Below are 111127 nucleotides of genomic sequence, written 5' to 3'. Positions count from 1 at the left end.
CGTGGACGTATTTTCTCAGTGACAGCTAGCGCCGCACTGCCACTCGAAGGGTGCTCAAGACGCTAGTGTGTGCTTGGATGTGCGCGCGCGGCGTGCACGACCAACGCTGACCCTCCGTGCCCTGCGTGGACGTATTTTCTCAGTGACAGCTAGCGCCGCACTGCCACTCGAAGGGTGCTCAAGACGCTAGTGTGTGCTTGGATGTGCGCGCGCGGCAGGCACGACCAACGCTGACCCTCCGTGCCCTGCGTGGACGTATTTTCTCAGTGACAGCTAGCGCCGCACTGCCACTCGAAGGGTGCTCAAGACGCTAGTGTGTGCTTGGATGTGCGCGCGCGGCGTGCACGACCAACGCTGACCCTCCGTGCCCTGCGTGGACGTATTTTCTCAGTGACAGCTAGCGCCGCACTGCCACTCGAAGGGTGCTCAAGACGCTAGTGTGTGCTTGGATGTGCGCGCGCGGCAGGCACGACCAACGCTGACCCTCCATGTCCTGCGTGGACGTATTTGCTCAGTGCCAGCTAGCGCCGCACTGCCAGTCGAAGGGTGCTCAAGACGCTAGTGTGTGCTTGGATGTGCGCGCGCGGCGTGCACGACCAACGCTGACCCTCCATGTCCTGCGTGGACGTATTTGCTCAGTGCCAGCTAGCGCCGCACTGCCACTCGAAGGGTGCTCAAGACGCTAGTGTGTGCTTGGATGTGCGCGCGCGGCAGGCAAGACCAACGCTGACCCTCTTTGCCCTGCATTGACGTATTTGCTCAGTGACAGCTAGCGCCGCACTACCACTCGAAGGGTGCTCAAGACGCTAGTGTGTGCTTGGATGTGCGCGCGCGGCCGGCACGACCAACGCTGACCCTCCATGCCCTGCGTGGACGTATTTGCTCAGTGACAGCTAGCGCCGCACTGCCACTCGAAGGATGCTCAAGACGCTAGTGTGTGCTTGGATGTGCGCGCGCGGCAGGCAAGACCAACAACGCTAACCCTCCATGCCCTGCGTGGACGTATTTGCTCAGTGCCAGCTAGCACCGCACTGCCACTCGAAGGGTGGTCAAGACGCTAGTATGTGCTTGGATGTGCGCGCGCGGCAGGCACGACCAACGCTCACCCTCCATGCCCTGCGTGGACGTATTTGCTCAGTGCCAGCTAGCGCCGCACTGCCACTCGAAGGGTGCTCAAGACGCTAGTGTGTGCTTGGATGTGCGCGCGCGGCAGGCACGGCCGCGCGGCCAACGCTGACCCTCCATGCATTGCGTGGACGTATTTGCTCAGTGCCAGCTAGCGCCGCACTGCCACTCGAAGGGTGCTCAAGACGCTATTGTGTGTTTGATGTGCGCGCGCGGTAGGCATGACCAATGCATACTCTCCATGCCCTGCGTGAACGCATTTGCTCAGTGACAGCTAACGCCGCACTTCTAGTCGAATGGTGCTCAAGAGGCTATTGTGTGTTCGGATGTGCGCGCGCGGAAGGCGTGACCAGCGCAGACCCACTATGCCCTTCGCGAACTTCTCTGTTCAGTGACAGCTAGCTCGCGCCGCACTGCTACTTGGAGCGTGCTCAAGACGGTATTGTGCGTTTGAATGTGCGCGCGCGGCAGGCATGACCAGCGCAGACCCTCCACGCCCTGCGTGAGCTACTCTATTCAGTGCCAGCTAGCTAGCGCCGCACTGCCATCCGAAGGATGCTCAAGACGCTATTCTGTGTTTGGATGTGCCTGTGGGGCAGGCATGACGAGCACAGACCCTCCTTCATCTGTTTGAACTTCTCTGTTCTGTGCCAGCTAGCGAGCGCCGCTCTCATAATCGAAAGGTGCTCAAGACGCTATTGTGTGTTTGGATGTGCCTGTGGGGCAGGCATGACGAGCACAGACCCTCCTTCATCTGTTTGAACTTCTCTGTTCTGTGCCAGCTAGCGAGCGCCGCTCTCATAATCGAAAGGTGCTCAAGACGCTATTGTGTGTTTGGATGTGCGCGCGCGGCAGGCACGACCAGCGCAGGCCCTCCAATTGCCCTGCGTGAACTTCTGTGTTCAGTGCCATCTAGCACCACACTGCTACTCGAAAGGCGCGCACGAAGCTAGTGTGTGTGTTTGAATGTGAGCGTGCTGCAGGCACGACCTACGCGACCCTCCATGCCCTTCTTGAATTTGCGGTGCTCTGTGTCAGCTAACCCCGCACCGCTACTCGAAGGACGCTGTCGATGCTAGTGTGTGCGTTTGCATGTGCGCGCGTGGGAGGCATGCCCCGTGCAAACCCTCCATGCCTCCCTCCTGTCATAGAAACACTGACACGTGTGTGTCTTTCGCGATCCAGTCCGGAATCGCTTAGAGTGTCGTTACGATTGTCCTTGTGGCATTATCAAGCGAAGTGATAAGCTCTACATGCTTGATTTCTACAGTAAGCATGATTCCGTAACTACTAGCCGCCTTGAATCTGCAATCGTTCAAGTGTCGCTGCTGCCTAAATCTTCCTAGCAGGCCATGCCTCCCGTCTCCGCTGCCGCTGCTTGGTCGTACTCTCCAAGCCTTCTCACTGCTAGAACCAACGAACGACCCTCTGTATCGTTCAGGCTCTCACCCCTTACTGGGCTCCTTTACTAGCCGAAGACCTATGTAACACCATCGGGCAGGCACCGCAGTAGAATACAATACACAGTAGCTGCTCGACGCCATCCGTGTTCGCGCCGAGCACGCACAATGACCTCCCCTGAAAGTTTTCTCTCCTGGCACAGCGCAGTCGTTTGCTGTCATGTGTTCGCGGCGTATACTCTGTATTCGGATCCCTCTTTTCTGAGTAATGAATTTTTTGAAGCGGTAGCAAAGTCAAGGCCAAGCCGGGCAAGTCAAGGTCACGTGATCGACTTTAGTCTCTCTGAGGAGCCAAATACGGCGTTTACGTGATAGGGCGTGTCGTCACGCCATCTGTAACCGAGTACATGACGGAAGTAGCACCGGAGTGCCTGGCACGAAGTGCACATGTGTTCACGTGCTAGGCCGTGACGTCAGGGTCTGCAGCAGCGGCACAGACCCTGAGGCCGCCGAGTTCCACATGTGCTGTTCCACGACTGGGAGTCGAGCCCACGGCTGCGCGAACAGATCTCCAGAGACTACTAAGCTATCGCCGCTGCACCACACTCTCGCGCTGTGCATTGGAGAGATGGATGGACGGATGGAACACTTTATTACGCAAGCGAGTTTGGACCGTGCAAGGTCTCAGGGCCACCGCACAGCCCTCACATTACGCGCATGTGTCCAGGCCACGTAGGGCCATGGCACTGGCACCCCGGTTCACACGGCGAAGTTGCGCGTCCGGGTCCTGCGACGCAAGGAGGGCCTCCCATTCCTCCCATGTACCGATGGCGGGCTGTCCCTGCGGGGGAGGATCGGCAGGGCAGCCGAAGAGGATGTGGTCAAGGGTGGCGTGCGGTTCGCCGCAGAGAGTGCACTCTGGGGAAACATGGCGGAAGTGGGATAGAAGCTGAGGGGTAGGAAGAGTTCGGGTCTGGAGTCGCCTCCAGAGGATTTGTTGGGAGTGGGATAGGCGGGGGTGGGGAGGGGGATAGAGTCGACGGGCAAGGCGTGTTTGTTGAGTTAGTTCTGAGAACGTGTGTGCCCGCTCCCTCGAGAAATCCCGGCTGGGGTCGCCATTTGCCCGGCAAATAAGTCCTCGGGCTATGTTATCGGCGGCCTCATTTCCGGGATTGCCAGAGTGAGCCGGCACCCACACGAGCTCAATACGCCTATCGGGATTTAGGGTGCACATTCTCAATATCTGCCACGCAGGGGGATGGACGCGTCCGCGGGCGAAGTTAAGAATGGCTGTTTTGGAATCGCTTAGTATATAAGCCGCATTGGTTTGGGCAATGGCTATTGCTATAGCTGCTTCCTCTGCTTCTTCCGGGGTACAAGGTGGGTCTATGAAATGGGTAAATGGGGGGGCTGCTGGATGATAAGCCACAGCTACTGAACGGTCTGTACCACACGCGGCGTCCACCCAGCGCACATCCTCTAAAGTGCCATATTCTTTATGGAGAGCTTTGGCTCGCGCGACTCGGCGGGATTGATGGTATTCAGGGTGGACATTCTTAGGAAGGGGTTTCAGGATAAGCGCGGAGTGTATGGCTCGAGGGAGAGAGATGAAGTCTGTCGTGTGTGCCGGTATGCGAATTCCCAGAGAATCCAGTATATATCGTCCAGTTTCCGTGCCAGCCAGACGAAGGTACTGCGTGTAGCGATGTGCATCTATAAGTTCTTGTATAGTGTTGTGCATTCCTAATTTTAAGAGTCTGTCCGTGCTAGTGCTCTTTGGTAGGTTTAGCGCTGCTTTGGTAGCCATGCGGATAAGAGCATTGATCTTGTCTTTATCCGAACAGGAGAGGTTCAGGTAAGGAGTGGCGTAAAGAATGCGGCTAAGCACAAAGGCATGCAGCACCTTGAGATTATCTGCTTCGTCTAGACCGGCTCGTGAATGTGAAACCCTTCTAAGAAGATGGATGACGGAGTAAGTGGACTGTTTTAGTGCTTTCAGGGTAAGGTTGTTTTTCCCCGTGTCCTGTAAATGCAGGCCAAGAATGCGGAGGGTAGGTGTTTGCGGTATGGGAGTGTCATGCAGGTAGATAGTGATGGGGGAGGTAGGGACGCGCCGCGGGCGGATTATGAGGAGTGCTGACTTTGTGGGGGAGCATTCAAGCCCAATGTTTGCCGCGTGAGTAGCGATAGTTGTAGCGGCTTCCTGAAGGGTCGATTCTATGTCGCCATCCGAGCCGTATGTGGTCCAAACCGTTATATCATCCGCGTAAAGTGTGTGTCCTAAGTGCGGGATGCGGCTGAGAGCCTTGGCCAGGGGGATGAGGGTGAGGTTGAAGAGGAAGGGAGATAACACCGCCCCTTGCGGGGTACCAATGTTACCAAGCGTGAAAGGGGGGGTCTGTATATCATCTATATGCAGTGAGGCTGTGCGACCGTTTAAGAAGGCCCGGATATAGTTGTAAGTCTTAGGCCCCAACTGCAGCTCTTGGATGCCCTGCAGGATGGCGCTGTGTGTAACTTTGTCGAATGCTTTGGTGAGGTCGACTGCCAGGATTGCTCTGGTGTGATGTAACATGTCATTGAGGATAGCGTGTGAAATCTGCAGTAGGGCGTCCTGTGCCGAGAGGTGGGAACGAAATCCTACCATAGTATGTGGATATAGTCCATGGGATTCCATGTGTTGCGTGAGACGGGTGAGGATGACATGCTCAAACAGTTTGCCCAAGCACGAAGTCAGCGAAATGGGACGGAGGTTTTGGGCGTTAATGGGCTTGTTTGGTTTAGGAATGAAAATTATTTTCCCGTGCTTCCATTCAGCAGGTAGCGCCCCCATTTCCCAGCACTCATTGAAGTAGTCGGTGAGAAGGGAAATTGAACGGTCATCTAAATTTCTGAGCATGACATTTGTGATTTGGTCCTCCCCAGGGGTTGAGTTTCGGAGCTTGATAAGGGCTGCTCTGACTTCAACCTCCATAATGGGGGCGTCGAGGGAGGGTTGATCGGGGCCTACATAGTCGGGATATGATACAGCTTGGCCCACAGTGGTATAAGTTGATTGGAGTTGGCGTAACAGTGCTTGATGATTTTGACGATTTTTATGGGTAAGTCTTTTTAGTGTGAGCCGAGTTTGCTTTTTAGCTTGAGTGGGGTCTATCATATGTCGCAAGTAGTCCAACTTTCATCTGCTCCGTCCCGCGACACTGCCTGCTCACCGTCGTCTTCTACGTCGCTCCGATTCGACTTTAGCTTTTTTTCTGTTGTGTATTGGCGTTTCAACGCGATAGCGTTAGGGAGCTCGTGTTGCCGAAAATTCGGCGTCGCCGTCGGCGTCGTGTACCGTTAGCGAAACTTCCCCGAAAGAAGCTCCCTAGGAGGCAGGTATGCAATCTAGTCACGTGACCTAGTGGTGTCGTCACAACCTGCTCACCAGATTGAGGAAACTGCCCACCCTGGCAGGTGGAAGTTAATGATTTCTCGTAATGATTGCTCGCGAAAGGTTCTGGAAAGGGCAACCTTGACCGCACAAGTATGGCGTCATATCCTTAAAGTGGAGCTTAAGTATCCCATCTAATTTTTCTTTTCTTTAATCCCGTAATCGTGATACCTGCTACATCTGTCCTTCCACGGTAAGGCACTCACTGGTTACGCTGACGAGAACTACGGCATTCTACTGCTGCTACTACAACAAATACGACGACGTGAAATCCAGACACGGGCGCTTAGCAGCTATCGCTGTAAAACAAGTTTTTGTTAGGGAATGGAGTCATCGGATACTAGTGGGAAGGTGAGGCCCATCCAGATCACACGTACGAGTGTTGGACTGCGGTCACTTCCGCGCATTTCTGCATCAGTCCGCCAGCTAAGAGTGAGCGAAAGACAGGAACCAACAGACGCCAGGTCCTTCGACGTTGCAGGATGTGCCACATGTTTAGAGCTTTGTCGAGAAGTTCCATTCTATTCCACACTGTCTATACAGCAGCTCCCTATCGGAAAAAGTGCGCATTGCAATCGCCAAAAATGATCCCAGAGCCATATCCTCGGATGAGTGTAAATAAGTAGAAGCAAACAGTTTTTTTTTTTTTATGGAGGAAAGTCTCCACCCATCACGAAAACCACCCATCAAAGCACACTGCGACATTGTGTCCGCCAAAGAACATCCGTTTTATGCGCCCGTAGTTGCACAAATATATGTCCACACTACGCCCTGTTCGAGCACCAGACAATGGCGAGCTGCTTATGCAGGTCGTAGGATGGGAGGCAGGGGGTTTGGACCCTCCGCCGTAAGCGTTGCAGCCCAGGTTGGCCAGTCCGCTTGTGAGAGGGAGGCGCAGATTGTATGACATACACGCCGCTCATTCGTCACCCTCGCGAGACAAGCGATGGGAGATGGAAAGACGTGCGTCCGAAAGTCTGCGGTAGAACGGACGCGCGCGGCCATGCACCGCACGTGTGGCGCATGTGTGGCGCATGGCGGACCACCATACTCCGGGACAACTTTCGGCGTCGCTGCAGAAGATCCGAGGGAAGGGCGGTGCCTTCCCCATGCGTGCTCCTCGCGCGCGCACGAGGGAGCCGCACGAACCGGGCGGAAGGAGGCTTGGCCCCATCTCGTATCTGTAGCCTAACACGCTGCTGCTGTCACGCAGATCGCTGCCCCCGTCCGTAGCCTGCCTTGTAGAAGGTGGATACGCATAGTCTTCTGTACAAAAGAGCCTATGCCGCGAGTATTGGAAGGTCGAGCCGCTGCACCGAAGACTGCGGTGCGGAGAGGCACTGGTAGTGGTATACCTCTTGCGACTTCCGCAGTTCAGGTACACCACGCGCGATAGGCAGAGAGTTCGAGACTACCATCAATAACCACGCCTTTCGTGTGTGGCCAGTACGCTTTCAGCTGCCGAAGGCGGGGCAGCCCCGGAACCTACGTCCGCCCTCGGTATGCTGGCGTACGCAACCCTCCACAAACGGCTGTGTCGGAACGATTCAGTGTCAGGGGTCTCCCCCGCCTTGGCTCGCGGCAAGAGTTGGTTCCCCTCTTTCCGGTACCAAGGTGGAGCACGGGACGGCAAGATGCAGAGCTTATTTTTGTTTCTTTGGATGACGCCTCTTTGGAGGGCAACTCCGGCGATTTTTCAGTCATTTTGAGTTAATGGTTGTTTTTTGTTCCTAAGAACCTGCTGTAATGTGTACACTACAAGGTTTTCAAAAGCAACCCTAAAATAATTTTTAAACAGCAAAAAACGCAAAGCACGAAACCGAAACCGCAAAACCGAAACTGGGGAGGTCCCTTCGTGCGGTATTTACTGTGACGTCACTGGCGTGTTCGCCGGTGATGCTTTCGCATTATGATGCGCATATGATGCTTTCGCATTAATAACTAAGCCGCTACTCCTCAGTCTTTACAAATGCAGTTAAGAATTGGCTACAGAAATTATGCAGTACCTTTCATCACGTGAAGAAAACAAAGTAAAGAAGTAAGAAAAACTGGTAATGGCGCAAGAAACGGGGACACAGAAGGCACACAAAAGACAGGACTGACGCCACTTGACCATAAAGAAGTAAGGTGGCCACTGCGTTACCTAAACGCAAATCTCAAATACTAGAGCATAAAATATAATCTCTCTCTAAACAGAGATTACATCGCATGATCAGTTAATTTATACGATATCAAAAAGCACCAAGAAACAACGATTACGCAGATATAATAATATAAAAAACACGGTCGTGCGAACAAAACATCAACTTGTTTAACTTGTTCAGATGTTGCTCCTGTCACCCCCATCGTTCTCGTGAGACAAATAACTTCAGAAGCGCGTTGCGTTGTTCGGCCATGATAAGGTCACCAGATTGCCACAAATGGGCAGGATTACTACAGGCTTACAGTTTACAGGTGCGGATATGCTGGCAGTTGTGCTTGATCGCAGAGGTGACGTTCCGCAAATCTGAACGGTTATTGTGCAATCACCTATGACGTTGTCGACCGGTGGAGGCAGATGCATTAGTGCGGCAATTTCCACAGTACATTTAAGTTCTCTGGAGCAAATGTCCTGCGTCTTTGTGCTAAAGTGCCTTGTGAGCAAGTGGATTTCTTTAGGGAAGCAATGCTGGTTCGCAACCATACACACCACGTATTGGCAGTCTGTCTCAGCTATGCCCCAAGGGTGTAACATTCATTTAGACATCGCCTCTCACCTATTCAATTTTTTTCTCGCCGCCGGTTGGTAATAAAACAGTCCTCGAGAAACTGGCTGCGGTTCTGAACTGTTTTAGCGAATTGGATTACTGTGAGTCATGTGCGCTTAGCGAAGGCGACAGCAAAGGTCAATTTATCTCGGCCTCTCGAATATCCCGCTCTCGGGACTCTCGACTTATCCCGGGCTGTTCTAAACCTAGGAATTGGGGAAACAGAGGCATTGAGCGTATACTGATGAGGAGGGGGTGTACGTCATTGTCTGACGTTCCCTTAACTGTGGTCTGGCACTTGTGCTCACATGGTGGGTCATGTGTCGACATGCATGGAGACCTGGAGTGTAGTGATCCTGAAACAATGAGCGCTTCTCATTTCATCGCGGAGTCCATGGCCCTTCCACGTTCAGCCTTACGGGCCACCCAGAGTCACTGAAGTTCAATAGCGAGTCAGTAGCTCAGCTTATCACGTCCGGCTCAAAACACGTGGCTAAAGAAAGTGTTGCAAAAGTGAAGAGAACCTCACGCGTAATACTGCAGTCTGAAAGAGTTGTGCTTCTTGAGGCATTCCTTATCTCTCCGCAGAACACTTTCACTTCCACGGGCGAAGCGGTGGTTATGATCGTCGTCGTTACACACGACACGGACCACCCCGGGCGGCCGAACAGGTTCCTGTCTGCGCAGGACCACGAGCTTGCGCTCACCCATAAAGACATGTGCGTATGCAGATCGTACGTCCTTGACCCAACTTGTCACTTGGCTACATTACCTTAGTGTAAAATGATGCTTTATAACCATTTTCGAAATCTTTAGCTCGACTAATTTTATCCCTAATTTAGAACAAGAAGAAAAACTGAACTAGCTGTTCAGAAAAAGATGTTCTGCTCGTTTCACAGCATATTGCCAAGGTGTGTTCTTTGTAGTTAGTCATAGTGTGCCCGCAAAGTGAAAGTGACATTCCTATCGTTGCACGCGAGGCTCTTCCATTGGCGCGCCCTTGTGGCGTTGAGATTCGTTTATGTAGAGTCGTCTTTCACGCGCTGAGAATATGCAATGGTGACCCTTTTCTGTTCTTGTTAATTACATCCTTGCACATACTAAGCAACTGTGAGCCCTACGGAAACCCTCACAATACCTCAAGACTTCACGCGTGGAGGATTAAAACTGTGGTGTGTCGATGGGGCATTTTCCAGTTATTTGCTTCAGTATGTGTGAGCATAATCATTCCTCTGTTGTGAGCCAGTAATCCCATCAGCCATATTTGGAGTATAATGTCGTTGTTGATGAGAGCGGAGCAGTATTGACAGTGGCGAAAGGCTTGTGCTGGCATTTCCACGTAGTCTTTGTCAAAAGTAACCAGGCTGCATGGTTTGCTTCTCATTCGTATATTGGACCCTTCACGTCTTCTCTAAAGGTAAAAAACTTCTTTGAAGGTCAGGGTAGGGGTTCTCCTTACCGTGCAGAGCTTTAGAGCTTGAAGGCTGGCATAATAGCTTTACTATACTACTGAGAAGCAAACCGCGCAGCCTGGTTACTTTTGACAAAGACTGTACATGCTATAGCGTAAGAGTGGTTGTCCCTGTGGTTGGTTGTGCCCTGCCTTCGAGCGCATTGAAACTGACTGAGAGCCTCTTCGCAGCTCGGTCCTGGAAAATCACCACATCGCCGTATCATTCAAAAAAACACTGGCAAACCCATCATTAAACATATCTTCTGCACTGCCACGGACCCTTTACACGAAGTTCCGGAAGGCGGTCATATCTATTGTGCTGGCCACCGACATCTCCCAGCACGACCATCACGTCGATATGTTCAACCTCGCTGTACAAGAACCGGCCAAGGAAGGTGGATTTGACGCTCAGGTAAGCGGTTGAGCACACGTTGTTATCCTCACCTTGTAAAGCATTGTAGACTAATTCCACACTGCTGACACTCTGCAGGCGCCACCTGGTAGCCGCACCTTGTCTCCCAGCGCGTGGCCGAGCGTCTTCTTTGTCTTGCATGAGCTCGGCGGTTCGGTGAGCCTCGTCATAGAAAACGGGTGTGCTTCCCGCTTCCTGCTGCGGTTGTCGGCGAAATTTGGTGGAGGTGCTGGGTACCATCCCATGTACGCTGACCCCAACGACAGCCGTGACGCTTCTCCCCAACGCGCGGACGCCACACCCGTCCACAAAGCGAGCCGTCGCCTGCGAGGCCTGCAACCCGAGTTTGAGCCGCTGACAAGTCCTGTGAGAGCTATGACGTCCACCACTGGCAGCCAGACAGGTCAGTGCTCCAGACTACGAGGGGGCCGGCGGCAGTGATCAGAAAAAGATCAACTCTGTTCGAGTGGTTGTGTATGTCAAAGGGAGCTAGGTATCGTAGAATGGGAGTTGTGGTTGGATCCCCTAAACAGCGAGGTAGAGCTGGCCTTGAAAACGGAAACGAGGTAAATAGAGGGAACGAAAGGTCGAGTACTGAAATGAATGAAAATTTTCGACATTATACCGAGTTCAGACAATAAGCACACACCCACACACACACTTTAAAATGCCGAAGAAAATGCGATATCTAAAGGTGGAAATGTAATGAAAAAAAACTATAAAGGAAGACTAAAGGTAAACCGTTCAGTCAAGATACGCTAACGGCGCGGAGTAGACTGCAGCACGGTGAAGGTGGATCGTTCTGGTTTGGCACGTCTTAAATTAGATGGCTGCCTGTAGGCCGCGCCACAGCTCATCTTTCATAGTGTCAAGCGCGCAAAACACCCACTCAGCTTTATTACCGAAATGTCGCCGGGCTGATTTGGGATTGCTCACACAGTTCATCACATCAGACCACATCCTCCAGAGGGAGTGGAGCCCCATTATTAGGACGCAGTCCCACATAATGGGGGACCCCGAGGGCACGGAAACCAGCCCATAAGGCGTCCCAACTTTCACGGTGGAAACATTGAAATTTATTAGTGGTTTTTAAAATTGCGAATGGCGCAGTAACTTTCTCACTTCGCGGTGCACACCTCAACTGCGCCGAAAGTGGGAGTGAAAGAAGAAAGAAAGAAGTGCTGTAGTGGAGGGTGGCGGAATAATTTCGACCACCTGAGGATCTTTTGACTCGCACGGACACCGCACATAGATGCGGAACTGGTCGTTCTCAACTTTACATACGTATATCCCCGAGTCCTCATATCGCTGCCGGTGCAGTGGTGCAGCGGTTAAGAGATAGGCCTCTGCCCTGTGATGGCAGGTGAGCACTACTACTAGGGAGGCTTGTGAGACCCAGTTTTCCCTTCCTGAGTAAGTTCTGTCGACCACTCCTTAATTAATTTAACTATCACCTGCCACGGTGGGCAGTTCACTCATAACCCGGAGAGCAGGTTGTGATAGTGTCACAAGATCATGTGACCTAGGGGCCCACCTACGTTGCTTTTGCAGTCATTTTTCGCCCATAACGCTGATGACTACGATGCCCGATTTTCTGCTTAACAAGAGTCCTATCGGCAGCCTTAGACATTTTCTCCGAGAACAACAAAATCAGACCGTCCTGTTAGTCAAAACATCAATGACTCATCTGGGTCAATCAAGGTCATGAAAGAATTTTCTGAGCAGAATATGATTAGTTTCTGAGCTTTCGTCCTTACATGGAAATAAATGGGTGAAACAGTTGTCGCCCAAGCTGTTCGTGGTTCCTTCATAACGCTGTTGTGCTAAAGTGATCAGGTCTACAAAAAAGAAAACAGTTGTCTAAACATTTGCATTCTTCACTTGTGCAGGGTTTCTGAACTTGGCTCCACTTATGAACCAAGTAGAAGCAGACTACAGTACCTGGGAAGAAAGCTCAGCGAGGTCGATGAAGGGCAATGATATCCATGTTTTGCCCCGCAGAGTTTCCACGCTGTCGAAGTCATATTGACACCGTCCATTCGTCGTCATCGGTCTCATGGAAACACGACAGCCGCTTAGCTGCGCGAACTGGTGATGTGTTGTGCCGGCTAGCTCCGGACCAGTGCCCGGCGAGTGACGTCGATTCCCATTTGTTTAGATGTGCACGTGAGGGAGTCCCGGCCAGCGCAGACCCTTCATGCCCTGCGCGAACTGGTGAGACGCTGTGCTGACAGGCCCTGGACCAGCATTCGACGAATGATGTCGATGCTCGTGTTTTTAAGTGGTTATCCTTGTTTATTATGTCACAGTGATTAAACATTGTCATCACAGTTTCCAAGTCACGTTGATGGCAGAGTGTCAAAGAGTACGAAAACCCACTTTCAGCCAGGCGTTCTGCCGATTTTCGCTTTCGGTAAGCAGCCGTCCCATCCAATCTCGCATCGGTTTCTTGCTGGCATATTCTCTGCACATACTGTCTGTGTGCTTCCAATTCTGCCTCTTAGCCACGACATCGGCCTGCGTTGATAGCTGCTGACATCTTGCCCATTGTTGTTCCCGTTGCCACACACGACGATACCCTTAGACAGACAACCTGGGCGGCCCCGGATTAGCCTCCATGCACACCAGAGAAGCAGAGCGACGGCAAAACGTGTTACCCCTGAAGTAGAGCCACAGCAAAGCGTGTTCAAAGATGCTTAGCTGCGAATGACAAGTGCGATGAGATGATTCTTCCTGAGATGATTCTTCCTGAGATGATTCTTCCGCAGCGTGGAAGCTGCGGCGGAGCAGCCTGTGACGTCGCCTGTGGGGCGAGCACTCTCTTATTGGCTGCGCCGTCTGTGACGTCGCGTACGCCGCGCGCCTCTGATTGGCTCCTCTGTGCCGCAGCTGTGCTGCTCCTTCACTACCCCGTGGGCGCGCAAAGTGCAAGAGGCTTCCGGGACGTATACACACTCACGTTATGTATGCCCGAAATCCGTTAAGTGCGGCTAATAACGCTACTGCACTAAAACCACCTTTGCAGGTTGAGGTGTCAGAACTGGGTTTGCCTCCAAAAAAATTCGCTGTGGCTTGCTGTAATTGCGAAAGCAATATCCGTACCTACGCCATGGTACAGCTGGTAGTGTAGCTGGTGATGGTGCTTGTGGTTAGACTTGTGGAGCCTAGTCTAGTTCAGTCCAGTCGAATCCAATCCAATCTAATCTAATCCAATCTAATGCAATCGAGGTCAAATGAAGGTCAATGGTGGTCACCGCCGCGGCACGGCAAAGGCGTGAAAGTGCAAGTAGTATTGCTTTCGCAATAAAAGGCGCAGTAGAGTTTGTGGAGTCTCTTCCAAGCGTACATCTCTAAGAAGGCCGGGTGCCCGGCCACGGGACGCTTGTACCTTTACTTCTCCGTTGGTGGGTTGCTCCCACAGCCAAAGCGGATGCTCAAGCCACTAGGCCACCCGTTGCCTGTCTCCCTCTTCCCTCCGTTCTCTACCCTTCTTTCCACCTGTTGCCTCCCACCCACTTTCTTCTCGGTATTTCTGGACTTCGACAACTGCCAACCGAGGCAGGTAGGGCTGTTGACGCCGATGACGGCGGCGTGGAACTGAGGAACGAGCCAATAAAAGCTGACGCTCTAAAAAGAAATTAGTCCCAAAACTATAGCTGTATTCACAAAGGAATAGTTGCTTGGTCCGGTGACATCGTTTTGACGAACGAAACAAGTTGTTTCACCCGCTACTACGGCGACCATGTCTAACACAAGGCATACGAGGCACCGAAATCCCGACATAGAACCAACACAAATCAGAAGAGATCAAGCAACACCAGCACGCTCAGCACACATGCACAGAAAAGAATTTCCGCAATCTTAATACTCCTATTTCAGTTGAAGCCAGTAACGCTTGCTCAATATGCACAATGATTTTACTTAGAAACCTGTGATTATAAACGAGGAATAAAATGTACCAGCCTCGTTGGCATTGCCTTTTATTAGACAAGCCCTATTAGTCCAATTTTCCCCCTTTGTCGCGAATATTCCACAAATACATGAGGCAGAAATAAATGAGGCAGAAGACACTTCAAGAATCAACTCCGTGAACAACACGTACACGATCAGCACACCGAATCGTCAACGCGCGAGCACCTGCGCGAGGATAAAGACGATAGTTATCGGGGAGAAGACCCTCGCCATGGCACCCTACGTCGCGGCTCCCGACGACGCAATTAAGGGCGTGGTATACAACGCCTATGATATCGGAACACCGGAAGAAGTCCGTCAAGGATTCATCAAACGCAACCCGGGCATCGAAGTACTCAACGCCAGAAGAATTGGCAAGTCGAGATCTATTCTCATCACCTTTGGAGAGAAAAAGCTTCCCAGACAAGTCTTCTACTGGGGATCAGTGTTCATCGTCTACCCGTACCGAGAGCGGGTAGAGACCTGCTACAGCTGCAGGAAGACGGGACACAGGACGGATGTGTGCTATAAGCCATGGGTAAAGCGTTGCCGCAGATGCGGCGAAGACCATCCAGACCCACCGGAGGGAGAACTGCCGACATGCAAGCCCGAATGCATCGTATGCGGGGGGCCACATAACACCGGCAGCCGGAATTGCAAGTATCGGCTGGCAAAGAAAGCACCTTATAAAGCCAAGAACGACCTGGGACAACTTGACTCCGGACACCAACCAAGACCGAAGACCAGGGACCACAGCGGCACCCGCCAAGGTCACCGGGGGAGAAGCAGATCGAGCTCCTTCCCACCATTACCGGGGACCGGAGGCGCCAGCTCGGGTCCTGACAGAGAGAGCAGCTCGAGCAGAGGAAGAGGCTCAAGCAAGGACAGAGACGCGGGCAAAAAGGTGAGCTGGCCAGATAAGGCCTCTTCTTGGGAAACCGCTCGGGAGAAGGAACTGGTAGAGCAGCTCGCTAAGAGGGACAGAGAGCTAGACACCTTAAAGAAGGAAATGGCGGAGCTGAGGAAACTCATTCACGCTAACACAAAACAGCCGAAGGTGGTCGAAAATCCTCCTTTGCAACAATCACAAAACCGAGATAGGCGAGATAGCCGGATATGACCACATTTTATGGAGCTGCAAAAAGGCGCCGCCACCGGCAGACCTACTACCAGTCCCTTCTCAAGAGCGGTGGGAGGCTATACTGGCCAGCTCGGACCCGTTGACGCAAGTCCGGGCCACTGAGTGGGCTCACAAGGTCGCCAAGAGCCATGGGCTCGAAGCCACCTAGTATAATGCCCACTAGGGCTCAGTGCTGACAATAAACGTTTTCCAATCCAATCAATCCCACGATTACGCCTGTGTGCCATGCGTGTGTCACGAAGGTTTTATATTTACGTACACTTGGAAAAAAATGTTTTACCGTTCGTAACAAAATCGATTTTAACAAATTGCGCTTCGAACTGCGGCTATGCTCAACGCTTCCGCACATTTGCATTGTGGTTGATGCCTATGTCCCGCTGTTGTGCCTTGTTTGCCTGCCTGCGCGTCTGCGGTCAACTATTCAACAAGTTTATTCAGTACCACTTCTAGAAGCTAAGAGCGCGGAACAAAATCAGCGACATCGTCGGTTGACGACAACCACGCCTCCTCACAGGCATCAGCGGTGGCGCAACAGGCATCAGGAAAAGTGTGGCGGTGCCGAACTTTGTGGTCCTCAGGAGAAGGGTAGTAAGCAGAGGAAATGAAAAGGACAGGTTTAAACATACACAGAAACGAAGATAACTATTATGTGTTTAACATACTACACAGACATTCATTACGCGCATATTTTATAACAGCTGCACTTTTACTACCTAGATGCTGATGCGTCAAATATGCAATACTGAAGACCAGTTGCAATGAGCACAGACCACTCATTTTTCAGTGGCTGGGTTTGCCTATTTCCAAGCATTGGCCTATATGGCAGTGGCCAGCCATGGCCCAATGCTGGCCCGCATTTATTTGGCCGTGCTGTTGTCTGTCCATTGGGCCGTTGGGTGCTGTTGTCTGTCCATTGGGTCGCAAGTTCCCACGAAGGTGGCTCGAAAACATTCCACACGTAAAAAAATCGCATTCCTTCTTTCTCCTTTTCAAGGTTCCTCTTCTCCTTGTCCATCAAATCATTTTCATTATCTGATAAGTGAGAGGATGTGTGTCGAACACATGCGTGGTATTTTCAGGCGTGATAATGATTGAAATTTCGCGCTCTGCTCTGTCCTCCCATATTTTTGCCTTGAGAACGCCTGTGCAACACTCGTTTCATTCAAAATAAACTTAAACAAACGAGGCAAGTTTTCTGCACTATTTACCAACTGCGCCGTTTCGCTCCAAGTTTTTAAAGAAGACATGTTCAACTAACTTAGTATTGTTGAGAGCCGTATGGCGTAGTCTTCCGTGTTTTTGTTTTTTAAGTCTTCAAGGTTATTTAGTTCGTAAAGACTAACTAGCCATGCTGGCTTCGGGAAAAAATAAACTCGGAAGTCGCAAATCGTACGTCTTGAAAAACAGCAAACTGAAATGATTACTATACGGTACCGTTTACGTAGATACAGTAGGCTCGTACGTACTCGTTCAAGACGAATCTCCGGATAAGATAAACAATGGGAGACCCCTTGGTTGGTTTTCCATACAATTCAACCTAAAAAAAATAGTAGTGGTTCAACCCGGCTGAACGTAGTAAGATTAGCGAAAGCTCTGTTAAGCATGTTTTAGCTATAGGGTTAAACTTTATTGCATATTAGTGGTCTGGCTTGGACGGCGACGATGCATCGCCGATGCACAACCCAGCAAACCAAAGACCTCTCAGAGACGTCTAGCTAGACGTCTCTGAGAGGTTTTTGGTTTGCTGGGAAGGTCCAGCACGTTGCTCATCCATGGCTTTCTGTGCAGGTAAGCACACGCCAGACGCTTTTATATACGGCGCGTCAGGCGATTTCCGGCAGTTGCGAGAGTGCCATCGGCCCCGCATATGTAGCCGTGGCGAGGCGCAGCGAGTCACGTGACTCGATAGTTGCGAGCTGAGCGAGCGCCGTCGGCTCAACGCGCGCAGCTGTGGCGAGGCATGGTGAGTCACGTGCAATGACGTCAGAGCCAAGCATCCGCTCCTCTTGGTTTGAAGGTCAAATTTCATAGCCACATGACCTCCAGCTTTGCACGGGAAGAGTAGAGCTTTCGCTCCAAAAGCCGATGAACTCTCGTGTGTTTCTGTGATGACGAATTTTCGCAGCGGCCACGAACAAAGCGGCCCCGCGCAACGGCACTCGCGGGGCCGTTCCGCATCATGGAACGCAGCAAAGCGTTCGTCGCGTTAACGCACGTCTCCCGCGCAGCAGCAGCCACCGTGCCACCGCTGCTTGCGTGTTTCGTGCCGTCCATACCTGCGCCCGTTCAGCCTTTTCTTTCCATACTACAGTCGGATACAGCACAAAAACGATGCGGCAGATGTTCCTCATAGGAGTGTCAGGGCGTCAACCGATTTTAATGACTTCGCGGTTAAACTGATTAAGCCGTGGTTAATACCTTTCTTCTGGTACCCCCTATGATTACACACTCTAGGTCCATGGGAAGTAACACTGACGTCACGAAAATTGATCGACGCCATTGGCTAGAGGTCCTCCTTTGAGGGGCATTTGCCGCTTCGTTCTTGAGTTGTTTCCTGTTTACAGTTGGATACAAGTCTGCAGTGACCGCCATTCAGAATTCCTTCGTGACAAAAAGTATTGCGCTATTAATCTCTTCTCGTTACCTAAACAAGAAGCTAACCCGAAGACGAAATTACATGTATGTGCGATGTCAGTGCACGTTAAAGAACCCCAGGTGGCCGAAATTTCCGGAGCCCTTCACTACGGCGTCCCTCATAGCCTGAGTCGCTTTGGGACGTTACATCCTAATAAACCAAACCAAACAAGCTCAAGAATTTTGCTACGTCTGTCTTGTTTGATATAATCAAACATGAAAAAGCTGATTCCGTTTACAGTTGTCATGGGGCAGCGGAGTAATCCAGAGCGCTGCGCACCATGGCCTATATTTGCCAACTGCTGTTTCCTTTTTTTTTTTTTTTTTTAGGTTCTGCTCTTTCAGAGCCTTCTATTCGTCAAAGGCCCGCGCACCTTCTTTCTGTGTTCACAGCCACCCTCTCCTCTGCCCATGCGCGCAGTGCAGCCCCAAGGCCGTCGAAAAGTTGGCTTCTCCTAGTTACTCGCCAATCCAGTGGTGAAGGTCGCTGGAGATAAGTCAAGCCATGGATAACAGGCGTTAAAAGCAGTTTGAAGGAATCTATAACGAACTGAGAACATCTTTCTTGAATAAACACATCCTTACACATGTGCCAGTTCTTGTTGTGCATTCACTTTCTGCTGTGGCAAATTACATTTTTATTGAAGGTATACTTTCAGGTAGAAATCCAGTTAAGCCGAATTTTTCAGAAATCTGGTCCGGGCGCAAGTACTTGGACAATCTGAATTTTAACCCCGCCGCGGTGGCTAGTAGTTATGGTGCTCGGCTGCTGACTCGAAAGACGCGGGTTCGATCCCGGCCGCGGCGGTCGAATTTCTATGGAGGCGAAATTCAAGAGGTCCATGCACTGTGCGATGTCAGTACACGTTGAAGAACCCCAGGTGGTCGAAATTTCCGGAGCCCTTCACTACGGCGTCTCTCATAGCCCGAGTCGCTTTGGAACGTTAAACCCCCATAAACCAAACCAAACCAATTTTACCCAAAAAGGCTAAGAGTCAATATGCAGAATATGACAGTATTTCGAATTATTTCAGACTTTGTTTATCAGGTTGTGCTCTGATTTATTTAGTTCGTTTTCTTTGTTTGCGGGTTAGTGCACATTCCTTTAGATAATATTCAGTATAAGGCATCTATTCGACAATGCGACAGCCCATGTCTCTTTTTATTATTACAGCTTCACATGTAAAATGAAATGGCCACGGTTTCCCACAATTATTATTAAGCCCACCACTCTAAACTTTCTCCACATATATATGCAAAAAAGGAGCAAGTGAAGGTCCTGCCAAATTTTAAAAAGAAACCTGGGTTCTCTTTCCGATTATAATGAGGAAATGCTCACTGCATAATTCCGACAGCATTTTCTTCCAATAACTTCTACACGTCAGGCAGTAACACAAAGGGTAGGCTGATGGCGTTCACATTGGCAGCATCCAACTTGCAGCATTATTTATACACAGAGTGGGAAAGGGAAAGGTGCAAAAACCTGAGAGGTCCCCTTCATAGCCAGGAGACTTCCAGCCTTGGACCGTACATCAGTGCGCACGAGCTGCCGACACCTGGCAGGTTCTTTATGACCACACGTGGCAAACGAAAAAGCCCCCTGTAAGAAACAAAGGAGGGGGAACGCTGCATTTTATGTGCGAGCAGAACTTTATACTTTTGACCTGAAGAGTACCTTGATTAAATCTTCACAGTACTATATTTACTTGCAAATATGGTAGCTTACCACACTTCAAAGGGGGATTCAGGACATTTTTAAGTGGCGGCAAGAGCAACTCCATCTATTTTTTGTACTTTGTAAACTGATTGTTTGCTTTTTCGTGGTTCTGATGATCCGTTGTGCATTTATTGCTCAGAAATTCCGAACTAGAAACGAAATATTTTTCCCGCCACAATAAGCAATGTTAATTGGCAATGATAATGACATCAAGAAAAAATGGACCCCACTGTTGCTGGCTTGAATTCGATGGGCGTGTGGTCTATCCTCCCCATCATCAGCAGCCAAATTATGTCTACCACAGGACAAATGCTTCTCCCATATCTCTCCATCTGACACTTCTTGTGCCAGCTGCAGCCACCTTATCTGCGAAAACTTCATAGTCTAAGCTCCTCCGCAAATCTTTTCCGCACCCTTCTACGCTCGCCTTCTCTTGGAACCCCAAGTAGCCATCAGTTATCTTCCCTTGACATTACATGCTATCCCATGTCCATTTCAGTGAAATTTGTCAGCTTCCCCTGCCCAGAGGCTGAGGATGCAGGATGATTAATTTAAGCCCCCCCCCCCCCCCCCCCCCCACCACCACAGGGGGGACACCCCCCTAAAAATTAAAGGCACCCCTTTAATTCGTACGGATTTTTTTTTTCACGCGACCGGGAATTTTCGATATCTTTCTCATGAGTGTAGAGTCATCAATGGTGCTAGTGCTACGAGACACCGAGACACACCAACGACGCGAAAATAAAAATGGCTACCGCTTCTCCTCTGTCAACCCCCCTCCCCCCCCCCCCCCCCCCCGCCCTCCCAAATTTCAATTACTTGGGAAACCCCTCACCGCGGGAAAAAACTAAGTGGCCAGGCGAACTCGCGCCTACGCTCTGTCACCCTAACCGAGTGACAGAATGAGCCAGCAATCGTGAAGCTGTCCAAAGCAGCAGTTGGGAATAGGCTCCCATTTTCACGCAGGCTGGAATAGGGCCGCGGTGACAGCTAGAGTTCTGGAGCGCCGGCCCGCAAAAAACGCTGGCACACTCTATAGCGTTTGCGCTGCATAGCATGCCACATAAAAAGTGGTTTTTGTAGCCTAAAACCGTTACCTCCAATGACAAATGTGTAGTTCAGTACGTTCGGTGAACCCCTGCTCGAAGTTGCATTCAGTACCTATTTGTTAGCCCGATGTTGGACAACTCAGATTTTCTAAACAATAAGGACATCATGGCACAAAAGCAATGAAAATTTGGGCCTCTTACTCACCCGTTTTAAGCTGGCAATAAGCTTTTTCTTTTTCTTCATTTTTACCATAAAGCACTGAATCTACTACACTGCGCTTGAGCGGCCGAAAACAGAAGAAAATAAAGTTGCTCCTGTCTGTCACCTTTAGTTTTTCATTGTGTAATAGTGAATATCTGCTTCAGCCGTAGTGCCTAGTGATATTCAACACAAAAAAGTAACGTTGAGAGCCAAAATTGAGCTGAGCGACAAGCCAAAAGTCACCGCGGCGAGTAGCAGACGATCCACACCCGAGCGCCGGGCGGAGAACAGCAGCGCCAGATTTGTTGTCACGAAACGGAGGCACGTGGAAACTCAATACGCTTGTTTCTGGCCGCCAGACTTGCTTAATTTTAGACAGACTACCCTTGCACCACAGAGCTTTATAGTAATAATGCACCGAGGTCAACCGAGGCCTACCTTAATGAGTTGCGAACAAAATACTGGCCATATGGATGGGTGGCGTCATCTCTTGCAAACGCCACAAATGACTCACGTTTGCTTTTTAATGCTTGGGAACTTGTGATAAAATTGCTCGTTATTGATAAAAAACGTCGTTCTCAATGATCGTGGGCTCTGGTTATAGTAGGTGTACGATTGCAGTAGATGTACGAATTTACTCTCAGTAATGGTCTGCTGCTAAACGATGCTACACTGTAACGATGCAAAGGAGTGGCTTTTCCGCTACCCATAGATTCTCTTCAACCATGTGATCGCGTTTGGCCAATATAGGCGTGAGCGGCCCCGGAAAAGTAAACGCGCAACTCAAAGTACTTATGCAGTGGTTCTACCCGCAGCATCCTCAACCGTCCCAAACGTAGTATGTTGCGTCAATCAGTGAAAATCGGAAAAAAAAACTCTCCCGTATTAACGGCAGCTTTGTTCGGGCTCAAATTTCGCACAGCGGTTGCATGTGATGGTCAGCGTTGTGTTGTTCTACATTTAGGTGTGGTACTTGCCTTATTCGGTCAAAATTGTTCGGAAATCCCCATCGTCTTCAGCGACGGCGAACCGAAACCGAAACTTCACAGACGCTTCGCAGCATTTAGTACTTGTGGCGCCACGAGCGGCACGCCCATGGCTGAAGTACAGCAGAAGTTTTTTGGCTCATGCGTCATATATTTTATAAATAAGGCAATGAATTCGACTACTGCCTTTTTTTTCTTTTCTAGTGTTTTTTATTTATTTATTTTTTCTTTGGCTAGGACACAAGCTTTGTGCCCGCCCGCTAAAGACACCCTATATTATCAACGTCATCATCATCATTGCAGCTAAAGCTTCAGACTTGCGACCATGCTTGCGACAGCTACGTCTAGTGGTGGTGGTGAAAACGTTGCCATAGTTTTCGAAGATGGCGGAGGGAGCGTGTGACGCTTCTCCCAACGACGAGCATTGCAAACACGCTTCGTCGAGTGACGCTGCTTCAGGCGATCTTGATTCGGCTGACGGCACCAATGGGACAGAGACGCAACAGAAGACGAGGAAGGTGAAAAAACAAAAGACACCAGGCGTCGTCTACTTGAGCTACATACCTCCCAAGATGAACGTCAAGACCGTGCGAAGCATGCTCACCAAGTTCGGCGAAGTGGGGCGCATATTCCTGCAGCCTGAGAAAGAGCACGGCAAGCCAAGGAACTTCGTCGAAGGGTGGGTCGAGTTCATGGACAAGAAGGTGGCTAAGCGTGTCGCTGCCACCTTGAACGGTGTCCAAGTGGGTGGTAAACGGCGCGCCGAGTATTACCACAGCCTGTGGAGCATAAAGTATCTTCATCGCTTCCGGTGGACGCATCTGAACGAGCGACTGGCGTACGAGAAAGCGGTGAGGGACCAACGACTACGCACGGAAATAGCGCAGGCGAAGCGCGAATCCAACTTCTACATATCGGCCGTTCAGAAGAGCAAGCGCATGCGGCGCGAAGCGAAGGAAAGCGGCGACAGCGGAGGTTCTGGGCCGTCTATTGACGTGAGGCAGCGCGCCACCGACGACGAAGTCATCGCGAAGCGATCGAAGAAAAACTCCGAGGAAGGTGCGAAATCGGGCGCCGATCTGAGCCTTCTGAAGAACATATTCGTGAGTGGTGTGGCATCTGGTTCGGACGGTTCAGAAAACGAGCTTGACACGTGATGTTTGTTACTTAATACATATGTTACACACACAAAGAGTTGTCTGTCTCGTTTTTAAATCTGGTTACTTAGTGTGTTCGGACTAAGTAGCCAGTTTCACATGACGGCGCATAGCGAAGTCGTGGTGCTACAACGCTACAGCTGTCTCCGATCTTACGCCGCCTTCGGTGTTGATGCGTTCTTGGCTTTAACTGGCACTGGATGGCTCTTGACCGGATTGTTGTCTTGCGCTGCACGCTTCCGGTGCCCTTGCTTGGTCCGCTTCCGGACGAACTTTAGAGACGAGAGCCGGAGCTTTAAACCTGCATGCTTGTAAGGTCTTGAAAGGTCTGAAATAATTTAGACAGTTCCGAAATGGCTGTAGTACCAAACGACTTCTTTATTATGCATATGTGGCATAAATGGCAGAAGGATCGAAAGGAGAAAGGAATCCAGCCGTTCAGCTACTACCGAACGCGTGCGGACGATGAGGGCCTCGAAAAGATGGGCTATTTTTCACTCCATGCTTTAAAATACGGTAAGTGTCTTTCTTGATAGTGTACTCAGTTAAAGCAGCACTTGGGCATTATATGGGCCCTTATTCGGCAACTTCTAAAAGCTGTCAGCAACGAATTTCCAGCGCACATTACTATTCGGCAGGTCATCTGGGTATTAGTTTATGCTTTCGGGTTGACCTTTTTTTAGTTTCAGCCTTCATTCATTTTTGGAGTCTCGTGCAGTTCCTCGTGCGTGTGAATTGGTGACAGAATCAAGGAGTGTTCAAATGCGACGTAGCCATCCACTAGGGCTTCGCACGAGCGATGCAGTTGTAGCTTTGCTTTCGCCTGATGCCGGGTCCGCCCAGAACTGTACTACATGTGTTCACTAACTCAGTCACATCTCGCGTACTGAAACTCGGCAGATATCTGACGTGATTTTTTTTTTTTTGTCTCTGCCAAGGATACTCTTCAAAAACAGGCCACTTACTAACTCACGATAAATCGCGTTTTCTCGAACAAAAGCGGCACTCCGACAAGAGGTAACACATGCAAACATTCACGGTAATTGCAGTTCGGAGTTGTGACATGACAGATTGAGGACAGTAGTCAATGTGCACCCTATAGCATCCTGTTCCTGCACCTTAACATTGGCACATTTAACACTGCAACACAGTGGAAACCGCTGAGTTACTATCGACTTAATGACCATAATTATAGGTATTGAGTAATGTAGAAATTTAACCCCTTACCTCTTACCCCTTTAAGGGTAACGGAGTGGATTCCAAGAGAAAGCAAACGTAGCAGGGGACGGCAGAAAGTTAGGTGGGCGGATGAGATTAAGAAGTTTGCGGGGATACAGTGGCGGCAACTGACAAAGGACAGGGCTAATTGGAGAGACATGGGAGAGGCCTTTGCCCTGCAGTGGGTGTAGTCAGGCTGATGATGATGATGATGATGTGAAGACGGAGAGAGAGAGAGAGAAAGGAATTTTAATGAGAGGAAAAGGTGGAGAGGTTGGCCAGTGGTAAGATGGCCCTGGCCTGCTACTCCACACAGGGGAAAGGGAAGGGGAGGAAAGGGAATGTGCGAATGAAGGTTGATGATGGCATAATACAATGAGTTTCATGAGTGATGTCCACACACACACTGGCTGGCACTCGCATCGCCGGGGTAGGCGCACGTGAAACTCGTGTCTTGAACACACGCACCGAAACATGTCATTAACACATACTGGAGTAGGGGCTCCATGAAAACACAAATATAAACCATGTAGGTAGTGCACAGGCGGTCACAGACAGGTATCCAGGCCTGTTTTACACAAAAACTTGAGCACGGCTTTTAAATGCAGGTTAGGCTACACTGGCATTCTTTTCCGAGCAGTAATCACGGAGTCCTCTTCGGCGTGGTGTAACGAGTTGGGGTCGAGTGGCTGCAAAACTTTGCAATCCAATTTTCTGAGCACTGAAATCTGTCTTTTGCTTCCGAAAAAACATCAACATAGCCAGAAAGAGCTACAGAACTGATTCATATTAAAACATGTGCGGAGTAGTCTTCGTCACCCATTTAATCTACAGCCTTCCACTGCGATATCTCGCATAGCTCAGGCATAGCTTTGTGGCGTTAAACCTACCCTAACGCACTGTAGTGTGTCAACAATGCTGGCGCTCATGCAGGCTATTTTCCCTGAACACTATGCACGTGTTGTCTGACTGTGTTGCTCTTTACATCCAGGTGCTGGAGCTGGTATTGTCGATGGAATCGCCATTACTGAGGTGTCAACTTTCGCTCAGTACCTGGGCCGAATTGGATACTGGACTTTCCCACTCGGTAAGTGCTTTCTAAAAACATAAGTGGGGCCTCGGCACTAGAAGGGTGTGTTGATGCTTTACCTCCGGTCATGAAGCTTCCGTGAAATGCAAAGGGTCAGTCTAGTACGCTGCCCGAAATGGCCATGCCATGACACCACATCAATTCAGGGGCAGTGAATCCCATTCGAATAGAGTTCAGCATCATAAATTTTATCTCTGTCCTGTAAACCAGTGGTTCTTGTGGGGTTCCAACAAACCATCAAGTTCTTTGGAGCGCTTTTTGGATTCCCCGAGCGACTAAATTCATGCATGCCTCAGCCCCTACCTTCCTGTTGTCCACTGTATTTTTGGACTGAGCATACTGGGCTAGCTTATAGCAGACTTTTTCACTGTGCAACCAACCATTATTAATTGAATTCAGGAATTGTCGGAGGGGCCGAGCATTCACATTTTTTTTGCAGCTATGACAGGCTGGCAAGGTCAGAATACAAGACAAGCGGGCTTCCTCGGCACCCTTTGAAAGCCCTTCCTGAGAACTGAATTTCTGAAAACGCTTGTTATAGGCCATGTGTAAACACACCACAAAGCTTACAACTAGTCTCTTAAAGAGCATTTTTTTTTCTGTGTCAACAAATTAGTAAGTTTTATTGTACATGCATTGCACTTAACAAGCGTGAGCTTTATTGAAATTACTCTTTTCTTTAGGGTGCTCTTAACACACAAGTCTCTCTATAGATGCAAAGGTTGTGCCAAGAGCTTCTGTCTGCCACCTATCTTATTGGACCCACCCAGTATGTCATCGCTGCCATTTCAGTCTGTGCTAAAGATACAAGCTCCCATCTCCACCCCGCATTATCGCATCGCCCATAATTCCGACTTGAGAAACAAACCATGGAGATGCACTTTATTCTTTCAGTGTGTACTGGGCTCATTCAAAGACTGAACTGCTCATCAATTTGAGCTTTTGGATTGGTTTTATCTGGCCTGGTGTTTGTACATTAAGCTCAGAGTACTGGATTATTCTGAAGTGGGAGGAACTGATTAGAGTAACAGCTGTGAAGCTCAGATTATGGGACCTCAAAAATGCAACTCATGTCATTTCAGAGTGTAGCTCCACGTGAACACCCTTTGGTGGTGGTAATGAAAATATTTATTGAGACAGAGAGAAAAAAAGTTCCCGGAGATGGAGGGGCCCATAGTCCAGGGCTCCAGTGCAAGGCGTGCATGAGGGGATCGAAACCCCGGCCAGGGATGCTCACGGCAGAGTGAAGGAATCCAAAAACGTTTAAAAATGCAAAGCGGAGGAACCTATTCACAATTGGCTCAGAGAATCGCCAGTACAACCTCTAACAAACATTATCAGAACATTCACATTACCATTGCCCCAGGTTTGTCTTAGTCGCCTCAGCAAAGAGCGTCTCCCTCTCATCATTCAAGCTTAGAATACTGAAATGTTGGTTGGTTTGGTTGGTTTATGGGGTTTAACGTCCCAAAGCGACTAAGGCTATGAGGGACACCGTAGTGGAGGGCTCCGGAAATTTCGACCACCTGGGGTTCTTTAACGTGCACTGACATCGCACAGTACACGGGCCTCGAATTTCTCCTCCAAAGAAATTCAACTGCCGCGGCCGGGATCGAACCCGCGTCTTTCGGGACAGCAGCCGAGCACCATAGCCACTGAGCCACCGCGACGGCAATACTGAGATGTGCATACGGTTGAACCTCGAGTTCATTTAGTGTACAAGAACGCCATCCTGCTCTTAGATGTTCTATATAAAATGATGTGCCTGTCTACTACGCATGTCCCCAAATCAATTGAAGTCATGCTGCAATGCTGCCAAGTCATGCTTTCAGTTTAACAAGAACTTGGAAAAGATGCATACTCTCCTCAACACTCGTTCACACTTGTTGAAAAACATGTTCACCCTGAAACTCTATGGAGATCATTTGTGAACCCAGTGGTAGCAAGAATTTATTTGATATCATTTTTTTCATTTCATATAAAAAGGGTGCATTATTCGTAACTGCTTCTCAAACTCGCTCTGCAAGACGCTGCCAGTCATCATGTCCTTATCTAGAATGGATTCATTTGCATATTGGGCACTTTCAACATGGTCAAGAATATCTTTGGGAGCAGCACATTCGTCATGATAGTGAATGCTGACTAGACCAGATTGTTTCTGAAATATCCAATATCAGTGTCTCCTACGGTGATATCTTCCCAAGTGATAGAGCCCTAAACCACTGCATGGTCTGCTATCGCGAGAACTCTTGCCCGGCCCCTCAGCACTATGGCAGGAGCATTGACCAATTGCTTTCAGTTAACTTCTATTCTATGATAAATCTGTTAGCAACCAGCACTCATATTTTCATGAAATAAATCATTCTGACTACTTGACGCACGCGTCACATTTTTTGTCATCGACAGTGGCTGGTTGGTTTGGTTAGGTTAGACATTGGTAACTGTCGCCATGGCTGGTTCTGTGCCATGTGGAACTTTGAGGAAGTTTTATGGCCAGTGAAAGAGCTATCAAAGGACCCTGACACAAATTTGGTTTGGTTTGGTTTATTGGGGTTTAACGTCCCAAAGTGACTCAGGCTATGAGGGACGCCGTAGTGAAGGGCTCCGGAAATTTCGACCACCTGGGGTTCTTTGACGTGTGCTGACATCACACAGCATATGGGCCTCTATAATTTCGCCTCCATAGAAATTTGACCTCCGCGGCCGGGATCGAACCCGCTTCTTTCGAGTCAACAGCCGAGCGCCATAACCACTGAGCCACCGTGGCGACACAAATTTGTTTTGCCGGAACAACTTAGGCACAAGACACTGACATGTGGAAGGAATACCACCCATATGATGATTCCTTGGTGAAATTTGTCCTAAATTTTAGCGGGGGGTTATTAGAAATTGTCTTTAAATTTATGAGATGTGAGTGCACTTATTCAAGATGCCTTTACTCTGGGTACTCTTGAGTGTTTTAAAATGTCTTAGAAGACATGCACTCAATGAAACACTAAAGAGGTGGGAAGTATTCATTACCATCATTGCTTAGTGCAAATTGGGGGAGAAATTTTCTCGTGAGTTTCTCTTAATGTGCCAGATATTAGACATAAAAATTAAGTAAAGCTGGGCAGATTGTAGTGTCATGCAAAGACGCCTCTTAACTACACTGTGTATTTTGTAGAGGCATTCTCCTCACATTGTGCCAAGGAGCTAATGCATCAGAATGTTAGTGTGAAGCACGGCATGTATGTTTTGATATTGTTGTGTGGCGGCAAGCTGATGATAGCATAACAACATGATGGATGGTGATGGCATCATTTTAATTGCTGATGGCCCATGCCACTACACAGTTCATCGTCTTCTAGTTCTTCACACGACCCAGGGCCCCCGAGCGATCGTTCCGATCGTGAACTAGATGAATGGCTCCAACGATGAAATGCAGTAAATGTCGATGGGTGTGACGAAGGCTTGAACAGAAGAGATTTAGGGCTTGCTTTTACAACGAAAGAAATGAGAACATGGCCAGGTCCACGACGACTGAAGAGCCACCTGTCGCCGGAAGCCAATGCCGAGGCCCATGGACGCACCCAAAGCAGGGGCGGGGGTACTGTCTTCTCATCTCTGGGGGGTCAGTGGGGTATCAGGTCAGTGGCTGTGGTCTAGGATCAGTGGGGTCATAGTTTTGTCGCATCTTCTGGATTCTCCTGTGGGCGGTCATTGGCAGAGACCTCTGATCAGTAGGGTCGTATTCATGTCGTCGTGTCTTCTGGTCAGGGCTGGGAGCGGGGTGGATGCGAGCGGCAACATCGGGTCCTGTCTGGTAGGTTGCAGCAATGCGCACTATACAAAAGACCTCAGTGGACAGCAGGCTTGGAAGCTTCAGGACCAGGATAATGAAGGCACCCAGCGCCTCACATCAAATGTTACATGACAGCAAGCCGCTGAAAACATAGCAACATGACAGATGGCGTGACTTTGATGGCTGACAGCCTGGCGCAAGTGCTTCTGCCCGCGCCACCTCTGCAGAGTTCGGCGTCTGAAGATATAGCTTCTTTTGCTTGAGCACTGCCAAATTCATAGTGCACATCTGCTGTAATTCTTTGGTGATCCTATCAGTTTTCATCATTTACATAATCATTAGTGGCAGCTTATGTCCTTGATGGTCATTGCTGCTGGCTTCTTCTTAGCGGTGTTTGCCAACTATATTATTTACTGTGCTGTTTTTTTCTGTGAAATGCCTGATAGCCCACAATCAAACTGTCCTGTTCTTTTCCTGTCTGATAGGCCAAATCACTTTTGATATTTTTCCCGTCAGACTGGTTGAGCCACTTAGTCTGCGGGAGAAGTATTAGAAGGCATAGCAAGCATTTCTTACATTGAAGTTTACGGACTTACCAGGCTGCTTTGCATCTTACATATTGGCAGTAAATAGGTGGGTTTTCTTGAGGAGCCAACAAGCAGTTAGGTGCTGCATGATGCAAAAGTAAACGGAAAGAGACTCCCATACTTTTTGCCATCCCCCATTGCAACGATGTGACCGTGACAGGTGTTTTGTACCCCCCTGCTCCCAAACCCACTTGCATCAAATGACTGCAAGCAGATGGCATGAAGTAAAACTGCAGATATATTGTACATTCTACAATGTATGCAGTGGGTGCGAAAAACCTTCTTTCTTGATAATTGTCTTGGACTTAGTTGTACCGTACCTGCGCTAATATGGCGCGTTTTCTTTTACCTGGAATTTGTTTCTGCCGTTATATTTTCTGCGTTATATTCGGAACGTGGGCACGAATATTACCCTAGTTTTCCTCTTATCTTTGCCTGCTGGTTATTGAGGTAGCTCAGCCACCAAGCTCCTGAGATGTGAGGAGAAGCCAACTTTTTCGACGACCTTGGGCTGTCGACGCGAACGCGCGCTCATGAACAAAACAAACGGAGGTCACGAACGTGGAGAGAATGCGGCGCGGACCGTCGAGACAGGGAAGAGTAAGAGAAGGAAAAGGATGAACGGGTTTGGCAACGTGAAACACGAAGCGACGGTCGCCACATCGCGTGCGGCCGCGTGGGTGAACGCTTGAGAGGCCTTGCCGCGCTCGATTTTGTCGCTTGCGTTTCCTAAGCATCGCCTCGTAAGCGATTCTGATGGCGCCGGGGACGACGCTGGGTTCACTCATAGCCCTCGGCAGTGACCCCGAACACTTGTCTCGAACTATAACCACAATATTTTTTTGTTAATTTTAAAACTGTTCTAATTATTTTCTCCCCCTTATTACATTTGTGGTCGTGTTTTATTAGTGCAAATGGAGTAATTCTTTGGAGCATATGGGAAAAGAAACGTACAGAATCCAGCTGAAACAAAAGCTTGCATAGTTATCTAGGAAGCCTCTGCGTGTGTTTATCTAGTGCCACCCGTAACTTGTTGCAGCGTATGCACCCGACTTAATGCTAAACTTATGTAAGAGTCACATTCATGTTGATGATGCTCCCCTCGAACTTGCTGGTCCAAGGATTTGAAAAAAAATGCAAATAAAAAAATTCGCTGTGGCTTAGCTTGGTTAGCCCGGTAATTGCGAAAGCAATATCCGTACCTACGCCATGGTTCAGCTGGTAGTGTAGCTGGTGGTGGTGCTTGTGGTTAGACTTGTGGTGATGCATCGGTTATACAATCCAATCCAATGTAATGTAATCTAATGTAATCTAATCTCATCTAATGTAATATAATATAGTCTAATCTAATCTCTAATCTAATCTAATGTAATCTGATCTAGTGTAATGTAATCTAATTTAATCTAATCTAAGGCCACTACTCGCAGACGGCGCGAGATGGTCGCCCATAGCTCTGCGACGCGACGTCACACAGAGGTCATGCGAAAGGTCATTTCATGTGCACCGCCGTCGCACAGCAAAGGCTTGAAAGTGCAAGTAGTAAAGCTTTCGCTTTAAAAACTGTGTTCACATACTTTTCATTTTCCTCGGGGTCTTAGCATTAGGGGTCCCATGACCTCCAGTGCGTGGCACTGGGTGTTGTTGGTATTATTTGTTAGTATTAAAATGAGATTTTATTTATCAATGAATATTTACCATCACACCTTACTTGACAAGTTCTGTCTTGGCCTGTAGTGCTGGCAGTATTGAAAATTTGTTAGATTTTCTTGCTTCTCCAGCGCACCCTTCTTGTGGGGTGGTCGTCATCGGCAAGCAGCCTAACCGCATCCACCACAGGACAAAGGCCTCTCCCATATCCCTCCAATTAATTCTTTTCTATGCCAGCTGCGGCCGCCTCATCCCCGCAAGCTTGGGAACCTCATCCCCGCAAGCTTGGGAACCTCATCCCCGCAAGCTTGGGAACTTCATCCCCGCAAGCTTGGGAACCTCATCCACCCCCTTGGCTCTCTACCACCCCCATTTTTTGTTTGCCTTTCCTAGGAATCTACCCCTGTTACCCTGAGTAACCCCCGGCTATCTTGCCTTTGCATTACATGCCCTGTCCATGCCCATTTCATCTGACCATGGTACAGGATGTCTAAGTGGAGCATCGCTTCCCGTCGTTTGCTCTTGAATGTTGAACACATTGCATTCAGGCTCCATCAGGTGAAGAGTTTAGGGTTGCAGGTGTTTCAAGTGCAGTGGCCAGCACTGACAGCTTGTTTGCATCGTCAGTGGGGGTACTAGTTGTACTCTTCGTTACCATACTAACAGAGATTGCGATAGGCACTCTTTATAGTCTATGTACACGTGGCCTTTTATATGTACTCAATAGGTGATATTCAAAATTCCGCAAGTGCGCTTTCCCGCATAACAATGTTGTCCCAAACAAGATGGCTGACCATGAGTTTCCAGCTGAAACAAAGCAAGAAAGACTGGTTTTTTTGTTTGATTCTTCCAAAATACGTTTCTTACATTCTATCCACACCTTTAGCGCCTGTCCTGTAGATCACGTAGTTCCTTTATAGCGAAGTCGGCCATCTTGTTTGGAGCAACATTGTTATGTGGGAAAGCGCACTTGCGGAATTTTGAATATCCCCTATTATGAACTCTGTAAACTTATAGCCTCATAGCCATTTTTTTTGCAGATGTGTTCAGCTAACTATGATTTCTTTGTTTCAGGTGAATTTCATACTCTTCATAATGCAACTGGGTGCCTTTTGGGTTAGCCAGAGAAGCAAACCCATTAAATAACGTCTATCAGAACTGTGAGCTTAGTAGAGCATAGCCTTTAACATAATGTAGAAACATTTCTGTCACCTGTAAAGGTTTCATCTGTTTCCTGGTTTTCTAGCATCATGTGAGTCATTGAGAATAAAAAAAATGCATGATCCGCCAGTCTGTGGAGTAATTATCGCGCAAATCGCAGTTTTTTGTTATTAAGATTTTCCGGTTGTGATGGTCTCTACGAAATTTTGTGCACGCCTGTAAAAGAATAGGAAGTGGCGCATTACATTGCAGACCTAATTGTTGGGCCTTCTTGAGACCTGCAGAGACTGTTTAGGCAGGAGAGCAATGCTGTTTTTCGAGAGAAGAAATGAGAAGCACGTGAATGGAATAAAGGATGGCATGCTCGACAAGCTGCATTCTAATACCCCTGTCAAGCGGGCAAGTTAAGTGCACTTACGGGGAGTGCGCTTCGGCATCCCGAGTGACACTTTGGGCTACGCAGTGCTAAACAGGAAAGCAAAGTACACTCGTAGTAAAAAAAAAATGGCGACAGAAAATGAGCGGAATTTCTGAACAGGACGATGGAAAATAAAAAAAGACTCATAATATTTGATTGGTTAACGTGATAGCGCAAATAAAACTAGGTTCAACAGTTTTTAGCGATGAAAAAAATGAAAATAGAAGAAAAGCCAAGACCAGCCAATACGATCCAGAATTTCGACAACAAACAAGATGGCGGCGGGCAGCGATCATAAGGTCTCTTCGATTTGGCAGCACCAGCTGCACCAGTTCAAGGGGTGCAGCACCGTCGTCCTCGTTTTTCTGGTGCCGCGCGCGCCCTCTGCACTTTTCTCCTCGTTTTGTCAAGGTGCAGGCCTGGTTCTGCACGAGTTCTTCGCCGCCTTGCACTCGGTCTGAAGGTAGTGCTGGAAGTAGTGCAGCATGGCGCGGCTGCACTTGCGCCTTCGTTTTGCCAGTGGCCGGTGCGCGCTAGTGTACGGGCTGTATCTGCACTTGTTGAACTGCGCTGCACGCTCACGTGACCGCTTGGCACCGCTGCAGAACTAGTACAGCCAGTGCAAGCCAAATCGAAGAGACCTATAGAGTTAATCACGTTTACTCACGTTTACTTGTTTTGTTGCTTCGCTTGTAGCTATAACCAAGGAACTTTTTTTCTGAAAACAGTGTTATAGCACATAAAATAAAGTTGTAAGTACTTTTTATGCTCTATAAATTTTGTACCATTGGAACCGCTGGCGTCGAGGCTACGCACTCGACCAGCAAAGTGTGGTCCGTGAACGCACTCTCAGAGGAGTGCACTCTTCCGCGAGTGACACTCCACTTGTGTCGTTTAGATGCGCCAAAGTGTACTTACAGCGAAGTACACTCTCCTTAAGTGCACTTAACTTGCCGGCTTGACAGGGGTATAACTTGACTTTGCTCGTAGCAGTGAATAACAATGTTGCTCTTCTTATTATTTTTTTCTTTCAGTGGGATCCTTTGGTGCGTTTGTGGCTACAAATCATTTCCTGGCGAAGTTTACTGGCAAGGACACATGGCAAAATCATGGTGTGAGCGGCATCGCTGCTGCTGCTGTGTGGGGAGCAAAGTGTAAGTTTCCTCCGATACCTTGTTCTTATAATTCCTGGCTGCTTTCAAAGCTCGAGGGCCTCTTGCCAAGGTTATTGGCAGTAGTATGTGAGCGAGAAAAACTGCTACCGCGCTTTCTTTTCTTAGCCGACATTTGGAAGCTTGACGAGACGGTTACCCTCAGCATATGTTGAGTACCCGCACTGGTCGGTTCGCAAAATGATTCATGCAATGATTGTGGGATGAATGACTGCCGCTGATCACACAAAAACCAAAGGGAAGTACTCTGCATCACAGTCAGGGATTAGAGCCTCCGTTTCCAACCCAGTTGCCCAAATTGTCCTTCACCGAAGGCCTGGCTATAGTGGCTGTGGCCCTGAGAAGTGTTGTACATGTTGTACATATGTATCTACTTGTCCATGTTTTTGCATGAAAATGGGAAGATGCATGGCCTGGTGAACTAGGCTGTTACAGCTGATGCTGTTGAACACTAAACTGTATAGCTAAAAGAAAAAGTAATGAAGTTTGCATAGTTCTACATCATGAACTTTCACCATAGGCTGTGAGAGAGGCCATATCAGCTCTGGGTTAATTTTGACCACCAGGCATCTAGACCCATGCTGCTGTGCTAAGCAGCAGAACTGGATAGAAGCTGCATTGACGAAAGATTCAGGGAATTTGAACAACCGCTTTAGGGGTGATGCAGAATCTGCACCTGTATGTTGGCAGTTAGACACTTATATAAGGCCCTATAAAAGTTCCTATACAAAAAATGTTGCTAAAGTTCAACATTTCCAAAATTTTATTTCGTTTCAGCATCTCATTGTATAAGAGAATAATTGGCACTTTTTTTTTTTACCTTTGCGCATATATATATGGGAACAGTCTATTCAAGATTACTGGAGATGTGATGTTCCATGCCATAACTGAAATCACTCAATTAGACCAAAAAGTCCCCATTTCGGGCCCGTTTTCCCTGAAGGTCTGCAGAAATTTTTTTCCCCAAATTTTACCTCTGATAATCTCCGAAAAAGGGAGAATTTCCCGAATGGAGCGTCGCTGTTCTGGGAGCGCTCTTGATGTTGTGTCATTGCCTGCTTGGAACATAGTGACATATATGTGTGCTCTCATATTAGTATAGCTTAGCATAGACGCACAATACACATACGCCACATTATCTCACACACGCCTACAGTGCTTCAGTCATGAGAATGCCATTTGTTAGCAGTATGCAGATGTCTTCACTGATAATGCTGTGGTCACTTTTCAATATATGGGACAGCAAGAGCCTGCCTAGGAGTTTTCCTTGGTTTTCAAATGATGTACGTAACACCAGTGTCCTCTAGACATCGATGTTTTATTGCAGCCTGTGGCAGTTGTCAACGAAAACAGAAAACAATGCCACCAGTGTGTACATGCGCCATGTTGTGCCGAGGTCTCAGTGCATCTGTGTTGTTAATTTGTTCACTTTCCTGCTGGCCCTGAGTTATATCGGCAGTGGATGTCGTTGGTGAACAGAAAAGACTTGTGCTAACAAAATGCTTACGCTCGTGTTCAGCGCACTTTACGAATGAAATGCAGACAGAAAGAGACCCACTGTCTGTGCTTAATCTCAAGCGCGGAACAAAGCACAGTGCATGGCCTACCGACTGCTGTATACATAACTTTAGTAAACTAGGCTTTTGGATGGTTCGGGAAAGCTGATTTAATTCAGTAGCACCCTCTGTGGGCGCTTCGCAAATTTGGCCAGAACTTTGTGTTGCCACTCCTCATGTTTACCAACATCGGGCACATTAGGTATCGCCACCTGAAAAAAAAAAAAAGACACTTACCGTTAGTGTGAAAATTATTGCATTTGTGCAGCATGGTATGAATAGACACGGAAGCATGAACTTTTTACCAAACTCCAAAATGAGCAAAAATGCAGCAACGACAACGATAGAAGAAAGGACACACAGCATGCACGGGATGATGAGCTCTGTCATGCATTGTAATAAATCTTTAACTGAAAGCACATCGAATGCATTGTAAATAGGTCCACTCAGTTAGACGACGCATAATAGTGTCAGATATATAACAAATGTTACAATTTGAGCAGTGCCCCTCCCCAGCTAGCACTGGAATTCTCAGCATAGACACAAGTATTCAGCCTCCTAAGTAGGAGAGTTATTAACATACCAATCTATCATACCAACATTTCACAGTGTTTGTGGACCAGTGAACACTGACGGGAGCTGAGTAGGTGAGAATGCATATTGCCTTAATTGAATTGGCTTGTATCGCTCGTGAGCAGCCCGTGCGAGCGGCAGGAGGGACAGAATTTCAGTTCCATTACACGTACCAATGCAAACAAACATTATGACTATCAGACGTGGATTTGTTTCAGTCACATAGCTTGCTATTGTTTCCTGAATGTTCACTTTGCAGGGGTGACTGCGTCTTAAAGTCTGCAGTCTAAATTGTCACTCTTGTCATGGCCAAGCATTCAGCGAGAGTGTGAGAAGTTATGCTCCTCAAAACCACAGATATTGGATTGCTCTCACTGATTTTGAGTTTCAACACATTTTGATTTCGTTTAGATGTCATGCATGCAGTGGTGCATTTACCCTAAAGGCAACCAGAAGCAAAAACTACACACATGAACTGCGATCATGGTGCTCGCTGATGCTAATTGTTTGCTTCGTTGAAGCATGGTCGCCTGCTCCCGATTGGTTGTTGCAGCGCATACAAGGATGAACACGGGCTGAACCCCGTGTTCTAGGTTCTAGGCTTGGCAGGAATAAAACGAGCAGATATCACTACTGGAGATCACATGCCACTGGGTCAGCAGCAGCCCATGGGCAGCAGATATCAGCCCAAAATTGCATCAGCTGTAGGCGGCAGCCAGGTAAAACAAACACTGTGGCACCCGCCTATCGAAACTAAGATCATGCATTCAGATGACCAGATATTCGTGCCTCAGAGGAGCACATCGCAGGAGCTTCAGTAAGGACTTATCAAACGTCATTTATAAAGTGACCAAGTTTCTCTGCACAGCACTAGGTAGCTTAAACTACCCACTGTCTGTACAGCATTTCTTGCTCACTCCTCTTTGGGACAAGACTGGCTTACATATTTTATCGACTGTGATCTAGTCTTGCATGTTGGTTACCATGGTGATGTGTAATGCTTCAGATTGCGGCTTTTTGCGAAGTTGCAGTAGGCTGTGAATGTACAGCCTTTGGCAAAAGAGCCCAGCGAGCTTGCTTCCAAGTCATGCAGTGAGACTCTTGTAGCATCTGTGGAAATCCCAACATTTGTAGAGGTGGGGACAAGCGTTTTTCTCACCTTCTAAATGTTTGGAATGCTGGCAGTGCAAAATGAGCTGTACGGCATGGCCAAGAAGCAAACTCTCTGGCCCGCCACGGTGGCTCAGTGGTTACGGCGCTCAGCTGCTGGCCCTAAAGACGCGGGTTCGATCCTGGTCGCGGCGGCTGAATTTCGATGGAGGCGAAATTCTACAGGCCCGTGTACTGTGCGATGTCAGTGCACGTTAAAGAACCCCAGGTGGTTGAAATTTTCGGAGCCCTTCACTACGGCGTCTCTCATAGCCTGAGTCGCTTTGGGATGTTAAACCCCAATAAACCAAACCAAACCAAACTCTCTGGCCTCTATACTTTCAGCAGATTCTGTGCATGCAGAGGGCAGGGGGTCTGGTACTTGCAACACCGAAGTGGGCACTGAGAAGCGGAGGTTAAGTTGTAAATTGTACAGGAGGTTAGCCGGGACTAAATGTATACAAGTAAACATTCTGTGTGCAGCGGCAGTAATGATTTTTGCATTTTCAAACATTTCAGTAGTAGGCATTGCGCCAAAAACCATTCTTTGTAGGTCTGGTGTGCAAATACTCAAAGTTTCGAATAGTTTGTGGGTAGCATTTATTCGCACTGCGCTTTTACTATTCGAAGTAACCTGTGGTCAACTTCGCAGCGAATTCAAGCAGCGCTCGCTAGTTACAGTAACGCACAATTGTCACATGAATTAACTTACCATTTCCACATAAAATTAACAGCCTGCACTTGGCGAAACTGTGCATGCGGTAATGTTCTGTCTTGCATAAAAGCTGGAGGACACACTTGAAGGAGTCATCGTTAATTAAAAGACTAGCGCATAAAACTAGGACAAAGACATAGAAGGAGACAGGACGAGCCCATTTAACGATGACACACCAACTAGCCCAGCTTTCCGCCTTGAAGTAGTCATCATCAGCAGCTTGACTACGCCCATGCAGGTCAAAGGCCTCTCCCATATCTCTCCAATTAACCCTGTCCTGTGCTAGCTGCGGCCATCCTGTCCCCACAGATTTCTTAATTTTTAACTAAATCCGATCTGCCCACCTAAATTTCTGCCGCCCCTGTTATGCTTGCCTTCTCTTGGAATCTTGGAGGCGCGTAATTTTGTTGGCATGTTTTCTTCTCTACGATGATGCGGAAGACACTACTACACATGAATCACCATGTGGTATTCGCCTATGACCGCTAAATAATTTTTTATATTTTTCTGTCATGCTGTTTAGGTTTGGGTTTCAATAGCTGAACGATGACTGTGACGTCAGTGCATGCTTACAGTTCACGTGAGGCATGAAAAAAACTGCAATATAATCGCTGCTTCTACAGGGATTATCATTCCAGCTCTGATCATTCCAGGATTATCATTTAGCCGTGTAGTGAATTACAGCAATGAAGCAGCGATTATATTGCAGTTTTTTCATGTCTCGCTTGACCTAAAAGCACACTTTGACATCATAGTCATCGCGCAGCTGTTGAAACCAAAACAGCACAAGAAAGGAATTCAACTATAAACGATTTAGTGCTCGTAGGAGTGTACCACGTGGTAATCCATGTATAATAATGCCTTACAGATTATTACAAAGAAGAAAAAATGTGGCCAGAAGTTAGCTGTCTATACTGCTTTAGGCTCCGTGCTAAGGGTATGCCGCGACAGCATTAATGAGTTAATGACCATATCTGAAATAGGTCATTCTCTACTTTACATTCATAGATCGCTGGGAGTACTTATACCTACTCCTGGTGCGTGATGCACAGTGCTGCAGTATTTTCCCGGGGGTAGCTTGAAATCCTTCACAATTTCAGTGTGTTAATATCTAGTAACTGCACATTTTTGGCCACAGAGGACAACAAGAAAGCTTGTAAGAGAAACATAAACTTCAAAGCAGCCAGCCCACATAGTGTACAGCTCAACCCCCCCCCCCCCCCCCCTTTTTTTTTTCAGAAATGTCACGGGAACGTTGACCAGACTGCCGTTTAGCATCCCGTGTAGGACCGCAGTGTTGAAAGGGCAGGAGTATGCAAGTGCGCACAGAGTACTTGCCAATTGCAGCGTCATGAAGTAATTCTTTCCTTCTTCCATGTGTAGCGTTGTCTGCTCACTATGTCATTGGGACGTAGCCCCCGCTGCTCATCTGCTAGCGACACGGGCAGATGCGCATGCACACACTCTCATCTTTTCCACCACTGCAGTCCTGCACGGGACGCTGTACGACTGTCTGGTCGACACTCCCTTGATATCACCAGAGTCCAAAGGGCTCTAATATTACAAAAAAAAAAAAATTAGAGAGCTGTACTATGTGGCCACCATGCTGGGGGAGAACGAAACCATGCCAACTACATGGAGTTATTTCGTTTTCGTGGCTTCAGTTCGCGACAGTATTTTATTTATTTTATTATTTATTTATACAATACTGCAGGCCGTTAAGGCCCAAGCAGGAGTGGGATAAACATACAGAGAACTCCGACGACCAGCAGAAGACGACGCCAACAGCAGAATTCAGTAGAAACGATGTAGTAAATACGGAGCATGAAAATAAAACAAGTCGCAACAAACAACAGACAATAGTTAACGGTCAAGTACTTGTTCAATGGCGGAAAGCACATTTTCGGATACAAACACATGAGGGGGTAGGTTGTTCCATTCTGCTATAGTTCGAGGAAAGAAAGAATATTTAAAGTTATTGGTGCGGGCAAACAAAGGAGATAATTTATGCGGATGGCAATGCCTTGTTACTCTAGTTGTTGAAGGTTTCATATACAATGAAGGGTCAAGATGGAACTGAGAATGGTAGAGTTTAAAGAGGAATTTAATTCTTACTAGCTTTCTCCAGTACTCTAAGGGTTTGATGTTGTTGATTCTCATTAATTCAGATGGGGAGTCATGTCGACAGTACCGGTTATATATGAAGCGAACTGCTGATCTGGGGCAGTTTGGGGCCACTAAGGGACTTGCAGTCAGGCGGAACCAACACATAACGGCTAAGTGGGCTGTGTGCCATCGTGATCATGAGCACTGCGTTTATGAGCGGCATTACACAGATGGCGCTTTGCGTTGAGGCGTGCGAGGGAGCGCGAAAGGATTGCTCTCACTCACGTTGCAGCTGAAGTTGCCATATTTGTGTGTCCATTCTGCAAGCTGTCCTGTTGCGTTCCGCCAACATTTCTCAGCGCCTTGGTTGGCTAGTACCTGACTGCTGACATCACTCCTCCAGTAAGGAAGTATCTGGCCAGCTTACAGTGCTTCAGGGCATCTCCTTTTTCATGTAGGCACTGACATGTCAGGCTGTCATATTGACTGCATAGCATGCCGACTGTCATAGACTGTTCAGTGAAGAAAATTGTGTGGTCTAAAGAATTTCAAACACGTTAGCTAGTCTGCAACAACCTTTCTCTGTTATTACTGTATGATTATCTCTCCCTTGAATAAAGCCTGGTACGCCCTACAGGTACCTAAATCACACTCATGATGGGTGAAAACAAAATTTTGCAGAGCAGCTGTTTCTGTTCATAGCTGTGCTCGGTGGATAGGCATTTGTTTTTAGTTGAAACTACCCATGTTCATATTCAGAACTACCGTATTTTCCGGTGTATAAGACACACCTGCCATATATGCAGGCTGTTATTGAAAAAGTTGGCATATAAGACGCACCCGTGTATAAGACGCACCCCAATTTACCCAGTTAGGTTAGTGAGGCTTAATTAAACATGCTTGTGTGACCATCGTGAAATGCACCGTACCTGTGAGTTCTTAAGCAACGCTAAGTGATCGATAAGGCAACACTCATGCCATACCCGCCCACGTTTTAGCAAAAAAAAAAAAAAAAAAAACGAAAGAACTTTCCTTATGTCCATAACAACATTTTATTTTCACTTAAAACCTTTGAAGTCTTCATCTTCGGATGTGCTATCAAAAAGTTTGCCCCTTTCTGGAGGCAATGCAGCTGAAACATTCTCTTGGCACAATGCACGTACTACGTACACAGAGCAAACAAAGTTTCAAAAGGAGACTAAAAAAAAATGCCGGCTTGTCTTGACAATGGCGAAAAGCGCGAGTGTCGCCATCTTTTTGGCATTTCACATTACTTTTGCTTGGGGCCTCCGAAACGGCCGCGTGTTTATGATCCTGGAAGTCATCATCCCCACCGTTTCATGATAAAGTTCACCTAAAAAAGTTGCGCATGGCGGTCCCCGTATTATAGCCGTGTTACAACCACGTTATTGGTAGCGATAATTTTCCGGTGAAAAAAAGCTTCAACATGAACCTGAGTAATTTCTGAACTCACAAAAAAAAAGCCGAAAAATTCGCATATAAGACGCACCCTTGTATAGGACGCACCAGCAAGATTTTTGAAAAAAAGCCACGTCTTATACACCGGAAAATACGATATTCGGAAATACTATTGGTATTTGCTTTGCAGCCAAAAGTTGATATTCGCACACCTCTGTTTCTTGGTAAATTGTATGTTTTGCACTTTCCAGTCCAGAGTCCTAAAGTGGGCCTCTGGGGCGCTCTGGCACTCTTCGTGTGGTGCAGCATCAAGAAGTGGTCAGTCGACAACAACTTCAAGCTAGGAGGAAGACCACCAAAGGGCAGAGAGTACGTCTTCCTCGCCCAGCAGTATGACATGACAGTTATCAAGAGTCCATAGAGTGTTGGTTTCACTGTGCACATTGTGTTGGGGAGTTGTAGAATAAATCCACTGATTCTGCTAGGCCAACAAGTGAGTGCTTCTTCTTTGCAAAGTGCCTCCGGAGAATTAATTTTTCCTTTGGAGGTGCTTTTCTCTGTTAATGAAATAGAGCCTTAAAGGTGCACTGAAGAGGAATCTGAACTCGTCTTTTTGCCGCGGGAACTCAATCTACACGTTCCGAGCATTCTTAGAAACTTCGATTTATTGCCCTGTGTGGCCGATTTCCGCAATTAAATCAAATTAACGCCCGGCTCCCGCCTTTTTTTTTTAATTCTGCCTCGTACGGTGGGCGGAGTCGACCAACGCAGGGAGTGCCTTTCACCCAGTCCCGTGGCGCCTTGCCGCTCTGCCATCGGCGGAGTAATACGTAGTAGTCCGTAGAAGCAAATAGTCCGCGCGTATTTTTATTTCTGTGGGCTTATTTTGCGGTTATATTATCTGCAAATGAAACTATTTATTCACGGAAACCTAAAAAACAAAATGAAGCGAAAGCAAAGCCTCCACGGAGCTGGCTGAAAGGCACTCCACGCGTTGGTCGACTCCGCCCACCGTACAAGGCAGAATTAAAAAAAAAAGGCGGGAGCCGGGCGTTAATTCGATTTAATTAGGGAAATCGGCCACACAGGGCAATAAGTCGCAGTTTCTAAGAATGCTAGGAACGTGTAGATCGAGTTCCCGCAGCAAAAAGACGAGTTCAGATTCCTCTTCAGTGCACCTTTAAGAAGAAAAGGCAGACGGTGAACTGGTCTTGGATGTGTTGGTCACTGCTGAGATTTTTACAAAGAGTCTGGTGACCATCGTGGTTTTCACAGATACATGCTGTTTCATTATTGAGGACTACAGTATATCTAATGAGCAAAACAGTAAGAAAAACAGTGCTTGTTCTTCTTTCCTTGTGTATCTGCCTGTAAGTTGCACTGTAGTCTTAAGGTGGTCGTGTACCAACCTTCCTAGCTGTCAGTTTTATTGCACGTAATTTTTACTACACTTTGTCCGCCTCTGTCATCTAGCTTCAATCTAATTCATCAGTGCTGGCATCTTAAATACCAGAATGAGGCACTTGTTTTGCTTTACTTTCTGTCTATAATTATGAGGTTCTAATGTGATTACACATCAGCTTGCACAACCTTCATTTTAAGCTGGTATGGTTTGTTTTCCCTGTTGGCCCACTTTTTTGAAAACTAACTAGTTGTCTCAGATTTAATTGAATTAAGTCTTGAGGTTTCAGTGAAATTAGGCAACTGCAGCAAGGTCAATGCTGATAAATAGCTTTATTTGCACTTAAAACGGCACATCACACAAGGGGAATCAGTAGAGTTACCTATAAGCAGCTGCCGTGATAAATCATGGCAGATTACGCAGCTACTAGCTCAACAACATCTCGAACAAAGCGAGGCGCAATAGCGCTCAACGCAGGTGTAGACCACGTTTCACTACAGTACACGTGAACAAATAACATTGTGCATGGTTTGCCACCTACGGATGCGGCAAATGGAAGCACTGGTTAGTCTGCCAGCAGAATCTGCACCCTTGCAGCAATACCCACTATTATTAAGTCCGTCAGGAAGATGAGTTATTGAGGAACGACAAAGGCTGTACCACACAGCAGACATGGCACACATGATATTCGTTTTCCAGTAACATACACGTAATGCTCAGGTTGTACCACATTCAACTATTGGAAACTTTGGAGGGCAGTGTGGCTCTCAGGAATGAGTTCAACATTTGTAACAAACATGCCAGCCAGCATGTCATATAGTCATGCAGCGCCATTGCAATAGCTATCTTAAAGCTGCTAACAAATGTCTTACAGGACAATGCTGAAGAAAGAAATTGCCAAGTACATTAATTCTGCGTTTGTGGTCGGCCTGTTAAAGAGCAGCACACGTATCATGCTTCTCAGACCTTGTGTGCTTTGCCAGTTAGCAGCATGAACAAACAGAAACATTTGAATGATCAAGCCCTCTGCATTCAACACTGTGGTCAAACCAAGCCAACTCATTCTCAGTGAATAGGAATTTTGATGGTTTTAAATGTCTATACAGGCCTAGGCATCTGTGGAGTGCCTTTGGGACATTTCTTAAATAAATTAGTGATGACCAGTTGCACAAGAAAAACAAAATGTTTAGAAAATAGCAGACACATGGCCTAGACTCTCTCATCCATGGGGAGGGCACTACCATATCATTCAGCAGGCACTTACAATGAAGACTGCCTACACCTTCGAAAATTACAACCACCCCAACAGGAAAAAAAAAATCTCAAAATACGTCAACATGAGTCAGGTGTATAAAAGTAATATAGTAAAAATATTATTTGTGGCTTATGGAGAGGTGTAAATAAACTCTAGCTTTGTCCGAGCATCAACAAAACAATGTCCTCCTGCTTGCAGAGGAAAAACCGTGGTGCTGTCTGACAGTAAGTGGCCATGAAGCTTTTATAGCATACTCCCTTGCGCTCACTGCAAACATTGCAACACTTGGAGTACATACGTCTAAATGTGTTTTAGTCTTATATATACAAGTACATTACACAATTAAAACTGAGTGGATGTAAAAACTGTGCTCATAAAGCCAACAACAAAAAAGTTTGTGCAGCGAAATGTTCACCATTTGTTCACACTTGGTTAACAGTTGTCAATAGCACTAAAAGAAAAGGTAAAATCTCAAGCTGTTGTAAATAGAGCCTAGCATTCTTTTCATTTGCGAGATCATTAGGTATTTTAGCATTATTTGGTGTACTGTAATTACTGCATTTCACAATCATTGGTCCTCCTCTCTTTGTATAAAGATTAGTATGTTAGCCAAAACACACTAAGCGAGTGACCACCGCACTGTTTAAGCTTGACAACTCAGTAAATATTTTTACTTGTATATACGTTAGTAGTGCTGGGTAACTAAATTCCCTAGTATGGTGTGTGTGTGATCACTTTCTTTTCTGCCATAAGAAGGAAGGATGTAGCAAAGTTCAAAACTTATCAGAAAGCACTTTCTCAATACGGTCTAGCAATATGTCGGCATGCTTCTTCTGGAAGGTTAATGCAGGCCTGATTCGAAAGCTGTGCTCTCCACATCCTCCACAGTGGACACCCTTGTGGTGCATCTCCGTAATGAATTTGTTTCGATCCTGCTCCGTCGGCAAGTCAACAGCACAGAAGGTACCCCTGCCTCTGACATTGAAGAATGTGTTCGGGTGGCGCTTACTAATGTCCTTGAGCCCCTTTTGCATGTATTCACCCGTGTTTCGGACGTTCTCGAGGAGTTTCTCGTTGTTGACAACCTTAAGAACCTCTTCGATGAGTAACAATTTAGTTGGGTCTCCAACCCAAGTGTTGAAAATACGGTACGACTCCTTGGGACGGACATGCGACTTGTAGAAGTAGCCACCAGTCAACATCTTTTTGCTGAAGGTCACAATGTCTGGAGAGTCCTTCAGGCCCCAGTGCTGGTGGGCCCAGAACTTGCCAGTGGGGCCGCAGCCGGTCTGGACCTCATCACAGATGAACAAGACGTTGTTCTTGGCTGCAAGGGCATAGAGTCTGCGGAAGAAGTCGTCAGACGCATGTCGGTCACCCCCTTCGGCTTGGATCGGCTCGACGATGAGTCCGGCCACGGGGACGCCCTTCTTGCGGTACTCATGGAAGAGTTCTTCGACGTGTGCCAAGCTCTTGTCGTCTTCCTTCTTGTTCTCGGCCACGAAATCTTCAAGCGGGTACTTGTACTCCGGGAAGTGGGCAATGGGCCAGTCGAAGGAGGGCACATCCAGCTTATGGATCGCCTTCGAGTGTGTGGTGCTGAGAGCTCCGAACGTGCGGCCGTGGAAGGCGCCGTCGAAAGAGAGGAGCGACAGTCGCGGGCTTCCTGGAGGAGTATTGTACTTGCACGTATGCAATTCCTCTGGCGTCGGAGCCTTGCCGTCGCGCTGCCGGGCGACGTGGCTGATGAAAACGGCCTTGTACGCGTTCTCGTTGGAGCAGGAGCCGCAAGCCATGGTCTGCACCTCCGACAGCCCCTGGGGTGCCACGGAGAGGAGCGCATTCTTCAGGCGCGACACCAGATCCGAGGGCGGCAGTACGCCCATCGCCGGCCGGTTCACGAAAGTGGCAACGTTCCGGGGGTCACTGACCGCAGCCACCATCGCCGGGTGGTTGTAGCCGAGCGGCAGCGACGAGATCTGCGTGTAGACGTCGAGGAAGGCGTTTCCGTCGACATCGACCATGTAGTTGCCGGCCGACTTGGCGTAGTCCACGAATAGCTGCACGGCGCCCGCATTCTGGATGGAGTTGAGCTCGCGCTTGAGCGCATCCGACTTGGGCCCGGGGAAAGTGGGCGTCACTACACTTGGCTCGGCGGGTTCGGCGACTGCGGAAGCGGACGCGAGTCTTCGCCGCGCGGCATCGGTCCAAGTCGCGCGGAGCGCGCGAGCGGCGCTTACGCCTCGTAGCATCTTCTTTGGAGTTGCCGCGCGCGCTTGGGCGAAACGCAATGCGCAGAGTCCCTCCTTATCGCCGCTGCGACCAAACGGCGACGAGCAGTGCTGATGCTGAGACTTCTACTGTTTCAAGGCCTCAGCGCGGTTTCTCTCTCGGAGCGGTCGCGTCCGGCCCGTATCCGCGGTGGCGGGGCGTGTACTGAGAAGCACACATAGGCCGTCCAATGCCCGCTGCTCCGCTGCCGCCGCGGCGCAATTTGAAGCCAAGGACGTCCGCTTGGGAGCGGCTTGGCGCTGCGGTCGCCAAGGGTCGCACGCGCGAGGGCGACTTCGGCATCGTTTTTCATCGTGCGCGCTATGGTGCGCGTTCTTTGAAATACCAAGGCTGCTGCGCGCCTATTTAGTGCCGTGCGCAAGCCCGTGCGGCCACGGCCGTTTTAATCCACGCCGTTACAGCGGCGCAACGACCTCGAGCCGTGCTCTGCAGAGCGCGTTATGTAAAGTTGCGATACTGCCAACATCCGTTAGAAGATAAACTGCCATTCCCTTCACCCCGTATAGTTCGTGTCCTTTCGAAACGTCTTCATGCAGCACGACAGTGTTTTGCAGTGGTTGCTCAGTTCCCATAAGCATTTGTGACGGATGCTACAGGAATTTTATTAAATTCGACCCCTCACCTTACACACTGTGAAGTTGAACACCTGGTTAACTTTCGTCGCTCGTACCTGCCCACCGTTTCCCTCATGCTTGAAAAGTTTTGAAATCGCTTTAAATTTTCCGGTTTTTCCTCATTCTCCGATCAGTGTCGGGTTACAACTAACGCCTGCACCACCTTTACTGTGGCCCCTGCTTCACCGATGAAAACACGCGGATGCCGTTTCGTGTGGCGTGCCTGTACCTGTACAGCTGTGTTTGTAGAGTGACAACTGCGCGCTGGAATTGGATGTCGCAGATGGCAAACGCTTGCGGCGTTTTGTTTTCTAGTTCACTTCCTACTGCGCTGTAGGAAAAAGAAAAACAAGAAACGCTCTCTACCTTAAAAAAAGTGATAAAACTTGTTCAAAATATATGTGTAAAATGTCATGCCGTGAAAAAGTAGTCAGGCGCTTCTACATGTACATAAACGCGGCGCAACGCACTCGAACACCACTGACTCATACGTCGCTGACGCCGTAAAGTATGTTCGATTTTATGACCTGCCCTCCCCGCAGCATCGCGAAGCGTTCAACATTTTGTTCTCTTATCTTCAAGTCGTTGACCTCCTTTATTTTTGTTGAAACTACACCTTTTATATCTGAATCTTTTTGTAACGTATTCTACCGTTCGTCACTAACACCACGTTTTATGCCGCGCGGCACACTCAGCGTCACAAATAAATAAATAAATATCTGAATCTCAATAGTTCCCTTCCAAGGTTCATGGCCATCACTACAATTTTTTAAGAATTTTTTCTCTTTCATTCCTTGCTTGCCTGGGCCAGTTTCTCTCCCAAACTTTCACCTCACAGCAGAGAAGCATGTCGACTGTTTTAAACGTCCTGGCTCAAATCTCTGCTCTTTACCAAAACCTATACCCCCTCTATCAGGTAATTATGAAGGAACAAATCGGGCCGTCTTTGGACCTGTAGGTAAACCTGCACCCGTACTTCCTCTTTGTAGGACAAAGCTTCATAGAGATGTGTTGTATGACAAGTGGCAGTCCTTTAGTTGTAAACCTTATCTCGCTGTATCCGTACTCGTTTATGAGCACGCTGCCCTAGGCGCGAGAAATTACGTTGTTTTCGACATTCACTGCTTTACATATACCTACTTATGGACGCCGTGTTTTCACAGCCATGCAGTAATGTATTCCTTGTCCATCTTTTCATCGCTCCATTGGTCTCTCCTTTGCTGTTCCTTCAGGGCATCGGTGCGCCGCTACTTTTCGGTTTGCTGCTCTAGGTGTGCATTTTTACAACAACTTGTTGTGGGCCTCAGCGTCACAGTGGCATAGAGAATGGAAGTATAGTTGCGTGTGGGCTGTGAGTGTAGAACTCATAAAAAAAAAAAAAAACGAGAGCTCACTGTGGAGCCCTGCTTTGCGCCATGTCTTCCATTCCGAGAAGTCGCAGTATTTCTTGCGTAGCTGGCCTCCTTATTACGAGCACGGCAGATGTTAAGCATTTCTGCAGACCTCAGTTGCCGCGCGGAACTTAGAAGCAGGCATGTGGCCGATAAACAAAGACCTGTGTTGAATATCTCGCTCTCCTGGGTTGCAGCATTGTAGTGCGAGTAGTAAGAAAAGGAGTAAGTAGCAGTCGTACGGCTAGTAACATTAGAAGCGGCCTAGCAATGGTATCAGTAAGCAGTGTCTAAAGATCTGTATTCCCTCTTTTTTGCTGTTAGTCGCGGTAGTAGTACTTGGAAGAGGATTACCGATAGCAGTAATGGCATCAGCAGTAGTACGTCCCGATCAAGAAAAAACAGCCACGTGCCGCCGGTGGGATCATAACCCACGACCTCCGAATTCGGAGGTCGTGGGTTCGTGTCCCACCTGTGGCACGTGGTTGTTTTTTTCTTCTGCTTTATAATCATTTATCTGTAAGCAATAAAATAATAACTAATAATCTCCATTGATCAACACCATAAATTAATAAAAAAAGTTGTCCTATGCTTCTTGATTTCTGTGGCTGTTAGCTTCCTTCATCACCAGTACTTATAAATAGCGACAGGAGCACCAGTAGCAGTATTAGCTATAATTGTAGCTGTAGTAGTAAGTAGCAGTCATAGTAGAAACGTACTAAGTTGTAGCAGAGTCGGAATAGTATCGTTATTGTTGGAAATAGTAAGTCCCAGTCGTAGGAGTCGTAGGAGGGGAGCCGGCAGTAGTACTAGGAACAGTAATCAGCGACGGAAATGGTCTGTAGTTGTTTTCGAGATCCAGATGAAGCCTCTGAGCTCGATATCAGCATAATCCGCATATGGGTCGTCAAGAAAAAAAAGTTAACTCACTCTATCAGAGTGATCCAGGCTAAACTCCTCTGTCTCTCAGCTTGGTGTACTAATATCGGACAAGATTACCGGAAGACGAGTCAACCTCAGAATGCCACTTCTGCTGCTGAAGCGGGAGATCTACTCGGTCTATGCCCTAAGAAACGCACTCGCGAAATACAGGTTTGAATATGATTACGAAACAATGCAGGGGCACGGAAACACGTTTTCTTCTTTTCGGATTAATGTGGTTTCTCACGTGCTAAAGAATTTAGCGCCTTTTCGAAGCAGTTGCATCATCAATGGTGAAGTAGACACCACGTATATCCTTTCATCCTAGTGAACTTATCAGGTTCGAAGTAGACCATATGCGATTGCGCCCGATATCTGCACCAGCACCCGCAGTCGGATAAGTTTCCTCGCTATCTTTATACCGTGCCTTTCAGGTGCTTCAGCGGAAGATCTGTGTAGCTTCAAAGGCCAAGTTATCAGGCCTCTCAAGGCAAGTGCGATTCACTCTATATGAGTGCTTGTGCGGGAGTGTTGAGGGGGGGACATTATGTGCGCTTGCTGAGGTCAGACAATTTAGAGCGCTGAGAGTCTAAGGGCCATTTGGCGTGCTGTGGAATGTGTTTCGATAGCCGCCGCGGTGGCTTGGTGGTTATAGAGCTCATCTGCTGACCTGAATTACGCAGGTTCGATCCCGGCCGCGGCGGTCACATTTCGATGGAGGCGAAACGCTTGAGGCCCGTGTTCGATGAGATGTGAGTGCACGTTAATGAACCCCAGAGGGTCTAAATAATCGAAGCCGTCTTCTACGGCGTCCCTCATAGCCCGTGTTGCTTTGGGACGTTAAACCCCATAAAACCAAAACCAAATGATTTTCGCCTGCAGAACTGCAAGGACATTGTGATGGCATCTGTCCTGCACAGAAGAACGCCTGACAAACAATGTTCATCGCCGTAACAGAAGAGGATACACGGTACAGTAAGCCTTCTATCCACAAGCACGAAGGCCTTGAAAAAATTCCTATATATAGTCGGATACAACTCGAGAAAGAAGGGGCTTTTTCAGGTCGTAGGACCGCCTTCCATTCTGTGGCGTCGGCCGATTCTCATGCAAGGAGCGGCATGACAATGCAGGGGGGGGGGGGGGGGGGGGGGGGGGTATTCCCGAGCATGGAAGGAGGGGACTATCTCTTTTCATCGGCCACTCCCTGCATTGTCGCGCTAGCACGTTCATATGTACGGGGAGCACAGGGAATGACTGTTATTGTTTTGTATTTTTTTTATCACGGATAGATTTATAAAAGCAGAAGAAAAACAACCCCATGCCGCCGCACTACGCATAAGTATCCCCCAAAAGCAGAAGATTGGACAGCCGTCGCCATAGCTCAGTTGGTAGAGCACCGGACGCGAAATTCGGAGGTCGTGGGTTCGGTTCCCACCGGCGGCATGTGGTTGTTTTTTTCTTATGCTTTTATTAATCTTCCGTTGATGAAAAACTACAAAATAAAAAAGGCATCCTGTATGCTCCTTGGTTTCGATGGCTGTTGGCTTCCGTCATGCTTGCCATAACCAGCACCCCTTTTCCCTTAACTGTAAGTTAAGGGCTAAAGACGTCGACATGGAGAAAAAATGGGGCCAGGAGGGAAATCATCATCATCAGCCTGACTACTCCCACTGCAGGGCAAAGGCCTCTCCCACGTCTCTCCACTTAACCCTGTCCTTTGCCAGTTGCGGCCACCATACCCCCGCGAACTTCTTAATCTCATCCGCCCAACTAACTTTCTGCCGCTCCCTGCTACGTTTGCCTTCGCTTGGAAGGAAGGAAATATATTACTCAAAATGAGTGAACGGATCAGGACGCAGCGTGATTTCACTTTGGCGACGAAGGTCCGTAGGTGCCGTGTCTGTCACATTCGGTACAGACCAGTGACAGCTCTCTCAGCGTCAACCTCACCGCATGATCGTGTCTATTTTACCGGTAGGCGTCCGTCGACAACGAAGTACCTCTCGCGGCCATGTCGGATGCCGACTACAAGGCTATCCGTGGTTAGACAAGGGAGCCCGGCAACCATGTAGGAGGAAGTGCCATAGGTAGACACCCTACCATAGGCCTCCCTTCCGAATGTAGCCTCTAAGTGACCGAGCACCTGACTGGAGGATATCTGCACCATTTGTGCCTGTGGGTTCCCGTCGGTTGCACCCAGCTAGTGTGCCCTCCCACAGGTCAGGCCGGATGCTCCGAGACTTGTGAGCCTCCTCTCTTTGAGTATTAAAGTTTTTCACCACCACCACCACCACCACCACTCACGCTTATTTTACCGGTAGGTATCCTGTGACACCCTTGGAAGGTTTTTCCCATGGCTGTGCCGGGCGCTCCACGATGATGCCGTTCGTCGGGAAAAGGCGCCCGGTGTACCCTCTTGTAACGGTCCTCAGGGCCACTATAGGCTCCTTTTCGAGACATGACCTCTTCAGTAGGCTTAGCACCAAGCCAGGGACGTCTCTAGCCATTAGAAAAACCACTGGGTGCACGGCGGTACTGGGGGCCGAACCGAGCACGTCCCGAACGCGAAGCGGATGCTCTACCACAAGACCACCGCTTCGGAGCGTAGAAATAGGTAACTTTCGTCCGACATTCTTATTGCCTGGGCGTTACAAGTTTCGTGACGACTGCCTCTGCCCACCTGTTCCATCCACGCGACTGGTTAAGTGGAAGCACTTGTCCGCAGTAATAAAAGTGAGGCATGGTTCACGTTCAGATAACGCAAAAACGGGGTCGGGAACCTAGTCCTCGTCAACCTTATCTTTTGATAGGAGCAGTGGATGCTCCTATAGAAGGGGTATACAGCACACCCGTATACGTGGGACGCGCGTTGTCGAATCGCGTTAACTGCTCCTCTCTGCGCCCTGTCGCGCTCGACGCTGAAACGCTTACTCGTGTCTGGATAACAGTTAACAGCCTCACATAAAAAGGTTTGCGCAAGAGGGAGGCTGTTTCATGCAGCATATCGAGACACCTGTGCGCCGTTGTGCATATGTACGTTCTGTGTACGCTGCAAAAGTTTTACACACTCAAGCGCAGGCAAAGCAAAAAAGATAAAAAAAAGCTGATGTCTAAGCGTTATTGTTGACCATGTAACAGTGAGTAAGTATGCTGACGACATAGTTTTGAAAGGTGAAACGACGAATCGTCATCGCCATTCTTGCCCAGTATACCTCGGCAATGCAAGGTAATTAACTTTGGGGGATTGATACGTCACGCAGCTGCAAAGTGTAGGCTGCCTAGAATTTGCGGGGACATCTAACGCGACAGTAATATTAATGCGAAAGCGTAATTAGTCCCATTACGAGAAAAGCCGGCGGCGCGTGCGTATGTGCGTACGTGCGTGCGCGTGTGCGCGCGTTCTCGCAGATGGTACAGAAAATCCCAGCGATGGAAAGAAAAAAAAAATGGCGTCATCATGCGGTCGTATAACGCACACAGCAAGCCGAGCACCACCGCTTCACCGCTGAGTGGTTATGGCGTTCGGCTGCTGACCCGAAACACGCTGGTTCGATCCCGGCCTCTGCGGTCGAATTTCGATGGAGGTGAAATTCTAGAAGCCTGTGTACTGTGCGAAGTCAGCGCACTTTAAAGAACCCCAGGTGGTTGAAATTTCCAGAGCCCTTCACTAAGGCGTCCCTTGTAGCCTCATACCTGTTTCCTGCTTCATGCTCCACACAGCAAAAAGAAAACAAAAACGAGTTCAGGGACTACATTTGAATTCTCTGTTGAAATGTCAACTGGGACGCCGAGCAATGCGGATTTTTCTTGCGTTTATTTTTGCCCGTTCCTGTACTTTTTTGCATCGCACGAAGGACACGCATGTGCATCGCGCGCAGGTGTCGAGATCCACTGCATGAAATATCCCCGCGTACCTTTTATACGAGGCTGTTAACCCTTATCTCACCGCTCGTGTGCTTATCTGCGCCACTCGAAGAAGGGTATACTGCCAGGTGTATACTGCCAGGAAGTTCTACGGCGCGCCTCTGTCACTTTGATTCTTTGGCGCGGTGGAGAAGAAATACTAAAGGATACTGCAGCTGAATTTTTGTTGCGAAAATAATTAATTCGGCATGTAGAATAATAAGGAAACAGTGCAAGAAAGGAAATGGTCGGCACTTCCCGTGGCGCGCTAATGGGTGTTGTGCCACCAGCGATGAAGACGGCTAAGACGTGCGGTACTGCCCGTGGACGCGTCGTCCGGAAGCGTGTCGCCAGTGAAGGATAATGCCCCATCCTCCAAAACACGACAAGGTAGACGGAACGCCAACATTTTCCAAAGTTTCGTTGTCATAACGTTGGCTAGCGGACTGAAGCTCTCCGCTGACCCGTGTTCTTTTTTATGTTGCCAAAAGAAGACAAAGGTAAGTCCGCAACGCTCAATGCTGTGTTTTGGTTGGACAGGAAAGAAAGAAGGCGCTGTAAAGAGCGTCCCCCGGAACAGTCGTCCCTGACGCCTGGCAGAGGTGAACCACGACGTCAGCGGCGTTGCCTTTCGCTGAGGAAGGTCTGTATGCTGTTGCAGGACGTCACGAACCAAGACCGAAGCGTCGTACCCCACGTGCCGGGTGGTGGTTGTTGTTCTTGCAGACGGACGCGACGTGAACATCATCTACTTCGGCTCGTCAAAGTCGAATAAGCTTTCTGAGCTGTTTTGTTTTGTTTTCTTCAAGAAATCATAAATGTGGAGAAAATATCGCAGAGCTTATGTATGATGCGGTGCACATAAGCCATAAGTTGTTGTCTTAGTCACATGGCACATAACCACAAAGGGCGATTGTCCAGGGTTCAGTGAGGAGGGCTAGGAGAGTAGAATAAACGGATATTGCAAGCTCATGAACGTGCTTAGTGTAATAAGTCAAAGATTAATTAATTAAACAGGAAAAAAATAAAGTAGGAGGCAAGGTCGTGGAATTGAATGAAACAAAAATTCTGAGAGATGCTTTTAAATTTTGAATGCCATTAGCAAGGGAATCTGCTAGTAGTTGTTAAGTAATCGTATTAAGGCCTTAGATCTTATTTCATTCGCAGAAGTACTTACGTTATAGGAGAAGGCAGCATTACAATGCTTGCAAATAATTTCACTTCTTTCTGTGTTCTAGCTGAGACAAGGGTGCATCGAACCGTCCGAACGGGTGCTGTGCCACCAATTCTTGAAATGGAATAATTTGGAGGAATGGCAGGAAGAAAGAACTGGAGTTAGAGAAGGAGGAGGGTGTCACCATGCATCCTTTCCCCAACGGGCAATTACCCTGATGCAACAGCATTCGCTACCGAAACCAGCATGGATACTGACCTTCCAGCATTTCCCGGGGCTTAATATTAATATGCCTATCCAATAAGCTTTTATTAGCAGAAAACCTTACAGCCGCGATTGTGCAGAGTACATTGCTAACAATAGATTTAGTTGGCGTTGTGTGTTGTAACCGAAGACACCGCATTTTTCTTGTGTCTGATGAAGATGATTAGGATCCTGGAGTCTTCAAGCGAGCTGGACAAGTGAATAGCAACCTTTGCCTCCCGATTCATGGCCGATCCCCCAGTGTGGATATGTGCCATCTTTTCAAAGGCTAACAACAACAGCGGGAAATCACAACCATACACCCAATGTAGCCTTGTGACAGAGGCTCAATAGTTACGGCGCTCGGCTGCTGACCCGAAAGACGCGGGTTCGATCCCGGCCGCCGCGGCCGAATTTCTTTGGAGGAGAAATTCTAGAGGCCCGTGTACTGTGCGATGTCGGTGCACATTAAAGAACCCCAGGTGGTCGAAATTTCCGGAGCCCTTCACTACGGCGTCCCTCATAGCGTGAGTTGCTTTGGGACGTTACACCGATAAACCAAACTAGAGGTTTGGTTTGGTTCCAAGCTTCCAAGCCCTACAAACTGACCAGCCTGTTCTACTTCCAAAGTTGTAATCTGTTTTTGTTTATATTCTGCCACACTCTGTCATGACTTGATTATTTAATTTGTTACTCTTGTCTTTTTTCGTCTTGTTCTACATCTTTTTTTCTTTCTATTCTATATTTTATATTTTCTATATTTTTCTGTATATTATTCCTTCTATATTTATATTCATGTATGACTTCTGAACACCCCTGTAACACCTCCCCCCCTGCCTTATGTAATGTCCCTTACGGGGCCTTTAAGTGTTAATAAATGATGATGATGATGAGTATACGGCCGACTAGTTACTGAAGCGACTGACATGAGGACATGGAGCGAGCGCTTAAAATAGCGTTTCTTGTTTGGTTATTTCATCTGCCTCTCTTTAGGTCAGTAGGCCCTGATAGGAACGCTCTCGTGTTGGGTTGGTTTGTGAACCCTCTAGGCATCCTTTATGTTCCATTTACCCGAACAGACCATTACCCGGACGTTTGATGGGGTGCGCAGCAGTAGGCCTGGTGTGATCATGCGGTTCGGAGTATATAAGAGCTCTGAACAATGTACAGCTGCGGACAGAAGTAAATGGAGCACTATGCGACTTTCTGAAACTTAGTATGCATTACCTAGTGGAAACAGCGTGGTATATCATGCGCAAGCTTCTAGCGGTAACTGGCGCGGCCGTTCGGGCACACAATGCCGTCAGTTTTAAGCCAGGACAAGAATTGTTACATTTACAACAAAGTGATGTACTACGTTTACTTATGTCCGCACCTGCACCGTATGTGGTTGTGCTCTGCAGATAGGCCCGGCAGTGACACCTTTTGCTGGAAAGGAGGGCAGCTGTGACGAGGCACAGCTCTATTTGTCACCTCTCCGCACTGGAAGAAGGCAGGAAGTGTAATTGCTCGCTTTTTTATATACCTAACCTTTATGTCACAAAAACTACACAAGCACCGTAATGTCTACCGTGAGCCCTGCAGACAGGCTCAGTTCCGCCTTCTCTGAGCACCGCGGCGCCTTTCCTCCCTGAGAGCTTCCACAAGCTCCCTGCGTTCCTCGGGAGTGGCATCTTCTAGCAGGATCTGCACCGACCTGGGTAGCGTTTTTAGGAGCTCCGCTTCCGGGTCGATCATTCGGGGCTTTACACTCTCCAACATGATAAGGCTTCTCCCGAGGGGCCTCGGCGCGCACTGCTGCTTCGTTGTCTCGGTGAACTGGTTGCCCGTCAGCGGCATTCTGGCCGGATGTCCCATGCGGCCGCACTTCAGGCCTCCCTCGCAGCTGGGCGCGCACTGGCCTGCCAGGAAGTCCTTGTAGCTGTCGCACAGACGCGTAGGAAACTCGCAGGTCCGCACCGAGTCGGCGTAGAACTCGGTCGCCTTGGAGTGAGAGCACGCTGAGGGAAGGAACATGTGCGAGGTGTTACAGATTGATGAGCACACAGTTCCAGATGAAGCAGAATTATGTGGAACATATAGCACAGAGTTGGCAGAAAAGTTACATTTCCTTCATTATAACCGTTATTTCGTTATAAAGGCTGTTTCGTTGCAACTGATCTCACTGCAATGTAGAATGCGTAACCGAAGATTACACGTACAGCTGAAGCGCCAGCATCCGGGCTGCTGTTGGCCGCCGTTGGGGTAGAAGTCCACGTGGCCGCAGCTGGAGGCCATGCCCAACCGTCCCTGCACCACGTCCGTCCAGCCACTGCCCACGCTGGTGTGCAACACGTCCACGAAATCGGCGTCGTGCTCTCTCAGGTGCACGCCGCGGGACTCGAATAGTGGGCCCGCCGGGTCCAGACCTGCGCGTCGGTAGATGTACCATTGCGCGTATAGATCCGTTGCATATGACGCCACAGGAGACCCGTGGTGGCTGTCCAAAGGCCTGGCAAAAGACCCTTATCCGAAATATTTCACTACGGAGCAATCTGAACACCAGGCCGAGGGAAAGCTTGTACCCATTAGAAAACAGGTGAGTACCCGGGAGCACTGGGGATCGAACCCAACATCTCGCTTATGCGAGGCGGATGCTAACACCACTAGGCGTGCAACGCATGGCTTGCTCAGTGCATGTCTCAGAAGGTGTTTTTGGTAGAATCAAAACGTCGTCCCTTGGTAGCTTGAATAAACTAAATTATCTGGTAGTCAGATCGCCGTAACAGCGTCTCTCACGGAAACGATGTTTTTAAAAGGCATACGGGTGTTCGTAATTATCATGTCTTGCACAACTTGCCACCCACCCGTTGTCCCGCTCCCCTCGCACAGATCGAGCACGTCCGGAATTCAACTGAGAGCTGGCTGGCTCCACTTGCTGCGTTCATCCGAAAGCTGTAGACGCTCTTCGTGGTCCACCTCACCCACGTGTTGAGCAGCCACCATCCATAGCTGAACTCCAGCCTAGTCTCACCTAATTAAACCTGCGGTCCGGACCTAGGACGTTTGCCAAAGTTTTAATGCGAGAGCATTAAAGTCCCCATCAAGGAAAAAAATGTGTCGTCGCTCATTAAATTCGCCCATTGGCCAGAGGGAGGTGACGTCATCAGACCGGACAGTTCCCATTGGCTGTAGGGTTGTGACGCCACCAGACAGGAAATGACGTCACTTCCGGCATCAGCAGCTTCTAATGTTGTCGCAATAAGGTAATTAGGTGTCCCTGTTCATTTTTCTACCTCCTTCCCCTTCTTTGAGAACTCTCGCTTTATGCCTCATTCAAAGTGATTGCAGGTTCAATAGCGTATAGTGGACCCGTAAGCGTCGTGTGTCGCTTTGGTTTTCAATGTCCGTGCGTTCTTAGGGATTAGGCTACTTCTTGACCCATGGTTTGCGAGAGGACTGTCACTCACTGATAACCCAGAGTTGAGTGTGAAGTGAGCTGAACGCTAAACGGTTTTGCAGGAGAGATTATTCGGGAAAATTTCTGCATTGTCAAAAACTAGGGCGCACCTCTTGTCCTGGCACCATTGATCGAGACGGTTTCGCACCTGTGATCCTAGACACCAGTCGTCCCGTGAGAGTCTTGACGTCCTGGCCGAAGAAGCCGCCTGTCTGGGCACCCAGGCTGTGGCCGATGTAGTGGACGTGGTCGGGACCGATCACGCCGGCATCCGTCAACGTCTTCACCATGAACGCCAGCGACCGCGCCACGGTGCGTGTGTTCGCTGCGGCCGTGCTGTAGCCCAGGAGATTGCTGCATCCTTTGCTCCAGTCCACGAGCACCACGGAAGCATCCTTCTCCTGTACGCGTAACAAGAATTCGTTTGGCCTGCGTACGACACCTAGTCCTTGGGCAGAAGAACCAACAAATATAAATGTGAGAAAGAGTCGTAGTGGGAACGATAGGAGTCGTAGATCGTTGAATGGAATACTGTGTACGGAGCAATGTCTGTGTGAAGGGTGCAAACTGTGAAGATGGAAAAACTACGGTGCCTGTTTCCATGTGGTCCAATACACGAGGATCGAAGAGCTGGAGTTCTTCTGGGATAGAAAGCACTTCGTTATAAATGTTCATGTTGGGCACAAAGTTCCCGAACAGAAATACTAACCATTAAAAGTACGTGTATGCATAATGCAGGTATTGGTATGTTACGGTACGGTACGGTACGGTATGGTACGGTACGGTACGGTACGGTACGGTACGGTACGGTACGGTATGGTATGGTATGGTATGGTATGGTATGGTATGGTATGGTATGGTATGGTACGGTATGGTATGCAAGCGTTTTTTGACAGTAAGACCACGCACAAAAGTGTGCTGAGTGCACAAAGTTATTCGATGTAGAGATCCTCATCACACGTACACGTTTGTCCGGGCTAAAGGAAAATGCCACAGGAGCCCGCATGTCATATGAGGTCCTTGTGCAGGAAGGCCATGCCACGCGGTTAAGTGCAGTGGTGATCACCTTTACTGTAAATACGGCTGTACGTGTTTCTCACATGCACCACGTAGCTGAGGTGCCCCCGCGTCGTCAGATGCAGTACAGCATCGAAACCTGCGTGTGTTTTCTTGAATACAGGGAAGGCCTCCCGAGTCTCGCGACCTAGTATCGCGACAGTGTCGAAAGGAACGTGCTCGCGTGTTCACGGTAAACGTGACCCCCACTGTACTCATGTTACAAGCAAAAGTGAACGCGCCGCTCCGAGTGGAACCCTAATGTATCGCACCTAACGAAACTGCATAAGTTACCTGATCGAGTATTTCGTCCTTCATTTCCTGCATCCACGCTGTCTTGGCGCTGCTCAGGAAGCCGTGCACGATGATGTACAGCTTCTGCTTTGGTTCCAGCAGTTTTCCCACCTTTTCGAAGCCATCCTTGTCCAAGCCTGTTTCGAAGAGCAGTCTGTCGTGGGTCTTGGCCTTGTTCGAGTAGAGCAGGAACCGGGGCTTCACCTGAGCATGATGGTTGTCGACAGGAGGTCGGAGAACGGTCAGCGCAAATTTGTTAGTGGCAGGCTGACATTGGAACTACTTGCGGAGAAGCTCTGACACTCCGGAGATAGCAAGTGCCATTTCTTGGAAGAAACAGATGTGCATCTTCAGGGATCTCCCAAGGCATCAATTTTAAGGGGGATAACGCATACACCCAACCGTCTGATCACGTGATAAATAATATCTGAATCACTTATAGAAATGCTGTGCTTGCAGCAGCGGGGGACCTTCAACCGCACTCCGAAATTAGCTTTCGATTCCCTGAGCCTACTTTAAATCTCTGCCCTTGAATCAAGTTCTACGACGTCATTTTTACAGCGTTAGCTCTAATAGTCAGTGCTCCCTCCCCCCTGAAGCCTAGTTGTCGCCATTCGCACGAAATTGCGCGACCATATAGCACGGTCGCGTGATTAATTAAACTCCTCACACATGACCGTGACCCTCTAAGACATATACGGCACCCATGACCCCTTCTACGGCTGACGTTCAAAATCGTGTCGTTATTTGAGCGCCAATTTCAACCTTACTGCTATCGGCTTACAGCAGCGAAGAGCTGCAGAGTGTCCACCCTACTTCGCTTCGGAAATCGGAGAAGCGTTAGGAAATTTCATCTTCAGATTCATCTGTTTACTTTATTAATGCGAAAACATTATATAGCTCAGTCGTGTCCGCAGTTCTTGTCCGCAGAACTTGTCCGCAAAATGTGTCCACACGATGAAGTAACTCCAGTTGAATGAATGTGTAAAAGTTTAATGATAATGAGTAATAAATCAAGGGTGTTATATGCTCAGAATTTTTATTTCCAGGTACAGGTTGAATTTTTCGGTTCTTATATTTTTCTTTTCAAATTGAGCGGACATTTTTTTGCTGTTTATTTCAAAACGAAATTTTTGTTTTATTTCGGCGGATATATTTTTTTCTAAAGCGGCTTTTTGGTGAAAAAATGCAGAATTTCTATGCAGTCAGGAGGAAACTGGGGGTTTTTCTTGTCTTTTTCGTCAGCACGAGAAGTTTAATTACCTGCAAAAACGCGCAAATGGTCGTACCTAGACCTTCTCTTCTAGATGTGCAAATGCTGTTAAAACAGAAGTATCTAAAGTTCAGTAATATAGCCACCATACAAAACAGGATGTGGGAGTTTGCTTCTGACAGTTGGTTCACCATGTTATGGTTGAAATGTAGCGCCAGGTTGAGCGAGAGGACAAGACGTCACGTGACCTAAGTGTTGACGACAGCGCCTGAACTGCTGCTGAACCTTTACTGTAACCAGAACATGACATTTTTTGTGACGTTTATGCATGGTTTAGCGTAATTGTCTTTATATACAGTAGAAACATACTTAAGCAAGTAACAGCCCTTACTGCATGATGACATCGATGACGTGGAGCCTTCCGGAGCCTCCCACTAGCAATTCCTCAAACGCATAACCGTGATAACCCAACGCTATACTGCCGTCAAACCACGCATGTGGCTTCCATACATGGTTAATTTTCTCCTTTGACTGAGTGCCACTCCTTCTCAATAACCACATAGCTGTGACGTATGTGTCAAGTATACTGATCTTTTGCGGTTAAAACCAAATTTAGAAAATTGAATTAGGCTTACTTTCACCTCTTTTTTATCGGCTTAAACCGGAAACGCTAACCTATATTTACAAGATACCTCAGCTAAGTGCCCAAGCAGAAGGGGCTTATAGAAAACGATGTCAGTAACACAAAACAGAAGTATAAAATTACAACTGCATGCAACTCGTAACGCATCACCTGACACCGCAAAGAAATATATACACATGGCTTAAATGGTTATATTTATGGGGTCCAACGTCCCGAAGCGACTCAGGCTGTGGGAAATGCCGTATAGTGGACGGCTCCGGATAATTTCTACCACCTGCAGTTCCTTAACGTGCACTGAGATCGCACAGTACACGGGCCTCTACCATTTCGCCTCCATAGAATTGCGACTGCTGCGGCCGGAATCTAACCTGCGTCTTTCGGGCAAGCAGCCGAGCGCCGTAACCACTGAGCCACCGCGGCCGCCTCACAAGGCTTGACGGATAAATTGAAGCCGTCACATGAGGAAGACAATGAATGGCCGATCCAGCAGTCAGGCATTTGGCAAACCCTAAATACTTGATTCGAGCATCTTTGTAGGGACTGTATATTCTGGTTAGGCGCCCTCACCTACCTTTTCCGGACCCTGCGGCACGAAGTGCGAGAGATTGCCGGACACGTCGAAGACGCCAGGCAGTCCCGGGAAGGACAAAGCCTGCGGCTGAGAGTATGCCATGAACAGGGGATGCCCCTCATCGTGTTGCTTCACCGATAGTGCGATGTCTCCGAGGTCGTCCTTGGTTAGCTCGGAGTACATGTACCGGTTGTCCACCAGGTTCGACTCCAAGTTCAATTCCGGCTTCAGCTCTAGCTTCCGACTTCGGCCGACGACGCCTTCGTCCTCCTCAGGCGTGTAAGCCCCTGAAGCAGCCCGATCGACCGATCGGTATTAGTCGAACGTTGAAGCTTCTGCTGATTTGTCTTTCGTCAAACGATTAAGCTTCAGTTGCTCTAAATTTCACTGAATATTGATTTGACGAACATTCTGTTATCGACTATTCGAGGTTTAGTCGAACATATATATTTGTTTCACATTTAAATTTCGATTTGTTTTAGGTATCGTTAAAGATTTATCGGCCGAATATTTAAGTTATGGTTCGCTATAAGTTTCGTCCAACATTTTTTTTTTTCAGAGATTTAAACTCCGGTTTGTTTTAAGTTGCACTAAACATAGGTTTATCGAACAATGAAATGTCAGTTTGTTTTAAGCTACGATGAACATTTATTTACTCAACAAGGAAGTATCGGTCATATTCAGTTTTGTCGAACATTTGTTTGCATGAAAAACTGAGTTTTGGTGGTTTTAAGTTTAGGCAAACATCAATTATTCGAACGTTTAGGTTTTTTAAGTTTGCAGAAGATACATTTTTAGGAAACAATACAAGTAAGTCGCAAAAAAATCTCGTAACTTTTGCATTCCATGCGGATCCAACGAACACAAAGAATTTACTGTAGGTATCAGACCCATAGTACCGAGCTCAGTGACAGAAGGATATTTCATGACGGAGTCAGATGTCCCATTTAGACCTAAGCAAGCGTACACAGTTCATGAACAATCAAAGCAAATAATTCAAGTATGGTTGCGCCTTTTAAGGGAGCTGAAAAAAATTGCAAGCCGCATTTCTAGGTTTTTTCTTCTGAATTATTTTTCGCTCCCTGTTTTATAAGCTTCTATGGGTTCAATAATTTTTACATCTGCCGTTTATACGCTCAAACACGTTTCCATTAAAGTACACGAAACTTGCGACATGCTAAGCAGCCGTAATTAGAACAGTGCTTTAGAGGAAGCGACAGCGCTGCTTCTGTGCTCAGTTCTTGCGGTGTTCATTGATGCCTTCTTACTTATCCCGAAACTTCCTCCAAGGTTACCTGTGCGGCCAGCAGCGGCCACTACAATCTCGTAACCAGCATCGGTTGAGGCATCAAGCCGCCGTCCTACCTGCTGACCATAGTGCAGAACCTTTGCATATATGGAGATAGCAGTGTCGGGAGTGCCGAAAGACAAGACTTTATAAAGTTGCCCAAATTGTACAGTACAACTCCACAAATAGGCACGTTAGTTTTTCGCGCAGAAAAAAAAATCCGCTATAATTTAGACATATGTTTCGTAGCGAGAGCTACACTACGCCATCCACTTCGCGAGGTCAGCGTGGCTGCGCGCTGAGCCGTGGCAGTGACGTCAGAGCACCCAACTGCTCTGCGCGCCGCGCGCCTCGCCGTTGCGCCGACGTCGGAGCAGACGTCGCCCGCCTCGTCAGTTGTGCGCAAGTCTCTCAACTTTACTGACCACCGGATGGTCTTCATTGGTATAAACAATAAAGTACAAGCCGTTACGTAAACCGTGTGTCTTACTTTCAAGCGAAACCTAAGCGTAGCCAGGGGTATGTACCCTCGCTACTCTACCAGGTTTAATCAGAGCTAAACCACAGCCAATTCTTTTTAGCTTCCTTAAACTGTTGTGCAGGACAACCAGATTCTGACCATACAGCCCTTTTTGTGTCAAATGTGTGCAAGTGCTAGTGGTGTCCTTTGCCCGAATTGGCCTTGGTATTAACAACGTCTATGGGCTTTGTACAGGGCTTTAAATGTTTATAACACTGTCTAATCAGCGAATTAGTCAATCCAGGCCTCTTTCGCACGTAGCGTGCAATGTGCTGTTTGTGCGTGCTCTGTGCTGCACGATCAACCTGTCACCATAGTTTCACTACGTGCATCATTGTTTCTTCGCCTCGGATAAATTCTCTATTTTGTCTGTGACAGATGGCTGTCGATCAAACAGGCTGAAAAGCGGCTTTTTTTTTTTAGAGCGAGAGTTCTACTTCACGAGCAAAGTAGCAAAATCCCATCCCTCGCTGAAGCATTGAGCTTGAATAAACAAATAAATAAAATGAGTTTTGCCGCAGTTGGGATTCGAAACCGCGGCTCAGCAAACAGATCAGCTTCGCTGGCCACTGCACGAGAGCACTATGCTATCGCCGCAGCCGATCACGCCTTGTGTTGGTTGGTTGGCCTCCAATAAAATGGCGCATATCCACTACGGGGGAGTGGCCATGATACAGGTGGTGAACTGCCTAGTTTTACACTGCAACACACTCTCGCGCTGTGCTTTGCACATCGTCGTCTTATCAACTTCCATCTGCGGCGCGAACAAATCAGATCAACTTCATCATCATCATCATCATCAGCCTGAGTACTTCCATTGCAGGGGAAAGGGCTCTCTCATGTCTATCCAATTAACCCTGCCTTTGTCAGCTGCGGCCACCGTATCCCCGAAAAATTCTTAATCTCAACAGTCCACCTAACTTTCTGCCGCCCCCTGCTACGCTTACCTTCTCTTGGAATCCACTCCGTTACAACAAAACTTGGGTAGGGCCTAGTTGGTACATGATGTTGTGAAGGTAAAGGATGCGCAATCAAAGGACGAACCACGAAGAAAGACACAGGGACACACACAAGCGCACTAACAACTGTTTATTTCTTCCTTGAAACGCTTACTTATACACCTGGCCACGCATGCTCAAAAGCAATCTCTAACCACAATAGTCATGCCAACGGCTGTTAACGCAGACGCGAACGTCTGACGCGAACGCAGACGCGAACGCAGACGCGAACGCAGACGCGAACGCAGACGCGAACGCAGACGCGAACGCAGACGCGAACTCCGTTACCCTTAAGGACCAGCGGTTATCTTGCCTTCGCATTACATGCCCTGCCCAAGCCCATTTGTTCCTCTTGATTTCGTCTAGGACGTCATTAACCCGCGTTTCTTCCCTCACCCACTCCGCTCGCTTCCGGTCTCTTAACAACTATCATTTTTTTTCATAGCTCGCTGCGTTGTCCTTAAGCGGAATCCTCTAAGTCTGAAGATTTTTGAAGAAATATTCTGTGAAGATTTTTCGAAAAGGGTGCGTGATTTGCGCAAACAGTTATGGAAAAATGCAGCGGAGGAAAAGGTAAACGGCGCTAAAGTTGAGCACCTGTGGAGATGAATCGCAGGCACTAGTCGTCGTCGGGTCTCCACAAATATACTTGTCAGGACGCGCTCAGCCAGGCGGTATGGTAAGTGTTGGTGGTGTCATGTATGGATGGGACGAAGAAAATGCCTGTCGTTATCGTCTCGATGAAAATAAAAGAAATTGACCAATGAATACAAACCGGCGCTCTCTTAAGATTCTCAATTTTAACTGTCGGCGCACAGTAAACAAGGCTTTAGAACTGGAGGGACTTTTTTATCGCATAATCCCGACATTGCTATTCTCACCGAAACGTGGTTGACTGACGCAATTTAGGACAGCGAATTTGTCCCGCCTTGATTCAGCCCGTTTAGAAAAGATCGCTGAACAAAGAACGGTGGTGTGCGTATTGTTTTCAAGACATGCCTAAATTTGCTAAAAATACCAGCTGTATCTAACATAGAATCTATTTTTTGTAAAGCTTATTGATAACGTTGGATCTGTCTAGAGCGATGTACAGACGTCCTACGTCTGCCACGAGTGTTCTCGAGAACTTACATGAGCACATATGTCAAGCCTGGTTATCGGGTTATTTTGGCAGGGGACTTTAATTTGCCTAATGTGAGCTGGTCCTGTCGCACAATAGTATAGAAAGCGGGGCCAGACTTCGTTTGGGCGGCTTGCCGAGAAGTCACGTGGTACGGTGACTTTTCATTGCCACTATTTAAAGAAAATGGAAGCCGCTGAAATCTCGAAGAATCACGTTTTCAGGCTTTCAAAAGGATGCTGTCACTGGACATGTCCTTTTGCAGCTTGCGCGGCGGGTATTTCGCATCCGCTTGTTTTGCTTTTTTTGTTTTTGTTGTTGTTGCTTTGCGCAGACAGTGATTTAACCAACTGCGTGTCCGAGTTATATGCTTTCATAAATCAACTGCACCAAATGAGAAAAGGTAGCTCTTTTCCGTAACTTTCAGACAAGCAGGCAACTCACCGGACATCGCCATTAGTAGAGGGAGAAAATTCATGGTTGAAGCTGGGTGGTTTCGGCGAGCCTACCAGAAGTGCATACAACAGGGTGGCCTGCAAAATACGTGTGAATACGGTCAGTCTTCTGAAGACGAACAAACATACAAGAGAGCATCCAAATACTGTTCACTTGAAGAAAACTGGTATAGTGCCGGCTGCACACAAAAGTCCAGCGAGCAATATGGAGGAATTCGAATTAAAAAGGGCTATCCCGCCAACCACCGGCCGCCCCTCCAGCTTCCAGGACCTCTTGGACTCCATACGGAACAGTCTTGAGAGCATTCGCTCCCCATACGCTGCTCCAGTCATTTGCCATCAAATCATTCGTCGTAATGCGGAAAAATTTGTAGATATAAGCATACTGGCTTAGCGCATCATCAGCGATAGCTGTTATAGCTTTTGTGTAGCCAATTATGATAATCCTACCCTCTATCTCTCCTGTCGCATTTTTATTCTCTCTGATTGCCCATAAATATGGAGAGGGGGATTGTCTCTCTGCACCCTGCCACGGTTGGAAGGTGGCGGCCATTGGACTGAATTAAATTAATGAACTTATATTAAGCTAAATTGAATTAACCAAGTTAGATTAAATAACTTCACTGAGTTATGGTATTTCTGACACCTGTCACGAGTAGCTGTTGAATTGAATTTAGTTAACCTAAATGAATTCTATCAGTTCAGGTAAGTGAAATTATTCACTAACTAAATAACGTATTACGGCTGACGCTCTCCATTGCACGGTAGAATGCTGGTCTGCTTGGCTAAACCAAAGCTATAACAGCTTTGGATGCAAAAAGAAAGGGCAAACAAAAAACTTAAAAGCCCTCTGCTATTGCAGCTTCGCCGCAATAGTTCGCACGACTTAGCGTCCACCTCGCTTGCAGGAGGTGCGGGGTTCGATCGCCAGTGCCCCAGGACATAGTTTTCCCCTGGTTTGGTGCTCGGTTTCTCTGGCGTGTTAGGCGCGGGCTTTCTCCCACCAATATTTTTTCTCTTGCTTTCTACAATGGGGGTTTGAGACAAGAGGCGAAATGCTTCGGAAATGGGTCTTTTACCTCACCTTATGTGAAGAAAAATACCTTGTGCCATGACGTTCTTTAGCCAAGGCTACCATTGCACCATAAAAATTCATCACAATCATCATCATCAACAGCAGCATGTTGTATATTACCAAAGATGGCAGACCATAGTACAGATTTCAGGTGACTTCTAATTCCACCCGCATTGCAGGACATTAGTCGCACAGTGGAAGATGTAGTATGAGCTGTCATTGTTATTTGACGCTTGTCAATATCAGCTCTTAAAATCAAACGTCACAAACAGCAGCTGCTTTTATCCATTCTTTTTTTGAGGCAGTAGTAAGTGGGACAGATATGCAGCGACATCAGTGGCTAGTGAGAAGGCAGACAATGGGCCCAGTGTTTGACTTAGCAAGCGGTGAATATACTTTTTTTTTTCGGACTACAGACGCTTGCCAGACAGCACCGCAGCGAAATTTCGTTGATAGAAAGCTTCCTGGTTCAACTGAAACGACAAACAACAAAAGAGCTGCTGCTAGCAGCAGTCAAACAACCAGATGGTGCAGCAAATAAATGCAGTTGTGTAATGTAGGAAAAAGCCTGCTCTAAAATGTTGGCACATATCACACATGTTTTGTAATTGCATTTCGTTACAACACATACAACAGTTCCATCCACGAAGACTTGCACACAGATTTCACCATCTTTCTGTCCACCAAACCTTTTTCTTGGCTACACTCTGAGACGGTATGGCGCCACAGATTAAGTCAACTATCCACGATGAATTCCATGCATCTGGATGGTACCACTTCAATCAACTGTACTCCGCAGCATCACAGGTATACATCACCACCAAACATGTAGGTCGGTCCCCATTGCACGAACGACACCTTCCTCGATGCGAAATAGCGTCTTGCAAAAAAAAAAAAGCATGAAGCCTCATTTCGTGGTCTTGCCCTAAACACGCATCATACTGCAGCGAAAATTTTTCGGCTTATGGTCGAAGCGGCGCCGGTGCGCTTGCAGGAAGGGGCTTGGCACGTGACGCACAATCGCTGTGTTAATGCGTTAGCATTACAACTTCCATGTTTTGAAAGATCTCTCCGTCCGTTCGTCCGTCCGTCTGAAGCCTCGCTTGGCAGCTGCCAAAGTGGAGAGAGAGAGAAATTCTCCTCTCCACTTGCAGAGGAGAGGAGGACGGAAAAAGAAAGACGAGGAGTGGGGGAGAGTGGAGCGGCGGTACGGCGTTTCACGCGGTGATTGGCGGATTCGATTGAGCAAAGTGGGCGCAAGCTGTCCTCTAGCGCACTCTCTTATAAAAGGGAGCGCGCAAGAGGAAAGCTTACTGCCTTTTTACTTTTTTTCTGTTAGCGGCAGCGGCTGCACCGTCTGGGGGAACACTAATGCTAACATATACTCTGCTGCATCAATTGCATTATGGTTCTGATCGATGATAATTTTTTGTACCCACTTGAGATCGCGGATGCAACTCAACAAATCTTTGCTCAGCAGTGTGTTCTAAGACAGTAAACCTCAGATTAGGACGCCAGAATTTGTCTAATGTGCCTTGAGGTATCAGAATGGGCATTATGATTATTTGGAAGAAACGCAGAAACAATGATATTACAGATGGTAAAACTGGTCCCGATTAAAACAGTTTCTATGATGTTCGAGATGCCACTCCTGGGGCAGAGGGGCAGCGGTTAAGCGATGTGTCACTGCACTGTGATGGCAGATGCGTCCACAGCTGGGGCTTGTGCGACCCAGGTTGCCCTTCCCTAGCAACCTCTCAAGACCAGTTATCGAATGAATTGCCACCTGCCACGATGGGCAGTTTGCTCATGATCCGTTGGGCGGGGCTTCACTCCTAGGGCTTATATAACCTTAAGGCTTCACTCTGTTTACTCATCTGCCACTTTCTCCGCGACGTGTCCCCTCTAATGCTCACGCACTAATAACATTCCCCTGCCATTAATTAAACAATTAAAGGACCTAAGTGTAACACTCTCGAAAACGGTTAAGCAACCCTCCACGTGCATGCAGGTACGTCAGTATGACGGACGGAGTATAACTTAATTAACGCTTTGCAAGGACCAACCACGAGGACGACTCTAAGCTCCGCAATACAGCACAACTTGCAACTCGCATGCACTCACCCCCAAACGGATGCCATGTCTGTGTGTGTTGCGACTGAAGGAAGAATGAAAAGGAAAGAGCACGGGCCTGTCGACTGGCTGAGCCATGATAAATGTTACGGGCAGACAGGGGAGAGTTGAAAGACTGAGAGGAAAGATTGAAAGAAGAGGCGCGCGTCTCAACTATACCGCGTCCACCGAAGCGACAACGATGGCTTTAGTAACAGTTGCCCCCCCCCCCCCCCTCCACCCCCCACCCCCCCAATCGGGGCTAAGAGACTTCATCACAATCAAAGAAAGCCCTTAGATTTTTTTCTCCGAAACAAGACCATCTTTATTTTCAATAATATATACAACACAGTGATAAAAGAGAATAGGATCGAAAACTATTATGTTCGTGTTTGTACCTGGGCGGAGGAGTAACCAATAGAGAAGGAGACAATATACATGTCACTATGGTGGGGCGGGAATGTACAGATAAGTTGAACCGAAAGGTCGAGCAGCAAAGTAAATCACGAAATAGGACACGATTAAGGGCAGCGAAAAAAAATAGAAGAAATAAAACCTCTATGACGGTAAAGAAAGCTCAAAGAAATAGGGCGAAGGACGGAAAGAATGAAAGGAGAGACCCGTCAGTGGAGATAAGACCGCGAGCAGTCTGTTGCCCGGCAAAGACGGGCTCTTCTGTCAGTGAGACTTAAAACGATGAGTTTGGCGCGTCCTAAATTCCATGGCTGCACGCCAGTGTGTCTTTCAGTTCAGGGTCGGAGTCCGGAGTTTCAAGCGCGCACATTTCCCACTCAACTCTACTGCCGAAATTCCGCCAGGCTGACATGGGGCTGCGCGTGCACACCATCACATCAGTCCGCGCCCTACAGAGGGAGTGGAGCCCCAGTACTGGGGCGCAGACCCTCAGTATGGGTGGCTCCGAGGGCACATCTAAGCGCCGGAGTCCTGCCCGAGTGACGTCCCAGCTTTCACGAAAGAAACTTCGCAGTTGGTCCCAGAATGTTCACGCTGTGCTGTAGTCAAGGACAATGTGTTGGGCTGTCTTTCCCTAGCCACACAAGAGGCAGTGGCGCCCCACGGCAGAAAGCAACCCCGTTCCTCCTGCCTCGTCCGCAATGGCAAAAAAAGTCATGGGCCAACCAGGTTAAACTCATGCTTTCACACGTCTACTCGGTTTAACTACGTTAAAACCCTACCGCTGCCTCGGCAGATTCGTTTCGATGCAGGCGGAACGCAAAAGGCGCCCGTGTGCTGTGCGATGTCTTCGCACGTTAGAGAACCTTAGGTGGTCGAAGCCCTCCACTGCAGCCAATCTTTCTGTCTTCCTTCTTTCACTTCCATCTTCATCTCTTCCCTCATAGGGCGGTTGCTTTGCCCGTCGAGAAGTGAGACAGTTACTGCGTCTTTCATTTCCTCAAAACCAGTTTTCATTTTCTGCCGCAAAAAATAGCTCATTCCGTCTCTTTACTGGAAACCGCAGAGCGCGATTGTGCCCTGTATATCCCTCCACTTACCCGAACACCTTGGATGGCCTTTCCGACGTCCAGCAGAGCTCACCGGAAGAAGAGATATGCCCTTCGGCTGCCCGCGTCTCCGCTCCTCAGCAGCCGAGGAGAGCGGTGTGTGAGAAAAGAACGCTAACTATGAATATATATGTATCTGTTTAGTATACTTATCTTGGCGCCGTTCAATCGGAGTGGCGGAGAGGGCCGTCGAGACGTTTGGAAATAGAAAAGAGAGAGAGAATGAGCTCTAATCTGCCGGCAGATTGAAAGGCTGCTCGACCACGTCTAGTGTTTGAGGAGCCGATACACTTGAAACAAGCGGTCTTCCCGTGAAACGCTCCAGGTGTGCGAAAGGCACGGATATGCTTTGCAGTGCACTACTCTAGCGACGTGTCTATGTTTGGTGACCGCCTCGGGGCGTCAACCGATTGTGGTTTCGCATGAGAGCAACGAGAACAGGAAATAAAAAAAAGACACGACCCGTCCTACGCAGCGCGTGCTGTAAATAACAGCCCCCAAGAATGCCAAGGCGCTCTTGCATACTTGCCAAGTTTTTTTTTTACTTTTTTCCTGTCTAAGCCGCGCCGGATTCCAAGGAGCCGCTCGTGCTCGAGAAGGAAGATTTTCGCTTTGGCGACTTGCTGGCAATGCATGAAAATAAGTGCAGTCACTTCACCAACGCTGAGGTATGCCTACGAACGCAAATTATAAGACAGCTTCAGCCCGCCTGTTCAACGAATGTAATTTCTTGTAGATACACCGGGACCAGCGTTGAGGAATACAGCGCACCAGATTAAAAACTCGGAGGCAAGAGTACGCGACCGAGTTAGTTGAAGCATTCCGCAAATGCTACCAGCCCTGTGTGTATTATTCACGCTTTTCTCACATGTTCCACTAGCGTTGAAAAGGTAATTAGTTACGCCCTTCCTCTGAGTGAGCTCATGTTATTGCCTGGGTGGAAGGCTTCCATGTCTAAAGGTTTGAATGGAATATAGGTGTGTAGAGAGAGCGAGAGAGAGAGGGGGGGGGGGAGCTGTTCTTTAAAACTCCATAGCAGGTATTATTTTTTTTTTTTTTAACGGGATAGGGGCAGAACAAGACATTTCTTGGTCGAAAAATACCCCGGGCATTTGCGGAAGCTTCAGCGTGCATGGTGGCGACTGCTGCAGCACATTTCTGCGACAAGGCTATGCGATGCGAATTAATTTCATTGTGATTATGTGATGCCTCATGTCGCAGGCATCGCAGAAAGACCAGCGGTGGCGGTTCTCCAGTTACATAATAGTCACGAGTGACGGCAATCGACTGGAGAGTCGGGGAGACAGAATATGTCATGAAGCCCGCTCATTCGGACGTACTACTTGTGTCCTTTGCATGCAAGATGTTCGGCGGTGGCGATAGTGATGCATACACTCGGCAACCGTATATACAGAATGACCGTCGCTCTTGGCAGCACTCTACTGCGAGCTGACTTGGAAGCTTACTGACAATGCGTCTCACGAACATCCTTGACCGCTCAAGAAGTTGTCACGCGTGATAACTGCCCTTTCACAGCGACCAAGATGCGTCCAGCGAGCGCACGACCGATAACCTGCCTTCCCGGGCAACACATAGCGATAAGGCCACATGCGGGCGAGTATAAACCGAGGTTACTGGGAAAAAAAAGCATAACAATGCTTCAAGGAGCTATTGATCCTACCCACCAGGTGGCGATACCAGGTCATGGAGTTTGAAGGGAGGCTGAACCGCTTTTTGCGAATTCGACGAGATTCCAGGATTTGAATGTATGTAGGATGAAGGTAAAGCATGCCAAATATTTTTGCGCTCGCAAATAAAATGGTGGCGTAATTGCCGATTAAAGCTGCCATGATATTCAGGCTTCTCCTCACTGGAAGCGCCCACATGGAGGAGGCGGCGGGTGCTGTGGCGATGGTTTCCCGGAAGCTCCCATATGTAATTACGGACTCCCAGACTGCACGTCGGAACTGTCGCAGAGGTAGGAATATTCTAAAGTAGAAAAGGCACAGACTTTGAATACACAGTGATATGAACCCCAGGGCACTCTGCGGATGTTGGAAACGAAGGCGATGACGCCGCTGCCCGCGCGCTATAATATCGAGTCCTTCAACACTTGTACGAGCATAATTATTCAGAGTCGTTATTAAGCTCTAGAGAATTGCTCCAACATTTGAGATTATTTATTATTATTTATTTACAGAATACTGCAGGCCCTTCTGGGCCCTAGCAGGAGGGGCAATAGAGTGCAAAATGAATATACAAAATAAAACACTGAAAGAAAATTCGAAACACAAAGCAAATAAGTTAGATGGCGGCAATCTTCTATTTCTTCAATGGAGTCAATGTCACATAGTGCTGTTAAAGGTAAAGCATTCCATTCAGCTACGGTGCGGGGGAAGAAGGAGTATTTAAATAGGTTAGTTCTGGCGGTGAATGGAGTTAGTGAATCAGAGTGGCGATGTCTTGTTGGTCGTGGAGCGGAAAATGGCTTGACGTAGGGATCCGGGCACACTGACAACTTGTTGTGTTTGAGAAGGAAAAGAAATTTTAATCTGAGTATTTTACGTCTTACCTGCAATGTTTGAATTCGGTTTGCTCGCATTATGGCAGTAGGTGAGTCGGTTGAACGGTATTTTGAAAAGATGAAGATTAACAAGAATAGGCAGAACCGGACAAAAAAAAAAGGGAGCAAGGGCTCATCGTAACGAAATTGCAAATACCTATACATCAACCCAGTCAAATTCAGATATATGTTCGCGAATTTGTACGATCCCAAAATGCACCTTCTGCGGCGAAGTGGCTAGCATATTGCCGCGAATACTTGCAGTGTTTGTTTGTTCATTCTTTAAAGCTGCCGGCACGCCGCTTTATCGCTTTGTTTGTGATGCAATACGAGACCATATATTTATCTCGATTGATCGCGTCCAGCTGAAGCCGATTCCACGTTTTTCCAGAATGTTGTAGTAACTTTGCACGCCGCATCTCGAAAGTTCGCTATCAGCTTTAAACTGAGCACGGCCGAGAGCGGCGGGCATTCGGTTCGACGACCGCCCAGTGCACAAATTTTTGCTGCGCCGCCACCGACTCATTCAGTTCTTTGCGGGCGCAAGTGAGCCTAAAATAAAGAGTTTTGTTTAGAAGCTATTTTCGCTGCCTTCCTGCTCTCCCGACTGCAGTCACCACTACGTGACAATCATCACATGGTATGGGCATGCCAGAAAAATCCAGATACCAATGACCCAACAACTTAGGACTGGAAGAACGCGCTGTCCAGCTCAAACCCGAAAGACTAGATTTGGCTGGTGAACCGAACAAGAGCGGCACCACAAGCCAACGGGCTCCTGTGATGAGGACCCACCCAACTAACCTCAATTTATTCTGATCTTATACGTTTTGGTTGGTTTGGTTTATGGGGTTTAACGTCCCAAAGCGACTAAGGCTATGAGAGACGCCGTAGTGGAGGGCTCCGGAAATTTCGACCACCTGGGGTTCTTTAACGTGCACTGACATCGCACAGTACACGGGCCTCGAATTTCTCCTCCAAAGAAATTCAGCCGCCGCGGCCGGGATCGAACCCACGTCTTTCGGGCCAGCAGCCGAGCACCATAGCCACTGAGCCACCGCTATACGTTTTTCACACGCGCACACAAGTGCGGAGAAGCTTGGTAATGACGTCACTGACGGAGAGGTTTCAAACTCCATCTGCCTTTGCTCACACACTGTCATACGTGACCGGATGCTGACGAACAACGCTCCCCGAGCTTTATACCTTCGATTTCGTTGGTTTTCTTCCTTAAAACAAGCCTTTCTGCGTTCAAAATGCACCACCGCCGTAGATGACGTCATTTTCCGGTTTCCTCACCCGACGCTCCGGAAAAGCCTGAACGCTGCCGCAGCTTTAATGGGCGTTTACGTCACCATTTCCTTCAAGTTTCATACATTCGACGTACTTAAGCTTTCATCTCATTTGGCAGGCAGCGCCATATTTCTTTTTTTTTTTTGCTTTACCGCTACCGCTTTCCTTTTCACTTTCACATTTACTTGTATCCCTCTCTTCGCACCTGCAATTGACTCCAGTACGCCCAAGTGATGCATCAAATAGGCAACGGTAATATTTATTTTTGCTTTGGGAAAGGGTCACAACATCAGCGCATGCGCGAGAGATAGCGAGCAATAGCCCACTGCGCGAAATAACGTATTTACACCAAGAAATTGACAATAATCGCGGCGCGAAAAAGTGGCTAAAGTTGGCGTTTCTTCAGCCACCGGTCAGTTCTGACCCTTATTAAGGCATCTGGCTGGCAGTGATCGGACAAGAAATCGGCAGGAAAGAGGGCAAGTCAAGTCAAGGGGGGGACGGCAGGAAGTAAGCTTTATCAAGCGTGCACTGCCCGAGCGTTGAAGTGCCGACCCTACGTGACTGTGCTTGCGGCATTTATTTTGGCTCGGTTATCACGAGCAAAGATTGCTCCTTTTTATTACTGTTTTTTATCTCCGCATGGTTTGTCAAAAGGAACTCGCGGGAACAATAGATGATAGCGCTGCTTTTAGCCAGTAATTTTGCTGTCCGTGGCAGTCCACTGAACCCCCCTAATACTGTAGAATGGGAACGGCCCGGCACTCTCGTTATCAGCCTCTTCGCCACCCGCAGCGCCACGCGTTGTCATTCCGGCACTCTGGTGTTCCGTCGTGTGTGCTAATCTTTTTTACCCGCGACTGTACATCGCATAAAAAGCAAATAGGCGGTACGCAGCGCTTTCTAACCAACTAGGGGAGACGTTTCAGAGCGCTTTGTAGCATACAGGGCTTTCTTGCCTCAAATGAGGAGCCCTCCATTCTTCCTTAACTCTAGGAAGCATTAAAGGGAGCCATCTAATTTTCGAACACTCCTTAGCCGCTCCTTGGCGTAAGGAGGCACTCAGAGCGACGAGGAGCTTCTTTTACGCGCCTGGTGTCGAGAATATATGAGCATAATAGCAGAAATATGTCAATTCAAATTGAAAAAAAAAAAAAACCAAGTACACGTCTGTAATCTTTTATTTCTTTTGAGGTGCGCGCGCCTATATGCGCTCATTTTTTTTATTTTACGCGTATTGTTTCAATGCTGTACATGGATTGGCAGGAAAACATAGCGGTCTAGCAACATCCCATAGCTTACAGTGAATAGGCAGTGCAGCGGTAGTACCGCAGCCAACGGAGACTCCCTACTGCGCAAGCGCACAGCGGATGGTTCTGCAGCGAAGCATGCATTCAGGCCGAGGGTCGAGGTAAGGAAGAGTGAAGGTAGGGCTGTGCCTGCCTCAAGAAAGGGAGGCCTCACTGAGCTCTCCATGGTAAGGCGTATTTAAAAATTGATCGAAGGAGGGCGGGCAGCTCTTGGCGTCCTCCCCGAGGCAAGGAGCGTTTTAAAATTTTACTGAAGGGGCGCTTGTGTTCAGTAGGCCTCAGCCGCAGGAGAAATGAACAAGAGGCAAGGAGAGGGCAAAATGTGTTTTGCCCTCTCGCCACGGTGTTTCAGTACCTATGGCATTCGGCGGCCGAGGCTAAGGATGCGGGATCGAATCCCGGCTGCGGCGGCAGCATTTCGATGGAGGCGAAATTCAAAAGACGCCAGTTTACTGTGCGACATCAGTGGACGCCCTCATGCTGTCATGTTGTCATATTCACACTGTCACCTGATTGATAGTGGAAATATGGTCTATTGTCGAGTATCGTTTAGAAAGCCTGCCTAATTATTTGGTTGATTGAAGTCTAAGGTTGTCCTGCCTTAGTAAATGCTTTGTAGGAAACGAACAGTAAGCTGATCGGCCTGTAATTTTTGAAGTTCTTGACGTCTCCTTTCTCGAGTACGAGTACGCATCATCCATCTGGGACCGGGATCAAGCACACATTATTCATGAGCTAAAGGCATTGCAAAATCGTGCTGTCAGATCCATATTTTCGGATTACTCTCGTCATACTAGCGTCACCGCCCTAAAGGTGCACGCCGAACTGCATAACTTATCACATCATCGCAAACTAGCACTTCTGGCACTCTTCCGTGAACTTTATCAGCATGTTTTGCTCCATGAAGATCTCGACCAGAAACTTTTTTTTTCGGCCCGCGATCACCCGTTCAAAGTTAAACGCATTTCACGCCACATCTTCCTTTGCGAAGTCATTCTTAACTCGTGCGGCAGTCGACTGGAATAATCCGCCATCGGGCATCGCAATTGAACATAACTTTAATAAGTTTCAGGACCTCCTAACACAAATATATGTATCTCATTGCTCATTGCTTGTTACGTTGTTCTCTGGTTTTAGCTCGCGCCTTTCTAAACACGTTTTTAGCTCGTATATTTGCAAGGAGTGGCCCTACCGCTGGTTTTTTAAAGTTGGTTTATATCTTTTTGAATTTCCCTGTGAGGTGACTACTTCTGTTCGCCCACCATTACACAGCATAATTTTCCCTCTGTTTTCCCTCTCAGCCTCATTGTGCTATATAAGCACCCGTTTCGCATCACTAAAGCTCTTTTGTTAGTCAGCTTCGTTTACGCCCTTTCTTCCAGCGTGGCGTTTATTTGTCGGCTGTATTTCTGGTCATCTTCCCTAGCTCAGATACGAATTCTTCTACAGATGTATTGTGATTTAGTTTTGTACCAGCAGTTGCCTTACTTCTCTAATGCAGTTTTATTGCGAAAGCAATACTGCTTGCACTTTTCTGCCATCGATGGAGGTTCATCCTTCGCTCCGGCGCAGCTGCGGCGCGCTACCACGTGACCGCATGACGTCACGACAAGAGGAGAGCTGGGGGCCCAACTCGTCTCATCGATAGAGGCTTATCCTTCGCTCCGGCGCCGCTTGCGGCCCGCTACCACGTGACCGCGTGACGTCACGACAAGAGGAGAGGTGGGGGCCCAACTCGTCTCATCGATGGAGGCTCATCCTTCGCTCCGGCGCAGCTGCCGAGTGAGGGCGCTCGCTAGACTGGTATGAAACGGGGCTGCGGCTGTGCTCCTCGCACTGCTGTGCTATGTCGGAGGATGCGTACAAGGCGAGGCGGGAACGGTGTGCCGCGGCCAAGCGACGGCGCCGTGCCGAAGAAACAGACGAAGAAAGGGAACAACGGTTGGCGAAGCAACGTGCGTATGCTGCAGAATGGCGAGCACGCCGATGTCATCACCGATGTACAGACCAAAAGCCATTTCTTTACGGATCACCAAAGCGTGTTCATCGGAATAAATAAAGCACATTTACAGTAGACCCATGTTGTGTCCAGAGTGAATCCATATGGGTAACCATATTAGCAGAACCAAGTCGTGACCAGAGTTGCACTATACGGGAAAACATTTCCAACTACCAGCAGAACCAAGCGCAGCCAGGTGTTATTGCTTTAGCAATCAGCCAGGCTTAACCAAGCTAAGCCTTCAGCTAATTTTTGTTTTTAGTGGGATATAATCAGGTTGTTCTTCTGTGATTTCTGCTAATAATATATATTATTATGCATATTTATGGCACCTTTGTGCTTACCTTCCCCCTTAACCTTGACTAGAGGGCCTTTAAGGGTACATTGAAGAAATAAATAAATTAATAAGCCGATTAAACACGCGCGGTAGCCTAAAGTGTGTCCCATGTACAACAAAATGGCGGCTGCTATGACGTCAGTGAATACCAAATATAGACACACAAACTTGAACAAAGTACGGGAGGAAAGCCTGGTCCAGCCCACTGACCACTGAAAGTGCAAGGTCACTCAGACATAAGTCAGTCCACAGACCAACGTTTCGACAAGACCTGTCTCAGTCATCCTGTCAAAATGTTAACTAGAGAACTGTAGTTTCTCTTTAGTCTATTTTTTTCAAGTTTGAGCACTCAAGAACTCCATTACCTCCACTCTCTATCTGTAGAAAGCCTTATCTACAAAGAGCTCGGGAAGCAATGTATACCCCTGTCACATCTTCCCGTGAGGGAGGTCCCAAAGTCTGTGAACTTTTGTGTAAATACGTACTTTTATATCACAATTAAAACGCGGTACCGCCACATGCTCAGTGAGCCCTGCGAACCGCAGCGCTCAATTCGACCGCCTTTGTTGGGCCTTGAGAAGCTTCTTCTCCTCCCTAAGCGCTTCCAGGAGCTGCGATCGTTCCTCTGGAGTGGCATCCTCCAGCAGGATCTTCGCCGAGCGCCCCAATGCGTCCAGGAGCTCTTGATCCGGGTTGAATGAAGGAATCGTCCCCGAAATCGCAATAAACGGCCCGTGCGGCAGCGTTACCCTCGGCGGACGGCGTGCGCACCTCTTCTTGGCCGTCTTGATGAACTGGTTCCCCGTCAGAGGCGCTTTGGCCGGGTGCCCCATGCGCCCGCACTCACGGCCTCCCTTGCAGCTGGGAGCACACTTTCCCGATAGGAAGGACTTGTAGCTGTCGCACGATCGCGTAGGGAACTCGCAGCCCCGCACGGAGTCGGTGTAGTACTCGATAGCCTTCGAGTGGGAGCAGGCTGCGGGAAGGAACGGGTGTGAGTGTTTCCTTAAGGATTGCAGACACAGCTCTAGATGGAACGCAAGATACGCTGCATAGGAAGAGGTACAAAGAAGGCTGCTGAACACACGTACAGGATGCAGGGAGGGCAAAGAAAAGTGAATCTATTTGAGTAAAAAAAATTGGGCAGAGACACTTAAGACTGCATAAAGACGAACAGCGCAAACGCAGGAGTAGGTAGAGACGAACGACACAGCGCCTGTGTCGTTCGTCCATACCTCATTCTATGTGTTTGCGCTGTTCCCTTTATGTCCTGTTGTCATGCTTGTGACGGATGGCAATCTGGCAACCTGTAACTCACCATGACATCAGAGGTATACCCGTGACGCCATAGGAGGCAAGGAATAATTCCAAAAGGCGTCACTACGCGGCGAACGATCGGCCCAAAAGTGGAATTGATTCAAAGTTCATGGTAAATCACAGGCTTCGTTTCCGGCTCATAGTATAATAACATCCGGCCTTCGTGGCATACGTTACTTTGCTATGGACGAAGGATTCGTTATAGTGGATTTCACTGCAATGTAGAATGCGTAACCGCAGACTGCTCTCACAGCTTAAGAGCATACATCCGGGCTGTCTTCGGCCGCCATTCGGGTAGAAGTCCACGTGGCCGCATCTGGAGCGCATCCCCACCCGACCTAAGAGTGTGTCTGCGAAGCCGCTGCCCATGCTCGTGTGCAGCACGTCCACGAAATCGGCGTCGCTCGGTCTTAGATGTACGCCGTGGTATTCGAACAGCGGGCCCGCCGGGTCCAAACCTGTGGACAAAGTTTCCAGTACAAGCACGACATTGTCCTTGTATTCCTTATGTTGACAAAGAATAGTGCCAGTTGACACATAGCTAATACAGTTCTAAAGCATTAGGATTAAGCATTACAGTCCACATTCTGCAAAAAATAGGAGCGTGTGTCAGGAAGATCGCTGACTGGTCGAGAGACGTGATGTAAACTTGTGACGTCATCACAACTTGCCCACCATGTAAATGGAAATAGGCCCACCGGATTGCGAGTAATCTGCCCAGCACGGTAGGTTGCTCGCAATTCTCCTGAAGGCAGTCGCCTCTGTACCGCGGCCCGCGCTCTACCCTAAAGATATGACACGATAGCTAAAGGGTTAATGGACATATATGCAGAACTGGTCTTTCTATGCATAACATTTATAGGTCCCTTAGGGTCCTCGTACCACTCCTGACGCAGTGGTGCAGTGGTCAAGCAGGGATGGCAGCTGGTGCTGCCACCGGTGGAACTTGTGCAACCTCGCGCGACCAATCATTAATTTAACCGCCGCCTCTCAGGTTCCATGAAGATTTCATCTTTTATAGGTACAATCGAGCGTTAACACACACACACACAGAGGAGCTTTCGCTCAGTAGGGAAAATAAGGCTTACACCTTAATATAGCTCAAGACCCCCGTCCCACTTTTAGCCTGATTATAGAGAGCCCTCAATGCTTCGTCAATGATCTGTGCAAACTTTCTGTCCAGCGTCCCTCGCGACGTTGCATGCCTCACCGGTAATCCTAGATACCCGCCGTCCCGTGAGATTCTTGACGTCCTGGCCGAAGAAGCTGCCCGTCTGGGCACCCAGGCTGTGTCCGATGTAGTGGACATGCTCGGGACCGACCACGCCGGCATCCGTCAACGTCTTCACCAGAAACGCCAGCGACCGCGCCACAGTGCGCGTGTTTCCAGCTGCCTTGCTGTAGCCGCGAAGCAAGCCGCAGCCTTTGCTCCAGTCCACGAGTACCACGGAAACATCCTTTTCCTGTCCGCGTTAGCGAAAGTGCGTTTAGTCTGTTGAGCTTAGGCCTAAGAATCTTAAGAGAAGAAGATAGCTCAACAAGAATACGAGTAGATTACAGCGCCCTAGCGGGAATAATATGCGCAACGTCCAAGCTATTTGCTCAGAAAACCTGTGAAACACTATTTCTCTGTACACTGCAATGCTCTTGAACGGAAAGGCGACGTCACAATTGCGTGCAGTGCACCAACTCGCAGCACAGAATACCTAAGGCGTATGGTTGCAAAGTTGTATACGGTTGATTCTGTCCTACACAGGAGAAAGCAACGCGAGTTCGTTCTGTGAAAGGAAGAGCTTTGCAAAAGTATATAGTATATAGGGTATATAGATCCAAGCGTTCGAACAGAAAGGTCACACCTCACGACTACTTGTAGGACGCAGGATGCTTGGCCATAGACAACGCGTTAGGAGAGTCCGTGCTGAGGGCAAAGTCGCTGAACGGCAAGTCCACACAATAATATGAGGAACTGACCGCCCATCTCGTCATCGATAGGTGATGCAAGACGGAAGAGTGTATCTTACGGCGCTAATATATTGTGGGGGCAAGCATTCGAGTCTTCAGTAAAATCCTCCATCAGCCACTCCCTTTACCTGGACAGCGCGCTCGGCTTCCTTCGTCGTTTTTGGTGTAACGGCCCGCCTGACCAGAGTCGTCCATGTACCTAAGAAGAGAAGGTAGCGACAGCAAGCGCTACGTAGGAAGCGTGGATATTCACCTTGGGCGAGCGCCACCGTTCCATGGACTTCCACGTGGTCAGAACTGCAGCAATGGCGTGGTCTCGCAGCTGACCGTGGTCTGTAGGGCGTGGTGGCGCCACGTACCTCCTCTTCTTCGGCTCATGGCCGACGCTGTTCTTGCTACAGATGCTTTAAGTCCTGCCGCGCTTCAGCCGTTTCCCTTTTTAGCACCAGTGATTTCCCAACACATTCCTTTCACACGTGTAGGGTAGCATTCTAGACTTCACTTAGTTAACCTCCCTGCCTTTCTGTTCATTTCTCTCTCTCTCCCTCCCCAAGGGTGTACACACCCACTTGTTTTTCTGAAGCCAGCTCCTTAATTCGTAATAATTCGGCCTTAATTCGTCATTGGCCAAACCTAGCATAGCAACAGCCAATGCATAAATAAAATAAATATTGCCATGATTGGGCTTTGAACCCGCGGCGGCGCACGAACAGATCAGCTTCGCTGGCCACTGCACGCCGCAGCCGATCACGCCTCGTATTAAGCTGCAACACACTCCCGCGCTTCGTGCTTAATACTTAGACATAACGACGATGTTTCGAGTCCGAGCCGGCCCTGAACAGAAAGACCGAACCACGAACAAATCTGCAAGGCACTGTAATGCGCGGGCTCAAGTGACGCGACCTAGCGGCACTACGAGCGCGCTCCTGTTACAAGAAAAAGTTAATGCACAGCCTTTGTCAAAAGTACAGAGTCCAAGGGGATTCCTTCTGGGGCATGCTGTATTGTTCCGAATCTCTCGAAGCTGAGTAAACTCTCGTGTTTATCACTCCGAAAGCTAAGACTTCCGCAGCTGCTAAGAGTTCAATACAGGATTAAGAAGCAAACCTGTCGGCCACTTCACTTTTAACAAAGACTGTATGCGTTAAAACGAATGTATTACCTCGTTGAGTATCTCGTCCTTCAATTCCTGCATCCACGCTGCTTGAGCGCTACTCCCCAGGCCGTGCACGATGATGTACAGCTTCTGTTTGCGCTTCACCTTCTTTGCCAGCTTTTTGAAGCCCTTTTTATTCAAGCCTGTTTCGAAGAGCTTTCTGTCACCGCGCTTCTTGGCCTTGTTAGAGTACAGCAGAAACCGGGGCTTCACCTGGGCAAGATGATTGTTATTGTGTGAAGCGATCTGACTGCATACAAATTTACAGCAAGATTGTAAACACCCAGATCGCTTCGAGGCTGATTGGCTCAAAGGTACTAACAGTCATCTGCCAAGCGCGCAACGGTGTTTTAAAGCGAAAGCTGAAGGTCACATGGCTGTGAAGTTTAACCTTCAAACTAGGAACCGCGTTTCGCTGGCCGCCGCGACCGGGTTCGGAGCCAGGAACTCCGGCTCAGTAGACGAGCGCCCTAACCACTGAGCCGAGAATGGCCGCGTTTCGATGGAGGCGAAGCGCAAAGGCGTTCGTGTGCTGTGCGATGTCGGTGCACGTTAGAGATCCCCAGGTGGTTGAAATTATTCCGGAGCCCTCCACTACGGCGCCTCTTTTTCATCTTTCACTCCCACCTTCCTAGCCACTTCGTAAATTTCACTAGTGGTGGCGTGCCAGGCGTTGTGCGCATGCGCCGGCCTGGGCGCCGAGAACGTCGGAGTTCGTGGCGCCTCTAGTCCGAAAAACTGCACAACTATGCGGAGTACTTTTGAAGCGAAAGCTTCACTACGCTAGGTAAAGCCAGTTTCACCGTGGCCGCAAGTTTTACCTTCAGAATACCTTCATAACCAACCAAAGCCCATGCCACGTTGCCAACATTTGCTGCAAAGAAAAGCAAAATTGCATAACTGGCCCCCTCGGACACTGGACATCTCAGCCGTGCTTTAAGCTACGTGGCAGTGGTGACAGATGTGCGCTGCGTGCGTTGGCATTGACAGCGTTGTGGCAGAAACGCGGCACTGAAGCCATAGGCCGTCGGCGTTCATTGTTTACAATGGCGATGGCGTTGATAACGTTTTAGACTTCGATGATTGTAAAAAAATGGAAGTGCGCATAACTGGTTCCCTGCATCCGTGGACGACAGAATCGCGCTTATAGGTACGTGGGATGGTGAGAGAAAGATGTGGGCTGCATGCATTAGCGCTGAGTAAGCAAACTCTCGCGATCAAGCATTAGCTGCCTCCTGCCAGGGCGGCAGGCTGGCGCGCTGCCTATCCAGTGTCCGGAACGCACTCAACGTTACAGACGCCAAGCCGCTTATAGTATCCCGATACGCCATACCTTTCGCTCTCTAACCAGGTTCAGCAGTAGTTGAACCGTAGCTATTTTTTTTTTCGTCTTTAGTGGCGGCTACAGTTGAGGGAAGAAGGTTCGCGCTACAAGAGCGTCATGAAAAAATATCACTATTTTCAAGATGAGCAATGCGTTGTTGTGGAAACAAAACATTCGGGGACTTGAACCGATGTCACTGTTTGGCGTTGCAGCATGAGAGAGAAATGCGTTGGACTGTTTCTTCTCGTCCTGACTACCTTGGACGGAGGCTGGGGCACGAAGTACGTCAGATTGCCGGACACGTCGAAATTTCCGGGCAGCTCCTCGAAGGTCAGCATCGGCAGGGAATCCGAAATTGCCAGCGTTACGGCCAACTCTTTTAAGCCCGCCTCGTGCCGCTTCACGGAGAGCTCGATGTCTGCGAAGTCGTCCTTGGTCAATTCCTCGTACTTGTGCTGGTCACCGTGCTCCTTGGACCCACACACGCCTGAAGAAGGGCGATAGATCATTACGAATGCGATCTGGATTTGTTTAACATTTCAGTTTCGGATGCTTTGGAAGAGAGGCCTATATGCCGGAGAAATTGCTGGCTAATCTGTGCTACAAAGTTGGATTGTATATGGGCTCGTTAATACGACATTGTGTACTAACTAAACGCCGGAAAGTCGGTTACGGGGCAAGGAACTAAGAAGCGCTGATAAACAGAATTGAGCGCTTCTTTGTGTTAATCAGTGTGTTGTTCAATTCTAGTAGGGAAGTAGAGTGCTCTATACTGCTCGAAAGTGGCCTGCAGTGGTCTCAAAATGTCTCCAAGCAAAAGGAGTTTTTCACTCATTGGCCTTCTCTTAAAGGCACAATGAGGGCAAACTTAAGCCGGCGTGTGTCGATAGCCTACCGCGTTCGAATAGCAATAATGCCACTCACCGAAAATGGAGCTTCTATACACTCTAAACACGCATACGTATACCGGGTGTTTTTTTAGAAGGTCCAAAATTTTAAAAAAAAGGTAAATTCCTTTAGATTTATTTTAACCCTGGGGCTATACTGAGGGCCACGGCGGACGCCAGGTAAGAAGCAAACTACTTTAATTAGTTCACTGATTAACTGAATACGTTAATTAACTTTTATAATTTTCATTTTAGGGGATATGTTGTGTTAGCAGAATTGGAGATCGTCTTCCAAACAGTCCAGCCAAAAAAAATTTTTTCATGAAAAAAAAATTTGCGCGCGTTACGAAGCGAGAAAAAGCCACCCTGGTAGGCAGCTTCACACTGTAACACAGCGTCTGTGAGCGCCTGTGCCGTAGCTAGCTCCGCCCTGCGCTTTGTGTCAGTGCGTTTTTGTTCCAACGCGGCATTCCGCGAGGCCGCGGAGCGAAGCGAGATAAGCAGCGATAGCGCAGGCCGCCAGTCCGGGACGCGTGACACAAAGCGCAGGGCGGAGTGAACTACGTCAGAGGCGCTCCCGCCGCTGCGTTACGATGTGAAGATGCCTACCAGGGTGACTTTTGCGCCCTCGTAACGTGCGTGAAAAATTTTTAATGAAAATTGTTTTTTCTCGGTTGGACTGTTTAGAGGACGATCTCCAATTCTGCGAATACAACATAACCCCTAAAATAAAAATTAGAAAAGTTTATTAACATATTTAGTTAATCAGAGAACTAATTAAAACAGTTTTCCTCTTGCCTGGCGCCCGCCGTAGCCTCCAGTATAGCCCCAGTGCTAAAACAAATCTAAAGCAATTTACCTTTTCTTAAAAATTTTGGACCTTCTAAAAAAAGACACCCGGTATACACACACACACACACACACACACACACACACACACACACACACACACACACACACACACACACAGAGTTCTGTTTTTACCTGGGGGATTTTAAAAAGTTCTTGTCAGCAAACTATTTGCCTAAAAGAGAGCAAACTTCGCTCACATTGTAGCATATTATGGTCTACGTTCTTTGAGACGTAATTGAACGTCGGTACTTGCCTGCATTTCCTGAAATTAAGAAAAAAAACTGCTGTCAACTGCGAGTAAAGCTGTCGCAAACGCGAGCCAAGCAGCTGCTTTGACAGGGCGCGCCATCTTCCGGAAGGTGAGGCAAACGGCGCCCCGCTCAGTGGGTGGGAGGGTAGCGCGCTGGCTTCGAAGATGCGGCTCGTGCGCTCGTCGAAATGAATGCGACAAAAAAGAGTCGTCGCTAATACTCGCCTTCCGGCAGATGGCGTGCCCTGTCAAACCAGCTGCTTGGCTCGCGTCTGCGACAGCTTTACTCGCAGTTGACAGCAGTTTTTTCTTAATTTCAGGAAATGCAGGCAAGTACCAACATTTAATTACGTCTCAAATAACGTAGACCATAATATGCTGCCCCGTGAACGAAGCTGGCTCTTGATTAAGCCAGTCGTTTATTCACAGGAATTTTTTAAAATCCCCCAGATAAAAACAGAATTCTCTGTATATATATATATATAGGTTGCGAGAGCACGAAGTACTTGACTGCTTACAGGAATATATAGCGAAGTATACGCTTCGTTAAAGGAAACGTATTTATTGGACTCGACGTTTCGATCGGAAGACCGATATATATATATATATATTAGTAAAAAATGAGTGAGATGTCCTATAGAGCACTCCCTTTTATAAAGGGAAGTGCGCAAGAGGACAGCCTACTCCTTTTTACTCCTTTGTGTTTATAGTGAATGCACGAAAAGACCAAAAAACGAAATTCAGGTGTCGCCCTCAGTGGCCAATTTCGCAAGTAGAATGCTTGCGTCAATACCGATTTTCATATATGGATCTCGGAGGCTACACTACACCGCCATTCACTTCAAAACGATGGCAACCGGTCTTTTTAGGCAGTGTCACGATTTGAATCGACTGGCGTGAAGATATTTCAGTCGAATTTCCTCGCAGATAAATGCGTCTTTGCTGCCGGACAAACGTCAGCGTATACCCAAAAAGAGACCAGTGGTCATTTTTACTAAGGATAATGGTAACATGAAGTTGTGTTCAGTGTTCCTTTAAATTATATAGCGGTCGTAGGTGAATACCACATGGTGATTCATGCATATATAGTGTCTTCCGCATCACTATAGAGAAGACAACATGGAACCAAAATTAGGTGTCTATACTTCTTTAACGTCACACCTATCATTTCTCTTCCCATGCTCGCTGCGTTGTCCTTAAAGGGCAACTGCATCACTTTTCGAGAATTGCGCAATATTCAAGGATTCAAATCTATATAGGCTGTTGGTGAAGCATGCCAAGTGTTATTGCACTAGCATTTAAAATAGCGACATAATCAGTGATTGACTTTTGCTCTTCTCCTCAAAGCACCGGAGGAGTGCGGAGAAGTTTATTGTGAGGTCACGAAAGGTATGATTTCAAATTACCGCTGCCGTTGGCCACACATTGCCGCGCACCGTTGGATGCTGCCAAACAACGCTCGGCGGGCTTTGCTGTCTGTGGCGTTGGGCTTTTTTCTTTCAAAGCAGGTGTTTATGCATTGGAAATGTACCGGTACCTTCGAAGACGTCATCAGGTGCCCCCCCAACTTGGCTTTGTGCACAGCGGAGAAGCTTGAAGGCCGTCGCGATTTCGATCGGCGCTTACGTCAACATTTCAAAACCTAGCCCAAAAGTACTTCGTATGTTTTACCTGAAAGTTTACCACATTCCACCATTTTAGGCTGGTCGATTTCTAAAACCTATGCAGTTGCCCTTTAACTTAAGCTGAACCCTTTTCGTAACCATCCACGTTTCTGCGCTATATATGAGACTACCAGTAAGATACAGCTTTTTTATCAGCTATCTGATCGCCCTTAATATTCCGTGGTGTTTTCTAGCTTATACAAGCGCAGTTTTCGATAACATTGGTCTCTTTATTGTTTGAACGCCGTAGTCGTTCGAAACAGGCTAACTTTCCGTCCTCCGCGTTGCAAGACTAGACAGTTTGAACAGTTGGTTCATTTTTGACATTTCAAGCAACCCAGTATACTCACCGCACGTTGCGATCAGTATAAGCAAAATATTCATGGCTGTAGCTGGTTCGTTTCGGCCAGTCTACCAGGAACGCATGTAGCCGCTTGGCCTGCAAGTATGTGTGAGTCTTGTCAGTCGTATGGCGAAAAACAAATTGCCGGAGACAGCTAACCTCCGCATTGAGGGTATAACCCGACGGCGGTAATAGGTTAATGCCCATATATGCAGAATTGATCATTCTCTGCTTTACATTCATAGTCCCCTGGGAGCCTTCATGACACTCCTGGGTAGTGGCGCATGGGTTAAGCCATGCGCCACTGCCCTGCAATGGCTGGTGTTGCCACTAGCGGGGCCTGTGAGACCCAGGCCGAGTTTTCTGAGGAACTTCTCGTGACCAATTAGTAATTTAACTGCCACCTGCCACAGTGGGTTGTTTTCTAGTAAGCCGGAGGCAGATTTCCCCCTACGTGCGCGGTATACGCGCTATGCTAAAAGTAAAAATTTTTAGCATAGTATAGTGTAGTATATATTCTTATATAGCGCGCACCGCTACCGCGGACCGCTGCTCCACTGCGCATGCGCAAGTCTCCCTGAGGGCGCTGCGCCACGTTCTCGTCAACAGCGGGCGAGCCTGTCACGTCGGGACCAATCAGCGCGTGCGCAGTAGCGGGACGCAGTACGCGGTAGCGGTATGTGCTATGTTAAAGGTATACAGTATGTAATAAGGTTACCGTAGCAGGGCCGAAAGGTATTGACGAGAATTCGGCGCCTGAACACTTCCACCATGACTGTTCTCGGCCAGACGGGAATTCGTCAAACCCTCGATTTCATCATTACGAATACTGAAAACGCTGCAGGTCTAATGAAAACAAGTGCAAGTCCCCGAAGTCACTGTTGCCTTGTGCAAAGGATGGTGGGTACAACTGAACCGAACAAGAAAAAAAAAACTTTTTTTATTGAAAGGCCGGCAGAGTGCGGGAGGACAAAAAAAAATCAGTTGATCAAAACCAAAGCAATTTTCACTTTATATCGGCTACGTTAACAGACGTTATTAATCGCTGCAGTGCCTGAAAAAATTAAACACAATCGTGCCGAAATTGGCACAAATAGCAACTTTAAAAAGCAGGAGCTACTGACTATAAACACCGTTTAGAACAGTGAGAGATTTTGTGGTGTTTTCAAAATGCGTTCAATTTTTGGAGGTGCATCAAAAATGTACTGCGTATCCGCGTAATCCTAAGTATTAATCACCATATACATCTGAATCGGTAAACCACAAATTCTGACAAAAAAGCAGGAACATGCACTGGTACACACCTTGATGCAGCCGTTTCGAAGTGGACTCGATGATAGCAGACCACGCAGCAGGTTGCAGGTGGCTTCTAATTTCACCCACATTGCAGGTCATGAACCCCACAGTGGAACTTGTAGTCTGAGCTACCATTGTTATTGCGACACTTGTCAACATCAGCTCTCAAAATCGAACGTTGCAAGGAGCAGCTGTTTTTGTCCATCCTTTTTTGAGGAGTTAGTAAGTCGGAAAATTTTGCACTGACGTAAGAGGCCTGTGAAAAGCCAGACAATCGGCCCAGCGTTTGACTTAGCAAGCGGTGCATAGACTTTTTTTTCCTAACTAAGGACGGTTGTCGGGGAAAGACTCCGCAAAGAAGTTGCGTGAATAGAAAGCTTCCAAGTTCAGCTGAAACAACAAACAACAAATCACCCCACAGCTGGAAGCAGTCACACGAACGAATGGTGCTGCAGAAAATCTAGTTATGAGTAATCAAGAGGACAAAAGTGCACTCTAAAACGCTGGGCACCAATCAGACATATTTGGCAAATGCATTTATTTAAAACTGCATTTCAAAAAACAGCTCCACTAGTGAAGACGGGCACACAGATGTTGCCATCTTTCTGTCCGCAACACCTTTTCCTTGGCTTCACTCTGAGAAGGCGCGGTGCCACAATCTTAGCATACTATCCACGAGGAATTGCATGCATCTAGATGGTACCGCCTGAACCAACTACACCCTGTAGAACCACACAGAGCATCACCGCTCATGGAGACCATCTTCCTGGACGCGAAATAAGCTTCTTGCAAAATAAGCATAAAGCTTCACTTCGTGGTCTTGCCCAACCACACATCCATTGTGCGACGAAGATATTTGGGCGCTCCTTCGAAGCGCCGCTGACGCGCCTGGATAGACTGTAACAGGCGGCGCACATAATCCCTGTGTTGCACCCTCGTAAGTTCGAGGGAGCAGCTCAGTGTTTCTTCACTCAACAGTGTGTTCAGGGGTGAGTCAGTCGGTACTTTATCGACGCGTCAAAGCAATTGGCCTTTTTGACAAGATGTGGCGCCATCTGGCCAGTGTCGACAGGTCGTCCGCTACCGGTTGAAAAAAAAAAAAAGACGCACGTCGGACACGCAGGCATGACCATGTTGCATGAGGCGCAAGCGTACGCCTGACAGCTGACGTCATCTGTCACGCGTGCCTATCGCTGAGATGAAGTGCGCATGTTCAGTTCCTGGGGCTAGGTTAGCAATACACTTGAAGAAAACAGACGTGGGCAAATTAAGCCAAATAACACTCTTCTACACACAGCAAAGAACCCATGCACAATCGCAGTCGTAAGTTGTGACGCCTTTTCCAGTGACTTTTAGCCACTTGTTCTTCCGTGCCGCGCGTCTGCGCATGCTCAGCTTCTATGGTAGCAGTCCGTCAGCGACGTCGCTCAGGTGGGTAAGGAAACTCCGCCCATCGACTTCCGTCAAGGATTGAGTGACTTTGACATTCAGGACTTTGCTTACTTCAGTAATTTATGCAGTGATGATTCATCAACAGAAGTTTTGGAGGTATCTCAAGTTACGCCCCGGTAGCCTCCGCTGCCCTTTTTTTTTTATTCCCAAGCCACGTGTCACGCAGTCAGACAACAATGAGCGACTAAAGATTACTCATTAGCAAGATTTGCAGATCGCCGCGACAACTCACGGCCGAGCATTGCTGGAAGATTGACTATTTCCCAGCGTTACTATACTTTCATGGACGATGCGCGTTACAAAGCGGGCAGCCCGCGAGAGCTGCCGTCTTCGCTCCGCATCCTAACTTGAACTGGGCTCCAAGATGGCCGTCCAGCTCGCAGAATGCGTGCACTTAACAAAGGCGGGTTCAGCCATGCTTGTCTTTACAAGTGCAGATGCGGGCTACGCTCCGCAGCGTTCCTGTTACTTGATGTCAGAACGCTGATGCCCGAAACGCGCCAGAAGAGCTCATAGAAATGCACTATAAAACAAAGAAGTGGGAGACAACTGGAGAAAGAAGGGACAGATGCCCCTCCAGCCTATGGCGTCGACCGATTTCCATGACGCCGCGGTTAATCCGGTTAAGCCGTGGGTATTCCCCATTTATCAGCCGCCCCCTGCGATTTCATGCTAGCCGGCCCAAAAGGATCGGTCAAGAGGAGAATCGGTCGACTCCATTGGCTGAAGGGGCTCCAGAAAGGGAGGGGCACTTGCCGCTTCGTCCTTGAGTTGCACTCGACTGAAGTAGGAGATTGAATGTGGCGGCTCGAGATCAGCGCTAGAAACAAGCAGTAGTCCCTTATAAAAGCCGACGACTCGTCATAAACCTATGAAAGTTCTATTTTTGCAAATGCCAGAAGTTTCCTATCAGCTGTTGTAGCTGCGGTCGCACTGGCTTCGGCGGATAGACAGCACGTGCTAGCGATTACGGTTCAGTTATACCAGATGTAACGGCTAAATGCAAGAAAGTTAAAAAAAAAAACACGATGTGTCATAGGTGTTCAGAGGGATGAGGCCTAGTGTGCAGGATTTCTTTCGTTCTGGTGTGTTTATTAATCCGTCAGGACTAACTAGTTGAGTTTTTAATTACCAGCTTCGGACAAAAAGTGTCAATCCGCAATTTGTAGATCATCCTAAAAAGATAACTACCTGGTTTAAATGTTGTAGCAGGTTACCGCTTATATAGCTTTAAAATCAGCCCCTTGGCAGCTCTTCTACTTGATCATCTCGGACGCGACCAGAGAGGGGAAGATCCACGTATATCACATTCCGCAGCCAGCGCGAACCCAAATATAAGCGTAGAAAGTAAGTCCGAAATTAAGGAAAGGGAATATTTTCGGGAGAAACAAGGACGTGCCCAAACAATCGGGATTTCCCGTTGGAGGCGGCAGGCATGCGAATGAAAGGCCCAGTGATAGCCCCAATTCTTGGTGGACGCTTCAAATTTGGAGAGAAAAGTGGAGCATTGTTAGCTGGGCCATGACTGGCAAAACCACGTTTCGTTGGTGGTTTCAAGACTCGGTTTAAGAGTGAAGAGCTCAAAACCACTATTGAAAATGAAAATCGATCGTTGCTATACGCCCAGACAAGTTTTTTTGGCAGTGCAGTAGTGGCTATAGGCAGGAAAGGGAAAGAGACGGCCTTTTGTGCCCGCGGGGAATGTATGGATGGGAAATCTATGGAGCTGAATAATGAACAACTCAGGGGCACAAAATCCTTCTCCTTCCCTGCCTAGGCTCTACTGCGTTGCCAAAAAAAAAAAGTTGTCCGCGAGTATAGACATAAGATTTCAACGAAATGAACGACACGAAATAAGTTTAGGTTTGGTGAAATGTGGAGTAGATTTGTAATAAGGGAGCAAATTACTCATTGACATCCTTGGGTGGATGTCAATGGTTAATTACCCCCCTATTAGGTATGGGTTTATTGGGGTTTAACGTCCCAAAGCGGCTCAGGCTATGACGGACGCCGTAGTAAAGGGCTCCGGAAATTTTGACCACCTGGGGTTCTTTAACGTGAACTGACATCGCATAGAACACGGCTCTCTAGAATTTCTCCTTCATCGAAATTTGGCCACAGCGGCCGGATCGAACCCACGTCTTTAAGGCCAGCAGCCGAGCGCCGTAACCACTGAGCCACCGCTGCGCTACGAATGACACAAAATAAATTAATTGCAAAATCGGACACTCCAGTTGTCATTGGAGTGAATGAATACAGTTCAACACAAATCTGAAAAACTCACGTGCGCTTTTATTCTCTTTCCATGCCATGTTTTTCTATGTTACACAGAGGTGCGCTGACTAGAGATGGCGTGGGAGAATACGGTGGCGAACCACGGTCAACAAAGGAAAGCACTCGATGCTACGGAATCACCGGTGCCCAGCTTGCGTCTGGTCTGAAGTCTACGGCGACGCACATGTTGTCCACGGTTTCAAGGACGCCCAGCATCAGCAAGTCCACGCACATATCCGGTTCGAGGAGCTGTTCGCTGCAGATGGGGCATCTCCACGGCGGCTGCAGAGATTCCTCGTTGAAGTCGAGGTACGCGTAGGCGTCGAAGCATTCCACGTGCCGACAGCGCTTCCCACGACAGGGCAGCACAATCTTCCTGCGCGTCAATGGACAGACCAGGGATACCTGCAGGGGGCAAGGGATGTGCAAGGTCAGAAGCATTGCGTGGTTACGGCGTTGCCCTCAGAAAGCATGGATAGTGAATATGGAGTGGACATCGAGCATTAAGTGTTGAAATGACACCAATAAAGGGCGTTAAAATTGTTCCGTTACCAAATATTCTGGACAAACGCACTTATGAGCGGGAAAGCAATTGTGAAGGCAATTTTTTCATATAATGTAAGATTTCACTATAATAATCGATAGTTCAGTTCAGTTTATGGGGGATTGACGTCCCAAATCGACTCGAATATGAGGGACGCCGTAGTAAAGGTCACCGGAAATATCGACCACCTGGGGTTCTTTAACACGTCCTGACGTCGCACAGTACACGGGCCTCTAGAGTTTCGCCATCGAAATTCGACTGCCGCGGCCGGGATCGAACCCGCGTCTTTTGGGTCAGCAGCCGAGTGCGATAACCGCTGAGTTCCGCGGCGGGCTTAATAATCAATATATGCTCATATCTCCCGAAGGCAGTAGCATTACTTTTTTCTATGGCACTCTTGACTGCTCGATCCGATCGATGGAAATACTTTAAAAGAAATATTTTGCTACATATGAGAAGAATGGGCTATTACCTTCAATATTTCCATAAGAGTATCGTACAATTTTTAGAACATCTTTGCGAGAATGTTGGACGTGTACCCAAAAATTTTGAACAAAAGAATTTTTGAACGGGAAAAGTTTGAGCGCAATGATTTTCATATAGTGAAAATTTTCACAATAACAATCAATATATACGCAGATCTCTCGTCGGCAGGCTTGAATTTTTTGCTATCATCAAAATCGCCCCCCATTGGTCTTTTATGGCAGTCTTAACTACTTCATATGTGCGATGGAAACATTTTGCTACATCAGAAGAATGGCCTGAGGGGCGAGTTGGTGCATGATGAAATGAACGGCGGCGCAACAAGAAGAACACAACAAGAGAGGGGACACCACATGCGCACACTACCAACTGTTTATTGCATGGAAAGGTGGCGTATTTAAACACAGCTCAGGCATGACACTCATCGCATTATCGCATAGACCCAACACGTGGAAAAGAAACAGCAACATCAGGATAAAAGACTAGAACCCTTAACCTCTGCAGAAAAAACTAAAAGATTTTGATAACAGAACTTTGAGCAGGCCATCTCGTAGCAAAAGCAGAGTCAACAATCGTAGCAAAGGCAGAGTCAAACAAGAGAAGCAAAAGCAGTCAAAAAAAAAAAATACAATCGTAGCAAAGGCAGCGTCAAACGTATAAAGCAAAAGCAGTCAGAACCCGAGAAACAACAAAACGAAAAAAAAAAAACAGTAACAAAGTTAACAACCCGCCCAAAACAAACAACAGACGGCCGCTAGAAATGCAGGGCTGAAAAGATGCACAGTGTCCTTGAAGTGTCCTTTCTTGACAGTTTTTTGTAACGCCATGTGCTGTGCATCTTTTCAGCCCTGCATTTCTAGCGGCCGTCTGTTGTTTGTTTTGGGCGGGTTGTTAACTTTGTTACTGTTTTTTTTTTTTCGTTTTGTTGTTTCTCGGGTTCTGACTGCTTTTGCTTTATACGTTTGACGCTGCCTTTGCTACGATTGATTTTTTTTTTTTTTGACTGCCTTTGCTTCTCTTGTTTGACTCTGCTTTTGCTACGATTGTTGACTCTGCTTTTGCTACGAGATGGCCTGCTCAAAGTTCTGTTATCAAAATCTTTTAGTTTTTTCTGCAGAGGTTAAGGGTTCTAGTCTTTTATCCTGATGTTGCTGTTTCTTTTCCACGTGTTGGGTCTGTGCGATAATGCGATGAGTGTCATGCCTGAGCTGTGTTTAAATACGCCACCTTTCCATGCAATAAACAGTTGGTAGTGTGCGCATGTGGTGTCCCCTCTCTTGTTGTGTTCTTCTTGTTGCGCCGCCGTTCATTTCATTTTGCTACATGCTCAAAAGAATGGACCATCACCTTCAATATTTCTATACCAGTACCTTACAGTTTTTCAATATTCCTATTTGTGTCCAAGAACGTTGGACAACCCACTAACAATGTGTGGACGCAAAAACTGGAGGAGAACATGCAAATTTTCAAAAATTTAGGTACTACGATAAGAGTGAAAAAAAAAATACCGGAAAAAAGTAATCTAGAACAGATTCCTGGCCAACGGAGATAATTACAGCATATGCCGTTCCAATATGATTTCCATAGACTGGAAGGAAGATCATTTTTGTGCTGCTAACATGCCTCAGAAACAAGGCAACGCAGCCGTACCTGTAAAGTCTGTGCATAGTAGTCGTCCCTCCCGGCGAAGTGGATTTGGAGGCGAGCCAACGTGTGTTTCCGCTGATGCTCGTACGGGATGACTGCGTACGCACGGAGCAGCTCTCTGTGCATTTCGTGTTCGGATACCTTGAGCACTTCGTGGACCTCCATTCTGATGTCCACCGGGACGCCTTCGAAATATAAGACGCAGTCGTTAGCGGCTGTGGTCAAGAGCGGTGTTACGTTGACCATGGTGAGCGTCACGTCGTGATAGGCTTGGTCGTTCGCGCCACCGTAGCGGTCCGGGCGGCGCATCGTCACTGCGAAGGTGACGAACACCATGGTCCGATGTGCGCGGATTGACGGGGTCATTGAGACCTCGACGAAGTACGAAACCATGTCGGGGTGCTCGGCCGATATGACGGAATTAATGGGGAACTGCCTCAATGAGGAGTAAAACATGGCGAGGGCTTCGAGGTAACACCGGGATGTCCCGCGGTCTTTTTCCTGGAAGACAAGAAGATATGATTGGTATATTGTAGCTTATGTCAACTATAGTCAGATACAACTCGAGAAAGAAACGGCAAATATCCCTCTAACTAGGCCCTCCAGAAAATGACGTCGACTGTCAATTCGTTAGCATGAGATCGCAGGCAGACGGAAGATGTCTCCTTGAAATAGGGTTGACTGCGATGTCATGACAAACGGTCGACGCCATTGACTGCAGGGTTTCTGTACAAGGCCCACCGATGGTTGTGCTTTGAAAAAAATGGCAACTAAAGTGTTGAGAGGCGAAAGCCGAGGACACTATTTCGTGACGACTTTCGGTTGATACGACGTCACACCGTTCCCGTGGCTATTTCGATACCCAAATTATACATCTTGCGGGGATATTAAGTGTTAATTACGCTTAATTACACATTTTCCATCTAATCTGGCACAAATCCGACGTTTCTCCGCTCATTCTGTGACAATTTTCACTATACCGTGACGACTTCCCGTGGATGTGACGTCACATCATTCCCGTGGCTATATCGACATCCGCGCTATTTCGACGAAATTCGACATTTTTTCTTATAATTAATTACCTAATTAATCTACAATCATCAAACTTGGCTTCTAGGTTCATTTTTTCTTTTCTATCTGAAGCAACCATTAAAGCCATTAAAGGCTATCGCCTTAATCAGCTAGTTGTGTTATGAGGACGTGTTGTACTCTGATGGGTATGTTAAGCGTAGTGCAAGTTTCTCTTCGTTTGCATTGAGTGCCCCGCAGATATTTTTTTTTATTCACGTACTCAAATGCCCTTTAAAGCCATTACATAGGGGTTGAAAAAGAAAGCACAAAAAACTACAATGCATAACACAGTGCATCATCAAACAAAAGAAGTAACACGCGCAAAATTTGCGCTGATAGCCGACAACAAAACCGGATAAAAGGGGTTTGAGAGCACAGACTCATAAAAGTAGGCAACAGTGCCAGGGACAACAATCACAAATACAGTTCTGGGAAGAGTCTACTAAGAGTCAGCACGGAGTAAGCTGAGCACTTCACTGTGAACAGTAAGCCTCTCAGTTTGATGACAAAAGTCGTAATTGTTCTCGAAAACCATTTCTCAAGACAGCGCATTCCAATGATAAATGGCCAGGAACAGTGGCGAATTCCGCGTAGGTTGGGCACTAACAATTTTGGGCTGAACCTTAAAGGGGTGGGCTAATCAGAGAAAGATGCGATTAGCCGGAAGCGAACCTCGATGTCATTTAAATCGCGTATGTCGCCGAACCTACTTTGATCTCTTTCCGTCTCTAAATTTCCACGTTTTCCTCTTCGTAGCTCGCTGCTGTTTCCTCAATAGACCTGCATTCAATAACGTTCTGCGCATGCGCCAAGTCTCCCTGTCCGCCATTTTTGTCGCTATGGAAGGCGCAAATGGGGGAGGAGTTCGCTGCCCAAGTTCATCCACGAACGATGATTACGCGGTCAACAGACACCTTTAACACAACGCGTTACCGTTAGCGGGAGACCGCCCACCGCCACTACACACGCGCTGATTGGTCCATATATCCATATATCTGACTTGCGCATGCGCACTCACGGCAGGCGGGATCCCGTAACGGTGTCAACGTGACGAATTGCGAGAAAATAAAAGTAACGTCATTCGCGCGGTGCGCCTATGGAGGCAGTCATGGCCCAGAAGAAGATAGTGGTCGCATCGCGCCCACACAAGGAAGGCAATCCTGTTGTTGGGGCGCGCTACCCCCTCAACATCTTCATTTGTGCAGCTTTCGAATCTTGAAAAAGTATGGGGAATGAGGGGCCACAGGTATTGTTATAGTTATGTTAACCTATCCTGGAGGGCGCCACGGGCTACCCTAGCTGTGTATATAATAACGCAACTAATCTATTAAAAAGGTCTTCTTCGTTCGGCTAACTGGCGTCGTGCTTGCTTGGCTGGCTGCTGCTCTGCGTGTGCCAGCCGGCGATACAACAGGTATGCCATGAAGGAGCTAAAGGATGAGCCTCCTGCGATTCGCCAAATCTTATAGTGAATAGGCTCTATACTCGGGGACAACTTTTCATGGCAGTGCTGCAGAAGCTAGGCATGAGGGGAAGGAGCCGGAGCTCTGCCCCGTTCTTCGGACAAGGGGGACCGAGGGATAAAGGGGGAGAAGATGGAGAGGCCTCAGGGTCGATAATACTGAATATCCTGCTCCCCATTGCAAAAAAAAAATTTCCCTGGATATTAAACAGGTCTAGTGTAGTGTGGAAGGTGTGCCCATAGTTAACTCACCCCTGCCAGCTACGGCTAGGCGAAACCAGCGCAGCTCAAAACTATTGCCCGCAAAATAAGGCCTTCACAGCAGGGAATCTGGAACTTCTCCTCTGAGTTGGGGGGTTTTTGCTATTTATTTACCACATAAGCAGTTTCATAAGATGCACACACACACACACACACACACACACACACACACACACACACACACACACACACACACACACACACACACACACACACACACACACACACAATGACTGACTGCACTAAAAAAATATTGGGCATAATCTCTGTCAATTCTGCGAATCATGCTCGTGAGCAGGGGTCAGACAATCAACGACTTCTGTGGGGACGTGATTTGTATGTAGCATTTGGAGACTGTGGTAACGCTTACCCCTCTGGAGAAATGATAGGAATCGACCTCCCCCCCATTCCCGTCGCCTGCACCACGCGCTATATTTATGGAATTTTCACAGAAATGATTCGGGGAATCTTTGGCTGCCCAAGCCAGCAAGAAAGGTCCATTTAAGATGGAGACATTTCGTTAGCCACCATGTTTCTTCCCGCGGACTACCGATAAAGGCAGATCCACATGACGAACCGCCCGCCCGCGAAGCAGGCGTTACTTGACGTTCCCCTTCTGCTCCGTATGACTCAGGGCCGCCTGCCTACGGAACAAAGGAAAACGCGTCTAGTCCGCCTATCGCCCCTCTTCGGACCTTCACCCTCGCGCGTAGCGACGAACAGGTTAGCTATAGCCACGGTCATTGGCAACGCTAGTTACCGACATTGTTGTCCAGGAGTAAACCACACCGACCAGAGGTAAGACGTCACCTAACGTCCTACCTCTGGTCGGTATGGTGCACTCCTGAACAACAATGTCGGTACAGCATGCATACGACCGTGTTCATACCTAATCCGCTTAACGCCACATGCGAAGACTGGAGGCGCGACGATAAGCGTATTAGACATGGGTGCGACCTCCTACTATTTGTGGGACACGCTACGCACATGACCCGGCTCTGACCCCGTCGATTTCTATTGAGTGCTAAACAAAGCTGTCGTTCAGCAGTATGACTCAATGCAGCTGACTGCGGCTCCTGTAGTAGGCTCAAAGAGAATGCGACGGAAACCTCTTTGCGACACTTGCCGAACAGACTATTAGACGCGTCAAGAAGAGAAAACAAGGCTCTCATGGCGGTTTTGAAGCATTGAAGGCAAACATGCGTTCCGTGGATAGACGACACAAAGTAAACGAATAAATTCCGGTGACAAAAGAAGCGGGACTCAAGAGGGAACCTTTTCGCTATGGCGAGTCTTCCTTCCGGCTATGCAGAGTCTTCCAAGGCAGCACGGATGCACACGAGCAGGCATAAGCGACAATACCTGGTGGCGGTTTTAAAGCGGGTAACAGGCTGGCAGAGAGATATCAACTTCAGCACTGGCGCAGCCTGTAAATACTGGGGAAAAAACCCCGCGATAGGAACGACGGGACTCTCATTGAAGAACTCTTCGCCGTACTCCTGAGCACGCGTGCAAAAGTTGTCCGAACACGAGCCGTCCTCGCAACGGGTTCGAAACAGGGAAGTAGCGAAACGAGCAAGCTTTTAATTTCTAGCGAACAAATGAAAAGTAAGAGCACCTGCGCCAGTCGGCGCGAAAAAAATTGCTTACATTTAAAATGCCGTAAACAGATGGTAATCGTCCGCAGAATTGGTTAACTAGAATAAGACCGTAAAATTTATATGCAGCTTCGGGATTTTGTTCCAAAGATAAGGCAAGAAAAAGCTTACGCTATACAGACCGGAGATGAGAGCACGACAGTAGATGACACTTGACAGCTTTACGCTAGATAAACATCAAAAACGTAGTCTAGACGGTAAAGAGAATGAATGTCTTACCTAACTCAGAAAGGCGTCTTGTCCAATTTCTCCGAAATGCTTCTGGCAACAGGTAGCGACACCAGGCACGAGGACGGTGTGCACAACGTCTGCTCCTGTTGCGGTCACTGCCGGGATATCTCAAGAAAACAACACATGCTCTTGCATAGATACGCAGCGGCACCAACCAGTGTCGTCACTGAAACAGGCAGGGTGTGTGTCCGGTGATTGGATGGCTCTCTGCTCCTGGAGCGCTTTTCCTGATGACGATGTTTGGAATTCGAAAATCTAGTGCCTGATTGGCTACGCAGCCACGAAGCCGTAGCGAAAAGCTTTGAACTTTCCGACACTCCTCCTCTCCTGGGGCACCGCCGGAGAATCGAGCCTCCCATTGGCCGAGGCACCGTAGTCACGTGTTAGCGCGCGGTTTTTGGCTCCGCAGCAGACGCCGGCGCCATTGCCGGGAGCTGGGAGTCGCGCTTCGTTTTCTTTCTGTGCAACAGTTTTGGCGAGAAGCGTTTTTTTTTTTTTTCATCTTTGACGGCGTCTACGTGTTGCGGCGATGCCGAGCTTCTGTTGCGCGTATAGATGCAACAACCGAGGTGGCAGTGGCAAAATATTTTTTTGTGATTCCTTCCAGAAAAAGCAACGCGGCTCGCCGAAAGGTTTGGCAGCCCAGGATCGGCCGGGCAAACTTGGATAATGTTGTGGATCCGCGTCTTTGTGAGATAAGTGGTCGTTTTTTGGTAGTCAGTCGTGTTTTTTCGGATGATTTGGTGTGAAGCACCAGCGGCTGCAGTCTTTCTTCGCACTAAATGCCGTTTGGCATGATTTTAAATAGACTCGTTCGCTAGAGGGTACGAAAGCCGTGCTGAAGTGCAGGTTTAATGTTGCTCTCATTGCGCGGCGTGTCGGCTTGGTTTCAGTCGGGCTCGTTCGCATGTTGTTTGAGCCCCGCCGTTTACGTTGCTCGCTATGCAGGTCCAGGCTTGATGTTGCGCGCATCGCTTGCTGTATTTGTGTTGCTCACGAACTCAATACTAAAGGGGCGGTATTCGCTGTTTGAGCCTACTCTGCCCAAGCTGCTCGCGGTGCAGGTCTAGCTTTCATGTTGAACGCATCGCTAGACGTATTTGTTTCCTTCGCTCACGAACTCGACACCAAAGGTGTGGTACTTGCTGTTGAAGCTCCTGCTGCTCATGCTGCTTGCGATTAAGGTATGGTGCATAATTAAGGTCTAGCTTTCATGTTACGCGCATTGCTGAACGTATTTTTCAAGCACGGTTCTAAACCGAAATCGGGCGTTACTGTGCCTAGGCACATTAACGCACCTGTCGCTTGAATACTCGATATCTGCGTGGATAATACTTGAGAATGCAAGCAAGGACCTCTGTAAAACATAGTTTCAGACATTTTGGGTTGAGGCCGTCGTCGCTGCCGCGAATTCCTGCGAAAATCACGCTGCGTGGAGCTATGTAACGTGGATAGGTGGTGTCAAATAGTCACTAACGCAGTCACTAATGCAACAAAAATCATGCGGGCGCGCGGTCCGCTGCGCGCCAAAGCGCGAGCGACGAGAAAGCCACTCGTCCAGCGATCCCAAGCAGACATGGCCAACTGCCAACAGCTTGCCAATGGTTGGCACCAGGTTGGGGACTGGTTGCTGGCCTGTTTTGTTGGCCAGCGAAGGTAGGGAAAAGCTTGATGTGTGGTTGGCTGCCGACTATGTCGGTCTGCAGTTGGCAAGGTAAGTTGGCCCAACGTTTTGCGAATACCAATAGCCTATTCTCTTTTCATGCACGTCGGAATGCGACGTTTAGCCAACCTTTTTTTGGCGTTGTTGGCCAAGCTGAACCAGCGTAGCCGAGGTTTCGTAAAAGAATAAATTTTCTTAGTACCATGTGCGTAAAAACTGAAACTGAATTACTGTAGCAGCAGACACTAATAAAGATGCATATTTTCCGAGCATAAGGATTACTTCTCTACGACCCCAAAGCAAGTGCGAAACTGCGGGCAACTGCCGGCAGCCGGTTTCCCCACGCGTGACCACATGCGTGACCACATGGAGTTCCTCCATGCGTGACCACTTTCCCGCCTTTTCTTCAAGCGTCAAGCGCCTAGTCTCGCAGTGTGCCGGTCCTGCTCAGCGGAATACTTCTGTCAAGGCAAGTATATATTTCTTTTTGTCTGATCTGTTATCGAGACGGGGCTTGAGAAGCCTGTTGGCGCAAAAGGTCAAACGCATGAGAATTGAAAACAGAAGGAGCACCATTTTTTTTTTTGCATGTATAGTTTCGTGCTGCTATTATATGTATTGAGCGGTCGAAGGCTTCTCGTTGTCTCACTTGCTGTAAAAAGCGTTTATCTTTACTCGTGGCCAAGGCATTGAGCTCGATGTCTCCGCGGCGTGCTCGTATATCACTCGCGATGTCGCGCTGAGAGTTAGGAAGTGCGTTAAAAACGCATTTTTTTTCTGCTGTATGTACGCAAGCGTGTTGCGTGGTGCTGCATACTGTACACTAGCTCTGTGTGAGACCCCACTTTTCTTCTTCTCTGTGCACGTCAGCGTTATATATTTGCGTTATTTATCGTACCGCGCAGCCGCGCATATAAGCCGCACAAGGAGCATTTGTACAAATGCTCCTTGCGCTCTGATTTGGAGATTACAACGTGCGTTTACTCATTTTCTTATATTGTAAAATGGCCTGATTTTTTTTTTCAGATGTATTACTTTACTGAAACATTTCTACATGTGTTTAAAGGCTGAAAACATGCAGCCCTCCTTAATGTGGCAGGTACAAAATTCTTTGTTATTTTTCGAGCTAAAATACTGCAAGAACCGATGAGACCTTATAACAGCTTTATATATTTTATGGAAGAACTAGTTTTTCTGTTGTCACATATTTCTTCTGCCTTCATATGTGCAGTACCTTTTCTTTGTGGTGAATACAATAAATGATATTTCAAGGTTAAGAACTAGATCTAGCTTCAGGAGAGCAATCTCAAGTGACTGGTACGTGATATGTATATAAACCTGACTGTGCTATGCTCCAGTCGTTTTTGGATGGTCTGCTAATGCCAAGAAACATGTTGGGTTGCTTGACTTGCAAAAAACTTTTTCTTTCTTTTAGCAGCACTGTGGAGTTGTTCTGATATGTGTATTCTTAGGCTTCCTCAATTAGAGCCTATTACAAATGTTCATAATATGCTGAATGCTGAGAAAGACACTACCTCATCTAATAATTGTAGAAAGTGCTGCTTACATGCTTTTATTTTTTACAGAATCAGTAGAGCCTCCTCCAGCGGATGTACGCAAATCTATTAGAGTTATCTGAACGTCTTGTCGGTAAGAATGCATTCTGGATTCACGGTTCATTACTAAACTTTGAATTTTCAGGGCTTTTGTTCGCACAGGAATCATGAGCACTGTATTTTATGTGCCTTTTTTCCCTTTAGTGTTTTTAGAGATTTGCGATTCAATACAGCTGATGGGAGTCATAACAGATCAGTTAGCAGCTGTGAGCGTGCATGAAAGCTCGTCAACTTTTTAACATCACTCCTTGAGTCAAGTTCTCTTACTTCTATACATTGTTTAGCTTGCCTCGCTAAGTAGCTGCATTTGTGTGAGGCATCAGCCACTAAAAATCCTATAATCTTGCATGTTTCTCCCGAACTGCTGCTTACCGTTGCACGGTTGATACTTTGCATGCTTGAATTATTTATTAAAAAAAGGGGGATAATGCTACAATTGTGTTGGATATTTTTTTTTTTATAGACAAGTAAAAATTGCAGAAAACATCAATACAACAATTCTAGGTTAGTTGCTAAGACATACTATGTATACTTTGATTTCATGGTGTTCCAGGTTGGATGTACACATGTAGCTGCATTGTCTGAACTGGTTAATTATGGTTCCTCCGTAATGTGGGTGCAGACGGAGCGAGTTGGTGAAATGATTACGCTTTGCTTGCTTGTTATATCGAAAGATATGCCACAGCTACTACTATTGTGAGAGATTGGGGTGGCATAGTCGCTTTGGGCATCAGGATCATTTTACCAAAAGAAGAATTACTGAAGTTTTGAGCGCAGAAGAATGAATGAATCAAGGTCTCATAATACTGGAGCAGAAAGAAGCACTAGGGTAAATTTTTTTTCTTGTTCTCAGTCATATGTAAATATAATAGCACACACCAGGCATTTTTTGAAATTTTGCTGACGGTTGGTGCACCCTGTAGAATTAATGTGCATCGCTGTTTTTATTTCAGCCTTTGAGAAGAAGGTTTTCCCAAACCAGATAATCATCTTGTCCGAGCTCAAGAGTATGCGGGCAGCAATGCAGTCATCTGGATCAGGAGGGGCAGCGATGATCAGGCTGCCAGAAGACTGTCCAGTGCTTCCAATCATCTTGTCTGAGCTCAAGAGTATGTGGGCAGCAATGCAGTCATCTGGATCAGGAGGGGCAGCGATGATCAGGCTGCCAGAGGACTGTCCATGCAGTGCTTCCAGCATCCTGTGCTCAGGACGTGCTCGCACTAGATGAATACCTTTCATCGTCAGAAAACTTGGACAGACTGGCAAGTTTCATTTTTCAAGCCACAAAGCCTAAATGCCGCTTGCCATACATTGTGGTGATGTGGCTAAACATACCATTTCAGAAACTGCAGCATGCATCACTGGCCTTTTAGTTTTATTTCGGAATGGCATCACGCTGTTCTATTTGCTACTCATATTTTTCTCTTGCGCCCGCACGCTGCCTCCACTTTTCAATTCGGCTGAAACATTGAGTCATGAGGACGCATCACTGGACAGGTCACAGTCTGTATGGTGTAGTATCTTGTAACCACAAGGAGGTCATTTGTAACAAAGCACCACTGCTACTACTCTGCACTGCAAAAAGGCTCGAGGTAGCACTTTCAATTTTGGAGCAATTCTTGAGTGCTCCCTACAGTCTGTGCACTGTACAACAAAGCACTTGGTGAGTCCATGAAATACGGTCGTTTTAGCTTACCCTTCATCTCAAATCAATGTTCAGGTCAGATGTTCAATAAATGAAATTGCTTAGGCAAACGGTTTTCAGAGTTTTACACAATTTGAACTTTTGAAAAATTCCAACAAATTTCTTAATGCCTAAATAAATATTTTACTGCATTCACAGTGTGGTTCCCCCTTCCTTTGTTAATTTGATTTCATGATTGTTTCTGAGATGCTACATTCTCCTTTTCATGCAATATTTACACTAATACAATGCTTACTTGCCTGGCACATTTATGCTTTCAAAATGTTTCGTTTTTCACCATGGTGAGTTGCCATTGAACATCTCGCATTTGGGCAAGGCCTATGTAAACCTTGTTTAAAGGCCCTAGTGAGGCCTTGTATACACACACCAACAATTTGCAGTTGTGCTATATGATGGAGATCAGTCCAAAAATAAAACCTGCATAGCTTTTTGTGCTGCAGTTTCTTCTCTTGAGACATCTGCTGTGTTATTATTCCCTGAATACTGTAGCTTCCCCCCCCCCCCCCTCCACAAGTCCTCAAATGTCCACCTCTCATTTTCTGGTGATAACCCTGACAGTACCGATGGGGATTCTTTGCCGGGGTCATAATCATGTAATTCGATATTTTTGAGCAATGGACCTGCCATTCAAGACTAAACATGTTTTCGTATATTCCAGGTCAGCTACTTCTCGAAATATGGTGGCACGGATTTAGCTGACACCATTCGCAGGCTGCTCCACCAGCTGCTCTCCAGAGGTGCAGCAGTCCGGTTCAGCTGGAGAGGAACAGGAGGAAGCAAGAACACACAATCTGAGTTGGGATTTTCATATTAATACAGTCTGCACCAAAGCCCTTAAATCTCTCTGGTTTATAGATGCAAGCTTTCAAAAGCCCCCATGCACATGAAACTAGCAGCCTATAAAGCATTGGTTCGGCCATGTCTGGAGTATGCCTCGTGTCTATGGGACCCTTATACAAAGAAAAATATTTCCAAATTAGAAAGGGTTCAAAGAACCGCGGCCAGATTCATTTGTAATAAATATAAACGCACTGACAGCGTGACAGAAATGATTGATTATCTTGGTCTCGAGACACTACGAGCGAGGCGTTCCGAATGCAGATTAAAATACTTGTATTTAATATATAACAATATAATAGACATCAACAATCATAATTTCATTACCCCTCACACACTACGCACAAGCTCGTGTTTTGATAACGGGAAAATGATTCGTGAATATAGCCCCCTAAACGATACCTTTAAGTATTCATTTTTTCCGAGAATCATACGCGCTTGGAATAAATTACCTAAGAATATTGTCGACAGTCCCAGTGCGCAAGAGTTCATTAAAAACCTAAAAATGCTGGGGTGAAGTTGTACTTGTACTTGTATTCTTGTATTGTTTCTTGTATTCTTGATTCTTGTAATTGTTTTTTTTTGTGTCCACTCCTGCTTGGAGTCAGCCGACTCTGCAGTATTCCCAAATAAAATAAATAAAATTTGCCAACCTCAAGAACTTGAACGACATGATACTGGGTAGGTGCTGTGTTCTCTACCCTGAGCAAGTCATTCATATTGCCTTGATGTGCCTTAAAGGTCTTAATATGCAAGGCCTGCTGTCATACTACCCCATTGGAAGCAATGAAAATTAAATGATACTGATGCACGTTTGTGTAATATGAAACAGCCATAGAAGGAAGTCATGTGGTTTTTCTTAGTTGCTTCATTAAAAGGCTATAGAAAAAGTAATTCTAATAATGACATATTCCTTGTGCTGCTGCTACAAGAGAATTATTAAGATGGAACAAAGTTTTATTTTTGTTAAAATTTCTTGCTCAAGTATTTTTGTGGCTCTCTGCTTGTTTTCCATTCTTGCTAAAAGAAATGTGTACTCTTAAATTTTATATTATATTAAGTATTTCTGTTTGTTGTGCAGGCTGTGCAAGTGCTAACCACGCCAAAGAAGCGTCTCAGCGAGAAGTCAGTGCTGATGTGATCGGGGTGGTCGGGACCAGGGTCTTCACCGCATTAGGACGAAGCAGCCAGACAACGGAGGGAAGCCTTCGGGAGGAATAGCAAAGCTGGAAAGTTTATTTTACATTTTGTACAGTAGCAAGTAGACCAAAGTCAGAAAATGAGGGAGGATCATCTGGCACCCCACAGATTGCTGCTTAAATGCAGTTCAGATTCCCCAGGTACCCAGGTAGGGAATCTGATCTCGGGTTGAGTGTCCAATGGGCTGCTAGCGTCTTCTTTGGCTCCGCCCTCCCCACGTGACGGCGCACACCGCACAGACACACACATACACGGGCAAGGAGGAACTTGGCGTCTCTGAGTCGCGAACTGTTTTCCCAGGCCCAAAGGTCGTTTGCTGCTGAGTGACGATCCTGATCGATGGGGACGCGAGCGCTGACCGCTCACACCGGTGACCTCTTCAGTTCGGTGGAAGGGACAAATCAGCCGTGTCGCCCCTCGGCTTTGTCTCCTGCCCAGGGCGCACGCGGGTAATGAGTTAGCGGCGCCGCCGCCCCGCCGTCGTCGCCACTGGGTCTCGTCGGTCAGTCCACGGGCAGTCCGGGAGAAGCACCGCGCTCAGCCTTCCCGGCGAAGGGATTAGACGTCTTTGTGTACGCCGACGCCGTCGCCAGTAGCTGCCCCACGCAGTGTCTCTTTTGTCTCCCCCGGACAGCAGCGCTTTCCGTCGCAGTAGCCTGATGACGCCGGTCTGGCTCGCCTGTTTCCGCTGCCAGTGCCCAGGAACGCAGTCAGGCACCAGAGCCGCATTCAGCATCGCCGGCGAAGGGGATTAGAGCCTTTGTCCACGCAAACGCCGAGCCAGAAGCCGCCTCCAGGCCAGCTTTTCCTTGCGTCTTCTCCGAGAAACAGCAGCGCTTTTGGCCGCATACCTGATGACGCCTGACTGTCTCGCCGTTCTCCGCTGGCTGGGCCTCCGATCATTACAGTCCGTCCGCCGCCAAGAAGACGTCACGAAGTGGTTGCAGCTGATCGGTGCACCACGAATGTACGTCAGTGTCCGAGTCCTTCTGCTCGACAGGTCGGCCAGGAAGCCCTGCACATCTTGCAGTGGTCCTCGAAACGGAGCATTAGTGATCAGGCCTACGCTAAGCCCATACCTCCAGCAGGGCAGCACACGGCCAGCCTCAGAGAACTGCCAGGTTTTCGGATAAGGTTAGACAAAGGCTGTAAATTTTGATACACCCCTAGCCCTCGCTCGAAAGCGCATGCCTGGAAAGCTGGCCTACCGGACCTAGTTGAGCCAATTTTGTGTTTTCTTTTGTACTGGAAGACACTCGCTTCCGAATTTTGAACAAAGAAAGCCGCTCTAACTAGACGACAAAAGGAACAAAACGGTGACGCTTCAGAGATGCAAATGCGGAGAAAACAATCCAAACTGTTTTTCTCAGGAACTTTAAGCATTTCCAATAGGGCCACGGAGAAAACACGTGCTGAGGCCCTCGCGTTTCAGTTTTCTCGCCCTCTTTGTAATGGAGTACAACTCGTAATTACCACTAGAATTACGAGCGTGCTTACTTCCCCTCATTTGCATGACCGCATAGTGCCGTCACCTTTGCTCAACCTGGCAAAGCTTTCCTCAATATCGGAGCCCAAGTCATTAATATCTTTAATGCCTTAAAACAAAGTTGCTCCAGGCGCTTATGCCAGTGTCCTACAATGGCCCGTCTTTCCAGCATTTCCGCGTGACAGCGGGCGCTGCTATACATAAGCACTACCTGTGCATTGTCAAACCATTTACATTAAAAGAAATGCAAGACCACTCCTGCAAAAGTTAACAATGACCATACCAAAACTACACATACTCAAAACTTTTTCGTCAGCAGCAAAAAAAGAAAAAGCAAACAGCAGAGACTCATTCTCGGAATCTGCCAACTACCCCCGTCGCGACACGAGGGGTCCTATTCTTCAGCCGCGCTCGGCGCGGTCGCAGACTAACAGTAGCTGGGGCCGCCGAGACCCGACAAAAGCCGAAGGGCTTAAATGCGCGTTCACCTCTTCGGGCTCCAGACGCCACGCGACATTAATTGGTTCCGCACCCCGGTCGCGCGTCTCCACCACCTGAGCAGGATTTGAAAAGAATGCGGGAGGGGGACGATCTAAGAAAGCAATGCCTACGAGCATTCCCCCTTCGATTCAAGAATGGCCTACGGAAACGCGTTCTGCTGCGTTCTTTCGCTTGATAGCTATGCATGCTTCTCTGTGCCCTGCTGCAAGTTTTACGCGTTCTGCTACCGCAGCGTCGCCACAATGGGTCAGGTGGCCTTCGCTTTGTGCGGTGTCTGTCGCATCTGGCGTGCCGCGGTGACCGTCTCGGCCGATTGCACTGTTGGCTGGCCTTTAGCTTTCCAGTGTTTTCGGCCCGTACTGTGTCTGTTCTCAGGAGAGCACGCTCTCGCTTGGTTCTCCCTGCGCGCGGCCGCCTTCTGAAAACTGCCTTAGCAGATCGGCCCTGCGCGCCTCCCTTTCTAGCGGTGTCCTCACCCTCCGCGTCTACTCTTTGACGCAGCACCGAGCCGCATTTCCCACTTGATTTTGAACAATGGGCTCGTGCTTTCGGCGAGTCACTGCACGTCGCAGTATCTAACTCTCTCATCGGCACTTTACTCTCTCCTGGGCTTAATGTGCTCTCTCGAGGCTTGCTGTTCGAGCCTACGACACTAACGCTCCGGCCTGCAAGTTGACCTGAACCACGCTGTTCGGCTAACGTAGCGTTTTTGTCCCGTGTGGTACCCTCTCGATCGCAGCAATCAACCTCACTTCCCAACAGAGCATCTGCCTCAGGGTTAGAGACGGCCGCCTTCTTCCCGGAAAGTGCACGCTCCTCTGGGCTCAAAACCGCCGCGCTGCACCTTTCCTTACTGCTAGCAGTGCCTACATTATCCCCCGAGCCCTCTCGGCTTGCGGATATGCACTTTTCGCTAGCCTTAGTGTCCTGATTATCCCCCGAGCCCTCGTGGCTGGCGGATCTGCACTTTTCTTCATTT

At 48.0% G+C, this 111127-nt stretch overlaps 7 protein-coding genes and 1 non-coding gene across 9 annotated transcripts; 4 read left to right on the top strand and 4 right to left on the bottom strand.

Moving 5' to 3' along the window:
* Nucleotides 1-10247: 10247 nt before the first annotated feature.
* LOC149365633 (uncharacterized) lies at nucleotides 10248-13313 on the top strand. Its single transcript, XM_089544787.1, has 3 exons — nucleotides 10248-10570; nucleotides 10649-10973; nucleotides 12460-13313. Exons 1-3 carry the CDS (start codon nucleotides 10517-10519, stop codon nucleotides 12597-12599), a joined length of 519 nt encoding a protein of 172 aa, XP_089400913.1. The 5' UTR covers nucleotides 10248-10516; the 3' UTR covers nucleotides 12600-13313.
* Nucleotides 13314-22571: 9258 nt separating this feature from the next.
* LOC149365632 (activator of basal transcription 1-like) lies at nucleotides 22572-23442 on the top strand. The gene has a single exon (XM_089544755.1). It carries the CDS (start codon nucleotides 22634-22636, stop codon nucleotides 23405-23407), a length of 774 nt encoding a protein of 257 aa, XP_089400881.1. The 5' UTR covers nucleotides 22572-22633; the 3' UTR covers nucleotides 23408-23442.
* Nucleotides 23443-23642: 200 nt separating this feature from the next.
* ND-B14.7 (NADH dehydrogenase (ubiquinone) B14.7 subunit) lies at nucleotides 23643-42495 on the top strand. Its single transcript, XM_089544771.1, has 4 exons — nucleotides 23643-23923; nucleotides 25617-25712; nucleotides 34347-34466; nucleotides 42254-42495. Exons 1-4 carry the CDS (start codon nucleotides 23761-23763, stop codon nucleotides 42421-42423), a joined length of 549 nt encoding a protein of 182 aa, XP_089400897.1. The 5' UTR covers nucleotides 23643-23760; the 3' UTR covers nucleotides 42424-42495.
* A 1222-nt stretch (nucleotides 42496-43717) lies between these two features.
* Gabat (4-aminobutyrate aminotransferase) lies at nucleotides 43718-47136 on the bottom strand. Its single transcript, XM_089544742.1, has one exon. It carries the CDS (start codon nucleotides 46909-46911, stop codon nucleotides 45433-45435), a length of 1479 nt encoding a protein of 492 aa, XP_089400868.1. The 5' UTR covers nucleotides 46912-47136; the 3' UTR covers nucleotides 43718-45432.
* Nucleotides 47137-51244: 4108 nt separating this feature from the next.
* Nucleotides 51245-51320, top strand: TRNAS-CGA (transfer RNA serine (anticodon CGA)). The gene has a single exon. It is a non-coding gene; the product is annotated as a tRNA-Ser (tRNA).
* Nucleotides 51321-56728: 5408 nt separating this feature from the next.
* LOC149365628 (pancreatic lipase-related protein 2-like) lies at nucleotides 56729-66873 on the bottom strand. Its single transcript, XM_089587680.1, has 6 exons — nucleotides 66784-66873; nucleotides 62414-62700; nucleotides 59987-60190; nucleotides 58785-59037; nucleotides 57399-57605; nucleotides 56729-57197 (listed from the first exon to the last, which is right to left on the bottom strand). The coding sequence occupies exons 1-6, from the start codon at nucleotides 66815-66817 to the stop codon at nucleotides 56788-56790; spliced, it is 1395 nt and encodes a 464-aa protein (XP_089443806.1). The 5' UTR covers nucleotides 66818-66873; the 3' UTR covers nucleotides 56729-56787.
* Nucleotides 66874-79554: 12681 nt separating this feature from the next.
* On the bottom strand, nucleotides 79555-85274 carry LOC149365627 (pancreatic lipase-related protein 2-like). The gene is made up of 5 exons (XM_089568976.1): nucleotides 85023-85274; nucleotides 83448-83654; nucleotides 81534-81786; nucleotides 80575-80781; nucleotides 79555-79982 (listed from the first exon to the last, which is right to left on the bottom strand). Exons 1-5 carry the CDS (start codon nucleotides 85272-85274, stop codon nucleotides 79555-79557), a joined length of 1347 nt encoding a protein of 448 aa, XP_089425102.1.
* Nucleotides 85275-93781: 8507 nt separating this feature from the next.
* Nucleotides 93782-101420, bottom strand: LOC149365626 (E3 SUMO-protein ligase PIAS1-like). Of its 2 annotated transcripts, none has more exons than XM_089587547.1 (3): nucleotides 101129-101420; nucleotides 96461-96958; nucleotides 93782-94188 (listed from the first exon to the last, which is right to left on the bottom strand). In XM_089587547.1, exons 2-3 carry the CDS (start codon nucleotides 96911-96913, stop codon nucleotides 93913-93915), a joined length of 729 nt encoding a protein of 242 aa, XP_089443673.1. In that variant the 5' UTR covers nucleotides 96914-96958; nucleotides 101129-101420; the 3' UTR covers nucleotides 93782-93912. The 2 variants fall into 2 exon arrangements, with proteins under 2 accessions (XP_089443673.1, XP_089443589.1); XM_089587463.1 differs by lacking the exon at nucleotides 101129-101420 and adding an exon at nucleotides 100527-100823.
* Nucleotides 101421-111127: the final 9707 nt, after the last annotated feature.

The sequence above is a fragment of the Amblyomma mixtum genome, chromosome 1 (genome assembly GCF_055824585.1).
Source record: "Amblyomma mixtum isolate Tamu chromosome 1, ASM5582458v1, whole genome shotgun sequence".
In the NCBI taxonomy this organism is placed as follows: domain Eukaryota; kingdom Metazoa; phylum Arthropoda; class Arachnida; order Ixodida; family Ixodidae; genus Amblyomma; species Amblyomma mixtum.
This window is presented reverse-complemented; position numbering and strand designations above follow the sequence as displayed.

Bases quoted from the DNA above. Each gene is read 5' to 3' on its own strand.
- LOC149365633 (XM_089544787.1), top strand. From the start codon at position 10,517: ATGTTCAACCTCGCTGTACAAGAACCGGCCAAGGAAGGTGGATTTGAC. The intron at 10,571-10,648 runs GTAAGCGGTTGA...GACACTCTGCAG, and splicing joins AAGGTGGATTTGACGCTCAG to GCGCCACCTGGTAGCCGCAC. The intron at 10,974-12,459 runs GTCAGTGCTCCA...TCACTTGTGCAG, and splicing joins CACCACTGGCAGCCAGACAG to GGTTTCTGAACTTGGCTCCA.
- LOC149365632 (XM_089544755.1), top strand. From the start codon at position 22,634: ATGGCGGAGGGAGCGTGTGACGCTTCTCCCAACGACGAGCATTGCAAA.
- ND-B14.7 (XM_089544771.1), top strand. From the start codon at position 23,761: ATGGCTGTAGTACCAAACGACTTCTTTATTATGCATATGTGGCATAAA. The intron at 23,924-25,616 runs GTAAGTGTCTTT...CTTTACATCCAG, and splicing joins ACTCCATGCTTTAAAATACG to GTGCTGGAGCTGGTATTGTC. The intron at 25,713-34,346 runs GTAAGTGCTTTC...TTTTTCTTTCAG, and splicing joins ATACTGGACTTTCCCACTCG to TGGGATCCTTTGGTGCGTTT.
- Gabat (XM_089544742.1), bottom strand. From the start codon at position 46,911: ATGCTACGAGGCGTAAGCGCCGCTCGCGCGCTCCGCGCGACTTGGACC.
- LOC149365628 (XM_089587680.1), bottom strand. From the start codon at position 66,817: ATGAATTTTCTCCCTCTACTAATGGCGATGTCCG. The intron at 60,191-62,413 runs GTAGGTGAGGGC...CATCATGCTCAG, and splicing joins TGCCGCAGGGTCCGGAAAAG to GTGAAGCCCCGGTTCCTGCT. The intron at 59,038-59,986 runs GTAACTTATGCA...TTACGCGTACAG, and splicing joins AGGACGAAATACTCGATCAG to GAGAAGGATGCTTCCGTGGT.
- LOC149365627 (XM_089568976.1), bottom strand. From the start codon at position 85,274: ATGATCTATCGCCCTTCTTCAGGCGTGTGTGGGTCCAAGGAGCACGGT. The intron at 83,655-85,022 runs GTAGTCAGGACG...CATCTTGCCCAG, and splicing joins TGCCCCAGCCTCCGTCCAAG to GTGAAGCCCCGGTTTCTGCT. The intron at 79,983-80,574 runs GTGAGAGCAGTC...TCCTTCCCGCAG, and splicing joins CGGATGTATGCTCTTAAGCT to CCTGCTCCCACTCGAAGGCT.
- LOC149365626 (XM_089587463.1), bottom strand. From the start codon at position 100,601: ATGCCTGCTCGTGTGCATCCGTGCTGCCTTGGAAGACTCTGCATAGCC. The intron at 96,959-100,526 runs GTTCCCTCTTGA...CTTGTCTTCCAG, and splicing joins AGACTCGCCATAGCGAAAAG to GAAAAAGACCGCGGGACATC. The intron at 94,189-96,460 runs GTACGGCTGCGT...TGCCCCCTGCAG, and splicing joins ACTATGCACAGACTTTACAG to GTATCCCTGGTCTGTCCATT.